Source organism: Sebastes umbrosus, chromosome 3 (assembly GCF_015220745.1).
Source record: "Sebastes umbrosus isolate fSebUmb1 chromosome 3, fSebUmb1.pri, whole genome shotgun sequence".
In the NCBI taxonomy this organism is placed as follows: domain Eukaryota; kingdom Metazoa; phylum Chordata; class Actinopteri; order Perciformes; family Sebastidae; genus Sebastes; species Sebastes umbrosus.
The window spans coordinates 28,071,814-28,215,992 of NC_051271.1; the positions used below are offsets into that span (position 1 = coordinate 28,071,814).

At 40.5% G+C, this 144,179-nt stretch overlaps 10 protein-coding genes across 16 annotated transcripts in view; 4 read left to right on the forward strand and 6 right to left on the reverse strand.

Annotated features, from left to right (window-relative positions):
* Positions 1-20,651: 20,651 nt before the first annotated feature.
* On the reverse strand, positions 20,652-80,126 carry gcgrb (glucagon receptor b). Of its 2 annotated transcripts, none has more exons than XM_037763909.1 (14): positions 79,802-80,126; positions 37,848-37,995; positions 37,654-37,750; positions 37,431-37,538; positions 34,813-34,901; positions 34,374-34,477; positions 33,622-33,775; positions 31,865-32,024; positions 29,044-29,104; positions 28,741-28,810; positions 25,744-25,832; positions 25,494-25,638; positions 22,763-22,804; positions 20,652-22,407 (listed from the first exon to the last, which is right to left on the reverse strand). In XM_037763909.1, exons 2-14 carry the CDS (start codon positions 37,899-37,901, stop codon positions 21,985-21,987), a joined length of 1,596 nt encoding a protein of 531 aa, XP_037619837.1. In that variant the 5' UTR covers positions 37,902-37,995; positions 79,802-80,126; the 3' UTR covers positions 20,652-21,984. The 2 variants fall into 2 exon arrangements, with proteins under 2 accessions (XP_037619837.1, XP_037619836.1); XM_037763908.1 differs by having other exon boundaries at positions 34,374-34,480.
* A 19,169-nt stretch (positions 80,127-99,295) lies between these two features.
* On the reverse strand, positions 99,296-113,843 carry LOC119485548 (solute carrier family 25 member 10). Its single transcript, XM_037765198.1, has 11 exons — positions 113,158-113,843; positions 106,457-106,576; positions 104,151-104,265; positions 103,977-104,025; positions 103,848-103,889; positions 103,713-103,756; positions 103,555-103,625; positions 102,073-102,165; positions 101,894-101,971; positions 101,718-101,774; positions 99,296-100,389 (listed from the first exon to the last, which is right to left on the reverse strand). The coding sequence occupies exons 1-11, from the start codon at positions 113,245-113,247 to the stop codon at positions 100,288-100,290; spliced, it is 861 nt and encodes a 286-aa protein (XP_037621126.1). The 5' UTR covers positions 113,248-113,843; the 3' UTR covers positions 99,296-100,287.
* A 4,490-nt stretch (positions 113,844-118,333) lies between these two features.
* On the reverse strand, positions 118,334-120,304 carry LOC119483708 (claudin-9-like). Of its 3 annotated transcripts, none has more exons than XM_037762118.1 (2): positions 120,135-120,304; positions 118,334-119,702 (listed from the first exon to the last, which is right to left on the reverse strand). In XM_037762118.1, exon 2 carries the CDS (start codon positions 119,695-119,697, stop codon positions 119,029-119,031), a length of 669 nt encoding a protein of 222 aa, XP_037618046.1. In that variant the 5' UTR covers positions 119,698-119,702; positions 120,135-120,304; the 3' UTR covers positions 118,334-119,028. The 3 variants fall into 3 exon arrangements, with proteins under 3 accessions (XP_037618046.1, XP_037618039.1, XP_037618031.1); XM_037762111.1 differs by having other exon boundaries at positions 118,334-119,888; XM_037762103.1 differs by having other exon boundaries at positions 118,334-119,891.
* A 1,918-nt stretch (positions 120,305-122,222) lies between these two features.
* LOC119485430 (GTPase IMAP family member 4-like) lies at positions 122,223-123,433 on the forward strand. Its single transcript, XM_037765041.1, has 2 exons — positions 122,223-122,366; positions 122,460-123,433. The coding sequence occupies exons 1-2, from the start codon at positions 122,342-122,344 to the stop codon at positions 123,302-123,304; spliced, it is 870 nt and encodes a 289-aa protein (XP_037620969.1). The 5' UTR covers positions 122,223-122,341; the 3' UTR covers positions 123,305-123,433.
* Positions 123,434-124,727: 1,294 nt separating this feature from the next.
* On the forward strand, positions 124,728-127,097 carry LOC119484929 (GTPase IMAP family member 4-like). Its single transcript, XM_037764111.1, has 2 exons — positions 124,728-124,848; positions 126,631-127,097. The coding sequence occupies exons 1-2, from the start codon at positions 124,827-124,829 to the stop codon at positions 127,095-127,097; spliced, it is 489 nt and encodes a 162-aa protein (XP_037620039.1). The 5' UTR covers positions 124,728-124,826.
* Positions 127,098-127,779: 682 nt separating this feature from the next.
* Positions 127,780-130,000, forward strand: LOC119485801 (GTPase IMAP family member 9-like). The gene is made up of 2 exons (XM_037765574.1): positions 127,780-127,952; positions 128,435-130,000. The coding sequence occupies exons 1-2, from the start codon at positions 127,931-127,933 to the stop codon at positions 129,277-129,279; spliced, it is 867 nt and encodes a 288-aa protein (XP_037621502.1). The 5' UTR covers positions 127,780-127,930; the 3' UTR covers positions 129,280-130,000.
* A 740-nt stretch (positions 130,001-130,740) lies between these two features.
* Positions 130,741-132,401, forward strand: LOC119485800 (GTPase IMAP family member 9-like). Its single transcript, XM_037765573.1, has 2 exons — positions 130,741-130,880; positions 130,974-132,401. The coding sequence occupies exons 1-2, from the start codon at positions 130,859-130,861 to the stop codon at positions 131,810-131,812; spliced, it is 861 nt and encodes a 286-aa protein (XP_037621501.1). The 5' UTR covers positions 130,741-130,858; the 3' UTR covers positions 131,813-132,401.
* A 2,202-nt stretch (positions 132,402-134,603) lies between these two features.
* On the reverse strand, positions 134,604-138,534 carry LOC119485123 (GTPase IMAP family member 7-like). Its single transcript, XM_037764462.1, has 3 exons — positions 138,197-138,534; positions 137,918-137,989; positions 134,604-135,710 (listed from the first exon to the last, which is right to left on the reverse strand). The coding sequence occupies exons 1-3, from the start codon at positions 138,303-138,305 to the stop codon at positions 134,779-134,781; spliced, it is 1,113 nt and encodes a 370-aa protein (XP_037620390.1). The 5' UTR covers positions 138,306-138,534; the 3' UTR covers positions 134,604-134,778.
* Positions 138,535-139,522: 988 nt separating this feature from the next.
* LOC119485126 (GTPase IMAP family member 9-like) lies at positions 139,523-142,829 on the reverse strand. Of its 2 annotated transcripts, XM_037764471.1 has the most exons (4): positions 142,495-142,829; positions 142,210-142,321; positions 139,899-140,524; positions 139,523-139,847 (listed from the first exon to the last, which is right to left on the reverse strand). In XM_037764471.1, the coding sequence occupies exons 2-4, from the start codon at positions 142,301-142,303 to the stop codon at positions 139,698-139,700; spliced, it is 870 nt and encodes a 289-aa protein (XP_037620399.1). In that variant the 5' UTR covers positions 142,304-142,321; positions 142,495-142,829; the 3' UTR covers positions 139,523-139,697. The 2 variants fall into 2 exon arrangements, with proteins under 2 accessions (XP_037620399.1, XP_037620398.1); XM_037764470.1 differs by having other exon boundaries at positions 139,523-140,524; positions 142,495-142,826.
* Positions 142,830-143,658: 829 nt separating this feature from the next.
* The window catches only part of LOC119485127 (GTPase IMAP family member 9-like), a 3,731-nt gene continuing 3,210 nt past the window's right edge, over positions 143,659-144,179 (reverse strand). The window contains exons 3-4 of one of the 3 annotated variants that reach the window (XM_037764473.1): positions 143,977-144,179; positions 143,659-143,925 (exon numbers count right to left, since the gene is read on the reverse strand). The exon at positions 143,977-144,179 is cut by the window's right edge and continues 434 nt beyond it. In XM_037764473.1, coding sequence (XP_037620401.1) covers positions 143,757-143,925; positions 143,977-144,179 — 372 coding nt within the window. In that variant the 3' untranslated portion in view covers positions 143,659-143,756. The other 2 variants (XM_037764472.1, XM_037764475.1) reach the window with 2 other exon arrangements.

The window sequence follows — 144,179 nt, forward strand, 5'->3', positions numbered from 1 at the left end:
GCATGTTCCTGTTGAATAATGGAGCTCGGATCAACACTAACGGGAATAGAGCGGTGAGAAGATGACGCAAATGAAAAACAAAATGAAAAGAACAACAAGTATGTTTGAGCCCTGGGACACCGCTCTGACAACAAGTCATGTTTCATGCCAAGGTTGTTGCCTCAAAGTCAGTCACAGCTGAGAGAAAAGCAGAGGAAATTATAAAAAAACGCCCAAGGACAATGCTAATTATCAAATTTAAAATGAGCTGCTTTAGGCAACACGTTTTGGAGTACAAAAAGAGTAATTGCAAGATATGTTCACTGCATTGTCAACCATCAAATCATTCAGATCATGTTGTGTCACATTTTCTTGTTTATAACAAAGAAGTGAGTCACTTGGTAGTTTCAGCGATTCAAATATGTCTGCTGTTGTATGTAGTATGAACAGAAAATTAGCCATGAAATGGCGACAAGTTGTTGTAAGCCATTTTGCAGAAATAATGACTCTTAAATCAGCTGTGTCAAACTAAAGATTTTAGTTCATGAGCCACATACAGCCAGACCAGTAAAACCACTGCATGATAACCTAGAATTATCACCTCAACATTTTTTTTTTAGTGTAACCTTCCTCCTGTGTTAGCTTTCTGTTACCATCTCTTATGTTAACGGGTCGGTTTTGACCCATGTCTTAAATCAGCTGTAAAATACACTAAAAACAATTATCTATCATCCAATTTGTTTCTCATCTCTTGGTTACCTTGTTAGGCTTCCTTATCCATGAAAATATTGGTTTTAATATTTTTGGTGTGGGCCTCTGGGCCTTTTCTTTGTCAGATTACCCCTCGATTTCAATTAAAAAAATGGTAAAATGAACCTCAAGAGAATCATATAAATAAATAAAAGGTTGTTGTGTTACCTGACTATTACTAAGGGGTATTAGAACACATCTCTTTTTTTTGGACAATATGAGACAACAGTGGTGGTGTCTGTAAAAGCAAACTTTGAGGAAAGTGGAGCCCTGTCCTTCACCTGCAAGATTTCAGCGGGCAGCTCAGGTTTATTTTTCTTCACTGTGCCCACCATGGTAAGTTTCCTCCTGAGAAGTTCTTGTCCAAGGTCATAGCTGGTAAAGAAATTATCACAAGTGATATTGTGACCCTGCAGTCCAGTAGTCATATCGAGGACCACACGTTTTCCTTGGTTTTTCTCAGGAATGCCACTCGCAGCTTTGCCTGTGTAAATCTGTAGATTCCAGGCATAGCTGGTTTTTGTATCACAGGCTGCCCAGATTTTTATGCCGTACTTCCCTGGCTTACTGGGTATGTATTGCCGGAAGGGGCATTTTCCTCGGAAAGGGACAAGACGTTCATCCACTGTCACCTCTGGCCCTGGGTTGAACATCAGTGGAAGGAGCTGCACCCATCTGTCCCAGACATCCCTGATGGGGGCAAGCTTGTCAGATCTTGCTCTGGTATCTCTGTTGTCAAATCTGAGGACTCTTGATATCATTTGAAAGGTCTGAAGTGACATTGTTGCCCGGAAAATATTTCTGCCTGTCGATGCGTCCCAGAGACTATCAGTGGCCTCATTGCAGGATCTGTACACTCCAGCAATAAGAACAACACCAATATAAGCATCCAGGTATTCCTCATCAAGCTGGCTGTCAGTGTGTTGGCTGACAGTGCACTTATGATTTCAGTTTTGGCTCTAATTATTGCTTTATAATCTTATTTTTATAACTGGGTCGAAACCGACCCTAACAACACAAAGGTCATAATTTCAACCAGAGCATTTTATAATTTAGTGAAAAAAAATGTTTTTGTTTTATTTTGTTGAAATAGAGGTTCCTGACAAAGTCAAAAAGCCTTGATGCAATAAACAAAATTTATGTGGTTCTTTTATGCATTTAAAACCTAAAACGGGTCGGTGCCGACCCTAACACAAGAGGAAGGGTAAAGAAGTACATTCTGAAAACGTTCACAATTGGGTACATTTTGTACAGACATTCAAGGTGCAAATGTTTCACTTACCCTGTCAACACCTATACTTCGTGGATTGGTGCACAATTCGGTACAGATATTCATGGTGCCCAGATGATGTAATTCTCCTGACTTTGGTGATCCTCTGACTTTTTCTCTAGTGCCACCATGAGGTTGATCTTTTATTTCTTGATTGAAATATCTCAACAACAACTGGATGGATTACCATGAAATCTGGCTTTGTACAGACATTCGTGTCCGATCAGGATGACTTTGATCCCCCGGCTTTTCATCTAGCCGCCATCATCAAGTCAAAATGTGTCCAATACTTTGGTCTATAACCAAATACCTGCAAAATGAATGGCATCCCCATCAATGATATTATTTACTATTTCACCAATGATGCCAAAAATATACTGCCTACCCCAGCTTTAAGAATATGTGGGCTAGACAGAGGAGTAAATAAAAGACTTTGCAGGAGAGGTTGAGGAAAGACAGAAGGGTTTGTGAAATTTAAGCTCGTTGTGAAGTCACTCAATATTAAAAACAATACAAATCCAGTAGGATCAGAGGAAGAAGCTATCTGAGTATAGGCTTTTTTTTGAAGGAAAAAAAACCCACATCCATCTTAAAAATAACAAACAGGAAGTTGTGCACCCAATTTCACAAATATACAGCCCCTCTGTTTTCATTCACCAACAAAACAGGAGATAGATAACTGAGAGCACGAGACCTCATTATCAAAGCCCATTCCTGAATTTTCCATTTCCTACACAGCAAGATGTTTTCAAAGAAAGAACCAGAGAAAGAGGTCTGGGTATCATCGGATAATCCGTTATTCCTTTTGAATTCAAGAACGAAAAAACGTTTTTTTATTTTTTCGTTTTAAACCAAAAACGAAAAATGAAATCCTGTGGTGCTCTGTTTGTTTTTTGTTTCCAAAGGAAAAACGAAAAAAACAAATTAAAAAAACAATCTAATTTTAGTTTCTTCAAATTTCTTTCTGTTATTTTCTCTTTTGAATCGAAGAGCGGAGAACAGCAGCCACGTGACCCGGAAGTGAAGTCAAACATGTCAAAATAAAAGCCAAGAAGATAGTTTGGTCATTCTATAAAAGTGTAACATTATTTAAGCACAGGATCGAGGTAACAGTAGAAGATAAATAGGCTAAATAAATACATACTGTACCTAAAAAAGCCTAATTAATTATATATCCTAGACACATGCACTGTGCCAAAATCATGCAAATTCTCAATAATTAGGCCTGTGCTAAAAAAGCCAGGCGCAAGTAAGCCAAGTGATCTTCGGCCTATCGCAATAACCTCCATATTGTGTAAAACCATGGAATGAGTTCTTGCCAGCCACCTGACCAGCACAGTGGCTACTAACTTAGATCTGCTCCAGTTCGCTTAAATAAGAGCGACAGAGGCCCAGATGACGCTGACTCTGCTTAACACAGTCACTAAACATCTTATGCATCCTGAAGGTTATGCCAGAGCTTTATTTGTGGATTTTAGCTCAGCTTTTAACTCAATGAAGATGCATATTCTCCTGAAAAGGCTCATTGATCTCAACATCAACACAGGGTTAGTTGTGTGGATCAGAGGGTCTGTGTCAGAGAGAACATGTCAGAGGTGCTGCCCACAAGGCTGTGTTCTTTCCCCTGTGCTATTCTCTCTTTTTACTAATGAATTTATGATCAATGAGAAACATTTTAGACTGTTTAAGTATGTGGATGACATGGCCTTAGTTGGCCTTTTACAGGAAACAGGCCCACTAGGTGAAGCTGCCTATCTGGCCCACACTACAGCCCTTCAAACACGGTGTCACACTAACCAGCTAGAAATCAATGTGGCTGAAAAGAAAGAATTAATCATGTGCTGCACAAAACAACATCTGATCACAGAGCCAGTTTCACTTGATGGCCAACATGTTGAAACTGTGGAACACTTTAAATACCTCGGTACAGATTTGGACACCCAGGTGAGCTTCTCTGTAAATACAGAGTATATTTTCAAGAGATGCTCACAGTGACCTTTATCTTCTAAAGAAACTTATTGGCCTTGGTGTCAGCCGGCAGATTTTAGAATTAGTGTACAAAACTATTGTTGAGAGGGTTTTAACCTTTAACCTTCCTGCCTGGTACGGTCACCTACACTGTAGATAGAAGAATAAACTGTTTAGGATTGTGTCAATGGCAGGCAAAATAGGTGGCAAACCCCAAAAGCCCTTGACTAAACTTTTTACAGAAAGGACGAGGAAGAAAGGCGAGGAGTATCCTGGCAGATAGCTCCCATCCTCTCTTCAGCCAGTCGGGAGGCGCTATAGAGTCCCTCTGGCAACTAAACATGTGTTTAAAAAGTCTTTCATCCCAAATGCCATCAATATTCTAAACTCAACACAGTGACTGAGCAGATCTGAGCCACAGACACTGATATGAACTGTTTTAATGTGTAACATAACCTGTCTTTGTTTTTTACTAACTGCTGTCTGGTTTTTAATGTCTGTTGTTTTCTGTGTTTTGTGAGACGAAGACAAATCTCCACCCTGGTGAACAATAAAGTTTGATTGTATTGTATTGATCAGATCATATTGAGGGGCCGTCAGCTTTACAATTTAGTTTGGAGGGAGATTCGGTATCAGTGAAGTCAGTGCATTTTATGAGTAGGCCTTCTGTGACGTTACCCACCACAGGGGTCAGAGGTCACCTCAATCCCCAAGGATTTTCTTTTCAGTCAAATTTTCAATTTTGACGCATTTATAGATGAAAAGTCAAGTCAATAATCCTGGTCAATGATAGATAAGTATGGTTGATCAGCATGTTTGCCAACCTTCAGACATCATAGTGTAATATGATGATTAATCAGCCTGAGTTCACTAAAAAACTGAAATCACTAACTTTCTGTATTCTGTTTGGTGGTTTATGATGCTTTTCAATCATTTCTAGTCTGTTTGTTAGTATATGTAATTTAGTTAATTTGTTCGACATCATGATAATGCAGATTTTTCAACCAGTGATTATGACATTAATGCCAGCTAGACAGAATAAAGCTCTGTCTGTCATGACAATAGAACTGTACTGAAGGCCTTTCCTTTACTCGGGTGACTCTTTACAGCCACCTGAAGACAGCAGGTATCTGTTAAATCTACAGTATCTGGAGTGATGAAGTGGCCTTCAGTACAGTACTATTGTCATGACAGACAGAGCTTTATTCTGTCTAGCTGGCATTAATGTCATAATCGCTGGTTGAAAAATCAGCATTATCATGATGTAGAACTACTCGGCTACAGCCTTCCTAATGGAGTGAAAGGATCAGGTGAAAGTGTCATGTGTGTTGAAAGGAGTAGCCACAAAACGGCCGTTTTCTCATTTTTGGTTTAAAACGAAAAAATAAAAAATCTTTTTTTCGTTTTTGAATTCAAAAGGAAAAACGGATTATCCGATGATACCCAGACTGAAAGAGATGTTGTGTGAGTGTGTTGGGTGATGTGTGTGGGGGTGAAAGGAATTCATTGGTAATGACAAACACATACAGTACAGACCCAGGATCAGTGGTCTTACTTAGAGAGAAAATTCCATTTGAGATTCATGCTTCCTTTGTGATCTTGTTGTCCTTAAAGCTGCAGTGGGTAGAAATGGAGCGAATATGATTGAAAAAAGTTATTTTTATGAAACGGTCACTATATCCTGACAGTAGTGCATCAGACAGGTAATCTGAAAAAAATCATGTGCCTCTGTGTCCTCCGGTGCTCCTAATGGCATCTGCAAGATTTCACAGACCGAAGGAAAACAACCAATCAGAGCCGAGCTGGAGCCTTGCCGTCTCTGAGCAGCTGTCAAATCACTCACAAACTCCGATCAAACGGTCAAACTAGGCAGCGCTGATCAAATATAAATCAATATTCTGTTACTGTAATGACTATTTCTCTCTTCAAATGTTTTCAGAAACATCTTGTAATGCACGGTTTAGATGTAAAATGACAAAGTTTGTGACCCGGCAGCTATGTTGATCAGTTGAAGAAATACCAAGCACCGCCCACCATCAGGAGCACAGCCAATAGGAACGCTCAATTGGAACACGCTCTCTCTCTGAAATGACCTGTGATTGGCCAAAGTCTCCCGTCATGGGCCTGAAAACAGAGCCATGAGGAGGTGCAGAAGTCTAGTTTTCTCTCAGAACACTTGAATTACAATATGCTGAAAGGTTATTATGGAATTGTTGCCCAATGATTCCAAAAAACGTTCTGCCTACTGAAGCTTTAACAATCCACTAATCTATTCTCATACAGGCACAAAAGCACATGTATGCACACGCCGCCACAGAGGTCTCGATTACACAGGATGTTAAATTAAATCTGCCCTTTAATGATCAAGTCCTGCTTTTTTTCTATAAAGAACATGCATTCACCTTTGAGAGATGTGAAGAGGAGGCAGGGTGAGAGCAGAGGAAAGGAACAAACATCATTTAAACAGGTGGAAGAGAGAAACAAATATGAGCAGCTTGTGGTATGTCAGCTCATAGATGGAAACAGAGGCATACCAGTAAGAGAGATGATGAGAAGGATGATACGGTCCAGCCTCCTGATGAGGAGGTGCGAACAGAAACAGCTTCAGGCTCCCTCCTCCTTACCCGTCATGCGTCAGCAGTTCCCCGCGGACGCAGAGAAAGTTAAGAAGTTGATGCAGATAGAAATGACTGGCACTGTACTGAGTGGCCGAGGAGTGAGAAAGTAGAGGATGTGGAGAAAAGCAACAGACGTAAGTAAGCGAGGGAAACAGAGAGGGGGTGAAGGGACATGGAGGCGTCGATGCTGCAGCAGCTGTGGGTTATAACACTAATCTATGCACACTGTTTATCTTTTTAATTAATTCCTGTTGATTCGGCTCATTGGCAGTCTCAATTCTCCACAGACTCCTGTTCTCATTGTATAAATCTTGTAACTGACCTTGGCGCCTCACTGGTGTAGTCATACTGAATGAAAACATTGAAAAGAATAATAAAAAGAAAACCTCTTGGTCTTCACATCAAATCATTTTACAGGGGGCTCAACTATACATACACAGATTACACTTTTTTTCCCTCACTGGCTGAAAGCATGGCCAACAGCACTTTAAAGAGCCGCTGCATTGGCAGCATAATGGTGAAGAGCTTTGGGGACTGAAGAGCAACACTATAGAGGAAGATTATTTTAGAGGCGTGCACACTGCAGTCACACGCACACTTTTGTTTATTACAGTGACCCTTATTAATTAACGTTTACATATGATGATGGGCCTCGTAATTCTTCCTCCCACACGTCTCCCACTCCTACACATACAGCATATACATTCTTCTTCATGCATAGTAAATCACTTTCTATCTCTAAATTATTTTTAATGGAATTCGCAATTATTGTACTTGACTGCAGGTGTATTTATTAATTATTCATGCTTTCTCATCTACCTCCAATTTAGTATTATTCGCAGGTGTGCAAATGCATTCAGGTGCTCGTAATCTACAGGCACATACTGTATACACCAGTGTCCTAATGTAACAGAATAGTTTGACATTTTGGTAAATCCACTTATTCGCTTTCTTGCTAAGAGTTGCAGTAGGTGAGAAGATTGATACCACTCTCCTCACTGACTATTCCACTAATATTCCCGTTCGCCCTGCATACTTCGATTAACGTAACCGGTTGCGAACATGTTCGCCCATGCGAACACAGCCTCCCTCTTTCATTCCTTCATCCACCTTCTTGAAAACGTCGGTGTTGTGATATTTGTGCATATCCAAAAACCTGTTGATGTCCAAGTGTTTCATAATGTTTAAAAGTTGGTGTGTTTCTCCTTCTGACCAGAAATGTGGGCTTTTCTTTTGGGCATGCATCTCTGCAAACTGTCGGCTTGTTGGTTTGTGTTCAACGCACAGAGCTGGACGTAAACAGGCAAGAGGCCGTGTGTTGCAAACTGCCGTAAAAAAACCCCAATTGAGACGCATATTCTGAATGCACTGTAGGCCTGTAATACATGTCCAAAGAATGCTCTTAAAACCCAAATAATATCGGCATATCCCACATGTCTTAATCAGAAAATAATCCATTTAGAATAAGGACTAATTCAGAATATCCAAACGGAATATGCTATTACATGACCCGTATCAAATTCAAAATATTGTCATATTCTGAATAATAGTGGAATATTAGTGTGCATGTAAACATAATCAATGCAATCCCTCATTGAGTGTTCCCGGGGTCAATTATCCATATCTGTGAAAAATTGGCATCCACTTACTATTAGAAACCTTTGTGATATTAACAAAATTAAAAAATGAATAATTTGTTAACAAAAAGAACCTACAGCTTCCATGAAAACGTACAAGCAGTGTGTGTTCTCGTTTAACTTAGTATCATCCATATTCATAATATTAACCAACACTATGTTTTCTAAAGTTATTTTCCCAAAATGTTAGCTGAAATCTCTACTTCCTGTTATGTCCTCTTTGTCCTAGTGTTATTAGAGACGTCTGAACTAGCTGCGGACACACGACTCGCTCATGGACTCAAAGTTTAACCTGTGATGGTCTAGGGTTTATGGGAAATGATGTTTGTTAAAGGTAGCTCGAACAGAAATATTGAACAAACAGCAATGATAGATGGAAGTGAGCCACACAACAGCAGTTGCCAGGCAACTAGCGCAGACTCCAGGAAGTCACCACACTCGGCCAGTAAATAAACACAACTCCTGATAAAATGGAGAGTTGTTGTTTTTTGTAGTGTATTTTGGTGGAGTCTGCTCAGCAAGGCTAACCGGCTGCTTGCTTTAGCTTATGTTTGGTATACTTCACAAAATGTCTAACTCTTCCTTTAAGAGTGAATTTCTAGAGACTTGAGAAGCGTCAGAAGGGAAAGAAGGACAATACTTGTATGCAGATGCGGCACATCTTCTTTCATTTTACACATCCGTCTCCTCCAGCAGAATCCTGGTGTTTTTTACACTTTGTCTCTTCTCTGAATCTTTGCTGTATAATAAAACTGGATAAGGTCAGAGGGCCGGCAGCTTCGATGCCTTCGAATGGTCCCTGTGGGAATATCAGCGCAGTCTGCTACTCTTTGAAATTCAGATCCATCCGTGCCAAGTATGGCTTTGCATTTCAAAGTATGGTATAGGCCATTTCCTCTATCCTCATGTAGAGAAACACGTAGTGATGATAAGCTCTGAAACAAGACACAAACACACACACTTACAGACACATATATGCAGTTTACTAGACAGAGTTTCCAGTGTTTACATTCACTGAGCTGAACTTTAGCCACTGCATGTCTTAGCTTAACCCTGACCCCGAACACACACACATACTGTATACAGCCTAATGGGATGATTAAAGAGGTGGGTGACCGTAAACTGACCAAATCTGTTTGTCATTAATGAAACCTTGAACAAACACTGCACAGTCTCTGGGGACACATTTCTCCCAAAATGTGCTACTGTTTACACAGACCACAGCATAAGAGAGGAGATAAGAGGAGTGATTTAACATAGCAGAGGCCCTCAAGGGACCCAATGACTGCCAATACAGTACATCTAGTTTAATTTAGACGTAATCAGATAAGGTCTGTTCTCAGCTCGGAGGTTTCTGTTTTGACTATGATTCAGCAGCTTGGAAGCTCATTGATCGATGTGTTTGTCCCACTTTCAAGGCACCTGAACAAACATGAAGAATACGCACAAGAGTACGCACTATTAAAAGAGTACTCCAGAGACAAATTGAGTGAGTGACTTGTCAAAATCAATTCAGGATCATGACTATTAATCCCTTATTTGGGTCCATAACCCTGGATCATTTGAAATAAAGCCACACATAGCATCTTTTTGTTAGACCTTCGCTTAAACACACAACTGTCAGCAGAAATGAGGCTTTCTAATACTCTGTTTGTAGTCTCTAAACTGAACCAAGAGATGACCCTGAGATAACCCGTTTTTTTTTTTTTTCTTAGACTTGACAAAGCTCCTCCAGAGGACATTATAAAACAGTTTTCACGGGCTGAGTAGAGCTCCTCATGTCGAGAAAACTGATTTTGATGTGTAAAATCAATGGATTGCTACTCAATAAAAACACAACCTTGACAAAAAAAAAAGGAAAAATGTGGTAACTGTGACTGACTAGCTCAGGCAAGCGTCAAGACTCTGCAGGTTGATTCTAATACAATTCTGAAAGGAGCAGAAACCAGCGACTGGAAAAGCAGGAAAAGGTACCTGTGGTTTGAAAAATGGATGGCAAATGTTGCATTTATTTAAAATTCATCCAAGAGAGGGATCTTCATTACCCCTCTCCTCCGACCCTATTTATTTACTTTGTTTTTTGCTAAGTCCATTATCTGATTTCATATACTTTTTTCTCTCTTATTATTATATATTTTATTATTTATTTACATTTTTTAAATTATTATTATAATTATTATAATTATTATTATTATTTTTTTTTTTTTTTTTCCCTTACATGTCACCAAGACCAACATGGGGTGAGGTGTTCCCTTTTCTGTTTTTATTTCATGTCAAGGACAATGTGTTACCTTCTACATTTGATAAGATGACTTCTGGCATGTCTACAAAAAAAAAGATTTGAAAGAGAAAAGTTCATCAAAACTTCATACTTATTCAAGATCATTTGTGTATTTTAGACCAGACAAGACTTTCTTTGACACGATTAAGTCTGCTATTTAGGTGAATACACTAATTTTGATTGTTTAATCTAAAACTAATGCAGTCTAATACAACAATTCTGCAGTAAATTCCACCTTCGTGAAGGTTTTAACATTGCAGTTTTTGTTGGAACTGTTTCAGAGAGACGTTGATTCAACTTTATGGTCATTTTGGAGACTGTAGACTGTAGCAGAGCTGTTAAATTTGCGTTGCGTTATACTGAGGTGTTTCAAATATTCAGTCTACCTTTATCGATATTAATGGGGTGGACAAAACATTAGAAACTCGTATATGACACGGTAACAGCACTAATAACTGTAGCTACAAACATGACCACAAAATTGAATCAACTCCTCTCTCAAACGGTTTCAGTTGTATTAGACTGTGTTAGTTTTAAATGCATGTACCTAATAAACTGGCAACTGTGAGTATAGCGTTACGACCCTGGCTCACGGGAATATGAAGTTGAATCTTTGAATATATTAAATAAACAAAAGAAAACAAAGAGCAAACAAAGTGGTGAGGGGAGATCCAGCTGGCTGACAGAGAGTGGTGCTGGGTGGAGGAGGGGCTTTTAAACTCAGGTACTCAGAACAGGTGCTGCACATCGACAATTAGGGCTGGAAGGCTGGAAGGACAGACTCCTCCCACGGTTCACCTGCAACCCAACTGAGCAACCAGATACAGAGAAAACAATGTCTTGGTTCATAACAGTAGTAATGTAGTTACTTGTGTTAAAACTGATGATATTAAACTTTTACAGTCTTTGCAGTTGCTACCAGTTTGACAGAAATGTCAGGTGACATGCCACATCTAAGTTTTTCCTGAATTGTCACTGTATCTTCAACATTGTCAGTGTTGTTGATGATCTAATAGGCAGAAGGAACATTCATTCAGCTGTTTGAGTGGACTGGCTCCCATTTAAAAAAGTAATGACAGGAAGGTATTAGCAGCTAGTTTTGGAGTGAGGTTGCATCTCCAATGTCAGAGACGGAAGCTCTTACAACAAAATGGATATTATATGAGCTGATGCAAAGCCTAAAGTGGGTTGATTCCATTAAAGAGGACCTATTATGCTTATTTTCAGGTGCATACTTGTATTTTTGGTTTCTACTAGAACATGTTTACATGCTTTAATGTTCAAAAAATGCTTTATTTTCTCATACCAGCTGTGCTGCAGCACCTCTTTTCACCCTCTGTCTGAAACACTCTCTGGGCTATTCAGGACAAACAGTCCTGAATAGCCCAGTCTGCTCTGATTGATCAGCTGGCCCACTCTGTTGTGATTGGTCAACCGAACCAAACTCTTCTGACCCCGCTCCAGCTCCGCTCTAACTAGCTTTGTTTGAGGGTGTGCCAAACTAGCTGCTAGGCTGGTATTATGCAAACGTGTTACTTAGTGACATCACCATATTACGGTAGAAAAGGCGGGACTTCAAGCAAGGTGCTTCAGGCAGTTCAGGAGCAGTGTTTCTGTGGGGGAGAGTAACTCCCTTTGGCGTGGACTTTGGGCTTTGTAACATTGCAGACCTTTTGCATGCACAAAAAACTATACAACACACTAAAGGAAAGGGAAAACGCACAAAAGCATAATAAGTCCTCTTTAATTCGCTTTCTCAAGCATGCTCTTCCTTTCTCTACATGTTGTCATTTGGCTAATCAGTGTTCATATCAATCAATGTTCACCAATCTCTTCACTCTTACTAGTTGAAATTCAGACTCTGTTGCTGAGTGCATATGTGGAAAAAAAGAAAGAAAGAAGAGCAGCTCATCTGTGAGACAAGGGTGTTCAAGACATGAATAGTTAGTTTGATAGGATGCGCTGCAGGGTCGAGGAGAAATCATTTTACTGGCAAGAGGTGCCGCAGCGGCACTTTTCTGGCAGATGAGCTGACAAGTCATTAGCAGTTATGGAAGTCTGAGTCAAGTGGAAGAAATCATCAGCATCTATCTCTGTCTGCTTTTATTGCTGTAACATATATAAGGACTTAATGAGCCATCAGTCATCTGCATTCTGTATCAGTCGCTGGGCCCGGAGGATCGGTGTTTTTGAGGTACGCTCAAGTTGTGCAGGGATATCCAGACTAAGGAAAACACAGATGATGGGAAAGGTTCAGCCAGAGCAGCCAAAACACAGTCCAAGTGGTACAACGCAGTAGGGTTTTCATTATGAGCATGTTAGCATGCTGACGTTAGCATTTAGCTCAAAGCACCACTGCACATGAGTACAGCCTCACAGAGCTGCCATCATGGCTGTAAACTCTTATAGGACTGTCACACAGAATGTGGCAATGGCACCACTGCGCTCTGAAGCCCATTATTTCTGTCTGAAAGGCCCATTAGGCTGCATTCACACCAGATCAAGTGTTGCGGCGATTCACCCCAGGGTTGTACGGGAGTGTAGGAGAGTCACTTTAATGGCCCATTGACTGCACAATGATTAACGTCTTTTGTTCCCTCGTAGCTGGGTTGTACAGCTCTCGGCTCGCCGGTTAAGTGACGTCAGGTTGCGTTTTTCCAAAAGTTGATTCTGTTTCTACTTTTCAGCGTGCTGTTTTTTTTTTTCTGGCAACCCCGGAGAACGCTACAGCTGCAGCCCAAACGCACAACCCCCATTCAAAATTAATGGGAGGACTCGCGTTTTCCGCTGGATCTGGTTTGAATGCAGCCTTTAGCCTCGGTTAAGCAAAAGTTATATTTTCCGTGTCCATGAGTATGCTAGGGTCCGCATGATGTACATTTTGTCGTCAGAGGGTGTACGTGTAGGATCTGTGTGGGGGTACACATACCGACAATTTGTTGTGGCCACTACGCTACAAGTGGTAGCGTAGCGATCTACTGTAGGCCTACATGTGTGGAACGCGTCCTCCAAGCGGACAGTAACAGATCGACCATGTGGCCGTGGTGTCCGCGGCTATCCGTATACGCGTCCGTTTGGGAGTAGGCTATAACCAAGGCATTATACTCCCAAACGGAGAGCCTATGCGTCCACCCTCTGAGGACGAAGTTTGTGTCACACAGACTCCAGCGGACCATAGAGAACCCTCGCGGACACGGAAAAGTATAACTTCAGCTTAGTCTTTGTTAGATGTTCAGTCTTACTTCAGTTACTTGAAATGATGAGTTGACTGAATGTCAACTAGCTCAGCTCAAGTTAAAAAAGTTAGAAAAAGCACTGTATGCTTAATATACAGTATACTTCCCAGCATGCATTGCAGTTGGGTTGACATTTTACAGGATGGAGGCTGAAATCTGTCAGTTCATTACAGTTACAGTAACCTGATGGTGATCGGTGTTTCGAAGAAATACAAGGAAGCATCTAATCTCTGAGCCAGTGCGGGGGCAGGACCGCTATATAACTGAAGTACTGCAGTGGGAAAAACATTTGATTTGTATCACAGACCAAATTGCATTGTGTTCATGAGGTGATTTTTATGCGATATCAACACCACACCCACACCAACACACTTTCACATACTATTCACACAGATGTGAACAGTGTTTTTTCCTCTTGTTTCATTTGTGTTAGACTGTTGAGCCTCACCCAGTCTTTGGCTGTTCTTGCACTCAAGTACTTTCCACAATAGACCTGTCACGGCTGATTGATTCCTACACCGTGCTGCTCCTTTGTCATTGCTCTGTCATTGTTCTGAGATGTTTTTGTCCTGATCCCAAAATAACTTCTCCTGGCTTCGTGCGGCGCGTGTATACAACTTCCTATCCAGTTATAACTCACAGGAAAGTCAGGATTTACAGCGACAGAAAGAGATAAAAACAGGATTCACACAGAAAATACACACACACACACACACACACACACGCACACACACAGGCAGGTGATGATAAAGCTGGTGATTTCGATCCAAATCCCAGTCACTAAAGGTCAGGCAACCATTGAAAATTAGATTTAGCCTTTAAATATTTATTCGTTCAATATTAAAAATATATTCACTATAATTATGGTGGCCTTTCCTTTGAAGGGGTTTTATGATCTGCTCCATCGCCCCTCAGTCACAGCTTCATCTGCATGCTCTCACACCTTGGAGACTGGAGATCTTTATGGAACTGAATATTTGCTGGACTCGTGTCAGTCTCATAACTGAAACTGGGAGACCGGAGAGAGTCAGGGCCTGAGCCTGGATGGACGTCAAGGAACTGTTATACCTGGATTTGAAATGTTTTCACTAGGGCTGTTAAAGTTAACGCGATAATGACGCATTAACGCAAATTTGTTTTAACACCAATTGTTTTAACGTATTAACGCAACTTGCAATTTTTATGTTGTAGCATGTTCAGTTTTAAGAGTGAACGATACTGGCATCAAAAACTAGGAAACGTAAGGAATCCATTGGTACAAACCATGGTGAAGGGGTCTCAATAACGCTCCAGACTTACACAAAATTGGCGAGGAAAAAGTGGTATGGCCATTTTCAAAGGGATCCCTTGACCTCTGACCTCAAGATACGGGAATGAGAAATGGGTTCTACGGGTACAGCACACTGACACACTGACAGCTGTTATCGCCTGTTGGGCTTGAGTTTGCAATGTTATGATTTGAGCATATTTTTAATGCTAAATGCAGTACCTGTGAGGGTTTCTGGACAATATTTGTCATTGTTTTATGTTGTTAATTGATTTACAATAATAAATATATACATACATTTGCATAAAGCAGCACATTTGCCCACCAACATATTGATAAGAGTATTAAATACTTGACAAATCTCCCTTTAAGGTACATTTTGAACAGATACAAAATGTTGACTACTATGGACAATCATGCAATTCATTGTGATTCAATATTTTAATCGATTGACAGCCCTAGTTTTCACATAATCTAACATCCCTTTGGCTGTGGGTCTGGGCTGAAATTCGCATCACAATATTGCCGTAAAATGTTTCCCCAATTAGCTGCATCTACTTCTCACTGATGGTTTTAGCAGAGTGATCCTGAGGGGATTTTACAGAGAACGTATAGAAGATTTTTGACCACTGCAATATGTTTTCAGTGACCCTCCGTTTACATAATGTATTTTCCACAGTCCTCCCTGTAGACTTACAACATCACGACTGCCCATCCGGAACATTAGCTCCCAGTAGTTATATGACAGTCCTTAAAATAGATGTTTCCTGTCAACACAAAATCAACTATTTGATCTGTTTTTGTAATATCTTGGCTTGGGTTTTGTAATTTTGAGTCTTTTTTTGTCTTGAGTTTTAGGAAATGAGCCACTTGTTGCTCGTTAAACAATCAGTAAGCAATAGATTTTTGCTCCTTTGGTGATAAAAGCTTCTTGGTGAGGTTGTGCAGATTTTGTTCTGAGCCCGCTCTTACAGAAAGTTGGTCAAGGTTTTACTGCTTAAGACTGAATAAGAGTTAGTATATGATGCATTCACTGTCATCAGTGATGGGCCTTTAGCTGCACACATAAGAACATGATATGAAAGAGCAGCGAGAGTGTTTGTAGATACATTTCTTTCCTCTATGTATCCATCGAGCTTGCATTGTGTCCTGTCAGAGTTACGTAATCAAACACAAATAGATTTTCAAACAAGATGATTCATTTGTGCTGCTATTTAATAATTTAAATCTTATTTTTCTCTCTTGCTTCAGTAAGAATCGATACACAACTTCTCTGCCCTTAAAATACCAGAGCTGCTGAAAGCAAGTCCAAACAGTTTGGCAAAATTGTGCATGACAACAAATCTTAATTAAATGAAGTAGATGCAGGCCGAGGTTTAAAATTGTATTTGGAAGTCGGCCCTAATTGTTGCTTCTCAATGGAGCCTGGTGTCTCTCACAATGCTGACGTCAGAGGAGCTGAACACAACAAAGGTAAAACATCTTGTGTTTTTATGGATTCGCTAAAAACAAACATTGAGACCTTCAAAGGCTGTCTGTTTGACGTGTGCTCTCAAAGAGGCGTAACACAAAACGGCGCAACATAGTCACAGTCACAGTCATCGAAAAATGAAATATTAATACCATTCAAACTGATTATACTGTAAGCCCTGCAGAACCACAATATACACAAAATCACTCTGCTATGACACTTTGCTGAGACAGTACTACAATATTAGCTGAAGGTGCAACACTGGCTTTGGGTACAAGTATGTATATTTCTTGCCTTGTGATTTCCTATGCTATTGTGTAGTTTTTTCATTTATTTCTATTTGTAATTTTTTATTCTTTCTTTCGTATTATTCTTATTTCTTTCTTTCTTACCTTTTGTCTATTTATTAGGGCTGTCAATCGATTAAAATATTGAATTGCGATTAATCACAAGATTGTCCATGGATAATTAAGATGAATCGTAAATTAATCAGATTTCTCAAGTATTTAATACTCTTATCAACATGGGAGTGGGGAAATGTGCTTGCTTTATGCAAATGTATGTATATATTTATTATTGGAAATCAATTAACAACACAAAACAATGACAGATATTGTCCAGAAACCCTCACAGGTACTGCATTTAGCATAAAAAATATGCTCAAATCATAACATGGCAAACTGCAGCCCAACAGGCAACAACAGCTGTCAGTGTGTCAGTGTGCTGACTTGACTATGACTTGCCCCAAACTGCATATGATTATCATAGAGTGGGCATGTCTGTAAAGGGGAGACTCGTGGGTACCCATAGAACCCATTTTCATTCACTTCTTGAGGTCAGAGGTCAAGGGACCCCTTTGAAAATGCCAACATTTAGAGTAAGTTTGGAGCGTTTTTTAGCCTCCTTCTCTGACATGTTTGTTACCAATGGATTTTTTAGGTTTTTCTAGTTTCATATGATGCCAGTATCTTCACTCTAGCTCTAAAACTGAGCCCGCTACAACCTAAAAATCGCAAGTTGCGTTAATGTGTTAAAGAAATCAGTGGCATTGAAACAAATTTGCATTAACACGTTATTAATGCTTTAACTTTGACAGCCCTACTATTAACTTATACTTTGTGTTCCAACACCTGGATTTCCTTCCCTAGAGATTAATAAATGATGTTATTGGTTATGATGCTTTTACAAACTATTCACATTATAGGTGTTTTCTTTTGACCCCAGTGAAGTGAGAAAGGTTGGTGTCAGGGTTTAAACCAGAGTAAAAGTAGTCTTGAGTAAATGTTTGTTGTTACAGTTTATCAGTTTTTGCCTGTAGATATATATATATATATATATATATATATATATATATATAGCTGCGGCAGGGTATGGCTAGTATTTTTTTCACATTGTGAGTCCGTCTGTGTGTCATCATGGCAAGATGTGGTCCTGGAGACACCTACTGTAGCGGGAATTACCACAGAGGCGGTTTTGAGTACTCTGCCAGGTGTTTTTATTTCTATCTGTGGAGAGATTTTGTGACCGCGTAACAACCGTGAAAGATGTCATGAGACTTTGAGAGTTGAGATCAAAATGAAGGTTGAGCTTGAAGGTAGGTGTGATCCGAGCAAGGGGGAACCGGAAGTAGGGGGGTAGGAAGAAGGGCAGAGGCCGCCCTACTTTATGCCCCTGGCCTGATTTGGTGTCATGGCTGGTGTGAACGCATCGCAAGATGGTCTCTTGTTTATCTTGTAACCAAATTTCTAAATTAAATTTTCCTGTTTAGTTTGGTGTTGGACCATAACACAAAAGAGACTGAATGCAGTCATACAAGAAACTCCTTAATTAAATACCAGCACACAATCTTAACATTATGAATAACCCGTCATGAATCTTCAAACACAATCTTTATTTTTAAATAGAAATAGTTATTCTAGAAATAAAAATGTGCAATAAATCCACATAAGACCTGTGCAAACCCTTCAATTGAAACTTCTCCAATGCATACCGATCTCATTCTGTAGTCTTTACATTTAGTGAGGCGATTCCCCTGAGAGGCATTGTGAGCTGTAATAACTAAGTTTATTCGTCGGCTTTATCCTGCCACGCAGAGAGCTTCCTCCAGTGGTTTATATTCTCTGTTATATGTTAATGCAAGCATTGTGTTTTCAGAGAGATTTCTAGATCAATCAGACACAAGAACACTCATGCATGCACATTATTGGACATGTATGTGCAATCAATACATAATTCATCCGCGGACAAATATTACCCACTGCGCAACAAAGAAGATAATCATTATAATTTCATGTTGCAGTCATCTCCAATGGAAACACGTGTGTGTTGATTGATTGTAAGTCCACTGATTGGCTTTGCAGTGAACCATGATATGGAATAACGGCACTGTGCATGCACACGTGCACACTCAGATTAATTTATTTGTCTAATTTTTCCGCCAAGGTTGAAACAAGTTTTTCTAGTCAGGAACATTTCTGCCGTTACAGACGCCACAACATGTCAGTTAAGTACAAACATTTTGACTTAATCTACTTTAAGCATTGACAAATATGTCAAAAGTGTGTCAGCTCACTATCAGCAGGAATGACACTAGTGCCTCTCTCTCATATGTCCAATTGACACAATGCACTGACACATTTTTGCTGACAGAATTCAGTTTAATTGGATCCACAGAGACATATGAGACACAACAATTTGGCTCTATATAAAATGTTTTGCTTTCTCTCATGACACTGTTTGCTCTGGGCCCCTTCTGACAATTACAACATTTTAAATAAAAGACAGGTACAATCATGTTTTGTGTCTTTTCTTGAGATAATAATTTTATTCTCATTTTTGAGTCACCTAGACTGCAAGCGAAAGCACATAACAACAACACATCCCTCCACCTGCCCGTCCTCATCTTCATAATACCGCTATTCACTTTGATCAATATTTACAATGTACAGTGCGCTCTCTTACACAAACTGAATATGTTTACTATCCTTGATCAAAAAGATCATCAGGAATCCCTTTGTGAAAATCCTTGTTGGCTCTAGGGTGACTGAAATCGATTATATCAATCCAGCCCATTTTTTAGGTCATTCACAATGTTTAAAAACGCCAATCCTTGCTTTAATTTGCCCATTTTCTAAGGCTGACCTGAATGCTTCGAAGCTTCGACTGTTGCCATGGTAATCGACCTCCAAATAAGTATTAAAATGCTTTTAAAAAAAAAATAAATGCAAAAATAATGTATAAATTCCAAATATCTAATGAAATAAGGAATAATCCCACAACATTATTAATTATTCACATTCAGCAATAATAATTACTAGTTATTCTTAGACGGATATCGCTGTTCGTTGTGTGTAGAGGTGCGCGTGTGCACATTAGTGTGGCAGTGCCCCTGTACTGAAACGGGACCGTGCCGCGAAGCTTCAAATACTTTCCAATATTTCCCACCAAAGCTTCGAAGCCCAAAAAATAGTATTCGGGTGAGCCCTAACATTTTCTTAATCCAAAATTATAAAAGTGGTTCTGTGTGGCACTTTTTGATTTCTGAGTCATTAAATATAAGCCCTGATCTGATCTGCAGAAAAAAAAAACATAAATAAATTAGGGCTGTCAATCGATTAAAATATTTAATAGCCATTAATCGCAAATTAATCGCACATTTTTTATCTACTCAAAATAAACCTTTAAAGGGAGATTTGTCAAGTATTTAATACGCTTATCAACATGGGAGTGGGAAAATGTGCTTGCTTTATGCAGATGTATGTATATATTTATTATTGGAATTCAATTAACAACACAAAACAATGACAAATATTGTCCAGAAACCCTCACAGGTACTGCATTTAGCATAAAAAATATGCTCAAATCATAACATGTCAAACTGCAGCCCAACAGGCAACAACAGCTGTCAGTGTGTCAGTGTGCTGACTTGACTATGACTTGCCCCAAGCTGCATGTGATTATCATAAAGTGGGCATGTCTGTAAAGAGGAGACTCGTGGGTACCCATAGAACCCATTTTCATTCACATATCTTGAGGTCAGAGGTAAATGCCAGTTTTTCCTCGCCAAAATGTAGCACAAGTTTGGAGTGTTATTTAGCCTACTTCGCAACAAGCTAGTATAACATGGTTGGTACCAATGGATACCTTAGGTTTTCTAGTTTCATATGATAGCAGTATCTTCACTCTAGCTTTAAAACTGAGCCCGCTACAACCTCTGAAAGATCGATTGCGTTAATATGTTAAAGAAATTAGTGAGGTTATTATCTCATTAACTTTGACAGCCCTAAAATAAGTATCAGGTTGTTCTTCTGTTGTTAATGCTTTTTTCAACAAACCATATCCTCTCATTATGTTATGAAATGAAAAACCTTTTCGCCACACAAAAGGACTTTTTCCCGTTGTGTACAAAACCACTTCAACCACTTTATGTTTGCCTCCCTTCTACAGAATACTGTATGACTGAAATCATGTGACTGGAGCAGTGTGATGATCTGGAGGTACTTTGGTTCATAACACCAAAAAAATCACATTCGCCAAATTGGTTTGCATCCAATTAATTAAACGTGTGTCAAGTATGAATTTTTACTCCGAGTCTGCATGAAGACAAATCGAGAATTCAAATGAAGTCTCCTCCCTGGATAAATGCAAGTGCTGTGGGCATAATTCTAATTACATATATACACTTAAATATGTTCACCCTTATTTCTCCATTGTTCATATACATTCAGTCAGGAAAGTCTGTTTTATAAAGGCGAAGGGAGGGGTTATTAGACAAAAAGGAGGGAAGGAATGTGCACGAAAGTGTGGATTTGATGCCTTGATGTAAATCGGGATGTATTAGTATTTTCTTGTTTGGCTTTGGTCATTTAAAACCAGAATAACTTAAAGATCATAGTCTCTGTGAAGATCAAAGCATCCGTCTTCGACTGTACTTCAGCACTGTGTGATCGGAGTCCGTGAGTCTATCAGTTCTGCCTTCATCCTGATATGAACGAGACGTCACGGGTCATGCATACTGAAGTTCACATTCAGTTTCATGAAACCCCTCCCACCCCCAAAAAAAAACAAAAAATTTGACACTTTTGAGAGTTTTTTTGTCGGAGAGTACCACAAATGAGCGTCCATTGCTGCAAGCAGACACGCAACACAAGCGCGACTCACAACCACAACAGCAGCAGGCTACAGATGGAAAGATGTGAGCGGGGTCGGCGTCGAAATAGCAGTCCTCCATATGCCCACACACACACAAACACACACATTCACATTCACACTGGCCACCACTAGAGTTTCTTTTTCATTTATTTTATCATTCCTGATGTCTGAAGTCAATACGTTCTTTTTCGCTCAAGGTCCCAAAAGCAATAAATATTAATTTGCAGCTGGGCAGATTCAAACATCCTGATCTGTGTGGGTTACTTCCTCCTTCCCCTCCCACTCTTCTTGCCGTGCGATAAACGCTGATCCGAAACATCGATGAGCACAATCAGTGAGAGTTTTCCGTCACGTCCTCAGACATTTGTCTCCTCTCCTTCCAGAGGGTATGTGCGGCCCTGCATTCTCTCCTCCAGACACACGTCCTCTGTGGCAGTGCTCACATGACTGCTGGCGCCTCGCCGTGGCAGGAAAGAGAACTGCAGGGCGTGTCTGCTCTTGGCGGGCCCGCCTTTCCCCGTCCCATTGCTGTAGGAGACGACCAGTCGGCGGTTCTCCTCAGGTGCGGCGGAGCAGGAGGGGTCTCCGTCAGCTTTGTTGAGGGGCGGCGAATCCCCGCTGGGTTCGCTGCCGTTGTTATCATGGAGATAGGGCAGATTGCCGGTGGCGATGCTGCCGCTCTTGACGTGCGGCGTGTGGCTGTGGGTGTGGCGGTACTCCTCGTCAATGTCCTTGCCCAGCTTCCACCTCTTCCACTTTTTCAGCATCTCCGACTGCACCTGAGGGATGATGGGACGGCAGAGAGGGAGCAGGCAGAGGACAGACACATGAAGATTTGTGATGGAGATTAAATAAGAGCACTTCATTAGATGGACTTGCTCTCTTGCCAAACATTTAAAAGTTTGGCGATTAAGAGATGGATGGTGTTGTATCTGTCCCACTTTGTAGACAAAAGAATACCTGAACAAAGATAGAGCTTTCCGAGACATAATAGGGCCGATAAAGGCTGGCAGCATGAACACTGATGATGAAAAATGTCTAATGTATCGTATCTAAAAAGGGAAAGGAAGGAACTGCAGTAGTGGCAGAGATTAAATTAAGGTGGTGCTTGACATGAAAGCACATCTGTCTCACCTCTTTGTTGACGAAGCAGTAAAGAATGGCAACCAGCAGGCCCTGAAACAGAAGGTTTTCAACCATGTCAGATACTGCAAAACTGATGTTGCACAGTTTTTACTGGGCACAGCTCTATGTATTTTATCTTATTGTCTAAAAGTACCCTGATATCACTTATGCCCCGACCGTGCCTCCTAGATTATTATGTTCCCTTGCAACTAAACTGCATTCTCAATTATGTTTTGAGGGAAACGTATTTTCTCCTGGATTACGGTCGCAGTTTTGAACTGTTTTAAATACATGGCTAACGTTGTAAATTGAAACAAAACAAAACAAAAAATGCGACAAAACTACTTTGTTAGGTTTAGTAAAAAACATCATGGTTTGGCTTAAAGCTTCAGTAGGCAGAATATTTTTGGCATCATTGGGCAAAATTCCATAATAACCTTTCAGCATATTGTAATTCAAGTGTTCTGAGAGAAAACTAGACTCCAGCACCTCCTCATGGCTCTGTTTTCAGGCTTTAAAAAATCTAGCCTGTGATGGGAGACTTTGGCCAATCACAGGTCATTTCAGAGAGAGAGCGTTCCTATTGGCTGTGCTCTGGCTGGTGGGCGGTGCTTGGTATTTCCTCAACTTATCTCAACATAGCTGCCGGGTCACAGACTTTCTCATTTTACAGATAAGCAGCACACTACAAGATGTTTCTGAAAACATTTGAGGTGAGAAAAAGGCATTACAGTAACAGGATATTGATTCATATTTGATCAGCGCTGCCTAGTGTGACCGTTTGATCGGAGTTATCGAGTGATTGACAGCTGCTCAGAAACGGCAGGCTCCAGATCGGCTCTGATTGGTTGTTTTCCTCTGGTCTGTGAAATCTTACAGATGCCATTACGAGCACCAGAGGACACAGAGGCACATGAATTTTTTTCAGATTATCTGTCTCATGCACTAATGTCAGGAAGTAGTGACCATTTTATAAAAATAACTTTTTTTTAATCATTTTTGCTCCATTTCTACCCACTACTGCTTTAACGTTGTAGATTGAAACAAAACAAAACAAAAAACGCAACAAAACTACTGGGTTAGGTTTAATAAAAAACATCATAGTTTGGCTTAAAATGAAACAAACAGCGTTCACCGGGCGGAAAGTCCTGTGTTTGCTTGACTCATTCATCAGCCTTCCCGCCCGCCCTTTCGAGGACTTTATCGCTTGTTATACTTGTTATTACACCACATAACTTTCATGAAAGGTCGCTCAATATACTGTCACCTGCTCTGCGCATCGCTTGTTGTACTATGTCACAATCTGCGGCACGAATTTCTGATACATTGAAGACAAATGTAATTCGCCAAAAAATACATTTCCCCACAAACGTAACTGAGAATTTAACAACAATGACAATTTTTAGTAGTAGCTACTTTGTAATATAAATGTAGTTGCTTGTTTAGGTCTACAACTGATCTACAGGTGGTGATAACGCCTCCAGCTATGCGCCAACAAAGCCAAGGAAGAAGAAGACTGAAAGCAAGTAAACATGGATGTAAACAATACATTTTTTTCGAAAGAATTGCCTTTGCAGGTGTTTTATAAGAAAGAAGAACAGCATCTTTGTTAGACCTCAAAGATACACACAATGCATTTTGGTGAGTGACACTGGACGTAAACAGAAACTTTGTTTGTGTACAAGAAAAACTCCACAGGGCCCCTTTAAATATTAATACTTTTCATCAATTATTCATCCATTTGTACAGTGGTTTACTCCAGGTCCGTGTATTACTCGTTCTCAATTCAAAAGTGCTGAAACATTTTGCATAGGAAAAATATGAAATGGATAAAATACATTTTAACTAGGGCTGTCAAAGTTAACCCGATAATAACGCATTAACGCAAAATTGTTTTAACGCCACTAATTTCCTTAACGCATTAACAAAATCGGTCTTTTGGAGGTTGTAACAGGCTCAGTTTTAAAGCTAGACTGAAGATACTGGTATCATATGAAAGTAGAAAACATAAGGAATCAGTTGGCAACCATGTCATACTAGCTTGTCGTTAAGAAGGCTAAATAACGCTCTAAATTTTGGCAAGGAAAAACTGTCATGGCAATTTTTAGTGTGTGTCACACTGACGGCTGTTGTTGCCTGTTGGGCTGCAGTTTGCCATGTTATGATTTGAGCATATTTTTTATGCTAAATGCAGTACCTGTGAGGGTTTCTGGACAATATCTGTCATTGTTTTAGATACTTGACAAATCTCCTTTTAAAGAACATTTTGATCAGATAAAAAATGTGCGATTAATTTGCGATTAATCGTAATTAATCATGGACAATCATGTCATTAATTTGCGTAATTTTGTCATGGGTTTCATACACTTCCTGTAATGAAACATTTAACGACAAAAATCCTATCAGATGGGGGACCCTGGGACAAAATCTTATCAAATGGGGGTCATTGGTCTAATTCGTGTGAGTTTGGCGGTCCTTGATGTGAAAAAATTTGGGAACCACTCAAAATCTATCTTACTCTTGCTGGTTTCTCCAATGTTGCCTACCCCAGCTTTAATGTAGAATATTTATTCTAGGTTTATCAGAAAGAAATACTCAGTATTAGAGTAAAAATGCATTTAAAGAAACAACAAAAGGTTTATAATGAACTTATATGTCTTATAGAAAAAAACACAAAGAGAGAAAACAAAAATATTTGAGGTTGTACGTGTGAATAAGTGAGACGAAGTTGAGCTCTGACCTGGAAAGAGTTGAACAGCAGGTCACAGAAGAGGCGAATGAGGCGCAGCATGGAGCCTTTAGGGACGGACTCGTCGATGACGAAGGTGAAGAGGATGGCGTGAATCCCGAGCAGAGGAATGAGAGTCAGGGTGGATTTGGCTAATCTGGACCAGAGGAGGGAAATGAGATTATATCACAAGACACCAGAAAGGTTAGCCACCACCACCATCATTTACGACCTTCAGAGTCAAGATTCAGGTGAAACTCACCTGAACTTGTAGTCAGTGTATCTCATCTGATGAGCTCTGAGTTTAGACATCAGGATTTTGATAATTCGTATGAATATGAAGAAGTTAATCTGAAAAAAGAAGAGAGTTAAATGATGCAAAATATCTTCAGTAGAGGTATAGATGACATAATAAGAGAGAACAAAAAACGTCTCCAGTCTTTTTCGTGCACTGAAGGATTTGAACTGGCTACACACACACACACACACACACATGCACGCACGCATACACACAAACGCACACACACATTGTGATCTAGTGCAGACCCTCTCCAATGACAGAGCGCATTAATTATTACAGCACTCAAGTTATTAACGCTCCAAATTTGGTAACGTGTGTACGTTGTCTTAACAGACGAGTTTGTGTGAATGTGTGTGTTTGAGTGCACAGAAACACAGTTGGTGTGAATCTGTGTGTGTGTGTGTGTGCGTGTGAACAATCGTTGAACTGCAGGGTTGTGTTTGGTGCTGGAGGATGACATATGACGTTACCCACCCGTACGGCAACTATTCCAGAGATTACGATAAAGAGAATTTTTCCAGAGAGCACAAACTGTGTGACCTACACAATCCAGGAAACATACGGGTTTCTGAATATTTCAGTGTGTGTGTGTGTGTGTGTGTGTGTGTGTGTGTGCACACGTACGCCTTTGCATGAGGTCACAAAGGTTGCTACTGTTACGCTTAATGTGCACTTGTGCTCATAAGTGTGTCCATCCATAATGTTGTTTGTCTCTATGGGAACAAGAGGCAGGAAACACACAAGAGGAATTCCACGACTTATTTCTGTGTGTGTGTGTGTGTGTGTGTGTGTGTGTGTGTGTGTGTGTGCGTGTGTGTGCGTGTGTGTGTGTGTGTGTGAGAGAGTGTGTGTGTGTGTGTGTGTGTGTGTGTGTTGGTGGGTAGGGGTGTGTAGATCAATGTGCATGAAAACCAAAGAGACTATATAAACGATAGTCTACATGCGTTAAAGCTGAAGTAGGCGAGATTGGAGCAAATATGATTAAAAAAAGTTATTTTTATAAAACGGTTGCTATATCGTGACAGTAGTACATGAAGCAGGTAATCTGAAAAAAATCATGTGCCTTTGTGTCCTCCGGTGCTCCTAACGGCATCTGCAAGATTTCACAGACCGGAGGAAAACAAGCAGTAAGAGCTGATCTCAGGTACGCTGTCCAGCTGCCTTCTATGAGAGCCGGCTGTCAATCAGTCGTGAACTCCGACTAAACGGTCAAACTAGGCAGCGCTGATCAAATATGAATCAATATTCTGTTACTGTAACGCCTATTTCTCTCCTCAAATGTTTTAAAAAACATCTTGTAGTGTACTGTTTAGCTGTAAAATAAGAAAGTTTGTGACGCAGACGCCATTGTGAAATCTGTGGAAGGAAAGCCAAGTTCCGGTCACATGACCGGAGCACAGCCAATAGGAACGCTCTCTCTCTGAAATGACCTGTGATTGGTCAAAGTCTCCCGTTACGGGCTAGATATCAGGCATAGTTATTGACTCAAATAAAAAACATATGCAAAAAAGATTATCCATATTGAAATAAATGTTTCACAAAAAAAGAGTACATACTCCCAACCACGTTTTTTCTGCTTTATTCATAAATGAATCAGTGGCCTTATTCAAGACCAGTTCGGTTAACTGCCAGTTATGTTTTTATTATTGTGGTGGACTAAAAGTGTGAGTAATTTATTGCTATATTAGTGCATATAGTGCACTGCAGTGAGAGCATGAAAAAGAGTCATGTCACACTCCGTCTCCCCCAGGAGATCTAAAATTAGTCCAAACACTTGACTGAACATCTGGCCGATTTTATTTATTTTTTACTTCATAAAATCATAGTTAGAAGCAACGCCTGACTACACAGAGTGGCGTTCTGTCCACATAATCTTAAGTAGTCAGTGAGGAGAGATCATAATGTTACTGAAGTACGAGACTGAATGCTGGGAAATTAAGTGTAATTATTAGTAGGCTTGCCGCGGTAGTCAGTGTTACCGGTGTTACACAGTGGTCGGGCACACACCGATTACATTACATACCCACTATCGGTTTGCTCCGTACGTAGTCTCAGCACAGAGTAACAGTAACATATTTCACACACACGGGACGAGAGAGAGTTGACAGACAAGACGATGGCGGAGGATTTGGTGTCAAAACGAAAAGCAAAAGCGCCTATTTCGCAATATTTCGGTGTGTGCAACGGAGCAGCGCAGGGTGGAAACCTGCAGCCCCGCAGCGAAAGCTCTACCGGAGAGGCCAGACACACAGTCATCCGATGTTAAAGATCAAAGTAAGCGCTGTACAGATATTGACCGTCATCTTTGCGTGTAAAATGTCCGGTGTAATCGGTAACACCGGTGTTATCACAAGTTTTTTCACCGGTGGGAAAATTTCCTCACAGTCACATCCCTAATTATTAGGTGAGTCAATGTTTTATGATGAATGTTCCTCCACTAATTGGAAGACCGGGAGTTCGATCCCCAGCTCCTCCAGTCTGCATATGGAAGTGTCCTTGGGCAAGATACTGAACCCCCAATTGCTCCCGAAGACTGAGCCAATGGTGTGTGAGTGTGTGTGAATGAGCATTAGATTATCTCCACCTTGTATGGCAGCCTCTACCATCAGTGTGTGTGAATGGGTGAATGTTTTCATGGTAGTGTAAAGCGTTTTGAGTGGTCGGTAGACTAGAAAGGCGCTGCATAAATACGAGTCCAAGTCCATCTGCTCCATCTACATACTTTCCAAAAAGCACACACGCACCCAAACACAAGCATTTGGTACCTTTCAGTATCTCTATTCACAGCAACATCTGCCAAGACACAGTTGGTGAATGTCTGCCGCTGTGTGTGTGTGTGTGTGTGTGTGTGTGTGTGCGCACACTCTGGACTTGAATTTCCTTCATCACAGTTTTCAATTGTAAACTGCCAGACAGAGAATATGAGGGTATGAGACAAACAGACAAATGTAGTCTTACCAGATAAGCAAACAGTATAGGAGAACGAATGATCCACCAATATCCCATGTTAATATTCCTCTCCCAGCACCTGCACACACACACACACACACACACACACACACACAGACACACACACACACACAAACACATTTTGCATGGTAAGTTATTGCTGTTATCATACCGTATCCAAAGAGTAATCACACATTCATAAACTATAGTATGAATTCTCAAAGGTCGCAGATAAAAGATGTTACATCTCAACCGCCTTTCATTTGATGTGACAACATTATTAAGAAAATGTTATTATGAAAAGCAACTCACTCATCGTTCTCGTACAGATATTTCACTGTGATCCACGGCAACACGAATATGAGTGGTGCACCTGGGAATGACAGAGAGGTCATATGTGAAAGCAAACAGAGTAAAACTTTGTAAGACATAAGGTTGTTGAGATTGTCGTCATTTTACCAGCTTAGTGATGACGTCAGTGCTCCTGGTAGATCATTCACCCCAAAGCTTCATTATTACTTTTTGTACACAAAACTAATATGTTTAACAAATTATAGTTTGTTCTATATTTATTATTTAATCCACTTATCATGCTGACATAATTGTATTGTATTATTTCACATTATTTATGATGATGAGTTTAAAATCTCATTATCTCAGGACAAATATTTCTATTCTCCTCTTGCACGAGGATGACTTTAAAAGGTCTCTCAATATGACTGGCTGTGTAAAGCAAAATCGAATCTGTTCATGAACCCGGTCTCTTCTTCGGACATCATCTGTTCTGTCAGCTACAATGACTCATTAAAGATAACTATATGATTCAATTATCTCAGAATAGCAAGAGGAAAACTTAATAAAAACAGTCATTATTTATTTAGAGATAATAAGAACATTAAGTTGAAGTTTTCAAGAAAACAGGTCTTAAATGATTAACCAAAGCTGCTCTGGGCTTATGAATGTGTTTTTTATAATGTGTCCTGTGGATCTTTGAAATAATATATTATTAAAATCAGTAGGCGGTAGATTAAGAAACTATTTACATGTATTAGAAACCCCACAGTCTTCACTTTAAAGGGGAATTCCACCAATTTTACACATCAAAGTGTGTTTATAGCTCACTACTGTGAAGTGAAAAAAAAAAGCCGTTTATGGCTCCAGAGGGAGCTGTGGGAGATCTGATAACGTGATGTCACTTGAGTCAGCACCGGTCGGGTCTGAAGACTACAAGCAGAGGTCTTTGAGCATGCAGCCATAAATGAGCACCCAAAATATTATGCAGTTTGGTGCAGCAGTACGCAAAATTAGCCGTGGATAGACACAGAGATGCACACACACACACACACACACACGGCCAATCTCATTATCTCCTGTCGGAGATAATCAGTTTGTACTGCATACCGCCTACTAAATGAACGATTAAGTATGATTTTACCAGCAGACTGTTCACACTGAAGCAAGACGTATCACGGCCGGGCCGTTCTCAAAGCACCTCGCCAGCGACGCCGTCACATCTCCAAACACTAGGGCTGTGTATTGGCAAGAATCTGCCGATATGATATGTAACATGATACAGGGGTAACGATTCAATGTATTGCGATATATTGCGATATCTAATTTTAGGAAAACTGGTATAAAGACACACCATATGTATAAAAAAAAATCACTATGTGAAATGGTCTACCATGGGGACAAACATCATTACACATGAATACAATTGGACTCATTGGATCCACAAGAGTCTCAGCTTTACAATACCCGAATGTATGCAATACAAAGACTGTTTAATGACCCCAGTATACAGAACTATTCAAATACACCATTTTTAGTATAGGCGAAAATAACACATTTATACTGCATTCAAAAAACAGCATATTTTTTGCCCCAAACTGCATGTAATTATCATAAAGTGGACATGTCTTTTAAGGGGAGACTCGTGGGTACCATAGAACCCATTTTCATTCACATATCTTGAGGTCGGAGGTCAAGGGACCCCTTTGAAAATGGCCATGCCAGGTTTTAGCCTAACTTTGGAGCGTCATTTAGACTTCCTTGTAACTGTATAATGTAATGTATTCCCTAGGTTTTCTAGTTTCATATGATGCCAGTAACTTCACTCTAGCTTTAAAACTGACCCTGCTACAACCTCTGAAAGACAGAATAGCGGTTGGGTCGGCTGGTGGGCCAGCAAGTTTTTTAAGAGGTTAATTACAAATCGATACAGCTTTTTGGAGAATCGATACGGTATCGCAAAACAAAATATTGCGATACTCATATGTATCGATATTTTCTGACACCCTAAATTTCCAAACAGGTGTAATTTTGATCACATATTGGGAATCTGAATGGTTATTTTCTCGCCTGAAAATATCTTAAAACTTAATGAAGTGAAGTGGGGCAGTTGACAATGTCCAGTAAGCTCACGCTGCATAATGTACTTATGGGCATTTCTTGCGTACACTAAATCCACATACTATGCAGTATGAATGCACTACATTCTCAATTTTACATCATACTTGGTATGAATAGTATGTTAGTATGTGATTTTGAACACAGACGATATCTCTGATACTGCTACATCGATTTTTTAAAATGTTTTATAATGTAAGTTAATAATAAATCTGCCACTATCTCTCACCCATCTCTGCTTGTCCCTCTATACACAATAGTCTGTGTGTTTGCTTGTGTACTCACCTGGTGTTGTCATTCCAGAGACTGTCATACCACACCTGTCCTCTAGATGCCCTCTGTGATTGTTATCACTATCACTGACTCATCCTGAGAACGGTCACCTGTCCTCTACATGCCCTCTGTGATTGTTATCACTATCACTGACTCACCCTGAGAACGGTCACCTGTGCACACAGCTGCTCTGTATTTGCTTATTAGTCTATTAACCTGTTAACCATTCCTGTACCTGACTGACTTCCTGTTGCTGATGACTGTTCCTGTTAACTACTGCCTGACAGAGTCTGTTTGCTACAACTGATCTATCTGAACACTTTGGGTCGTAATCCTGTTGACTCTTCTCACTAAACTGACCAATATTTGTCTACCAGAAAAGAACAGAAACACATCTTCTGTAATAAGCGGAGCATCGTTAGTATGACTGTGTAACAGTTGTGGTCCTTACCCCAGCCAATGGCCAGATAAATGTAGAAGTACTTCCTCTCGCTGAACACGGTGATGACCAGCAGGCTGTGCAGGTAGATGCCCTCCACCAACAGCCAATAGTTGTTGGCCATCACGCTGTACTGCATCATCACCAAGGCGCCTCGACACCACGTAACAGCCTGACACACGACACAGAACAGGGGCGGTGGGGACACGAACAATAAGTCAAGGTGACACGTTTTCTGATAGTACAAAAGTAGAAAATGTCACTTTAAATCAGAGCTCTGAGGGGGCCACGGCTGACAAATATTCTGCTTCAGTTCCGTTGCATTAACTCTGAGTCAGACTGCAGCACAATGCGATGCTCAACTGTTGGCTTACGACAGCGGTTCAGCGTTCAGAGGACAAGGAGTGCTGTCCTTCACATGAATTGTTTGATTCTGGCATCCACATATAGTTTCCTCTCTTTTCCGCTCACAATCCTCCACAGCAATTAAAGTTACAACATAACCGTGAATGCATTTCCAATGTCTCTTGCACTCGGCAAAAAAAGCAGCAAATCACATTTACAGGACATTTTTAGTTGCCTATTGCTTAAACTTACTGTGGACTGATGCAGACACAATGCCATTTGTACCATTTTATATGACATATACTGTATTGTATATCCCGCTGATGCAAATGTAGAGCTACTCAGCAAGAAAGGAGCAAAGTCAAGAAATCAGAATGTGTAGGGATTTCTTGATTTTCTCTCCCTCCCTCCCTGATATCAACAATTTCTGTTTCACAAGTTCAAATGTCTTCTTTATGAACACATATGGGACATTTCAAGTAGGGCTGTGTATTGGCAAGAATCTGGCGATACGATACACATCATAATACTGGTGTAATGATTCAATATATTGCAATACTGTAAACAAGGCGATATATTGGGATTTCTTTTTTGGTTTAACTTTAGGAAAACTGTCATAGTATAAAAACAAACCAGAAATAAACCATTTTAAAATAAGCAGGAATAACACATTTATACTGCCCCAAACTGCATGTGATTATCATAAAGTGGGCATGTCTGTAAAGGGGAGACTCGTGGGTACCCATAGAACCCATTTCCATTCACATATCTTGAGGTCAGAGGCCAAGGGACCCCTTTGAATATCGCCATGCCAAAATGTATTGTAACTTTGAAGCGTTATTTAGCCTGCTTAGCAACAAGCCAAGCCAAGAGTCAAGTACCTTCACTCTAGCTTTAAAACTGAGCCCGCAACAACCTCCGAAAGATCCAATAGCGTCCGAGCTCGACGACGGGCTGTCAGATTTTTAAGAGGTTAAGGTTAGGAGAATCAATACAGTATTGCACAACTAATTGAAGATATATTTCTGGAAAATGACACTTGGTCCAAAACATGAATTACTGGTAGAGGGGCTCAGCAGATAATATAATAATAGCTCCTTCTCCTTACCAGCAGCATATGAAGTTTTATGTGTGATAGCTGTAGAAGATTAAACACTATACTGAATTGCTGAGATGTCCCAAAAAAGGTGGAACTTCTGCCATAAAAAAAATACAGATACTCAAGAAATATGGCGTAGCCTCTGAATGTGGCGCAACCCTGTGTCTCATTATTATTACTGTTCTTTTCATTATGCACTATTTTGCATTAATGTTTCATTTACAGTGTTAATGCACTAGTGTGATGTGATATTTCTCTCATGCTAAATAGCTGCACATGAACACATTTCCTAGCAGATAAGCTGGCGTGGTGTGTTTGCTCTGACCGGTATGTTGATCCAGGCTTGCTGGTTGTCGCTGCTGCTCCGGGGGTCCAGTGTGAGGGTCAGCAGGGCGTCTTTGACCAGGATGGACACGGCTCTCAGGATGAAGGAGGCAAACAGGTTCATGTGGATGTTGTTCCTCATACAGTGGAGCTTCCTGGTGCACAGGTGACAGTTTGTGTGTGTGTGTGACAGCTTTTGACTTTGATATGTTGTATTTGTTCCTTTTTGATTCTCTCCTTCCCTTCCTTGTTTTCCCCTCCTTTTTTTCCTGGCTTTGTTTCCTTCCTTGGTTTCCTCCTTTATCACACTCTTTTTATTCATCATTCATTCATTCTTGCTTCTTTTTCTCTTCCTTTGTTCTTATTTATCTCTCTCCCACCCCCTTCCTTCTTCTCTTTTTCCTATCTTTATTCCTTTCCTTCCCTCCTTCTTTACTTTGTTCCCTATTTCTTTTTTCCATCGTTCTTCCCTTCATATATTCTCTTTCTTCTATCCATTTCCTCACTCTTCCTTCCTTCCCTACTTGTATTATCTTTTTATCACTTAATTTCTCCCTTCTTTCCCTCTGTCATTCCCTTCTTTCTTCCGACCGCACTTTTTTCTTTCCTTGGTTACCTCTTTCCTTTTTCTCATCGTCCTTCAACCCCCCTTGTTGATTCATTCCTTTCCTTTTCTTTCCATTCCTCTACCTATTTCCTCCTCCTCCTCCTCCTCCTCCTCCCTCCCCTGTTTGCTGCTCGCACATGTTGTACCTGAAGGTGATGAGGATTCCCAGGGCCAGCAGCAGAGCTCCCAGGGAGAGCGAGTAGCCCACCGTATACATGATCCGTAACTGACTGAGGATGCGGCCGTACTGCTGCTGCAGAACCAACAGGAGAGACAGAGTCAGTTACTTGCATGCATTGCCTTTATACACACCCACACACACACACACACACACACACACACACACACACACACACACGGTGTAGATTCAATTTGGCACTAAATATGTAAAAAGGGTCCTAAAGAGTATTTGAACAGATGGGAGGATTTTCACACGCTCTTGTCAAGTTAAAGTGTCAAGACAGTCACAGTCACAATATCGTCTAACCATCTGCCACGCCAAGCAGCTTCACACATGGTAACTGTTACCTCACACACACACACACACACATGCACACAAACACACTGTACTGTATACACACACACCTCACCAGGGTCGTCCTCACACTCGCTGGTATTCTTTGGCGCCCATTGACCCTCTTCATTGCAGATTCTGTAGACCAGACCCTGCTGAACTGTTCACACAGAGACTCACGTTATGAGATTTCGCATTAGGATGGCAAGTGTACCTCCCACTGTTCAGAAGTCGCTCACACAATCATTTGTTTGTAGGAAAATAAATATTTAGTGACATTATTTTATCTGAAACAAACAGAAATTGATGATCATTAAAGTTCATTCTTGACGTTGGAAACGATAGTTCAAAATTCTTTAATTAATCTGCAGATTATTGTCTTTATTAATTGCTTAACGGTCCAGTGTGTAGGATTTGGCGGTATCTAGTGGTGAGGTTGCAGATTACAACTTCTCCCATGTGCCAAGCGTGTAGGATTGCTACAGTGGCCGATGTGAAAACGTGAATGGCCCTCTCTAGAGCCAGTTGTCGTAAGAGAGGAAGAGGTGGTTTGGCTCTCTACACTTCCTGTAGAAGACAGATAGAAGAACAGAGAGAAACCCAAACCCCCAGGAAGAGCGCCGGTCGTTGAACCCAATTTTCGTAGAGGCCAAATGGTGGTATTACAACTTCCGTGTCTGTCACATGATGCCATTGGGCCCAAAAATACTTTTTCCCATAGACTTACATTGGGAAAGAGACGTCTGTAACTTGTCGGATATTTAAATCAACTTCCCAGTACGAACACTCTAATAGTCCTTATTTAAATCATTAGGTCCTAAAAGTTGTAAAACGCATTAATAGCCGAATCCGGAGTTATTTCTCTTCCTCAGTTCATATGAATGAGCGCTAGACAGCGCCTGCTCCCTGGGCCAAATGGATGTGGAAGATCTGGGTACTTTTCCATTTGGAAGTCGAGCCATTTTGGCATCATGCGCCACTGAGCAACTTTCATAGGAATGAACGGGGCCCCGCCTCCAACGCTGTATCCAGTTCCCTTGATACAACCATGGAGAAACCTGCCAGGCTGCTAGTCTAGTTCAGTGTCTCCAAACCACCTGGAAGAAACCTGAACATGAAAATAACTAATTCTACATGTAACATGTAACTATCTGAGACACAAGCCAGTGCACACCAAAGGAAAATGTCCCAGAAAGCTCCCCAGGATAGGTGAGCTGCTCCTGGAGACACAGTAGCCGTGTTTCCATTCAAATGTCAAGCGAATTTTAACCGAACTTTTGAAATGTTGCAAAAAACACAGTTTCTATCAAGCTTTCATCACAGCTTTTCTAAAGCCATATTTAAAAATGAGAATAAAACTATGTAAATAGAAACACGGATTGTGTGAAGTTTTGACACCACTCTTAGGTGGATAGTAGAGTGATAGCTGACTCATATGTGGCCTTCACACACAATTACTACCTCATCCACTCTTTGCAACAACTGTACACGCTATTCAGTACGGCATTCAACAGATTGCAGATTTCTTTCATCTCACTGAATGACAAGGACATACAGTACGATGAGCTGGTGTTGCCATTGCACAGCATTATCCATTCACTACTCAGTCCACAGAATGACTTTAAATGAGAGCACTTTGAAGAGCTCTTTCTCTGAATTTCTGCTCCCACATCGTGCCCTTGGAGGGGCACAATATCCCTGCATTTCTCTAACGATCTGACGTCAGTACTTTTTTTGTACTTATGAAGGTGTTGAAGAGGAGCTCTTGTTTGAAAAAGGGATAGTTTCTACACACAGCTTTTGGAATTACTAATTTTAATTCAATACATATTGTATTATTATATATTATGACAGGCATTGTACACATTTGTTTTTTGCACCTTACTGAGAATCTATATTGTTTATATTTATGTTTATTTGCACTCCCTATACTTGCACTCTTTCCCACTTTGTACTGCAACTAGGGCTGTCGTACATGCGTTATTACTGCAACTTATATTGCACAATTGTATTGCTGTATAAATAAGTTTTAATATTAGGTTATTATCAGGTATATTGTTGCTTTTTAAATGACAAAGATGACAGTTTTAAAACTAACTAAATACTTGTTTATTGTTAAATGCAGAACACAGACGGGCAATGAGGCGCAGCGTTTTTTCCAGCTGCATTTTGGTTGCTGGTTGATATGATACGAATATCAAAATGTCGGCACAACGTAGAGTATTTACTCTGGATGAAGGGAAAGCTGGAACACGTAATGGAGAAAGGACGAACCCACCGGTCTGTGTATAATCATTTCTCCTCCATTGTTGTTGTTCTTGTCCAGCAACTGTAGCTACATGTAGGATGTGATGGTTGGTCATTGTGGAGTTTTACTCAAATTTGAACATTTTTCAACTCTCGACGACCAGAAAAAAAACACCAAACAAGCAGCGCTCAGCGCAGAATAGAAGCTCAGCACCTCGTCATACTGCTGCTGTTTGTAGCAAACTGTAAAAATGCGGCACTTCCATTGCAAAGAATTCAAAAAAGAAAAGACGTGAACATTGCGGTTGTGGCTGTTGCTTGCCATCTCCTGCTTTTGGCTTGTCAATATTGTGGCTATTGCGACAGCCCTAACTGCAACTGCTGCACAGTAATTTCCCTTGGGATTAATCAAGTTTATCTTATCTTATCTTGACACACACACCTTTGCGGTACCATGGCAGGAACCACGGGCAGGAGACATTGACAGTTGTTCCTGGGAGTCCATCAGGCCAGCAGGCGTACAGGTCAAAGGTCCTGTTACACACCAGCCCTGCGGTGGAGAGCACATCTGTGAAATCTGTGCTTACATTACAGTAGGTCAGGCTTCATTCTCTGGCATGCATCCCGTTCAGACACAAGCTCATGCCGGGACGGGACGGGCTCACCTGCGGCGGGGGGCGTGACGTTGATGTAGTCCAGGCACTGGTTTTTATAGCCGCTCCACTGCTCCTTCACAAGCTCCAGGGAGTTAGTAGAGGAGACCTGCAGAAGGAAGAAACTTCCTGAGGCTTAATCTACAGTCATCATCTACTGTCTGTATGTGGGTGCGTGAAACAGAGAGAGAGGCCGCGAGTCGTACCTTTGTGCAGCTGCAGAGCATAAGCAAGGCCAAGAGGAGACACACCTGGGACATCCCACTGACGCAGGGAGGATGGGGGTCGGTGGGGACCAGAACACGGAGGAGGCCCGACACATGAGGCGGTCTCTGCGCTATCTCACCGCGTGGCCTACACACACGATATGGAAGAGCTTGTTAGTGGGAAGAATGTGTGTGTGTGTGTGTGTGTTTAGGGTCATTTGCACTGCAACTGAAAGAGAGAAGGAGTGAAATAATGAAGATGTCGAGAATCAACGAACAGAAAAAATTAATCGGTGATATACTGCTTCTCTTTCACACTTACAAATCACATGCGCCTACACACATATCACAGCTGTCTGATGAAAACCATGTCACAATGCCAGCTTTTCATGAACAAATATTGTGAGCCCATTCAATTGGTTTGATTAACACAAAAGCTTGAATTTGACTTTTTGAGTTATAACAGCATTAAAAAACAACTGTCATTCACACAAGCACACCAGCAAGCGATCAATCTCCTGTGCAAAAGTCAACAAAAGCATGTTTTTTTTCTCTACACATTTCTACAACAACAATTTACTGCCGCATAAAAGCATCAATCGCGGGAGCTGGACAGATGATTGGATAATGAGTTTGGACGGCAGGGGGAAGTGGGTCTGAGGTGAGGACGAGGCGAGTTGCCTTCAGGGAACACAGAGATTTTTTCACAGTAACACGTTTGTTTGTGTTTGCGTGTTGATTTTTTTATGGCCGGTGCATTTCCTGCGGCACCAGTTGACCGTCTTCACTCGCGAAGTTGGAGAACAAAACGAAATCTGAAACGTTTCTGCAAAAAACACCTTGACGATGGAAACATTTTTGGCTAAAACGTTTCAAATTCCACTCTGTTCCAGTCTCTGTGCTTCTGATGATGAAGATGATGTATCTGCATCAGGCCGAGTGTGTTTCTGTGTGTGTTTGTGTCCATGGTATTGAATTGCCGTACCTGACAGAGATTTGAGCCAAACATCAATAGCCTGTTGTGTTATCACAGCACAAAGATTAGCACCTTCATTTTGAAAGAGCAAACAACAAAACAGCGAGCTGCTGCTGTTTTGTCTTCCTGCAACAGACCTTTTATCTTATGGTGTTACAGTAATAACCTTCCTCTTTACGATCACATGCAGCTCTTATCGACTGAGCAGCAAAGCAGAAGAACACACAGACAGTTTACATGCTCCTGCAGGCGGATTTTCTTCATGTTTGGTACACAATCTGCGAGATTAAACTGCACCAGGATGAAATATGTTTATGATGAAATACACGGAGGAATTTCTCTGTGAATGATATAAATATGAATATGGGATGGAGCCTTATCAAGACAGCTATGGACTCAAGTAACCGTAGAAAATGGGTCAAACAACTGCTTTCAATCCAGTTTAGTGATATTCTACATTTTTCTTATTGTCAACAAATCCCATAAAAACACCATAAGCTACTATACTATGTAGTATGTGTATCCAAAGCCTTATATATCGTATTCCTCTGTGCCATAAACCTCCATTAACTTATTAAAAAGACATCAATGAGCCACATTGTTGGACTGGGTGACATGTTCCTTCATTATGATGAACATGGACACTGCATTTCATTCAGAGTCAATCCCATATACACCGTCCTGCTGCTGTAAATACTCACTAAAGCATGCATTAATCAAGCATGTCTTCATTTGCTGCTGAAAATAGTCCCTATAATAAATTCTCTATTTACTTCTGTTTGAGTAACTTTTGGCAAAACCTACAGTGCCCAGCTGTTTTAGGAAATTACTGAGCCTTTTTTTGAAAAATGACAGACATGCTGGAGATGTCAGAAAGTATTGGGAGACTGACCGTTCCACTGTTGGCTTTGGGCTTTTCATTTGATTTGGTGGCAATATCAGCGGTTTTGTCCTTCATGGCTGCTGAGTACTTACTGTGAAATGTTATTTTTATTTTATTATCTAGAAGAAAACTTATTTTTAACAACTAAAAACATGTTTCTGTCATAATATATGAATTATGCAGCCTTATGGATAACATGATCAATTCTAAGTTGGGTCAGTTTTGATCTAACATGTATTTTCGGGGTTAAATAGGATCTTCGTAATTTGCAGTTTATGTAATTTCATCTCCTAGCCTCCCTCGTTTGCACAGTCACATGTAGAGATTTACTTGATTTTCATGGGAATATGAGAGCATGTGTGCATTTGTGCATGTGTGTGTGTGTGTGTGTGTGTGCTGGCAGCGTCTGTGTGTCTGTTTTTAGTTAACCACAATACTGAGAGGAGGACAGCACATAATCCCAAGCTTGTCTCAAACTGATAGCTTTATCGACCTCTAAGGCAGGTTTTACATTACACTCTACACTCTACACTTCTATATTACACTCTCTGTACACACTTACATCACACTCCAGCATGCTGTGGAATGGGGATATCTTAAAGCCTTTTCTAGCCTGTGTAAATCTCTCTTTCCAGGGTAGTAGCACCTCCAGGTTGTTGACGCCAGCAATTAAATCCTCTTCCAAATGTTTTGCAGTAGCTGCTTGTTGCTGCCTTTGGGTGAAATGTATCACTGCGGTTGGTTGTAATCTTTGTATCTTTAAAGTATCATCTTTTTCTGTGAGTATAGAATAAAAAAATCTGCCTTGCTTGATGGCGGTGCATTTTTGAGTTGTTTTCCAGAGGGCTTTTTTTTAATAAGGCTCAAAAGGCTGTGGAAGTTGGTTGGTTTTCACCCAACAGTCGTGCCACATTACAGATTTTTTGCTCTAAAAAATGTTGTACCTCTTCTCCTCCATCTACTGAATGAATTAAACATTCCTGACAATGCTTTATCCTTTTATTGGAAGCATTAACACCCTGCAGAGTGCATGAAACAACGTCAGTCTGTCAGTCCCTTTCATTCATATTTGTCATCCTCTTCACAAACTCAGCGTGTGCCTCCTTTCATTTTCTTTCTCGTTCACTATCCGTGTTTCAGAAGTAATACCGTGCCTCTCTCCTCCCACACATTTCCATTTAAGTGCACAATATTTATGTTTGTCCCGGGGACAAACAAAGAGACAGAACAGGAAGGAGAGGCAGAAGGAAGTAGAGTGGAAATGTGCGACAGTGAATCATTTGAAAATCTACTTATCACACATCAAGGACCTCAAACGATCAAATGTCCGATAATGAAGTCTATAAGGAAAACAGACCGCTCCCCATTATCATTAAGGTCATCGTTAAGGTTATGCAGTCCATGCAACCCCGCCACGAGCACCTCCAATTATGCTGTTTAAATCAATAAGCCTCTATGTGATGAGGAGCGGGCTATTAGGCAGAGTATGGAGAGTAGGCGGTAACAGAGACAGGAGTGCAGTGGCTGTAATGGAGCTAAACAGAGCTCTAATTATGTTGTTTCTGCCTCGGTGAGCCGCTCTGCCCCACATGGAGGCTGACAGCCAACCACTCTGAAGCTCCAATATCACGACTTTTTTCCTCTTTATTTTAATTTGTATTTTATACAAAATACTCACTTTCTATCCTCCCATTTTAAAGGGATAGTTTGGGTGTTTTGAAATGCGGTTCTATGAGGTACTTATCCATAGTCAGTGTATTACCTACAGTAGATGACGGTCGGCACGCCCCCAGTTTGGAGAAACAGACAGTGGTACCAGCACGGGAGCAAAGCAATGTACTGCTGTGGATGGGGCTGACAGCAAAATGTATTTTAGACACCTAAAAGAAAGACTTGCCTAAAAATAATCAATATCAGTTTAAGTGTATACGCTATATCTAGAATATTTTCACTGGTTTATCTCGGGGAACTGAACTGAAAGTGAAACTTATCTGCTCTCTTCAAAGCCACCAGACTCAGTTGGCAAAAACAGCTGTTTCACTTTCAGTTCAGTGCCCTGTCAGGAAATATGACGATGGATAAGTACCTCACACAACCCAACACCCAAACTGTGCCTTTAAACTACATGTTCTTTGGACATAATTCAAATTTTAAATGGTCGGTTCACCCAAATGACAAAAAACAAACAAACATGTTTTCTCACTTATCACTGGTATTTCATGTTAGGGCTGCACAATTAATTGAATACGATCACGATTTTGGCTTCCCACAATTAAAGGAACATGATCGACTGCGATATTGGCGTTTATATTGCGTGCTCTGCTGCATAAATCAAGCGCTTCCTAAACTAACAGAGCCACCAATCAACAGCCAACTGAAGCCAGACGGTTTTCAGCAGTCTCATAACTGAGACTTGCCGGTCAAACACACACGATGGTTTTACGTCGACACGCAGCAGCACAGTCAGTAACGTCACACACACACACACAATATGTCGGCAGTGTGGAAGTTGTTCGGTGTGAGTGAAGACATTAAACTGCAATTTGTCACAACGGCAAGTCCAATAAAAGCCGTGTAGGAACAACCTTAAAAACATTTGGAACAACTAATTAATCACACACTTATAGTAATGATGCTCTTCAGAGTCATCACAGAGACTGGCTCATCTGCCGACAGCACGGAGCTCAAGAGCTAATGTTAACAGAGGTTCCATTGGGTTACATTATGATGCGTTCAAGCTCTATGTAAATTATAATGCTGTCATGAATTAAAATGTAATTTAGTAAAATGTATTTTTTGGCGAGAAACTTGAATAAATCTGGTTGTTTGAGAGAGATAATTATGACCTGTTTAACTTCCTGACACTAAAGTCAGCTATAAGCAGCTTATAATATATAATTAAAACTATTAATGCCAAGATTTGTTTTAATCAAAGCAAATATATAAATAAAAATACAATCATTTATTGCCTAATCATTTGAATTGTGTGTTTTTATGCAAATAACCACTGTAGTTGACAATAACAAAGTAAAAGGATGACATTTAGAAATTTTGATGGTTTGAATGAAGCACAACATGGAAGTGAAAGCAGCGCTCTGTTTATTTAAAATGTGAAATTGAAATAAAAATATACTGTCCCTAAAACATATATGAATATTCATGATATGATAATAATCGTGGTCTCAATATTGATCAACAATAATCGTGAATATCTATTTGGCCATAATCATGCAGCCTTTTTCAAGAAAATTACCTTAGCTTGGTGAATTATACCCTACTATAAAATAGAAGATCTCATAGGTATTTTCTTAAGGTTTTGTCATTATTTGTCCTTTTTGTTACATTACTAACATAGGAGCTCTTATTTTGAAGGTGAAATGTGTCTCCCAAATGAATAAAAATACTGTTTATCGTCTGTTTAGTCAGTATTTAGCTTCATACTATGTTTAATATTTAGTGAACTGACCCTTCAAATCTCACACAGTCGTGAAGCCATGTGCACAAATTTGATTTATGTCCTTTAAGGACCCTCATACAGCTCTCTGTTCAGGTAGTGTAGGCAGATCAGGTGCACTTGGCTCTAGTGACAGTCTCAAGAGTGTGTGTGCGGGTGTGTTTGTGTGTCCGTGCATGCAAGCGTGTGTGAAGCTGTGTGTTATGATTAACCGAGGTAGGTGATGGAGGTGACCCAGAATCTGCTCCCTCAGCAGATGTTATGCTTCACAAAAAGAGCAAGAGACTATCTATTTTTTTTCTTTTCATCTCTGTCTGTCTATCTTCTTCTCATCATAGGTTCTCCTTGTCCTTCCCCCACTCTTATGCTTTACAAACCTCCAACCACTCACAAGCAAACTGGTTTGTCTGAAGTAAAAAAAAAAAATGTCAAGAGAATGCCCCGTTCCTTATTAGTTCTGTGGCCTTCTCGAGGGAGAATAGTCTTGTTTCCTGTCTCGTATGGGAGGTCCGTGCAGCGGGAAACACAAAGCAATGAGGGTCTAATGGAGACAAGCTTCAGTCAAAAATCTCAAAACTCTCAAAAACTCTTTCTAACAGTTCACACATGCTGCTCTCTTGTCCCATACATCCCTTTACTCTGCAAACACATTAGCTATTGGTACTTTAGCACCATGCTAAAGAACTCGATGACCTGCACTGTTTTGCGTGTAGCTGCATGTAGAAAAACACAGCAGCCCTCTGCTTTGTGGTTCTCATATTAAAATAGTGGAGATAGTTTGGCTCCAAGCATTGATATCATGCTTAAATCATCACCACTTCCACTTCGGAGACATCTGCGTTGGAGAGAAGTTTGGAGGCTGCCGAGCCACTGGCAGATGGCCCGAGCGGCTTTGAGCTGACTACATTCAGAATCGGGCTGTATTTCTGTCTGATAAGATGAAATCATGGCAACGCTGCATCTGAAGTGTCCAGCGGCGGGTGTGCGGATGAACCCAGATAAGCGTCGTAACAGTTGTGTGTGAACGTCAGGACGTGAGAGAGGGAGAGCACATGGGAAGAAGAAGGCTTGACCAGTACATACCATTCTCAGTGTCCCGTGGAGAATGCCAAGAGCCAGACCCTAAATCCTCAGCCATGTGCTCCCTGGACTCCTCCATAAAAATGCTTCATTAATACCGCAGATATCCTGCCTGCTATATATTATCCTTCAGCCTCGCATTGCTCCCACCCACACCCTCTCTCCTATGGAAACAAATGACACCACATTCCCCTGCCAGCGCACACACAAACAATGCTTATACAACCAAGCGAGTTAATAAGTAGAACATGCATTACCTCACGTAACCTGCTGTATAGCTTTATGGCTGAGGGGGAGAAAAGGTGCCAACATAAGGGGAGACAAATACTCAAAGTCATGCCCCTTTGTGACCAATCAGTGCAGGTGCCAGTGAGGGAAATAACACTAAGTTATGGGAATAATTTGACATTTTGGGAAATACACTTGTACAGTTTCTTGAGAGTTTAGATGAGAAGATTGATACCACTCTCCTGTACAGACTTGATATTAATCTTCTCATCTAACTCTCAACAAGAAAGTGAATAAGGGTATTTTCCATAATATTTAACTATTCAGCAGTATCTGAGGTGTTGTACTTGACAATGTTGGGCAACTACACACCACAAACAGTTATTTGTTACCTTATTTTCGTTACTCAGACATTTTATGTTTACTACAGTTTGATGGTACTCTCCGGACGTCCTGTCCTCACAGTGAAGCTGAGGGCTTCAACTCTGAACTGACGTTACAGAGTAAGAGACACACTAAGCCTTAGAAGCCATCCCATGTAAATAGGAAATCGTTAACATCACTGGAGGGCATAATGCTCCTCTTTTTGAACACCTCTCCATACCTCCAGCCCCTAAGCCAAGCTAACACCTCCTGACCAGCCGGAACTGATCAACCCTCCCATCAAACTCCCAGTAAAACAGCTAACGGATGGTCTCCCAAAATGTCAAATAACAGAGTGAACGAACATCACGTACATTACAAACTGAAATGTAATTACTGAATTTGCAATCCCTTATACTACTATACTATGCTATATACTAAAAAAGTAATCACATTACAGTAACGTGAAACTAAGTAATGTGTTACTGCTCAATACTGGTAGATGATATATATACACAATCAGCAGACGAAAAGGACAAAAGGACAGAGGAACCAGAGCTGAGCCATAGTGTCTCACATAATCCTTTCCCTGTGGAGGGAAATGTCACAAGCGAGTGTGTTAGTGTGTATCATATCCAAACTAACCACCCAACCTGCCTGTCATGCATTTGCTAGAGGCGCATCCGCTAAACACGTCCCGACACACACCGTCACACTTGTGACAACCGCAAACATGAGGGACACAAACTGGCTTCTGGCAGCCTGTTGCACCACTGTGACGGAAACACGCGAGAGTAGTGCACAAAACTGCATGTCAGCGGCTCTTTCTATAGGCTTAACAATGTACAAAAATACAAAAAAACTAAACAAAAAAGAAAACAGCAAGAAGTTCACAATCCTGTACCACTGTGCCTGTTCCTGTTACATAGCTGCTCAGTTTCCATAACTCAACTGTGCATGTGTGCGCCTGCATACACACCTGCATGCATCCATGTGTGCTGTTTAACGGAATGTATAAAGACAATCATGGCACCAATATTGTGACCACGGTACATGAAAACACACACAAGATGATGGGTGGGGGGCAAACAGACGACTGTCTGGTTTATTCTGACCAACAGACAGAAACTGAAAAAATGCTGAGTACACATTTGGAAAAGTACATTTTATAATTATACTAGGGCTGTCAAAGTTAATGCGATAAAAACGCGTTAAGGCAAATTTGTTTTAAGGCCACTAATTCCTTTAACGCATTAACGCAACTTGCGACTTTTAGGTTGTAGCGGGCTCAGTTTTAAAGCTAGAAGATACTGACATCATATGAAACTAGAAAACCTGAGGAATCCATTGGTACCAACCATGTCATACTAGCTTGGTCATGGCCATTTTCAAAGGGGTCCCTTGACCTCTGACCTCCAGATGTGTGAATGTAAATGGGTTCTATGGGTACCCACAAGTCTCCCCTTTACAGACATGCCCACTTTATGATAATCACATGCAGTTTGGGGCAAGTCATAGTCAAGTCAGCACACTGACACACTGACAGCTGTTGTTGCCTGTTGGGCTGCAGTTTGCCATGTTATGATTTGAGCATATTTTTATACTAAATGCAGTACCTGTGAGGGTTTCTGGACAATATCTGTCACAGTTTTCTGTTGTTAACTGATTTCCAGTAATAAATACATACATACATTTGCATAAAGCAAGCATATTTTCCCCCTCCCATGTTGATAAGAGTATTAATTAGATGCGGTTAATCAGGATTAAATATTATAATCAATTGACAGCCCTAAATTATAGCAATATATTCTGCATAGAAAGGTTCCATGCCATATTTGAGTCATTGTGATGTTGCCATCTCAATTCTGCGCAATTTCTTGGAGTTCTGAAAATTGAAATGGAAAGATGAGATTTGAAAACCTGAAACAACAAGTTGGAAAAAAAATCAGAGCCCATAAAGCACAGAATGCAACCTGCATCCTCCAATCAACCCACACAAACACACACAGCCTAAAATAGCTGATGCATTATGTTCAATATGTACCCTGACCCAAAACCCAATGCCTTTTGTAAAGGAGCTGGAAAAAAAGGCCTTTTGAAGCCATGAAGCGATACAGAGCACGTGTTTGAGGGAAAATCAACGGGGCATTGTCCTTCAGAGCTCCACATCCCTCCCTGACTTCACAACCATGGCTTTTGTTAGTGGGCAGATTTTAGCTAAATGTGTTAAAACTCAGGGAAACGTGACAGAAATGAAAAAGAAAAAAAAAACTTCTTCTGAACAAAAACCTTGCTTTGAAATATTATTGTATTGTTCGAGGTTGGCGTGACTACCTTCGCCATAGTTACCATGACAGCAGTGAATGAGATCACACCCAACATCTCTTTATGGGATTAAAAACCTTAAGAGGATGACTCTGTAGGCATGAAACCATTTGAGATGTTTCAAATATGGTATTCTGAGCTGTCACTGTGTTATCTGATTGAATCTGGCAACTCTTGCCATTTTATGTTTTAACAGTATTTTATTGTTCCTGTTTTTTCTGATCTTTCTGATTTCTTGTTTTAACTTGCATTTGCTTTTATTTTTGTTTTTTTGTTTTCTTTGGAAAGCACTTGGTAACTCTCTTGAAAAGTGCTATACGAATATATATATTTTATATTATTATTATTATTACAATAAACAAGCTAATATTCCACATTTGAGAATACCGATTACTATGGTACTGAAACACAATTACTTTTATTTGTTTAGTTGTCATAGTTACAACAATAACCACATGGTTAAAGTTAGGGAACAGCCATGGGCATGGTTCAAAGAAACCAATGTTGACTGTCGGAGGGAACCAGAAAATGAATAGCGGTTCAAAGATTTGTTTGTGATTATACAATAACGTCACCCAACTTCCTGTTTTCCTTCTGACAATAATCCTAATTCCTACAGCCGCTAGACAGCTTTGTCACTTCAACGTAAACATATGTTGTTTTTGGGTATTTGCTGGGACGGCTGACCAAAGAGGATAGAGCTGACGGGAGAGCTAGCGACGCACTTGGTGAAGTTAGCTTAAGTATACATACAGTATGTGACTGTTCAAAATAAGGTGTTAACTAATTTGTGAGGGAAATGTCTAGTCTTTGATTTTTGGTTTGCTGGAAAAACTTTAATAAATAATTCCTGACAATGACTGATATATTTGACTTCAGGACATCTCTGACTAAATACATGCTGAAAATCAAACATTTTTACTGTATTAATTTAGATATTTTTCAAATTAAAAGTCCCTAGAAGTGTAGGATTCAACTTTTCCCATGGTCTAGTGTTAAAAAAGTTTATAAAAAGTGCAATAAATCGTAATATTGAATTGCAATACTTAAAAATCGTAATACATATCAAATCAGCACCCAAACATCATGATAGTATCGAATTGGGAGATAGGCTTATTATCCCAGCCATATAAGTTATGTTAGTGGCGTTTGTGACGTGTTTTCCGTATGTTATGTGCTTTCGTATGTATTTTACATAAGTGGTTTTGTTGTCTCAACCTAACTGCGGATGTTACCGTAGTTTTGTTGTGTTGTGTACAAATGGCAAAAATGTGTCCTCATGACACGCGGAATGTCCTTGTAATGTCGTGCTATTGATAGGCCTTCCCATCGGGAGATCGGGTTGCATACAGTATTAACACTGTATGCTTCTTACTGCAGCACAAAAACACTGGATGAACGAACATCATCCCTGCATTACCACCTCACTTCACTGCACTTCATTCTACTGGCAGCCAGACTGAATCTTTAAAGTCTTCATACTGCAATAAAACTGTGCTGAACTGACAGTCAGGATGTTCAAAGATGATGTTATCTGCCCCAAATGTGTGTTTCCTGTCTTGTGCATCACATCAGTAAAACAAAACATGCTCCATGTTAGGACTTTGGCTAAACCAGACAAATTAAATATCAGTGACTGTTATTTATTTTTATGGCATCAATAGCATTTCTCACTGAGTGCCTGAGGTGTGACAGAGTTTTCATTTGAGACATCTGATTCACGGTGGACATCCAGAGATTTTGTTATTTCCTTGTATCAAATACTGCTGCATCAGCACCGACTTATATTGAGATCTAAATTACAAAGTAGTGAAGGATGCACATTTTTTTCATCACCTCTGTTGAATAGAAATAACTGATTGACATGCTGTTGCACTTTTGTAAGATTTCCATTCACAGTGAATAGAATTTTCCCCTAAAATAAAATCCATCTTGAATAAATCCAGCAAACACATTGAGGGCGTCGCTTTAATTAACACTACACCCATTAAAAAGATGAATACCAACTTATTTCTCTCTTTTCTCATTTCTGTCTGATGGGCTTCATTTGTAACCGGGGATCTGTGGAAGTATGAAAAGAGAGCAAAGTAAAAAGAGGACAGAGAGTCCTAGTTCCATTCTTTGCTGTCAGATGAGATAAATTTCAGATTTAGCAAACAAAAAGAATTAGATAATTCAGTTAAAGCTAAATAGACCCACATGTGCCAGCAGTCTCTAAAGACACATAGTTGTATCTTTCTCTGTGAGAGAGAGACACAAAGAGAGTGTGTGTTGCATGCATTTGCATCCTGAAGGGTCTGGCTCATAACTCAACTGAGTGTGTTTGGCTGCAGTATGACTCCCTTTAAATCATATAACAGATAATTACATTTATTATGTTGTCTTTAGATAAGCTCAAGAGGGTAAAACATCAATAACTTAACTATGTGTCCTATTAAATTCAAGCCACTAATTTAAAGACTTAATGAGTTTCCTGCAAGGAAATGATCTTTATGTGCCAAAATGATGAACAGATGTGCAACAACCAGTATTATTGTAAAATATTTATGTGTTTGTGAATCAAAAATTTCCCCAAATGGTCGACATATGCCTCCAATTTTCATTATTAAACTCCGGACACATCTCTGTAATCAAGGATGTTTTGCAGGGTCAGAGGTCAAAATGTGCAGCTGTCGTAATAAAAGAAACTGAGCTATGGCATCATAAGGTAAAAAAAGTTCCACTCTTCCAATACTGTAATGGAAGTAATTGTTTCACAAGCTGGATGAGAGGATCGGGGAAGTTAGTGTAAACAAGTTGAAAAGTGGAATTCGTCCAAGAACGAGGGTGAGAGTGACGTCATTTCTAATCACTTAAGCAAAGACTTTCACAGAGAGGTAATTCAATTTTTCAAATGCACACAATGTATTTTTAATGAGCTTAAATAGGCTTTTTATGTTAAAAACTTTAATGAAAGTAAAACGCAATGCAAAAAAAAAGGGCTTCCTTTTATTTTGTATGCAGTCGGAGATTCCAGAGAAGACAAAATAAGCTGCTTTCTCAGATTCGCAGGCTTGTAGACTCCTGCAGGGAATCTGCTGAAGTGTTTCCAACAACCAGCAGCTCTGCTCAGTGAGGGGATAGTGTGGTTTCAGGCCTTTCCAGGCTAGAAAGGAATCAAATCTTAAAACGATTAAAGTTCCTGCACACCCACACAAGTGTTTTCTATCATTCTGGCTGATTAAAGCTGAGGTGGGAGGAGCTGCTGGTCATGTAGGAATAGATCCTGCTTCACAGACATTTCTGATTAGTAACCACAAGAAAAGCACAAGTGTCCCAGATGCTGTGACAGTGACCAATACGCCAATACCAGGACCCTGAAACTGAAGCAGCTAAGTGTAATTCAGACATCATTAATAGTATTAGCTACACTTGGTTTTTATTCCACAGAAGACATTTTGACTTGTCACAGCAGGAAAACCACAGGTTTAACAAATGCTATGGTGAGGACTTTGTTCAATACAATCAAGTGGATTGCAGCCATTAATGTTATTAGTTACACTTGTGCTTATCCTGCTATGACATATAAATACATAAATATATATATATATACATATAAATATGTATATATATATATATATAGCCATATTTAACTTTCGTCCCATGATTATTCACTTGATCACCCGTTCACTTCAATTAACTAATTTAAGTATGCAGTTCTTGTGATATCAAAGAATGTATATTGATAAGAAGTGAAAGCTAATTGTTCGTTCCATTGCAACGTCAGCGCCCAGCAGCAAAGCTACACTTCCGCCATTTTGGACTGAAAGCGACTACCGGACGCCAGTAAAACGTCCGCCTACAAAGTGACGTTCAAAAGTAAAACACAATTATTTCTATTCTATTGTCATATTTAATGTCTCTACTGAAATGGCCTGTGTTGAACAACAAAAAGTATTAGAATCATGCATACTATTATAACTATTTACTTACTTATTTATTTATTTGTTAAACATTTTTGCTCGGCTACTTCCCAGAGGAGCATAAAGTGAGCGAAAAATCCAGCACACAGATTTTGAGAGAAAATCTCACTCTTTACATGTCCACGACCTCCAGAATGGATGTGCAATAGACCACAGACCATGGATGTAGAAGAGGTTGTGTCCTGTGCTTTTGCCCTGCGTGTTAGTAAATACCTCACAACTACATTAAATTCTGTTTATGTCATGCTACTAGCGCTACTAGCTACTGGCCGATAGCCGGTTGTTTGGGAACAGAGATGTTAATACATCCACCACAGTACAGGCTTACAGCATACAGCCCATTGGTGTGTTATAAGATAATAAAAGTGATGAATTACAGCCAGTATATCCATTATTACAGCCTCACACAGCTAGCAGGAAGCTGGCAGAACTGGATATGTCATATAAGCGAGTAGGGCGGTGCAGTCCCGTGGGTCTGATGCCCATTCATTATGCCGAAGAAAATAACTCTGGATTCAGCTTTTAGTTGATTGTACAACTTTTAGGACATTGTGATTTATGAGGGTGATGAGGGTTATTTAAGTATATTCTGGCCATGTCGCCAGTCTCAGACTCACTTTTGTTCAACTTTTCCCTGTGAATTTGCAATCCAAACATTGATGTTTGGAAATGGAAAAGTTATTATTCCAGTGTGGTGTTATCACCTTGTTTTTCTACAATATTACACCGCCAGACTACAAACTGCAGCATTGTCTGTTTACACTCTATGATTGCTCTGCCCAATACTTATTCATTACCCGCATCGAAAACATGACATTGCATCTTTTTTTTTCGGGCTTGAATGTGGGGCAGTTTCGTTGGACAGAAGGCTAAATGTGATCATAGCTTGAGTTGAGGGAGTTAAGCACAGGCTGTACAAGCCCACACAGCATGAGATGAGGTCTCATCAATGACATAATTGAAATCACCTGTGTGAGAACCATGGATGTGAAGGGCCTTTTATAAAAGTCTGAATGTATTTTGCTGAATAAAACTCTGACGTTGTTTAATGCTGCATTAATTTTTCCATTAACTGTGAAGTGCTGGCAAGTGGTTAAAGGTTAAGGACACGTCTTACACTGAAAAACTGTATACTTCCACTCAAGAGAAAGACATTGTGGATAAATGTGTTCTTCATTGTGAATTCGGTCTGTTACAAAACCATTCAAGAGGCTGAAATCACTGACAGTGAGCCTGGAAAGCAGCTACAGGACATTCAGTCGTGCGTCATGTGGCGTGCAATTAGCCTGTACCTGTGGTTCAGACGCGACACACTACTGCTGTATGATGACACACAGTATGGAACAAGCAAAGATGATTCCGTATATCCTGGCTTATATGCTGCCAGCTGTGTAACATCACTTCCAACAGCTTTAGAGCACCCATTGGTGCCTTGTTTCCCACAAACCATTTTAACACATTTTAGTTCTAATATGCTTGTTTACATTTGTTAGGTGAGGAAAAGTTCAGCAACAACTTTGTGATGAATAAAAAGGGCCAGGATTTGCACAACACCGAGTACACACCTTTAGTGAATGTGATCCAGTTTCCACCATAAGTGATCAAGTCAAGTCAATTTTATTTGTATAGCCCAAAATCACAAATCACAAATTTGCTTCAGGGGGCTTTACAGGATACGACGCCCTCTGTCCTTTACAGTGCGACCCTCTCATCGGATAAGGAACCCCCCCCCAAAAAAACCCCTATTAATAGGGAAAAAATAAAAAATGGAAGACACCTCAGGAAGAGCAACAGAGGATGGACAGATGTGCAATAGATGTCGTGTGTACAGAGTAACAACATAATGAAAATACAACATAGACAATCCATATGACAAAAAATTATACATATACATATGTGAGAAGGTGGATCCAGGAGGATGTCATGTCAAGCAGCTTCCCGGCGTCGCCAAACAGATAGAGTCAGAGCAACACGACCTCCTCTCCACGCCAAATAGAGAGAGTCAGAGCAACACGACCTCCTCTCCATGCCAAATATAGAGAGCCAGAACAACACGACCTCCTCTCCACGCCAAACACTGTAGATAGAGCCAGAGCAACACGACCTCCTCTCCAAGTGATCTCCTTTCCGTTTTGAACATCATGGCTCATCTGACACATGCACTAGGTTACCAAGTACTTATTTCTTATTACCAATTGTTATTTCTGATCTCATGCTAGTGATTGTGTCCTGGATGGTCTTACTTCTAAAAGTGGAAACTACGGAGAAATTTAAACCAGCGTCTTTCCACCCACTGGCCAGGTGCATGTGGAGGCTCTCGGAGCTGCTAACATGAGGTGTTACTGTTTGATGATCGTATGTCACCAAAGACAGTCAGAGGGTTCATCGGGTGCAGCCAACTGTTCATATTTGTTCACTTAATTTTCTTCCTAATCAACATCAGTAATGCATACGCCCACAGACCGAGGCCACGCAGGCACACAACTGTGCACTCGCATAATTTCCTGCAAGACCCTCTAGACATGTTCCGTCAACATGTAAGTATGCCTGCTGCATGCAACACAGGAATTAACTCCACTATACAAGCGTATAGTGTCTTTGCACTCACTTTAGCATTTTAATACAATGTGTGACAGCATACATATTGCAGTATATATATGCTGAGATGGGACAGAGTGGAGAGCTGGATGACAGGGAAATTATGGTTTACTGGAATGTAGAAAATCCCCAGAGGAAGCAGGAGGAGAGAGTCATTTGATATCGCTGCACATCTCTCCTTCAAATGAGAACCCAAAGGGACAACCAGGCTCATTATATAGGTGCCATATGTGATAGTAATGTAGTGTGATGTAGGCCTTTATTAAACGAGTGTTCACACTGCATCTTTTCATCTAAACAAATAGAGAGGTGAAATCATTAGCTGGCATTGGAACACCATGGGACCTTATTTAGGACAAATATGAACGGTAGTCAACGGCGAGAGACAAAAACATGTTTTGATCACATTTGAATTGTGCCATGAATCACACGTATGATGTTTGTCAATTTAAAACAGAATTTTGCAGGTCAGGAAAGTCGCAGTTTGTTGTAAAACTGTTGAAGTATAAGATTGAAAATAGGTAATTAGAAAGACTGCACACCCAAAAGTCCCGTAGTGACGTCTCTCTCGCTGAAGCTACGATGCCTCAGTGTTTCGTACTGGGATGTACTCACACGAACGTGTTTCTCTTCCCGGCTGATAAAAAGACCAGGAGTCGCTGGTTAAAACGCATCAGGTAAGATAACGTTACATTTGTGCGTGGAACATAGCTAAGTTAGCTAGCTAGCTAGTGCTGGTGACGTATATAGTACGAGACGAGAGATGTAGTTTACTGAGCGGTTTCACACGAAACTAAATGATACTACGACAAACCTATGACAAACTGCCACTTTCTTGACTTGCAAAAGCATCTTTTAAATTGACAAACATCATATGTGTGATTCATGGAGCAATTCAAACGGATCAAAAAAATATTTGTCTCTCGCCGTTGACTACATTTTTTCCAATATAAGGTCCCATGGGGTCCAACCAAAGGGGAGCGACTTCGCCTCTCTACAGAAAAAAGATTGACATTTTGTTAAACCCCTCCCTCTCCAAGCAATTGTCCAATCATAGCGTAGCAAACTGTAATACACACGGAAGGCCCGCCTACAGTAGCTTTGAGTTTAACAGTCTACTGAAGTCTACTACCCAGAGTAATAAACATACTGACGTCCAAGGCCAAGGTGTTTAATCATTAGCTGGCATTAACTAGGCCTCTGTTATTTTGTGGGGTTACAGATTACATCTAAAAAAAAAAACCTGGGCACGACTGGAACATCCACTGTGTAGTATTTCCCGACTGAGTGGAAGCCGCTCGTGGATGCTATCTAAATTTAAACTAACGTCATAGGCTCTGTCCTGCTCTATGTTGGATTAGGAAATGTTTACACTCCAGATAGCAACACCAGCCAACTTCAATACACTAGCTAGCATTATGTGGTTTAGTCATCATCCTCAAAAGAAATAACAAATAAATTTAACCTCTGTGTTGCTTGTCCAGGTATGTTGTTCGGACTTTTTGCTTGGGACTTGTAGCTTTAGCCTGAGTCTGTTAGCATGACGTCACGTATGCTAGGGATGCACCGATACCGATACCTGATCTGATATCTGGCCGATACTGACTCAAATAGCTGGATTGGGTATCTGTGACAATGGGGCCGATCTATTCAATTCAAGTCTATGTTCATATACTATATACATTATACACTGGAATTTGAATTCCTGTTAAAGTTTTGACCAATTTGTTACTAAAAGGTTTACACATGAATTCTAATTCCTGTAAAATTTGAAGATTTTTTTTATCAAGTTGTTAGTGTACGAGTTATCATTTTAATAATGAATTACAATTCATTAAATGTGTATCTATGTATTTATTGTTTTCTTATGTTTTGTTTTACAAAGTTAAGAAAGCGGTATTTAAGTCAAGCCTGATGTTGCCTTACACATAAAAGAATGATCCCAGTCGCTTCCACACAGTGAGGCATACAGCTTATTAATGAAACACTGGTATCAGATCGGTACTCGGTATCGGCCGATACCCAAAGCCCAGGTATCGCTATCGGGACTGTAAAAGTTGGATCAGTGCATCCCTAACGTATGCGGCAAACAAGTGCATATTTACAACCCTTTTCGGAGTTTTTGTTTTAAAAGGAGTCACATGGATACAGTGTTTTCAACCAACTAACAGAGTTAACGCTAAATAAACCTATAAATAAATAAACCAATAAACCTAATTATAGTGGTTTTGATGCCAAAAATAGCATGATGCCAAGGGGTTTGACACCAAGGGGCGATATGTGAGGAGTACTAGAACTAACTAACTAGGGGGGCAAGGTTAAGTGAACAGTCAATGGTCTCTTTCTGTGCCTCTGCATGAGTGTTAGTGTGTAAACCCACATGATCGCTGAATCCCTGTCCCTACAGAGTCACAGTCCGTGAAACCTGAGTGTCAGAGCTGGTATGCTCAATCCTACCGTTCCTTCCATAATCCCCCTCTGCGGCTCGCTCACTCCTGTCCAAGCTGCCTTCATCCCGCTGTCCATTATTAATGGAGCCAAGTCTGCTCTGCACAGAGTCAGCAGCTATGACAAACCTGCAGCTACATACAAATATTTACACTCAACAGGCTTAGTGTGTGTCTGCAGGAGTGTTCGACATGCCTCAAACACCTGAAGTGAAAAAAGCAGGACTTGGTGTGTGTGTGGTTGCACGCTTAGCAGAGCACTGATACGTGACGACAAAACTCAGCAGGAGTATTGCTTTGTCAACAACACCAATCAGGATGGATCAAAAACAGCTCCGACACCTAACAATCACAAAAGTTTACTGGGGTGTGTGTGTGTGTGTGCGAGAATGAAAAAAGAGAGATGTAGAAGAGAAAGAAGTGTTAGTGATAGAGAATCAGATCTGGCAGGTGTGAATGAAAGCACTCTCCCTCGCTGTCTTTCTGCTTCAAAGCAAACCTCAAAGCGGAAAGTGAAGAGAAGAGAAACACTGTAAATTAAAAATGTGAATAAAACATACCGGTTGGCACATTGTAATAGGTTTCAGTCATAATGTCGCAGCGTCAGTGTCAGAACAACAGAGCTGAGACAAGCGGCTTCATTAAGATATCAACATGACGCCTCGGCCATCTATCCAACCGGCCTCAGGCTCTTTCTGTCACAAGATTAAGCAGCAAGAAAATATGAACGAAAATCAATTATGGCGAGGAGGAGGGAGTGTATACACACAGAAGAACAAGGTTAATGCTGAGAGGACTGACAAAGTGAAGAACGGCTCATCCTCAGTCAGCAGAGGAGGTCTTCACCCACACAGTTTGTTTCTGAAGCACTTCTTACAGTATACACACAGATTGTCCTTGTCCCCAAGATAATTTATGTTATTTAACAATTTGATCATCTGGATACTCTAGGAAGAAGCAAAGGACTGTCTTATAAATGAATGAAATGAAATAAATCATGAAGGTATTTTTATGGGCCATCTGAAGCTGTTTGCACCTTGAGACTTAATCACCTTCTACACCACTGCATGTAAACACAAAAGACTCTTAAGAGCAGACTGCGAGTCTGTGAGCATGCATGTGTTTGTGAATTTAAATGTTATATGTTAGTAGTTGGTCAGTGTCGGTTAAAATCAAACATCAGGACATCTGACATTGTTCCGGTCAACAGTTTAACCACTGTTCTACATCAGTGACTCTCTAAATGACCGGAGAATGTTTAGCGCACTGGACGACATTTTTGACCTTCATTACCTAGTTATGGAGCTATAAACCAAGAATTAATTATGCAAAAAGGATGCAATTTCAATATCAAACATTTTTTTATCACTGCATAAATGATCTCTAGGGGACAAAAATAATAATCCACCGACATGAAAATAATTTTCGTCAAAATAAAAGGAGACTGAAAATGTGTGTTTATGAGTCAGATGTACCTTTATGGTTCAAAGTCACACTCATGGCTGTGTGACTAACAATCTGACTCACATTATATTTTGACATTGTGCCAAAACCTCAAGATTCTCCTGCAGACCCTTGTAAAAAATAATGATTTTTGCTTTGAGGTTAACTCTCTGTTACCACCATAGACTGTATATAAAGATGGACGACGTGACAGCTCCCCAAAAGTGAAGCCACAACATCTTGATCGCCCCCTGGTGGCTGGCTGCAGTGTAGGTCATAAAGTCCGCCTCCTCCATGTTAGTAAATGGGACATGGGCCAAACTAAAAAGTACACATCAAATATATATTTCCCAAGGACCAGTTTAGGTAGTTCTTATGTTCAAGTGTTCATTTTTCTGATCAGTTTAATTTTAATTCGTTATTTGATGCTATAAAAAGGGGGTGAGACATCATGATTAACAGTTGTGAGACTCTCTCGCTGACAAGCTGCGGCCGTGCTCGGCTCGCGATTGGTTCGGGCGGGTGACCTCGATACCGCGGCTCCACCGCCCGATCACTACTGCGCAGACTCTGGCTCCGAATGACGTCAAAATCTCAAGATGGCAGCTCCCGTATTCGGGATATTTTGGCTTCACTTCTGTACAGTGGGAGGAAGTGGAGACACGTCGTGTATCTTTCTATACAGTCTATGATTACCACGTCCAAACAAAGTTAGGTTCAGACAGACAGTAACGCCGCATGAAAGAAACACAGCCTCCTCTTTCATTTCAATGAGGCCATTGTGTTGTCACAGTTGAGGTGCCGACTCAGAGGGCAGGGGCAAAAAAACGCAGGGTCATCCGACTAAACAGTTGAGCCTGGTTAAACATTTGCTGCAACACAAAGCAACGTCAACCGACAAGGTGCTGCGTTGGACACTCAAATATGTGTATAGTAAGTGCACATTCCTGATAACTTACTTTGTAACATGAACGGCAGCGTGTTTATACTGTTTACATTGTGATCGCTGTGTGAGTGTGATAACTTTAAAGTTGTAAAATCCGTCTTCGTAGTATTATAAACCACCGTGCAGTGTGCTGGCGTCTGATAAGCCTTCAAACTCATGAATCAATTACTCAAACCAGCCTCTCCTGAAACAACAAGAACCTCTTTGGCCTTTTTCACACATGGAGCCAGCTACTCTTCTAGGTTATAGACCCAGTGAAGCAGAAGTTAGAGCGTCTTTAGCTTCTGTACAGTGAGTATTCCCCAGTGAAACACAATATTTGAGCGGTGTACAGTTACGAGAGGGATTGAATCAAATCCTTTGCATTCGATCGCTTTAAAGTGGGCGGGCTTAGAATGTAACGCAATACACACTTCTTCCTTGTCGCTAAAAGTTGCAGATCGATTCATGTCATGTCATGATATTATTGGTTGATAGTGGTTGTAGCTGACGTGAGCACACGATATATTTAGTTTTACAGGAAGAAAGATGATTGGATTTTGATATTAAAATACCAAGGCTGTCAATTGATTCAAATATTTAATCGTGATTAATCACATGATTGTCCATGATTAATCGTGATTAATTGCAAATCAATCACATTTTTTATCCGCTCAAAATGTACCTTAAAGGGAGATTTCTCAAGTATTTAATACTCTTATTAACATGGGAGTGAGCAAATATGCTTGCTTTATGCAAATGTACGTATATATCCTATTTATTATTGGAAATCCCAACAGGCAACAACAGCTGTCAGTTTGTTTTTGATTTTTCTCATAGCTTGCTGTGCCTACTGTAGATGATGAGTTTTCAGACTTATTTTGGAATAGGATGATTGTTTATTCTCACAGCTTGATGTTGACCATGTGTTCTCGGCTGTGGGAGACTCGCCCCTGTTTCAGCTCTTCTGCCTGTTTTACTGTTTTTTGCGGAGTGAGAAAACCAAAGACATTTGGTTAAAACAGTCTGGGCTGGTCGAGGAACTTGAAAGTTAATCTAAAATAAATACTACACATCTTCAATTGGTGTGATAATTAATGCCCTGGGTTTGTCAGATGTGTACAGAGCCTGAGAGGTGTCATATCTTGGATAACCTTAATGTAATTCAGGTTTTATTTTGAAGAGATTGCGATATGTGGATAAACTTTGTGTTATCTTTGACATCCCTTAAACGTACTTTACAGGGTAACGGACTGGACGTAGACTTTAAAAGAGCAATATGTAGGACTGACAGCTATAGTGTTTAAAACGGGTAACAGCAGTCCAAATTCAAAACATTGGCACCTTGGCCCATCCGCCCCTTCCGGTGTGACTGATAGCGCACCTTTTCGCAATTTGAGGGTTACCTTCTAGACACGCCGCGTTAGCCTCTGGCCAGCAGCAGTAGTCTGAATCATTTCAGCGGCTGTGTGTCTCAAATACTCGCTGCCTTGATAACCCAGCTGCACACGGACCTCAGAGAGATGTGCCGAGGATTATCAGGTCGGGTAGAATCTAATGTTCACGTTATCTCTGTTGATCCAGTTAGTTTGCTTGCTTCTATGGCTGCAGAAGGCTGTGTTTGTATGCCAATTTGTTTCATATGTGGCAACGAGGTGTTGAAATGGGCAGTAGATGGGATCACACCGGCCAAAACAAAAACAGACGTTCCGGTACGGAATGGAAATTTCAAAGGAGATCAAACTGGCTGTAGCGTTGTTGCCAGAGAAGCCAGCTGCAGTGGGTAGAATTGGAGCAAATATGATTAGAATAAGTTATTTTTATAAAACAATCATTATATATCCTGACAGTAGTGCATGAGACAGGTAATCTAAAAAAAATCATGTGCCTCTGTGTCCTCCGGTGTTCTACGATTAGGAGCAATCGCATCTGCAAGATTTCACAGACCGGAGGAAAACAACCAATCAGAGCTGATCTGGAGCTTGCCATCTCTGGGCAGCTGTCAATCACTCACAAACTCTGATAAAACGGTCAAACTAGGCAGCACTGATCAAATATGAATCAATATTCTGTTACTGTAATGCCTATTTCTCACCTCAAATGTTTTCAGAAACATCTTGTAGTGTACTGTTTAGCTGTAAAATTAGAAAGTGTGTGACCCAACAGCCAACAGGAACGCTCTCTCTCTGAAATGACCTGTGATTGACCAAAGTCAAAGTCAAAGATTTTTTAAAGCCTGTAAACAGAGCCAAAAGGAGGTGCTGGAGTCTAGTTTTCTCTCGGAACACTTGAATTACAATATGCTGAGAGGTTATTATGGATTTGTTTGCCCAATGATGCCAACAACATCTTCATATTTAATATGATAGTGAATCAAGAGCACTCATTAAGTCATTTGTGTGCATGAATTAATAAATCAGGAGCACAAATGAGTTTCTCTCCATAACACCATCTGGGCTCCGTAGGCTTTGAAAGTCACTTGATTTTTTTCTTATACCTTTAGAGGAGTGGATTAACTGTTTGGTCACTACGAGGTCTTGTTGGTCTTATGCTGTCGATTTTTAGTAGGACGTTAAAACTGCGGGATGAATGTCTTGGGACACTGTGTACTCATTTTACAGTGTCTGCATGTTCCTGTGGTTGCAGTGACAGTAGAGGTCAATACATGGTGGCGCTGGGACGCTGTGAGATCAAACATGCACGAAGCCCTTGGAGATCTTAATCAGCCCTCTTAATCCACCAAGCTTTAAATCTACAGCGTATTGATCTGGGCTTGGCAGGCGCTTTACACACCGATGTTCATGCTGTCAACTGTGCTGCTGAGGCCGGTAGTTCGGCTGATCTGGGTGAGATTGTTCTGTAGGTTTTGACCGAGCAGGTTAAACTAACACATGTAATTCACAATAAACTTAGAGTGGGATTAAGGTTTGTAATTAGATGACTTGTAGTTATTCAAGGATCAATGTCCTCGCTGCTCTGTGTGTTGCTGTTCCTGACTGCTCACTATGGGTCTGTGACCTGAGTCTTCGCTTTAATCATACGTAGTGGAAACCCAACCTGAGCAGCTACAGTGGGGATCAGACTTTAATCTGCTTAAATCTGTCAAGCTTTTGGTAGCAAGGACATTAAAAATACATTTCTTACAGACACTTATAAAAAGTGTATTAAAATACAGTATCCCCAAATATTCCAACCTGTCATACATGCCCCATTTCTCTTTACACTTGTTTGTTCCTCAAATAAACCAAATATAATCCACTTCCTCTAACTAATAATGGTTCTTCCTTTTTCCATCTCCATGTTTTTGTTTGGCCACAGTTGAGTAATCCTGGAAACCATCAGGAATAGTAAACAAGCCCAGATCCTCTCAGGACAACATAAATTATAACTGACCATTGACTAAAATGAATATGGTTGGAAGACTGATGTATTGTACAAATATCCGGTCAAGAAAGTAGACAGCAATGATCATGCAATTAACAAGTTTGGAAGTGTCTGGTGCATTTCAGTGATGGATGTTTTTGGTCTGGTATGGTCTAGAAATAAAACTGATGTAGCAGAACCAGAGATATCAGCTTTTTTATTCAACACATTCTTCTCCCTTGTCAAAACCTGGCTCCTGCATCACCCACAATGCAACTTGACCGCCGACAATTCAGTCAAAGAACACATAGTGATAAGAAGTGAAAGTCAATTGTTCGTACCATTGCAATGTCAACGCCCAGCGGCAGAGCTACACCTCCGCCACTTTGTACTGAAAGCGACTACTGGACGCTGGTAAAATTTCCGCCTACCGTACAAAGTAAAACTAAATTATTTCTATTCTATTGTCAGAATTTTAATGTCTCTACCGAAATGACCTGTGTTGAACAATAAAAAAAATTATAAATATGTATACTATTATAACTATTAACTTACTTGTTTATTTATTAAACTTTTTACCTGGCCGCTTCCCAGAGGAAGTGATCGATGGAATAAATGGAAGTAAGAAAAATCCAGAAAATCTCAATCTTTTACATGTCAAGGATCCAGAATGGATGTCCAATAGACCACAGACCATGGATGTATAAGAGGTTGTGTCCTGTGCTTTTGCCCTGCGTGTTAGTAAATACCTCACAACTACATTAAATTCTGGCCCTGTTCACACCTGTTATTAACATGCGTCCTCAGTGATCCGATCACAAGTGGACAGCTTTAAGTACGTCTGTTCACACCTGGCATTAAAATGCGCCTCCACATGCGTCTTCAGTGGCTCCAGAGAGCAGGGAGGAGAGAGAACAGGCGGGCGGGCGATCGGGTGTCAGCTCCGCGCAAAGCAGCGGAACAACAACACTGACACATCTCCGATAGTATGATAATAATGCACTTTGCGTGCCTAATCTACATACAGTAGAGCACAGAGGCCGTTTCCATGCTGACAAGCGCCAGTGTCTGCCTGTTTATTCACCTGAGGGGCGAGGTGATCCCGCGGATCCCAGCTGGACATCAGATGAGTAGGCGGTCCTTAATGTGGCCCAGGACACATTCGCGTACACACTGCTAAAAGAACGTGGTCATATGCGGCACAGACCACCTCTGAATGTGGTCTGTAAGATCCGATCTCATTGCGCCTGCATGTTAATACCAGGTGTGAGCAGGGCCTCTGTTTATGTCATGCTGCTAGCGCTACTAGCTACTGGCCGATAGCCGGTTGTTTGGGAACAAAGACGTTAATACATCCCCCACGGTACAGGCTTACAGCATACAGCCCATGGGTGCATTAGAAGATAATAAAAGTGATGAATTACAGCCAATATATCCATTATTACTGCCGCATACAGCTAGAGGAGGCCGGCAGAACCCGCATACGACATATAATCGTGCAGGGAGGTGTAGTACACTGGGTCTGATACATGCTCATTATGCCGAAGAAAATAACTCTGGATTTGGCTATTAGTGAATTTTACAGCTTTTAGGACATCATTTAAATGAGGGCTATTTAAGTTTTCGTACTTCGAAGTTGATTTACCCAAAATGGCGACAGCGTTACCGCAGCACCATGTAGCGGCTGTTGTCAAAAAAGCACCGGAGTTTCACCTCTTTGCTTCTTTACTCTTTGGTTCAGTCAGAAATTCGGGTGTGTTATACTAGTAGCGGATGATGTAGCCTCGAGCTGCTACGTAGCTTCAAACAGAGATGAGGAGCGGGCTGCAGAGGTCTGATAAACTCACTGCTTTCTAACTCCACATCATGATATCTTTTGTCATTTCCAAACTTGTAATCTTCAGACTCGACCGACGCTGACTCTGAGATTACATGCAGCTCCCTGTGAAGCCACAAAAGACTTCATACAACTCTCTATCTCTTTGCAGGAGCCCAAGTACTTTAGTGGCTGATGAAGCAGCACAGGCAAGAGGGACCCAAATAGACTGAACATACAGAAGCAGGCTGACTGGCGCAGTTGAATGATTTATTAAACAAAAGGCTTACAAATACAAACTGAGAGTTAAAGATGCAGGCAGGTAACAGTACACACATAACGGGCAAACAAAACTCATGCAGCAACGAAAGACAACAACGTCAAACTGACAAAAGACAAGGGGAGCACAGAGACTAAGGACACGAGGAAAGGAGGGAGATAACGAGGGACAGGTGAGGGCAGGGCAGACAATCACACAGGCAGGAAGTAAAACAAGACAAGACCAGTGGGCTACCTCCAGGTCTGAGAAGTGAAGCCAATGTGGAAGTGCCTTAACCTTGCATTCTGTCTAATAGCCAGCAGGGGGCGACTCCTCTGGTTGCAAAAAGAAGTCTGATTGTATAGAAGTCTATGAGAAAATGAGTCTACTTCCCACTTGATTTATTACCTCAGTAAACACTGTAAACATGAGTTTATGATCTCAATCACTAGTTTCAAGTCTTCTTTAATACAGCATGATGTTCATTTAGTAAATTATGGTCCCATTTAGAGTCAAATGGACCATAAGGCAGGGTATGCTTTAGGGCGTAGCTACCTTGTGATTGACAGGTCGCTACCACGGCGTTGTCCGGTCTGGGAGTTGTCCGTGTTTTCGTCTTACAACTTTAACCCTTTCACAGTGTGTTTTGAGTTCATTGAAGTTAATTATAAACTTTTTGATCGCCTAAAAATGTCTTATTCAGCGTTCGGTTCTACTTAGCTCCGCCCTCTCGTGTCACTTCTGGTTGCAAAAAAACAAGATGGCGACGACCGATAGCGCTGAATTCGAGGCTTCAAAATGGCAGTCTACAAACCAATGGGTGACGTCACGGTGCCTACGTCCAGCGGTTCCCCTTTAACTTATTATTTTTTAAATTTGAATTATGATAACCATAGTAACTGAATAGCTATTGCATTTTATTTATGTAAGCTTTTGTTCACACTTCAATTTGAAAAATTGTGACAAAAGTGTAGTTCCAGCTATAGTTCAATTCCATCTAATCCAGAATGAAACTGGAACTACGGAGAAATCACTGTAATTAACCAGTAGGGCTATCTGTGTTCATCCAGTTAGATATTCATGGCACTACAGTCTGTAACTGAGAAATCATTCATAAATTTCCTGTAGTGTCACAGGCCTGACTGTGCACACACTGCCTCCACTCTGCTCACCGTCACACTCACTGCTCAATGAATCACAGTGTCGCTGCTCTGATGGCAGGCTGCATTAAATAACCGTATTCAATCAGAGGATTAACACATAAATGAGCAGGTGAAATTATGATTTGATGGGATTACGCCTGATCAGGTGTGCAAGACTCACATCCAGTCTTGTTCACAGAGACAGCACCCAAAAATGATTTAATCAAAAGATCTGGGGCTGGGCAAAAAAACATTTTGGATGAGAAATAATGGTTGGTGGAAATATTTTTTTAAACATTTTTTTTTCACGATTGCCATTTGCATATCTCTGGTATATGTGATATATCTTAAAACATGATTCCTAAATGCTAAATCCACCACCCACACCTATTTCATTCCAATGCACATAATGTTAGCACAAAACCAGGCTTGTCTCCCTGCTCTCCTTGTAAAATGTTTTTTTTTTTTAATGCATTTCCATATACCAAATAGCAAACATATCACACTGTATATTCTACAATAAAAAGTCAATATGATGATAAAAAAAAAAGAAGAATCAACAGAAATCTGCGAGAGGAGAGGTTTTTGTGCCTAAACCCAACCAAACCTTACCCACAGTGTCAGATCAGAAAACATACAATACAGTCATTCTGGAGGACAGTTACAAATGATGTATTTTGTTGTTTAATTTGGAGGACTAGTTGCCCAGAACCTCATTTTGTCTGTCTGTGATCGATGGCTAATTTTATGATCTGTGCCAGACTGAAGGACAATCTATCAATCTGAAGTTACTTGGAAGAGTCTACAGTCATGTTGGCAGTTCTGTGAGGCTGTACTCAAGCACAGCAACGCTTTGAGCTAAATACTCGGGCAACATGCTGATGTTTAGCAGGATTACCATTATCACCATCATAGTTTAGCATGTTTGCAGCTGAGGCTGATGGGATTGTCATTCGTTTTGGAGGTATTAAACCAGCAGTAGGCAGAATATTTTTGGCATCATTGGGCAAAAAATCCTTAACAACCTTTCAGCATATTGTAATTCAAGTGTTCTGAGAGAAAACTAGACTCCAGCACCTCCTCATGGCTCTGTTTTCAGACTATTAAAAAAATCTAGCCCGTGACGGGAGACTTTGACCAATCAGAGGTCATTTCAGAGAGAGAGCGTTCCTATTGGCTGTTCATTCAACGGAGGCAGCTGTCAATCACTCGTGAACTCCAATCAAACAGTCAAACCAGGCTGCGCTGATCAAATATGAATCAATATTCTGTTACTGTAATGCCTATTTCTCACCTCAAATGTTTTCAGAAACATCTTGTAGTGTACTGTTTACCTGTAAAATGAGAAAGTTTGCTCCAGCTGGTGGGCGGTGATTGGTATTTCCTCAACTGATCTCAACATGGCTGCCGGGTCACAAACTTTCTCATTTTACAGCTAAACAGTACACTACAAGATGTTTCTGAAAACATTGGAGGAGAGAAATAGGCATTACAGAAACAGAATATTGATTCATATCTCATATGAATAAATGGATCGTTTGATCGGAGTTTGTGAGTGAGCTGCTCAGAGACGGCAGGCTCCATCTCGGCTCTGATTTGTTGTTTTTCTCCAGTCTGTGAAATCATGCAGATGCCATTAGGAGCACCGAGGACAAAGAGGCACCTGATTTATTTTTCAGATTTAATCATATTTGCTCGAATTCTACCCACTACAGCTTTAAGGTCATAAATTGAAGTGAAAGTTTGACCTGATGATGGCGCTAGAAAACAAGTCATTATAACTCATCCTGAGAGGGACTTGAATGTGTGAACCAAATTTAATGGCGATCCTTCCACTTTTTGTCCAGACTTTTCACAAGAAACCAAAAACGTGAACCTCATGGTGTTAGATGAAAAGTCAGTAGGATTCATCCTCTGAGGAACATGAATGTCCGTACAAAATTTCATTGCAATCCACAATAAATGTCTCTAAATAAATGTTTCTAACTGCTGCACATGCAATTGTTCTGGGTTCTGTTTGTGTTTAGTCTTGTCACTTTTCATGTTTACATGTCTCATCATTGTTTTAAATGATTTTGCCACTGCATCCCTGGTTGTTTTTTCTGAATTCCCTGTTTTCCCTTGCTGTACTTAAAACAGCTCAGCGTGCTGAAAGTTGTTGTTAAACTTTACAACTTTTTAATTAATTAGTCAATTCACCATTCATTTGTCACTGCCAACATTAGCTCATTGACACAATGGATTGGGAAGTTTGCGCCAGAGTGGACTGACACCGGGATAAACTTCAGCTGTCCCGTAGAGAGCCGGGATAATGGTTGTCCCAACAACAGGAGTCATGACGACAGACGAGCAGCATGACTAAAACATTAGTTGGGAGTCGCGTGAAAGACATAGAGGGGTAAGTGATATCCTAGGGGGTAAATGTTCACCTGTCTAATTATAAATACTGTCTTCCACATAACAGCACACACACACACGTGCACGCACTACAAAGAATGCATGGACGTACACGCGAGTCAGACAAAACCTCATTCAGTAAAGCTCAGAGGGACACCACCGGTCTGCCAGTGTGATCTCAGCGCTGACAAGCCTGGACGTATCCTCAGTAATGTCTGTCATTCCTTAAATTGTGGGCGTGTGTGTGAGTATCTGAGAGATGGAGTTCACTAAAAAAAAACTTTATGTGTCCACACGGGTTTGAAAAAGTGTGAGTTAATCCATCATACACTTTTTACTGTCCATTTATGTACAGTGATTAACGAGTCAGTGGAGTAGCACGATTGTCAGTTGGGATTCATCCGTCAGGAAACAGCAGCGACAGCAGATTTGTTGATGGTGTCAAAATGTCTCGTTTGACTCACAGACATCACAGACAAACCCCATCTATATTTCTTCCCCATATCTCACTCCCTCCCTCCCTCCTCTTTCTCTGTCTTCCCTCCCAGCTGTGTACAGTAGATCACATTAGCGCTTCATGTATAATGGATCAGCTCGGAGGCAGCGGATCGCTGGCCAGCTTCACTTTGCTTTGCTCGCAGCATGTCTTTGGTCCATTTGCTGCACTTAGTAAAAACCTACAACGCTGTGGGAAAAGCTGTCTGTACTCTCGCTTTCCCTCACACACATTCAGAGCAGGAAACCACTTTCTCTTCCGTTGAATTCAGCCACTTAGGCTTAAAGGTTAAATGAATATTATTTCTTGAATGTATTTCACTTGGACCGGTTATAAAATGTTGTTGTCTTGGCAATTCTTTAATTTTTCAAACGTACGACTGCAAGTGAGGTAAACTAACGCTAAACAAGAATACACGCTTCTGCAGAGATACAAGAAAAGGTATTAGCGAACCTACGCAGTGAAGGGTGTTATGGCTAAAGACTGACGTGACAAAATAAGTCAACGTTACTTTTAGTTTCACACGGAACACGAATACCGGCCTCCTGGTTAAAAGTCTTGTGTTTGTTTGACACATCCACCACCCTTCCCGCCTGACCTGAACGGATTCTCACACTATTAAAGGTCCCATATCATTCTCATTTTCAGATTCATACTTGTATTTTGTGTTTCTACTAGAACATGTTTACATGCTGTAATGTTCAAAAAACACATTATTTTCTGTACTGTCTGCCTGAATATATCTGTATTTACCCTCTGTCTGAAATGCTCCGATTTAGTGCATTTCAATGGAATTGCAACAGAATTGCGTTGCCAGGCAACAGTTTGGGTCCAGTTTGGGTTACATCCTGTCAGCTGATGTTATTTACATACACTGCAACAGGAAATAAACTGAGACACATTTAGAATGTTTACGTTTAAAACTTTGAAATAAATATTGTAGATTTGTGACATCACAAATGGACAGAAATCCTAACGGCTTGTTTTAAACACACAATTGTGTGTATATCTCCATACGTTTTGATAGTTTAACAGTGTTTATATAGCACGTAAACCTGCATTATAATATAAAAGACATGAAAATCTCACTTTTTACAATATGGGACCTTTAACACTACGTCACTTGATCCGGCAGTCAAATAACGCCACGGGTGGGTTTACATTGGAGTTAGTTGAAAGCCCAGTTTGTCACATTCTGTCGCTAACGGGTGTCTCCGTGCGTCGGTTTCCAATGCCGAGGGGCGCTGCCCAATCGGAGGTATTTGACAAGCTGGGAGTGAGACCGGATGGGTGGATCAACCAACATCCCTACAGCCATGCTGCCAGTGCGGCTGATAACCTGAATGACTTTAAATATTATGTTTACTCCGCCAGACAGTCAGTTGGAGCAACTTTTAAAAGAACTTCGGAGCTTTAGCATAAATCACTCAAGATATGTGCTTACTTGACAAACCTTATAGCCAGTGTCAAATTAAATTAACCTCTTTTTCTGGTGGCTATATTTCCTGTCCAGCACTTTTCTCACTTCTCCATATATTCCTCTCCTCTTTTTCTGTTTTATCATTCTCCTCTCTCTTCACACATTCTTTATTCTTAATGAAGCTCACCAGACATCATTTATCTTTCAGTGTAGACGGAATACTAATTTGTCCAAACATACCTGAACGAAGCATTCGGACACTGTGGAGCTTCCAAGTGGGGGGGGTCAAATGAAAGTCAAGGGTGCGGGTGAGGACTTATGCACACACACACAGACACACATACCCACATACAATACACTGAGGGGCAGAGGCGAGAGAGCTTCAATTTTACGCTTCAAGAAAGAGAGAAATTATAGGGAGATTAAGACTGGGGCAATTTGAGAGCGAGCATTGCAGATGCAGAAGGAATGGGAGCGTATAGCGGAAAGAGATGTAGTGGTGGATACAGGGATGGTTAATGTACAGTCTGAGGAGATAGTGAAATAAAGGGGAAGGGAAGGGAAGGGGAGGAAGAAAGACATAAAGCAGAACAACAAAGGGAGTGTGTTTAACTGACTCCCTTATCAGACAGGGTGTATAAAGGAAGTATTATTGTCATTCATGGGTGAAATGGTCGAGATAAGAGATTTAGATGCGGGCCAGGAACACTGAAAGTCAGACAGAGAAAGAGGGAGTGGTGGAGTGAGGGATGACACACGTACGTAATGAATGTGATGGACTGATTCATGGTTTTTCAGTTTCACCGTCAGTCAGAGAAACTCACTGATTAGATTCATCCAGATAGTCATCATTGAACGCACACACACCGTGGCATTGCAGGCACATGCATAAACATCACGGTATATATTTATAAAAGCTGATAGAGGCGATCACGTTTCAAATTACTGTCTGGTTAAGTGCTCTTCGTGGCTGGGAGTTAGCAAGCTGTTTGCCATATACTTTTATTGAGAGTGTCTGTACCTGAGTTCAGATAACAGGCAGGTAATAGCAACGCTTTTAATGGCACAGTATCCCTAAGAAAGACATCCTGTCACAGAACTGCAAATAACATTCACTTTTTTATTAACCGTGACCACCATCATGCCCTAATCCCAACCAAGTTCACTCACATAACCGTAGTTTATTCGCCATAACCACGAGCTGACGTGTGAAAACAATGTGAGGTTGCTCCCATCGGCTTTACAGAGCTTTATAGTGAGTTTCAGTTCATTACAGTATAGGGTGACCAGATGTCCCACTTTATGAGGGACTGCACAGCATTTTTATCCCTTGTCCCTTATGCCACATATTGAGACGATGTCCCACATTTTCATTGGCTCTAGTTTTCAAAGGTCCACTACAGTCAAACCACTGCAGGACAGACCCTTTTATCCAAGGCGCTGTGTTCGCTGTCAATCAAACTGCTCACATGTAGGTCAAGTGCAGGTTAACCTGTCACCGTCTTTGATATGCTATGCCCAGCGGAGAGAATTGCGAGTCACCATAAAGTCACAAGCTATGCAGATTTAGGTGGAATATGGTGTAAACTACCACAAAGAAAAAGAAATCAAAGATCATCATCAAGCCTTTGTGTTTTCAGTGAAAAAGCTCTAAAAGCCCTCTGTACACTACCTGCTCAGCCCGAAACGGCAGAGAGACACAGTTAGCGACTAGCCGGTGAACATAGAGGAACATTTAGCAGCTAAAGAGACAGATATTTTTTTCAGAAGTTGGTGGAGACCAAAAACAGAGCTAAAAGAGAGTGAATATTAGACTTACATTAATCAGGTGGACAGAAACACGACTCCAAATCAACGAGGGCATCTACTTTTTCAGCATGAACACACTGTACTTGCTCAAGACCTGCTTCCAGTTAGTATGTGGAACTGGGACAGCTATTGCTTCCTCTTTGTTGAGTTTAAGTTATGATCGTGTTGTGATTAATGATTTCCTGTATATGTAAATTAATTTCTTGTATACTCCATGCAAAAACTAAAACATAGAACATAGTACATAGACTATGTAGTATGGTATTGGGACGCAGTCTATTTCCCCCTACACCCCTCTCTCTCTCTTAACGCCTGACCACCGATTATCACCATGTTAGTATGAAAACATGGTGATAATCCTTTTATCAGGTGTGTGTGTGTGATTCTTTGTATTAACTGCACATTATCGACCACGATGACAACTCCTTGCTATTTTACTCATGAGCATAGGCGCAGTTTGAACTTTAAGGTTGGGGGTTCACATAAAAAATCTAGAGGGAATGTAATGTGCACAACACAGTGAGGTCTGATGTGCATATACATATTACACCCTCCAAACAGAATGCAAAGCGAGCAAGCGACAAAATTAGTTTGATTGCATTGTTCTCTATTGGAATGTCCTAACTGTGTGCGTGTTTGAGCTGAACATATGTCAGACACGCTGTTTCTATTTATTGCTGTCGCTCGCTTTGAGAGCGCTGCAATGGATGAGGAACAGCTGATTCGTGAAGTTGAAATGAGGAGTTATCTATATGATACCTAATGAAACCTAAATAAGGTGACAACAGGCTGGAGGGAGATCCCCTGAAAGCTTACTTAGGCCACTGTTGGCTGTATTGTATGTCATTTTCAGTAAATATCGCAGTATAAAACCTGTGTTTTCTGTTTAAAAAACACAAACATCGGAAGCTAGTAAGTCAGTGGTTTGTTTATATGACGTAACAGAATATTGAACAGTATGTGGACAGAGAGTGTCCGATGTTATTAGGCTATAAGTAAATAAAAAGACCACAAATCTATCTTCTTATCTTGTTGGTTTCTTATGTTGTCATGAAGACACAACAAGGTCGATATTATTCATCATTACAATAGATTCTTAGTTCTGCGTTATTATAAAAAATATAGATGCATTTCTAGGGGGTTCAGTGAGCCCCCTGAACCAACGCAAACTGCGCTTGTGCTCATGAGAGCTTGAGACTGAAATGTGCCTCACCTTCAACTTTACTGCCTCCGTAGAGAAAGCTCAGCGATTGAAAACATCTGTAAGGCGTGCAGCCTGTGTCCATTTGCTGGATTAATTAGCCACAGGGGCCTCTCACATTGATGACATCAGCATCAGACACAGAGATTAGTTAATGTGATTTTCGCTGACACATAAAATGTCTCTGTTTAACCAGGCGGGGGCAATCTGCTCCTAATGTGCTCTGAAAATGTGTGTGTGTTACTATACTGTACGTGTGTGTGTGTATGTGACCACAGCATGCGTCAGAAACCAGTCTGGGTCAATGTTGATTAAATAAACAATTGTGTTTATAGAGCAGAACTTCTCTCAACACGCATGCATATAAAACATACACACACACACAGATGCGGTACACCACTTTATTTCTGTCACTCACAACAAAGAGACTGTGGAAGCAATCCCTTTTAAACTATATAAAAATGTGATAAACAATGATAAAAGTATTAATCCTATAACACTGTTTTTACTACTGAAACAGCATACAATCATAGTGCTGCTGTATTGACCCCAGTGCTGTAATACTCACACTGGCCACTGTAACTCACAGCTCTAGTGATGCAATGCTGATCCAAGCAACCTTGCAGCTGCAGGGGGCCCAAAACAGGGAATCTGGTAGAGGAGGTACCAAGGTCATATGTATGGCAGAGGTCATATGCTGATTAGTAAGACAGAGACCAGTAGAATTGAGGAATACTACAATTTACGATGACAGGAAAATAGGAGGTGAGTTCTTTGTTCCAAGTATATAAGGTTATGATCTAAAGACCGCGGGCAGTTGCGTCCGGACAGACGTGTCCGGACCTGCTCGGGTTTTGGTTGTGTTTGTGTCTGTTGATATTAAACACGATGAAAACTCTGCTTTTTGCAAAATACTTGTACAGCATTATGTGATTCATTTGAGTAACCTGTGTTGACTTTCTGACTCCATTAAAATTGAACCTGAAGAACATTGAGCTGGGATCTCTGCCGTTCCTGGCCCAAGGCTTGAGATTTCCAGACTCAACAAGACGAATAATGTGGCTTCTTGCGATGAAATAGTTAGTGGACGTGATGCAGTGTGCAGGAGAGAATGGGAGGCTCAACCGACCCTCATGAATAAATAACAGAGAGATCATATAGGCTTTTCTTATACACCGTTCGTAGCTATATCTAAGAAAAGTATTGCATTGTAATTTGTATGTATCCCATGACATCAATTTGTATGCAATCCACATAATGCAACATGGGTGTTTAAAGAGAACTGGATACAGCGCTGTAGGCGGGCTACCGTTCACTCCTATGAGAGCTGCTCAGTGGCACATGAAGCCATAATGGCTCGACTGCCGAGTGATAAATCTTCTGCATCCATTTGTCCCACAGAGCAGGCGCAGTAGCGATTCCTTTAACTCCGCCTCCCAGCCCGCGGTCCAGCCTCGGTCTGGGTCTCATTCACATGAACAGAGGAAGGAAAATAACTCTGTATTCGGCTATTAGTGCATTTTACAACTTTTAGGACCTAATGATTTAAATAAGGGTTATTAGAGTGTTCATACTGTGAAGTTGATTTACCTAAAAAAAAAGTTATCCGCTGATTTACAGATGTCTCTTTCCCAATGTAAGTCTGTGGAAAACAGTATTTTTGGGCCCAATGGCATCACGTGACCGACACTGACGTTGTAGTACCGCCGGAGGTCGGGGTGGATGACCGGGTCAAAAAACACCAGACTTTAACCCAGGAGGCCGATGTTTGTACCCTGTGTGAAACTAGAAGTCAACGTTGATTCATCTGTCACGTAACTTCCTTACTTAATTTACGCTACCTCCGGAGTTATTTTAACCCAAACCACGATGTCTTCCTAAACAGTTTTGTTGCCTAAAATGAACCAAGTTGTTTCCCGTGAAGCCGGAAGTGTATTTTGAAAAAACTGTACGCATGTAACAAGCGAAAATTTAATCCCTGCCTTGATATCGCGATTCAGTTTTTCGTCTCGACGATGCATATCGTCATGTTTTTATACCGCGATATTTCGTGGCACGATATTTCGTCGCACCCCTCACAAAAGGTCATAGGTCAAAGCAATCACTTTCTTCCAACTACGCCCCCCCCACAGGCCCCATCCACAGTGCTGCTGAATGAGACTTGCCCAGCATTGTTTCCCAACAACCTGCTGTCTCTGTCTGTTTATCGATTGAAAAAAATGTTTAGTCAGTGAAGCTTTTTGACAATAGTGTCAGGAGGAAGAAGTAAATGGAAAAAAGACATTAGCTTAGTTCGTCTGCTTTCATGTTTGAAGACCAACGTCTGTGAATCAATATCTGTCCTTTGTAAATGTTCCCTGTATGTTGCGCCGACCCATCCTGACCAAACAAATCAAATCTCCGGCCATCATACCATTACAAAAGAGTGGTCTGATGTCTGAGGAAACCATGGAGCCCTCGGGCGGGACAACTTAGGATATTACTTCTTAGAGAGTGGACAAAAGCACAGAAGGGGGGCGAAAGGACACGGAGGGAGAAAAAAGGCTCTGGTGCAAACACAAGAACCAACTTGGGGCAGTTTTTGCAAACCAGGTGTACGATCTGGAACTGAGGACAGACGGAATAAATCCATTGTTCGTGGGACAGGCTTCACTAATGGCCAATCACATCAGCCTCTCTCATCCCCTTTTAAAGCACAAGACAATTTTCAAATGGAGTCCAGGTCAACTTGTCAGAGGAGAAACCTGTCAGTGAAGCCCCATACATAATACATACAAATATGAAGAGCCTGAATACACCGCCTGAAATACTGAAAGCCATAGAGGGCAAATGTGTAATAATATTATTTTTATGCCTCCATGCCGGTGACAGCTGTAAGTACCTTCCATTCTTGTGAACACCATATCTCAGGAACACCTGGAAGGAATTTCTTCAAATTTGGCACAAACGTCCACTTGGACACAAGGATGAACTGATTAGATTTTGGTGGGAAAAGGTCAAAGGCCACTTTGACCTCACAAAACACATATTTGGCCATGACTCAAGAATTCATATGCTAATTATGTAGGGCTGACCCGAATGCTTCGAAGCTTCGACCGTTGCCATGGCAATCGACCTCCAAATCCCTATTTGAATGCTTTTTTTTAATATACAAGTATGTAATAATAATGTATAAATCCCAAAATAGCCCATGAAATAAGGAATAATCCCACAACATTATTCATATTCAACGGTAATTATTATTAGTTATTCTCTCTTTGTTGTGTGTACAGTAGTGCAGCAGCGGCGCTGAAACGGAGGAGATGGAGACAGACAGAAGAACATGTCAGCCTTCCGATTCGTAAAAGCGAAGCTTCGAATACCTTCAAATTTTTCTCACCGAAGCCAAAAAAAATGGTATTCCGGACAGCCCTATAATTATGACAATATCACATACAGTAAATGTCTAACAGGAAGCATACAACCACGAGGCGGAAATTCTAGTTTTGTTTTCAGATAGGGCTGCATGTAACGCCATCACAAGTTAATGTGCTGATTGTTTCCTTGATTAGTTGTTTCCCACAGCCCCAGTGAGCTATTCAGATTGTTGTCAAAGATAATCCGTTTATTATCAATAATTACAAAGCAACAACAAATAAGAACATTTCGCAAAGCTTGAACCAGAAAACACTTGACTTTTTTGTTTGAAATCAAAAGAGTTGCAAGTAAATTTTCTGCTGATCAACTTAATTGAGTAATGGTTGCAGCTCTGTGATCACAGAATCATAATTTCATGATCTCGATGTAATAAGTTTTGCTGTATTACAGCAACGCACAAAATAAGTCCCTTATATAACACTGATTAATGCCTAATGTGGCCTCTATAGGCTACTGTAAACTGACTGATGATGACCGCGGGGCCACTCTCAGCCCCTAAAGGCAGACTACAGGGACTGTGCTTGCAGCTGCATTACGCTGTAATGATTCTTCTATGCAGATGTCAAATGTAAGCAGCAAAGTAAGCGGCAGAGATTGTCTAATGGCTGCCGATTCTAGATGATTACCCAGCGCAGTCTGGCACGTCTTTATACGCAGTGATAACAAGACATTTAGGGATAAAGAAAGGAAATGTGTTTGTTGGATTACAAAATATTCCCTCCAGTTTCAGATGAAAACAACGCCTGTTGTGTCATGATGACGCAATCATCATTCAGCAATCATCCAACAAAATAGAATATTTACACCAATCATGTAAACCAGCTTTCTGCAGCACTTCATATCACACAACACACAAGCCACGAGACAAAAATACCAAAGTGATACACTAATATCAATAAGCATCTGCATTTGCCTATTCATGGCTTTGCAGAGAGAGAGAGAGAGAGAGAGAGAATGATTGATAGAGTGGACAAAAAGACAAGATATTTGTCATACTCCAAACTTTTCATAAATAAATTTCAAGTCATCAAATCATTCACCATGAGCAAATAGGGCTGTGTATTGGCAAGACTAAGGTGACACGATACGTATCATGATACAGGGGTTACGATTCAATGCATTGCGATATATTGCAATATATTGAAGATTTGCATTTATCACAGTAACTATAACATCCAACTTCATGGCACTACTTTGAGAGGACACATACACTGAGAGGGCACATCTCTTTGCATGAATTAAAATATTGACTGAGTTAATCTTTGCATGTAAACTATTAATTAAAAACCAATAGAGTGTTTCTGAGAATTGATACAGTATCACAAAACATAATATTGCGATATTCGCCTTGTTCGATATTTTTCTTACACCCCTATGAGCAAAGAAGCTGCAACAAGCGCAACATCCATGGATTCATATTCTGCGTTCTGTCTTTCTTATGACTTCATCTAATGTCTCAAACAACTACAAATATACCTATCTGTCCTAGACATCAACAAGCAAAATAATCAAATCACCTTTATTGTCAGTGTGCCTAGCTCCAGAGAGCAACTAACAAATAGAAAAAATATATAATAAAACACTACGTATAATAGAATAAATAATAACAGAAACTAGCAGTACATTTCAGATACGTAAATTAAACAGTTTGACAATGAATGAGTTTCATAAAATTGAAACTAGTCTATATAAGCAACATATGCCATGTATGGTAGGTGGATGATTTATAATGGTGAGTTATGGATCACCATGGCATGACAAGTACATAATGAATGAAGACCACAGTGAACTTCATCCATGGATTCATATTCTGTGCTCTGTCTTTCTTATCACTTCTTCCAATGTCTCAAACAACTACAAATCCCCCTCTCTGTCCTAGACACCAACAAGCAAAATAATCAAATCAAATCACGTTTATCGTCATTGTGCCTATAGCCCCAGAAAGCAACTAATAAATATAAAACAAATTTATAATAAAATACTATAATAGAATAAAAAATAATAATAGAAACTATCAGTACGTTTCAAAGAAATTAAAAAGTGAAACAGTGTAGCCTACCCTTTAAATGAATTTCATAAAATGTGATCTATACAAGCAACATCTGCAATGTATGGCAGGTGGATGAATTCTTATGTTTAATTATGATGAAGTAATGAGTTATATGGATCACCATGACAACACAAAGAAGAAGAGATAATGAATGAAGACCACAGTGAACTTCATCCATGGATTCATATTCTGTGCTCCGTCTTTCTTATCACTTCTTCCAATGTCTCAAACAACTACAAATACACCTATCTGTCCTAGACATCAACAAGCAAAATAATCAAATCAAATCACGTTTATTGTCATTGTGCCTATAGCCCCAGAAAGCAACTCATAAATATAAAACAAATATATAATAAAATACTATAATAAAATAAAAAATAATAATAGAAACTATCAGTACGTTTCAAAGAAATTAAAAAGTGAAACAGTGTAGCCTACACTGTGAATGAATTTCATAAAATTGGATCTATATAAGCAACATCTGCAATGTATGGCAGGTGGATGAATTCTCATGTTGAGTTATGATGAAGTAATGAAATGGAGTAAAGTATATGGATCACCATGACAACACAAAGAGGAGATAATGAATGAAGACCACGGTGAACTTCGTGCAGATTAAAATACGACAGACCAGCAGCTGCTTGTAGAAAGAGGAAACGGTTTATTTGATCTAAGTTCTCTCTAAGAAGCTGCAACAAGCACAACATCCATGGATTCATATTCTGCGCTCTGTCTTTCTTATCACTTCTTCCAATGTCTCAAACAACTACAAATACATCTGTCCTAGACATCAACAAGCAAAATAATTAAATCAAATCACGTTTATTGTCATTGTGCCTATAGCCCCAGAAAGTAACTAACAAATATATAATAAAATACTATAATAGAATAAAAAATAATAATAGAAACTATCAGTGCGTTTCAGAGAAATTAAACAGTGTACACACTGTGAATGAATTTCATAAAATTGGATAAGCAACATCTGCAATGTATGGCAGGTGGATGAATTTTTATGTTGAAGTATGTTGATGAAGTAATAATGAGTTATATGGATCACCATGACACCACGAAGAAGAGGAGATAATGAATGAAGACCACAGTGAACTTCATGCAGATTAAAATAAGACAGACCAGCATTGCTTGTTGAAAGAGGAAACGGTTTATTTTATCTCTAAGAAGCTGTAACAAGCACAACATCCATGGATTCATATTCTGTGCTCAGTCTTTCTTATCACTTCTTCCAATGTCTTTCCTAGACATCAACAAGCAAAATAATCAAATCAAATCACTAAATCAATCATTGTGCCTATAGCCCTAGAAAGCAACGAATAAATCAAAACAAATATATAATAAAATACTATAATAGAATAAAAAATAATAATAGAAACTATCAGTACCTTTCAGTGAAACAGTGTACACACTGTGAATGAATTTCATAAAATTGGATCTATATAAGCAACATCTGCAATGTATGGCAGGTGGATGAATTCTCGTGTTGAGTTATGATGAAGTAATGAGTTATATATATGGATCACCATGACACGAAGATGAGATAATAAATGAAGACCACAGTGAACGTTTTGCAGATTAAAATACGACAGAGCAGCAGTTGCTTGTAGAAAGAGGGAACGGTTTATTTTTATCTAACTTTATTCCCACGTCGCGATAAGAGGACCACACACACGCACACACCATCACACTATAGGTCCTGAAGCACCTCAAAAAGTTGCTCCAGAATAAAACAGTGTTTGAAGCGCAGAAAGGAAAAGAAAAAGAAGAATAAACCCCTCAGTTAGCTACAGACTACATCAGAAAGTTCTATCAACCACCTCTTCTGAAGCTCAGAGAGAACAAACACAGACAAACAGATGCAAACATGACTATAAAAGCAGTTTCTTACCTGAGCGTCCAGACCTCCTCTAGCGGCCCTGGTACCTCCACACCGCCCGCTGCTCATCTCCCAGCCCGGTCCATCACCTCCGCAGCAGGGAGCGCACCTACCGTCCACAGAGCACGGCCAGCTCCACAGAGCATCACCGTGTCCTCAGGTAGAGAGAGAAACAAGACAGACTGAAAGAAAGAAAGAAAGAAAGAAAGACTGAGCTGGTGAGTTCTCAACTTTCCCCTCGTCCAGTTGGGCTTCTGTCCAGGCTCACTTTTGTTTCTTAAATCACTTTTCTAGATGTATATGTTGCTCGTGTTGCAGCGGACTGACTGTAGGTGAAGTGAAGTGTGGGAGGCTGAGAGAAGCTGAGTGCTCTGTGACTTCTGTCAATGTAGTCACAATATAAAAGGGTGAACTTCCGGTGGATACTTTCAAAATACAACTCAAAAACGGTGAATTTGTTGCAAATCTGTAGATGAAGCACAGTCAAAATATGTGTATGTGTGTGTATGTGTGTTTACGTCATTAAACCTGCAGTAGGCAGAATATTTGTTGGCATCATTGGGCAAAAATTCCAGACAGAGAGAGAGTGAGAGAGAGAAAGAGAGAGGCCCCTTAGTAACTTAATTATTTTTTCATTCAATAAAATACTGTCAGCTGATTTAAATTTTGAAGACACTTTCAGATTCAACCAGCTGTCAACTCTCTCTGAACCTTGAGATGTAATCTGATTTCACAGTTTAAATAACAGACACAGCTTGTAGAGTTATTACATAGAATTCAACGTAAAATGAAATGTAAATTGACTCTACAGACATTCATATGTGCACATGCTCAAGCGGATTTTGTACACATTTTTCAATGTCGGTGGACATGTGAACGTCGTCGCTGTGTTTCCGTGCCATACTGTACTATATGTTCGAGGATCCTCCTTTAAAGCTTCAGTAGGCAGAATATTTTTGGCATCATTGGGCAAAAATTCCATAATAACCTTTCAGCATATTGTAATTCAAGTGTTCTGAGAGAAAACTAGACTTCTGCACCTCCTCATGGCTCTGTTTATCTATCTAGTGATGGGAGACTTTGACCAATCACGGGTCATTTCAGAGAGAGAGAGCGTTCCTATTGGCTGTGCTCCAGCTGGTGGGTGGTGCTTGGTATTTCCTCAACTGATCTCAATATGGCTTCCGGGTCACAAACTTTCTCATTTTACAGCTAAACAGTACACTATGAGATGTTTCTGAAAACATTTGAGGCATAACAGTAACCGAATATTGATTCATATTTGATCAGCGTTGCCTAGTTTGAACGTTTGATCAGAGTTCACGAGTGATTGACAGCTGCTCAGAGACGGCAAGGCTCCAGCTCGGCTCTGATTGGTTGTTTTCCTCCGATCTGTGAAACCTTGCAGATGTCATTAGGAGCACCGGAGGACACAGAGGCACATTTTCAGATTACCTGTCTCATGCACTACTGTCAGGATATAGTGACCATTTTATAAAAATAACTATTTTTAATCATATTTGCTCCATTTCAACCCTCTGCAGCTTTTAATGTCTCAGTTTGTAATAGCCTGACATGCCATATAATTAGATAACCAATGTTAAAATTGAAACTTACTGTCCCCTGGTAATAAATGGCCAGAAATTGGAAAATCTGGTCATTACTTTGAAAATAACCACAGCACACAAAAATAGAGTATATATATTTATTTATTTTTAATTGTGGGTCATATAGCCTTCTGTAAAATAGAACTGACTTCACTTTGAATGCAGCATTAGAAGACTCATGTTATGTAAATGTGAATGAGTGTGTAAAAAAGCAGCCCAGTGTGAAAATGCAGCTTTATGAAAAGTAGTATGAACCAAAGAAAAGCAAAATGCATCCATCTATATAATGATAATAGTCATTACTGTGAAATATGTGACATATAATTGAGACCTAGTAGTGCAATAATGCACATAAATAGATCTGTAGAGAGCCATAAAGCCTACGATGCGCCTGGATGTGGATATGCATTCGCTACAGTCTATGTTTAGTTGAATTGAAACACCAAAATGGAGGCATTATTATAGCACATGTATTAATGAATGAGGAAAACACAAAGTAACACAATATTTAACAATCCTAATGATTGAACACAAACCATGGAGAGAGCAAACTGATGCTGAACAGATTAGTCCAGAGCACAGGAATGTAAAAATCCTGCAACACCAGCCTTGAAGTTGGCTGAGCGGATGCTCTCTGTTGAATGTCGCAGAGATGAGGCAGAGGTTCATTTGTTCCAAGGCTGAATGAGTTCACTCTAAAGGAGTCAGGTTTTCCTTCTTCTCTGTCAACGTCACCGCATGATGTGATACAAGTCAGATCTAAAGCCAGGGGGAACTGAAGGTAGTCTTTAATTGAGGAATTTGTCATCATTCTTAGCTCCTAGCATCTGATTTTCTGTCATGATCATGTTTATCAGTGCCTTTCGTGATATGGTGCTTTTATGCCTTTATTTTGAAATACCACTATATGAACTTCCGGTAAGATTACTCCTAAATGCAGTTAGCTTCATCCAGATCGGTTCCTAATTGAATGTGGTTCAGTCATTGAATATTTTTCCTCCCCACAGTCCAAAGGAATTTTACAGGAAGTGATTTTAGTGTAGGCTTTTATTTTGGATGTTTCTTGGAATATTAAATAAATAGATAGATTGATGAACAAGGACACCTTAGTGTCTGTTTTGGGAAAAAAAGGCAGAGGCATAGGAGGAAGAGCAGACCTGCGATTCTCTACCTGTCCACCAGATGTCCTCCAACCAATCCTGGTCACCTGACTCCCACATCCACCATGCACTCACCTGTTCACATTCCCAAATCATCCCCACCTGCTGACACACCTGCATCCATTATCTCATCTGTCCTTCAGTGTATGTAACCAGCTCACCTGCTCTCCTCCAGTTTATCATGTTGCCAATGTTGTGCAGTTTTGTTCCAGCCATACCTGTTGTGATTTCCCTGCTCCTTATCAATTTATATACTAGGGCTGTCAATCGATTAAAATATTTGATCGCATGATTGTCCATGATTAATCACAATTAATCGCAAACTAATCACACATTTGTTATCAGTTCAAAATGTACCTCAAAGGGAGATTTGTCAACTATTTAATACTCTTATCAACATGGGAGTGGGCAAATATGCTTGCTTTATGCAAATGTTTGTATATATTTATCATTCAAATCAATTAACAACACAAAACAATGACAAATATTGTCCAGAAACCGTCACAGGTACTGCATTTAGCATAAAACAAATATGCTCAAATCATAACATGGCAAACTCAAGACCAACAGGCAACAACAGCTGTCAGTGTGTCAGTGTGCTGACTTGACTATGACTTGCCCCAAACTACATGTGATTATCATAAAGTGGGCATGTCTGTAAAGGGGAGACTCGTGGGTACCTATAGAACCCATTTCCATTCACATATCTGGAGGTCAGAGGTCAAGGGATCCCTTTGAAAATAGAAATGACAGATTTCCCCGTCAAAATTTAGCGTAACTTCGTAGCGTTATTTATCCTCTTTCGCGACTGGATTCCTTAGTGTCTTCAGTCTAGCTTTAAAACTGAGCCCGCTACAACCTCCGAAAGATCGATTGCGTTAATGCGTTAAAGAAATTAGTGGCGTTAAAACGATTTGGCGTTAACACGTTATTATCGCGTTATCTTTGACAGCCTTAATTTATATCAATTTTAATATCTGCTACCCATCATATTTAGACCTGCTGCCTACCCTGCCCCTCAGGATTTGTTTGCTTGTTTGGACCGCCTTGTTGTGTCTGACTGGAAGCCTTTTAATTTGAACATTATTTAGTAATTTAGTAAAATGTTCTTCCACCTGTTCTGTCTGCATTTGGGTCCTCAGTCCTATTGACTCATCCAGATCCGTGACACACATGCTGATAAAGCAATGAGACTGTTTGTTATCTATGCTCTGACTATAGTCCCATGACTGTCAGCGTGTGTCAGTATCATCAGATGCTCGGCTGAGAGAAAAAAGAAAATAAGTTAACAATATAAGTTCAGGGATGCCAAGATTCAAATTAAGTCATGCAGTGAAATAGAAATTGGGAACCTGCCATCTTTGTGCCGCAAAATATGAAAACAAAATTAAAACAAATTTAAATTTATTTTTTATTTTCACGCTTGAATATTTACAGGCAAATTAAAACTCCATGGACAAGTACTTTTTAGGGCACTTTGGAAAATGAAAGTGTTTTTTTTTTTTTTATTTCCAGTTATATAATTGTAATACTGTCAGTCCTCAACTTTCATACAGCAGTAATAAACACTGATTGTACAAGAACACAGTCTCTTGATATTTTACCTGTTCGTTACTTATAACATCATTGTTTCCCATGCATTTATTTGTATGCTACATATTTTAAAGTCATTTTAAAAGAGTAGTTGTGTTGTATAACTCATTGTCATGTGTCTTGTCTGTCTTGATGGGGTGGAGTTCTTTTATTATTTAAGAAGCATCCTGGTCCCCTATGAATTTCCATTTTTATGCTACCCGGCATTAATAACGAGACAATGTGATTCATCACTGCACAGGGAGATTTCATTCAGGGTCAGAGCCCTATAATTAGCAGCATAACCTCACTGATCATCAGTAATCTGAGTTGAAGTCTTAATGGTGGTGGAGAGGAGGGTGGTGGCTGTATGTTGGCATCAGTGATGAAGGAACTGATGCAGGAACATATGACTGAATAAGAGCCACGAGGCACAGCTTGACTGCATTGATGAATGAAGCAAGAGTGAATGAAGCCGTCCTTCTGAGTGAACCTCTTGCAAAGGAAAATAGCATCTGAAAAACTTGTGACCTGTGAGGCTTTTTTTCTTGCACGTAGCAGGACCTTGTGCTGTCGAGGCCATCATGGCTTCTCTGAATGTCATTTTTTGCCTGAACCTGGAGCTGTAAATGAGAATCCATTGATCTGAGGCCTGGCTCGACATGAAATCTGACCTCAGGCCAGATGCTGAATGGTGTCAGTGCTAAGCATTATTGTCTTCCTGCCTCTTCCTCACTCTCTGTCATATTGAAGGTGGTCTTCATGAAAAATGCAATTCAATATATCAGAGTGACCTCTGAACTTGAGCTGTCGCAGCCTCGTATGTGCTTAACACAGACCAGAGCGTTTAAAGCTGCAGTAGGTAGAATTGGAGCAAATATGTTTTAAAAAGGTTATTTTTATAAAACGGTCACTATATCCTGACAGTAGTGCATGAGACAGGTAATCTGAAAAAAAGCATGTGCCTCTGTGTCCTCCGGTGCTCCTAATAACATCTGCAAGATTTCACAGTCTGGAGGAAAATAACCAATCAGAGCTGAGCTGGAGCTTGAATTACAATATGCTGAAAGGTTATTATGGGATTTTTGCCCAATGATGCCAAAAATATTCTGCCTACTGAAGCTTTAAAGGATGATCCTCAAACATATAGTACAGTATGGCACGGAAACACGGCGACGACATTCACATGTCCACCGACATTGAAAAATGTATACAAAATACACTTGAACATGTGCACAGATGAATGTTTTGTAGAGTCAATTTACATGTTGAATTCTATGTAATAACTCTACAAGCTGTGTCTGTTATTTAAACTGTGAAATCAGATTACATTTCAAGGTTCAGAGAGAGTTGACAGCTGGACGAATCTGAAAGTGTCTTCAAAATATTTTAGTCAGCTGACAGTATTTTATTGAATGAAAAAAGAATTAATTTACTAAGGCGCCTCTCTCCTTCTCTCTCTCTCTCTCTCTCTCTCTCTCTCTCTCTCTCTCACACACACACACACACACACACACACACACACACACACACACACAGAGTTTGAATATTTTAGTGGTTGAGAAAGGATGTTGTGTAATACATTATTATATAACCAATATTTTTTTTTTTTAAAACGTATAATTGATGTACTTCCTGAGTCTGAATGAGGAGACAAAGGCATCAAGAGGCCCACGGGCATCAGAGCTGCTTCACATGAATAATATTAACATTTTTATGGCTACCATGAATCATTTGTTGCTGATTCATTAAAGTGATCACTGCAAAACTCTCAGACAGTCATTCTTTACTCCTGCTGTGAATAGACTGACAGCTCTGATCTGAAGTTTGTAGTAATGCTTTGACTTCATAAAGATGTATCTGGGCGATTCATTTGTAAACATTGTGCAAATGTCAACTGCAGATATTCATAATGATAAGACTCTTTGTTGCCATCTGCTCCATTTAATTAATGTATTTTATATTTCCCTCACCAATTGTGATGAAACCTCCTTTAATTTGTGTCTCTCTTATCCTGTGAATGTATGAATGAATGTGTGTGTGTGAGTTGGGTTAAAAAATAAAAATAAACTGTCATCTTAGTCAAAGTCCGATTACCGTTTCTTAAATCAAAATGTAAAAAGAAATAATTCAAAACAGCAAGTTGATCAAAACTATGCAATACAAAATCACAGTTTTCTCTGAAAATGGTTTAAAAACTCTTGGGTGTGTCATTCAAAACCCATCACACTCTTAGAGTTTTTTAAAAAAAGTAAAAAGAACAAATCCCAAGTTCAAAAAAGAAGTGAGAAGCAGAGTTACACTGACATTGTATCACCATATATACAGGGCAACATTAGCACTCATCTGGACTTGTTCTTCTGGCCACCTGGCACACAGTAAATATAGACTCCGGTTTGGTCTCCACCAGCAAATATCTGAGTTATGCTAAAATAAAAGATATGGAGCTGAACTGCAGTCAGGTGATAATTCTCTGTGGATTTGTCACTACGAGCGTCACCTTTCACATTTCACATGGTCATTTGATCCATTGCTAATATAACATTATTGATTAGAGCAGCTTTTAAATTAAGCAATTATTGACACAAAGACAAGATATAGTAAGTTACATCTACAGTATGATACAAACAAAACCCAGTGATAGTCACCATACAGCAGGTGGGTGGCCTTTCTAATTCACAATGAACATAAATTGATTCACAATGGGATTGTATTTTGTACTTTTAATGTAAATAAGGTGCCAGAGTGCATAAAGAGCATCAGAATATACTAATAGAGCTTGTCAATCAAATAAAAAGGGGATCCCCGGACACCCTGACAGACAGAGGTCTGGGCTAAGGCACATGGAGTCCGTATTTTTCATCCAAAATTGTTGCACGTTTAAAAATAAATACAACCTCACTCCTAAAATGTCGTCCGTCATTAAAGTTTTCCGATCAGGTTTGATTTTCTACATTTTTTTGCATCCTTCAAAAGGCAAAAGAGGGTTGTTCAACCACTCAGAGCCACCGTCCGTGCGAACGTCATCATCCAAAATGGCATGATGAACATTCACTCCGTCTCCCAGAACAAAGGACTTTAGGATAAAGAAATAAAAGAATACAAAGATGTGTAATTTAAAGATAGATTGTAGCAGGTGATTGCAGAACAGCGTGGAAGAATAAGGGATGGTTGCAAAACAACTAATGTACGAAAGCTTAGACAGTAGTGATTGTGCTCCAGGCAGCTAAACAATAGCTTCTTGCTAGTGTCATTCATTCATTAGCCCCATTTAGGACAAGCGCACCCATGTAATCAATTCAGTTTTCTCTCCTATTGTGAATTTTCGTAACAAATTGAATAAGCAAACGCTTCGGACTCAGTGTGCAAGGTTTCTGTACGGAACAGTTTTTATCGGATGATGGATTGAAAAAACGCAAAGATGCCTTGAATAATAAAGTCAGTTTATTTGAAAATAAAAAAATTCAAAGAAAAAATGTTATCTGTTTTGTTTTATCTGATTGCAAAAGTGCCTCCGAAAGCAAGATGTGTTTCCCTGCCTTAATGAAACAATAGGAGTGTGCATCGCTGACTCCATCATTACCCCCCAACCAGTGGCAATGTTAAGCTTCACCCTGTATCTGCCCCAATGGTCATTACCAGCCGCACCATGATGTCTCTTCCTCCTCAGCACCTTGGATTTCTGCCACCACCCCGACTGATACCATCAAACATCCATTTTATATGCTGACGACATGTATCAATAAACCCAGAATTGCCGGATGTCCCCCAAACCTTCTCGAACTTAAAATCAATAAATATGAGATTATTTTTTTAGGCCGTTACAAATAAATAAATAAATAAATTCAAATCAATCTTAATAACCCGTCCGTGCTAAGTCCACAGCTGGGAATCTTGAACAGCAGTTCAGTTTGGCCTCACAAACAAAGACGATTAATTACGATGACGTTTCCATCTCCAAATTTAGATCTCGCCTCCTCTTGGCTGATCTGAATTCATCATTGGTATCGTTATGGTTATCGTCATTATCATCATTATAGCTATTGTTCTGTATGATTGTGCTTGTGCGGATGTCGTTTGGTTTGGTAGTTCAGCAGCGAACAGATACTGCTTCTTATTTTCAGAGTTATGAGGAAAAACAAAGAGTGCTCTTCCTTTCATATTTGTAAGTCTCCGTTAACTACTTGACTTTATATAAGAACGAGATTCAGCACCTTTAAATGGAATGAACTGCAAACTGCCCTCAAACTAGATTCTTCTATTCACATTGAATATTTTACGACGTGATGCTTTTCATGACTCTTGCAATGGTTTTCATTTGTTGCTTGGTTGTTGCTTGTCTTGTGAGTTGTGTGGTTGTTTGAACACGAATGTCTCTTGTTCTCCGGTCTCTCTTGGAAAAGAGAGCTTGATCTCAACGAGACTGCTAATTTAATAAAGATCCTTAATAAACAAGTATTTGCCCTTGAGCGTAGCATGGCCAACTATTCCTGTTGAGCTGAAGTTGAGAATTGCAGTCAGCTCGGGTTCATACTCAAAACATGCTTTACAAGTTAAAGTTAAAGTATTGGAAGAATGATACTTTTTGAAAATGTTATGTTATCAGCCCCAATCGGATAAAAAGCAGCTGCTGACAAAAGAAAGAATTTTGTGAACACAACTTGCTAGCAGTGTCTGAGAATGGTTCAATAATGGTATGCTTTGGCTAATAATATAATAGTTAGCTTGCTAATAAATGATGCATTGCATAGATATATACTGTATAAGGGCAATCATTTAGAAATATTTAATCACAATTAAATGCAAATGAATTGTACATTTTGTATCTGTTCAAAATGTACCTTAAAGGGAGATTTGTCAAGTATTTAATACTCTTATCAACATAGGAGTGGGTAAATATGCTGCTTTATGCAAATGTATGTGTATATTTATTATTGGAAATCAATTAGCAACACAAAACAATGACAAATATTGTCCAGAAACCCTCACAGGTACTGCATTTAGCATAACAAATATGCTCAAATCATACAATGGCAAACTGCAGCCCAACCGGCAACAACAGCTGTCAGTGTGTCAGTGTGCTGACTTGACTATGACTTGCCCCAAACTGCATGTGATTATCATAAAGTGGGCATGTCTGTAAAGGGGAGACTCGTGGGTACCCATAGAACCCATTTTCATTCACATATCTAGAGGTCAGAGGTCAAGGGACCCCTTTGTCAGATTTACCCTGACAGTTTTTCCTCGCCAAAATGTAATTAGTTTAAGTTTGGAGCGTTATTTTGCCTCCTTCACGACAAGCTAGTTGGTACCAATTGATTCCATAAATGTTCTAGTTTCATATGATGCCAGTATCTTCACTCTCGCTTTAAAACTGAGCCCTCTACAACCTCCGAAAGATCGATTGCATTAAGAAATTAAAGGCGTTCATCGAATTTGCTACTTCAATGTTGCAGCAGGCTGGGTTAGCTCTTAATTCTGCAAATAATTTTCCAGATTCCAGTGAAGTCTCAGTTTTTTAACAGTCAGAGTAATTAGAGTAAGTAAAGAAACGTGATGGAACTAATATCCAATAAGTTGGATACATACAATGTTGGATAAAAGTAGTGAAAGCTTCCCACAGCAGTTCACAGTTTGTCGAGAAAACAGGGCTGAATTATGCAGAGACTTCAGGTTGTGCGGACCTTCTTAAATGTGTAATAAACACCTCATTACTGATTACCCTAATAACCACAACAGATGCATGTGTTTACTTGTTGTTTCAATTATTTGTGCATGCTTGACAATGGATGCAGTATAAAGGTGTAGGGGGCCCATTGAGGCTGCACATGTACAGAGCCCAGATGTATGTGCTGCACCACTGGATGTGGTCACAGGAGCGGGAGTGAGCGAGCAACAGGAAAATAGGATTCAAAAGCACCTGTTATCTGCAAAGTCCCTTTTCTGGATATATAAATAAATATTCCTTATAGTAAAACTTGAAAAAGATCATACCTCATACATCCAAGCACTCCCCTATAGGGAAGTCAAATGGTGTTTTTAAGCTATAGTTTCAGGCTGTTATCATGCATTTTTTCAGTTCCAATAAATTATTTTTTTGCCTTGAATGTAAAGCAGCTGAATGTGAAACAAAACAGACATGTGTGGGATTCATTATATGCATATATGCGAATGTTCTGTGCTTGTCTTTCTTTTCCAGCTGGCGTATATTCCCTCACATTTCTTAGAAGTGTGGTTTTAATAGCTTTTTCCTGTATTGCTTTAATGCCCTATGAGACAACAATAATCTGCAAGTCCACATTTCCCCAAACACACCTTGCATTACTGTCACACACAGACAATACAAAGTTAATAATCGTGAACCACATGTGGGAATGTAAAGACGAAGAAAATGTAGAGTAAAACAGAGCAGGAAGGGGAAAAAAGGAAAGCAGAGAAACAACACCATGAAGTTATTGATGGACATTTCACAGACACACATCACTTCAATTCCACTTAAGACGGAAACCTAATTGAAGTCAGCTTGCACTCATAGATCAGGCCCAGATATCCTTTCACACAGCTGCAGACATGTGTGCACATATATATAACACGCCCACAAAGACATAAATTTGCTTTATTCGTCTTTCCTCCCAATCCCTCTAATCCTTCCTGACACTCTCGCTCACCCACACCGACAACAGACACATGCTAATTCACCACAAACACACACGCTGAGTTATATGTGTTGCACAAGAGGAAAGAGGTAATTACACCACACAGGGACTATGTGTCTCTAAGCCCCTTGTCAGATGTTTTTGATTTGGTGACAGGAAAGCAATCGGTGAAGCTGCGGGTCAAGATGGATTACCTCCCGGGTCATAAACCACAAAGCCTGACAATTATCTTAACACCGCTAATCAGAGGAGAACCCATTCTGATCCACACACCCCGCCTGTCTGCACACACACACACACACACACACACACACACACACACACACACACACAATGCCGACAAACATCTTCAGCTCCCCCCTGTTTGTCCCACAGTCAGTCAGAGGGTGATTTATGATCATTCACATATTCCTCCCAGCAGAAATGTAATGCGAGAGTGTCAGAGGGAAATATTTTTCCCTGCTGTACACCCAATTTATAACACTGTTCTTTGGCAGAAGCATCAGTCTTATTGGTTGTGATGACGTCATGAAAGTGTGAGGTGAAGTATGTGTTCTGATTTGTGTGTGTGTGTGTGAGAGAGAGAGAGAGAGAAAGAGAGAGAGAAAAAGAGAGAGAGAGAAAGAGAGAGAGAGAGAGACACAGAGAGAGAGAGAGAGAGAGAGAAACAACTCACTGCCCTCTGGGACATTTCTCACACTCTTTTCTCACAATAAAAACCTCTGATACACCCCCATTCCAGTTGTGTTTGTGTCTGGTATTTTGTATTTCTAAATGCTAATGTCAGCATGCTATTGTGCTGATATTTAGAAGGTACCCAGCCCCCAAGAAGAGCACCGGTTGTTGATCCCAATTTCCGTAGAGGCCAAGCGATGGTACTACAACTTCCGTGTCCGTCACGTGATGCCATCAGGCCCAAAAATACTTTTTCCCATAGACTTACTTACATTGGGAAAGAGACATCTGTAACTCAGCGGATAATTTTTTGAGGTGAATCAACTTCCCAGTATGAACACCTGCATAGTCCTTATTTAAATCATTAGGTCCTGAAAATTGTAAAATGCACTAATAGCTGAATCCAGAGTTATTTTCCTTCATCCGTTCATGTGAATGAGACCCAGACTGAGGCTGGAGCGAGGGCTGGGAGACAGAGTTAGCAAGCAGTGACGACATTGTGACCGTTGTGACCCCGTGACCGAGCTATGTGACCGAGCGGACGCTATTGCATCTGCTCCATGGGCCCAATGGATGCGGAAGATCGCTGGAAGATCCGGGTACTTTTCTAGTCGGAAGTCGAGCCATTTGACATCATGCACCACTGAGCAACTTTCATAGGAATGAACGGGGCCCCGCCTCCAACGCTGTATCCAGTTCTCTTTATACATCCATGGAAGGTACATTAATGTCAATTAATTGTTAGCTCCACTACAAAGACTTTTTAAGCTGACACTGTGTATTCTTGAAACTAATTCCTACTGTACACACTGCCATGCTGTTAAAGGATCAGGACTGTTCTAACAAGACCTGATTGAATTGGCTCTGTATACTGTAGAAGTTCTTGTAGTGTTCTTTCTGTGATAAAAGGTAGGGTTGGTAGTGCAGTTCAAAAAATTTTGTTATATTTGTTGAAATTCTCATTACATCCCGACAGTAACCAATAAATCAAAAGCTCTGAAAAAAAAGAGAAGGCGGGGGCCCCATTCATTCCAATGAAAGTTGCTCAGTGGCGCATGAAGCCAAAATGTCTCGCCTTCTGACTGGAAAAGTACCCAGATCTTCCAGCGAGCTACTGCATCCATTGGGCCCATGAAGCAGGCACAGTAGCGTCCACTAGGTCACATGGCTCGGTCACGGGGTCGAAGCCGTCACGCTATCGTCACGGCTTTCTAACTCCGCCTCCCAGCCCTCTGTCTGGGTCTCATTGACATGAACAGAGGAAGGGAAATAACTCTGGATTCAGCTATAAGGACCTAATGATTTAAATAAGGGCTATTCAGTGTTGATACTGGGGGAAAAAATGCAAAATAAACCCGTGCAAAGCTTTCACATCAAGTCCAACTTGGTGCACTTTAGCAGATCTACTCTGTTGACCAATAGCAAACTGTTAAGGTTCAAGATTTACAGTTGAATTTAGTCATCCATAAAATTATGGAAATTACAGTGCTTCCATCCTAACGCTACAGCAATGCATATTAGCCTACAAAACACAGGAAATCAATTACTATAAAATAAAACATTAAACCAACATAAAGCTAAATTCAATAAAAACTGTTATAAAGTAAGGTGAATAAAAGAACCACTTAATAGCTAGGATTAAGAATGAATTATAGTTTGAGTCTTACATCAACAATGCTCTGAGCGAGCTGCAGGGACCTGGTTGCTTCCAACTGGCTGATTTACTTATGACTGATGTGTCTCCTCGCCAGCATGTGCAAAGCGTCCTCATCAACCATCTTACTGATGTGAAAGGACATCTGACCATAGAGGCTGTAACATCTCTGTCATGTAATCTATTGCTCACTTATGCCTGCACACTCTTTGTGGTCGGGAAGTCATGACCTTGTGAACAGAATAATGAGAGCAGCATGTTAAGTGACATCAGGTACTGAACTCTGCCCGTCTCCACAAGTGTCTTTGAGATACATGTGTGATACGTATCTGTGGGAGTGTGGGGGTGGCTGAGTGAAAGAGAATGAGAGAGAATGACAGATGATAGGGGACATTGATTTATTCCATTTGATGAACTAAAATAATCTGCTGGAAGTCATATATGGAGCCACACTAAACATGATCAACATAATATCCAATATAGTGTTCAATAACAACTGTCTCCTTGCTGAGGGTATCACTGAAATGTTTTTAAAAAAAAGATGTATGTATATGGAACATTTTATATACAAAGACAACTGGATGATTTACAACACAAATTAAAAGGATAAAAAACTTTTTAAAAATAAATAAAATAGAAGATAAAACAGAAATAAATGGAAGGACGTTCAAATGTAAGTGAAAAGTGTAATTCAAAAATGTAGATTTTAAACCTGCAGTAGGCAGAATATTTGTGGCATCATTGGGCAAAAACTCCATAATAACCTTTCAACATATTGTAATTCAAGTGTTCTGAGAGAAAACTAGACTTCTGCACCTCATCATGGCTCTGTTTTCAGGCTTTAAAAAATCTAGCCAGGGACAGGAGACTTTAGCCAATCACAGGTCATTTCAGAGAGACAGATCGTTCCTATTGGCTGTGCTCCGGCTGGTGGGTGGTGCTTGGTATTTCCTCAACTGATCTCAACATGGCTGCCGGGTAACAAACCTTCTCCTTCTCATTTTACAGCTAAACAGTACACTACAAGATGTTTCTGAAAACATTTGAGGAGAGAAATAGGCATTACAGTAACAGAATATTGATTCATATTTGATCAGCGCTGCCTAGTTTGACTGTTTGATCAGAGTTCGCGAGTAATTGACAGCTTCAGAGACGGCAAGGCTCCAGCTCGGCTCTGATTGGTTGTTTTCCTCCGGTCTGTGACATCGTGCAGATGCAATTAGGAGCACCGGAGGACAAAGGGGCACGTGATTTTTTTTCAGATTACCTGTCTCATGTCAGGATATAGTGACCGTTTTATAAAAATAACTTTTTTTAATCATATTTACTCCATTTCTACCCACTGCAGCTTTTGTCTGTTGTTCTGCTCCGCGGGGCAGTTACAGTACATTTCTTTAAAGGTGCTAAATTCAAAATTCCGAGCATTAGCAGCAAACAATTATTTGCTATGTAAAGCTATAGAGGAGTAATGACTACCTGAGCAGAGAATGAAGTTGCTCTTCCTCTGTGTGTGTTGTAATCTGAGTGCTGAATACTCAATGCTAGCATGTCGATGTCGGCAGATATAATTAAGCTAGCCTCACAGCTGTGAATGAGCCAATGACTGTGAAGCATATTGGAAACAGCTGGTGTCGATCAGCCAATACAAGCCTGACTTCACTGCTCCTCCTGAGCTAATGATGCAATGCTTCATTTCTGCCACGCATATTTGGTATCATCTTGTTCAGTATTGTATGTTTTGTGTTATTTTATGCTAAAGATATAGGAGTTAGGTTACTTTAAAAACTTTAAAAACACCTTCACAACTGCTCTCACCAGCTTTCACATTTTCACACCCACTCACATAAACATGCTGCAGTCCAAACCTTGAGGAGAAATTGCGTGTCCTTGAATGAAACCAATCTTCCTTCTAGTGATGAGTTGTTATAAAAGGGAAAGTTGATGTTTTTTTTCCTCTTCTTTTCACTCCTCTTTCTCAGTGTCTCGTTGAAGGGTAACGGTCGGATGATGTTTAAGAACAGGAATTATATATTATAGTTGGAGATGCGACGTCCTCTTAGGCAGAACGTGTAGCAGAGAATACAAATGGAAGAATCAGTCTTATGAACAAACTATGTTTTCGGATACCTGCCAAGTATAACAGCCTTGACCTGAACAAATTCAGTGAGAAGCATTCTTTTCTAACCTTCCTTAATTCAGCTGAATAGCATCATCTCTATATGTGTTTGTTTCTCATTTAACAAAAACAGGCCTCTTTAATATGAAAATTGTCGCTCCTGCATCATCTCTTTGTTGTTGTATGATTTGATACTGGTAATAGTATTTTGTTGTCCCTTAAAATAGATGCAGGAACAAAAGAATTCCCTTTTCTCAGCCTAAAAGCAACAGCTCTCAGTTGTCATCCTGAGAGGAAGAAATCTAAGACATTTTTCAGCGCAGCGGTCGATATATCACAGAAGCTGCTGGACCGTTTTACATTTACATATCGTTTCTGAATCTCTGAATGTTACTGACAATATTTATTGTCCTGTACAACACGTTAATATCTGTTTTTGTTTTAAGACGAATGAACTGAAGCCGAGATCTCTCAAAAATTTGAATCTTTAAAGGGGACATATCATGAAAAACTCACTTTTTCAGCTGTTGTGCACATACATTTGGGTATCTGGAGTGCCTACCAACCCACAAACTGTGACAGTTTTTTTTTGTTACCTGCCTATGTCATATGCAGCCTTATTAGAATATATCGCCCTCAGCTTGAGAACTACCTTTGCAAAGGTGCACCATATTTTCAGAGCAGACTGGGCTTTTTCAGGAGGGGGTCTTAAAGAGACAGGTGCTAAAACGGAGCATTTCAGACAGAGGGTGAATACAGGTTCAGACAGAACATTATCTATACATTACAGTATTTTCCTTCTCAATATGAGGAAAATAATGTGTTTTTTGAGCATTAAAGCATGTAAACGTTCTAGTAGAAATCCAAAATACAAGTATGAACCTGAACATGAGCATGATACAGTATATATGTACACTTAAATTCTTCTTGCTTGCATGCGCAATGATAGTAATTTCAGTTTATGAAAGCTTCAGATATTTATAGACATGGAGGCTGAATTGCTTGCTAAAATCAAAGCACATTTCTGAAATAAGAACATCACAATACGTATAGGACAACTGCCCGATTCTCCTTTTCACTGCACACACAGGCAGCATATGCCTCTGCTGTGCAAAAAAAAGCAGTCCATGCAGATAAGGATCACACATGCATGAGATGCATGTGATGGTATAGAGGTGAGTGCTCACAGTCACTAATGCTTTGCATGTGATGGATAGTTTTAATAAAGCAGCGGACAGCAATGTTCATCTAAAAGGAGGAACAGAGTCACACCGTCACCATTCATCATTACAGCTGAATATCGCCACTTAACCGTGGATGGTCCTGTCACGCGGTGCAGGCTGGGAGGCCGTAATTCTGCCTAACAAGAACTGATCTTAGGTCTGTGGGCTGGTGCAAAAGACCAGCGGAGCTAACAGTAAAATATGTCCTTGTTCGGATGAGGGCAAATCCCTGATGGTGAAGCTTAAAGATGCTCTATAGACGGGTTTCTGTGCAACGGATGCAAGGCTTCGTTACGGCTATAAGTTGTTGTAACTTTACATTTTGAAGCAAAGACGTCTGGTAGTCCGCGGTCACAACAACAAGCGGCCACGGACGTTTTCACTGGCTAAGGTTCATTTAAATTTGAATCGGACATATCTGCAATATTGCATTGACTTTTGGCATTACGTTTCTGACTGAACTGTTAGCCACCAGCAACACGCTATTTAATAGAGAGCCGTCAGAGGTCTAATGTTAATGTTCACCTGCCCGACATACAAAGAGCTGCTGTGTGACTGGCTGTACTAATAACAAGACCAAAATCCAAGTCTCACGTTTTATATTAACGTTATACCTGTTTAGGAATCGCTAAGGAAAAAGTGTCTGGCGGCGGCCATCAAGAGGGGCTCACGTAACTTGAACGCCTGCCGGAGTGTCAACCAAACAGACCCTGGTCCTCCAAGTCAAATCACACCCATTTCATAAGAGGTGATAATAATAATCAAATCTCATACCAATACGTCATAGGATAATGGTATCTGGTGGTCGGACTCTGCAGGAGTCTATAGTCAACAAGAATGTACAAACAATGCAAAATGTACGTTGATTACAACTAGGTGCCAAAGCGGTTTTGCCCCCTGAATGTCCACGCACCCAGTAATGTTTGTATACAAGAAACCCGTCCATAACAAAGATGGTGCATCACCCACCGGAAGGGGCGGGACTTCGCCTCTCCATACACTTCCTGTCTCCTAAGAGGGCGTGGTTATGCTGTGTTTCCACCCCCCCTTTTAATAACATTAGATATTTAACAGCCATATTTAGCATTACGAAAATGAGTTCGCTAGGGCGTTCGGAGCGAGAGAAAGCAATTTTAGTGTCAAAATGTTCAGAAGATGTGACTTGTAAGATAATGGGTCCAATATTTACTTTGGTGACTATGGGGCGAAAGAATCAGTCATAATCTGTGTTCACATTCACTTCTCCCATTGGGAAGTTAATAAGACTCAGGACCTGCTGCTTGTCTCCTAAAAGGGCGCGGTAGTAGCGAAACCCATGTGACACAGATAAAGGAAACTGACTCTCAGTGCGCCGTCTCCTCTCTGAACTGTCTTTGACTTAACTCAGTCACAGCCAGCATCACTGTAGGCTACTATGAGCCTGTGGCAGCAGAAAACACAAAGATCGCCCTGTTTGCGTGTATGAAATGGATTTAACACTGATCACAGGGTCTGTGCAGCTGATTTATGAAATGACAAAAATAACATTTAGAAAAATGTGGTGTGATTTGCAGCAATCTGATTTACTACCAAAATAAAGACGTTGAAACAACACAAAAACACATTTTTTCATTAGTATTTTAATTCCAAAATCATCAGTTAGTAATCTAACAAAATATAATGTCACAATACCCAGAACTGTGGGTCCCTCCAGTTTCATTTCTGTGCATATGAATAAAGCTGGGGTTAGCATTACTTACTATGGCTGATCTACAGTACCTCACACTGTTGAGGGACGCTAGAGCGTAACAACATGCAGGTTCAAAGTCATTATGTGAGGCTGCAAGGCTTTACATGATGCCCAAGAGAGGATCGTTCAGGTCGTTGGCATCGATATCATTCACACGTAACTATACTGCCCTCCGGAGGACACACACTGTAAGGCAACAGGACTTGACAAGGTCTCTGTCAACAGAGCAGGCACAGCAGCACAGAGGACGCATTACATCACTGAACCACTGAAAGTTCTCATCGGACAATAACTGGCACACAACATGTAAAAAAAAAAAAAAATCACAGACTGGAACCATTGACATTTTAAATTCAAAACACATTATTCACTTTTAGATCATGTTACAGTATTCAGCAGGTTAGTCAGCACGAGTCCAGGGATTTTAATAAAGTGCCTCATAAAACGGAGTAGCATCCTGAGTCAAGGTCTGACAATGCTTTCAGCTAAACGAAACGTTACGGATGGAAACGTACATGTACCAGCAGTCCTCTACAGGCATCTCTATTCAAACTTTTAAGAGATCAAGTGGTCATACAGAATATCAATGGGACTGGAAAGAGAGACCTTCACCAGTCTGCTCTCTCTGCTTCACAGTTTCCCCACAAACTCCCTCCTTACTTAAAAACACGAGACAAACTTGGTCCTCTTCTCCAAAAAGATTGGAGAGTGAAACGATGATGGAGGAATGAAGTAAAGGAGAATCGGGTCAGAGTTAAAGACATTTTAACCTGCTCGCTTAGTAGTTGATTTCCACTTCTAAAACTAAATGAATTTAGTGAAGAAAAAGCAAAAAAAAAAAAAAACTGTTAAAGGGACTATTTGTTACTTTCAGAAATGCTTGTTAACAGCGACACCTGTGGCCGTTAAGTCAACGAAAGTCAGCGTCGGGCTCGCGCTTGCTCGCTCTACATAGACATGAACGAGACGACAACGTTTCTCGCTGCGGAGCCCCGTCACTTCACAAGACACGGGAAACCTCTGTTGGTCTGGAGGAGCTGCAGCAGTTATTTCTGCACAAACGTCCACTGTACATTCACTAGATATTCTCAGAGCTAAACTAACTCTTCTGCAGTGTGGAGTGAGCGCGCGTTCATGTCTAGAGGTGGAGCAAGCTGAACGAGAACGCGCGCTCTGTCTGAGTGAAGGCAAGCAGGCAGAGGAGCAGAGGCTGCGGCAGCACGCGAACGCGCATATGTGAGCACGCATGTGTCCCGATCCGGCACATTTATACGCTTAAAAAGTTATAAACAGTCCCTTTAAATTCAGGGTGCATCACATTTGGTCACCGCTGTTGGGAATGGTTACTATGTTAATTACATAACAGTTTGTTAAGTCACGTTTTAGTAATGGCTTCTGGGTAAGAGTATAGATTGGAAAAAATGGCACTGATGACAAGGCTACACTGTGTTTGTTTGCATTTTTGTATTTCTGCTACATCACAAGCTCTGTCCTGACCTAATATGACACCAATGACGTGCTGCAACGTGTGGAAACACATTCCTGGCACTAACTTTTTAAGCCACACTGGTGTGTGACCTCTGAAGGCGCTGGACGCCACTGGTGAACTTAAGTATTGCTGAAATTAACACATAAATCACAAAATCTGATCTGGAATTCGTTAGTCATCATTTAGTTTGTCTGTCAACGTGACAGATGAATTGTTCCTTAACTCAAGAATTAACACTTAATCACAATAAGTCTCACGTAACTAATCCCACCTGAAATTTCACTGGACGACTACATTAAACGTCTGCTAGAACCAATACTAATCTGCTCTCTAAATTTGGCAGCTCATTCTAAAAATAACCATTTGAAGCACCTGTACATTTATCATGTTCTTCTAGAAGGTGGTGCTCTTAATAATCAAAGTCCTAACTAGCCGCGAGATAGAGGTAGAGCAAAAGGAGAAGGAAAACATGCACAAGCCCATAATGAACTGTACATGACTCCCCTTCTTCCTTTCTAAATGCCAAGAGTAGAGCGGTGACAGGGTGCTGTGTGGCAGTGTCGGTGACGGGGGAGGGGAGGGGAGGGGTGAAAAGCGGCTGGCCACGGAGCTTGTGCTCAGGAGATGATGACAATGCCGAAGTTCTGCTTGAGCTGCTCGAGGAAGATGAAGGTGAGCACCGTGTGAGGAATCAAGCGGATCCCTGCGGGGACGAGACCCTGCAACAAAAATTGGCGGTATATTACTATTTGTAGTTTTTCTCCCATTGCATCTATCAATTTAAAGCTGATGTGCTGAATTGTACTTTATTATAAAAAACAGATAAAAAGCAGGTAATGTATCACACTTGACATGCAGCCAGCATGCTTTTAATTTTTGTAAAAATTAAGTTCAACTTTTGCTTTCAAAAAATCATATTGAAGTGATTTGACAGATTTATTTATGTGGACGTCCAGTCAGTGTTGATGGTAAATGTAGTCAACTGAAGCAATAAATTCCTCAGTGTGTGCTATATTGACCGAGAAGGCTGAGTTACTTCACTACATTTATTTGACAATATTAGTTAGGCTACTACAGTAGTTACTTTGCAGATTCAGATTCTTAAAATACAAAATATAAATAAACTATCATGTAGCCTATTAAGTATATAAAGTAGTTAAAATGTGCTCCACCTTTACCGGCTGCAACACTAATGTAATGAACACATTAATGCATCAATAATTATAATCTGATGATATACACCGATCAGCCATAACATTACGAGCACTGACAGGTGAAGTGAATAACATGGATCATCCCGTTACAATGGCACTTGGCAGTGGGGGGGATATATTAGACAGCAAGTGAACATTTTGAACTTTGTGTTGGAAGCAGAAAAAATGGGCAAGCGTAAGGATGTGAGCGACTTTGACAAGGGCCGAACTGTGATGGCTAAACTACCGGGTCAGAGCATCTCCCGAACTGCAGCTCTTGTGGGATGTTCCTGGTCTGCAGTGGTCAGGACCTACCAGAAGTGGTCCAAGGAAGGACACCGGAGAACCGGCGACAGGGTCAGACCCAAGGCTCATTGATGCATGTGGGGAGCGAAGGCCGGACCCGTGTTGTCTGATCCAATAGAAGAGCTACTGTAGCTCAAATTGCTAAAATAGTTAATGCTGGTCCTGATAGAAAGGTGTCAGAAGACACAGTGATGAGCAGTTTGTTGCGTATGGGGCTGCGTAGCCGCAGACCGATGAGGGTGCCAATGCTGTCCTAATGTTACGGCTGATCGGTGTATACATATATTATTATGAAATGGACCATCCTGCATAATTTTGGTACTTTAAGTATCTATTTGGTGTACGGTCTAAGACCTGCTCTATATATAAAGCGTCTTGAGATAACTTCTGTTGTGATTTCACGCTATACAAAAATAAATTGAATTGAATTGAATTTGATGATAATACTTTTGTACTCTGTTTGAGCACAATTTTTTAACCTCTGATTAAAAGTGGCACTAAATAACCACAGTGGTGTTAATGTATAATATGTAGGACTGTTATTTTACCTTATAAAATGCCAGAGGACCAAGCTTGGCAGTTTCTCGTAAGCAATGCGCCACCCCCTAAAGAGAGAGAGAGAGACATGCTGGATTAGACTGAACACTGAGGAATGAAGAAGATGGACAAACAGAAACAGAGGAACGAAACTATTAGAGGAGGCGATGAAGAGGGATCCACTCACTGTGTACTCTCCCTTTGAGCTCATCAGCCTCGTCTTCATCACATCCAGAGGTTGACACAAGAATGTAGCACAGCCTCCCTGCAGAGGAAACACACCATCGGTTCACTAAAGAGCCCTGCAAACGTCACGCTGACTCAATCCGGCTTTCAGGGCGCACAAATAAAAAACCTGATACTCACAGCGATGAAGCTGGAGAGAAAGTGTGTGAGTATGTTATCTCCCATCATGCCTGTTCCCAGCACGAGCTGCTTGGCCTGGTCGTAGCACGCCAACTAAAGGTGGGAAAAATAAGAGAAAAGCCTGGGGTCACAGGATGGAATGAGATCATTTTAAGTACATCAAGTGGGTTGACCTTTATGTGGTTCACAAATAGATATAAGATCTATCTATCTATCTATCTATCTATCTATCTATCTATCTAAACCTGTCAATTTTAAATCACTTTTTGTAAATGTGTGACTTTGGCGCCCCCCCAGTGGTTTATACCAGAAAAACAAATAAAAAAACACACAAATGAGACGGACAGAAATTGTCTAATTTTTCTAGAACTACCCCGAGGATCTTGGGTATTACGCAGGTCAGAAATATTTTGATTGGCAGGTGCATGTCCTGGCATTTGAAGAAGCAGGGGTGGATCTAGGGGGTGCCCCCCCGTAATATTAAGTATGGACCCTCCTCTGACCCGCCTAACCGTGGCAAATATTTCCGTACATTTTGCACCCCACATTTATCCTCAGAGAGGGGGAATTGTAATTATTCATAGCAGTGATAAAATGTACGTTAGCACTGATTGACTATTATTGTGTTTATTGTTATAGGTGTATTGTTACCTATGGGGGTGGTAAAAGGATTTATATAGTGCTTTTCTAGTCTTAGCGACTACTCAAAGGCTTTTACAACACAAGTCAGCATTCACACACACACATTCATATCCTGTTCTTCAGCAGCGGTAAACATTCACATGCACACTCAGCAATTTGAGGTTCAGGATCTTGCACAAGGACCCATGGACATTAGGCTGCAGAAGCAGATGAGACTAAGTGGAATCATGGGAGACTCTTTTCTTTAGAGATAATGAGTGGAAATGCTGTTATACGTTTAGCTGCAGGCAGCCTTCAACAATCTACTCATACTGTAGTATACTTAGAGCATGCCCAGTGTTGTGCTAATTCTATACACTACTCTACATTTAATCCATATAGTAAATGCATTTTTGGACTAATTGAATGTGAACAGTGGTATCGATGCTACAGTCGGAAGCAAACGTCCTCTGGATATGCTTGCCAACGCAGTTAAGAGAGGCTGAGGTTATATGCATTAATGCATAATTTATTACGCATTGTTTAAATGGAACCATCAGAAGAAGCAGCGTATTCATCTAGGAAATCGATTCAGCATTGATGAATTAATGTACCTTTAATTTAACTCAATTTTATTCCATTATATTATTAAAAAGGGCTTACAGATGGATTCAGAATTTGACATGCTATTTAACAAATATCTTCTTAATGTTTTGAAGAGAAAAAACTGATCTAAATTGTGATTGTATTAGCCCAGGTGGATTAAAGTACATCACTGGTTTAAGAATCCCTGGGGTGTCTTCACCTTAAGACATTTAAAAGGATGTTTTAAAAGTTACACATTCTTTATCTGTGACTTGCCTGTCCCACAGTGACCACCGCTCCTCTGCTGGAGGCCATGGTGGCTCCTGAGTACAGTCTCCTCAAGCCCTCTGTGGGACAGGACACAGGTCAGAGGTCAGACATGAGGCCACTGTGTGCTTTACATGAACACACACACTACCTTGCTTGGGCTTTACCTTCTCTGAAGACTCGGAAGAGCCCGTCGATGGCGTGCTTGTAGCTTAAAGAAAAAACGTTCAGGGTTAAATACAATAAGAGATTTAGAACGTCTAAACTGAACATTTTTAACTACAGTGAGTTACAACACTCACTTTCTCCTCAGTTCTGGTGGTAGTTTCATGTCATTCTGCATCCTAGAAGCAAGAAAAGATTGGTGTGCTTGTTTAGAATAATTCAAATTGTTTACATATATTAATGAGAATTTGAATTGTCATGGTTACCTGACATTCACCAAGTCTGCCGGCGTGCCAACAAATCCACCAGTGAAACCTGTTGGTAGAGAAATCTTGTTGGCACACAATCTTGTATGGGTGACACTGCATGTGTGTGTGTGTGTGTGTGTGTGTGTGTGTGTGTGTGTGTGTGTGTGTGTGTGTGTGTGTGTGTGTTCCCACCTCCGAAGGCTCCCAGCAGGATCTTCTGGTAAAAGGGCATGGGGCCCTGGCTTGTGGTGCCCATCATGTCCCTCACGGTCTCATAGATGGCAAATCTGGTGAGGGAATAGGACATCTGAGAGGTGAGGAGAGGAGAGGAGAGGAGAGGAGAGGAGATGAGAGGAGAGAAGAGGAGAGGAGAGGAGAGAAGAGGAGAGGAGAATGAGTGTCCTATACTCTCCTCACTATTTAACATTTTCTTTTTTCAACCACTAGAAGGAGCCTTTGGCAACACAACCAATCTAACCTAAACAAGGGCCCAATTCCAAACCACCCCCTACACCCTCTCCCTACCTACTTCCACTCCGTTTGCGCGTACGTGTGTAGGGTCCGCCATATTAAGTGCCATTCCAAACCAATCACTGGGGAGTGGGAGTGGTTTATAAAACCCTCCAACAGCGAGCCTGCATCGATGCCGACTTAACCAGCCGCCCTTAATGATGACGTGCATCACCGTTTTGTGTTCGTCATGGAAGACGCTCTAATGTCAGTTCCGTGCGACTACCGGTTCAAACATTTACTCCTAAACTGCTCAAACTAAGATACACATTTAATTTATTCTACTTTATTGTCATACAGACGTTAACAACTTAAAGTAAATACATTGTACTTAGGATCAAATGTCTAGTCTAGAAAACGGTAGACATGTTCATTTGAAGTGTTATATAGTGTTATATACACGTACATACAAGATGTATATATATTTTTTTACCCCTATCAGCAGCTATAACCCCACAATTTATCATATCTTCAACTGTACAATACTGACTTAAAAATAATCTGGTTTATTTATAAAGAACATTTCAACTAATATTCTTATCTATATATACTAGTCTTGCATTTTTAGACACTTAATCGTAGATTCTATTTTTCAGCATTAATATTTGCATTGTTGTTATACATATTTCTTATTTATATTTTCTTATGATTTCTCTATGTTTTATATTTCTATTCTAGATTGGGAGCTAAACGAAACTCAATTTTCGGACGCTACTTCGCCAATCATCTCGGACGCTACTCCGCCAAGATCCGGGTACTTTTCCAGACGGAAGTCGAGCCATTTAGGCATCATGCACCAATGAGCAACGCTCATAGTAATAAACGGGGCCCCGCCTCCAACGCTGTATCCAGTTCTTTTAATACATCCATGGTTTTAAGAGCTCGATCATCTGTTCCATCATGTCTGCTGAAACGTATGTACGGCGTATATGGACTCATAGGTGGCTAGGAAGACGTGTGTGACTCGTCCATTTTGCAGAGAGAATTGGAGGTAAGCTAACTACGTTTTACTATAACTATTGTACATAGTTATCTTGATAGCTACGCTCTCATTGTAAGAAAAGCAGAAATAAGTCACTGACGTTGGGGAATCGGCTCGTGGCTCTGCTTCAACTGTGCAAGAGCCTGTGGATGGCCGACCAAAAATCACCCGACTGTCCGACGGCCGGTCGGGAGGAGTTAATCGGTCCTCGCCCCCCCCACACTGCATGGCAAACATCGCCTGATGAAGCTGAAATTTGGTCCAACTCTAAAATGACTCAAAATTCGGGCCAGAAACGGGCTAAAATCGTACAGTGCGTGCCCAGCTTTACAAAAAAGTTACCCAAAAACCTGTTGTAATGTCGTCCATCCTTCTCGCTCTTCCTCTGACTAAAAACACGCTGAAGTTGGCGAACACATTATGTTTTACTCAAACTTCATTTCAGTTAGAGAAATAACTTAGACGAATGCACCCCTTTCCTTTAAGAAGTACCTCGAAGAAAGCAAAGTGGTGGAATAAATTAAATCCTTTCAGAAAGCCTTTTATTAATGCTTGCACACAGTTTAATTTCCAACATATCTCTTCTTATGTTGTATGCATAAAGTTTGTCATAATAATAATAATTACTATTATTATTATTATTTTAAAAAGATTGGACAACTATTAACATTAATACGGTCAAACTGAAATGACAAAAAGTGACAAGCTGTTTCTTATAGTGCTGATGAAATCCTCCAAACTACACAGTTGAGTCGTAATTGTGTCTGCTCTTGGCCTACCTTTAGCCCTTTTTAGTATTATTGTCTATTTCAGTATCATTTTATCGATATCTTTATGACTTTTTATTGCTACCATCTTGGCCAGTCTCTCTTGCGAAAGAGGTTTCCACCCTCAGTGGGACTTACCTGGTTAGATACAGGTTAAAAGAGAGAGAAATGACTACTGAACTCAACAACATACACAGGCTCAAGAACAGTCTTAGGCATACACACAGACACACACATACCTGTCTACAAAGGGAGGCAGAGAGGCCACTGTAAAGAGCCAGCACGCCATCGCTCTTCACCACATGAACGGCCATCCCCATCATCCTCTTCTTCACCTCCTGCTGTGTCTGCAGGTGTACCTGGAAAGACATTCACGTATTAGCGTTAGGTTAGGCATCGTACTAACATAGTAAAGAAAATATTTGACAGAAAAGACACAACAACGTCAGCAACTTTTTCTTGTGGGGTAACTTATAGACACCAGTTCACATATTTGGGCGACTAAATGTGTCAACGGGCTACATGTGTCAAAGTTGGGAGTATTGTCAGAGACATGAAAAAAATCAAAAAAGCAATGGCCAAAATCTAGTCAGAAGAGGTCGAGATATCCCGACTCAATATCCACAATCACAGACTTTGAGGCATGTTCCTGCAAAGCCTGCAAGGGTTTAGGGCTATCCCACTGTCAAACAATCAAGTGCTTGAGGGCTCTCTCGCAGACTGTTTGAGCCCTTTATGCACATTTTCTGCATTCCTGCAGACTTTGCTTGAGGGAATAACCCACAATTCATAGCTCTGTGACATTAAACACAGGGTTACCAGGGGAAGCCCGGAGACGTAAAGAAAAAGGTAAACAAAGCTTAGTCTTTAGTATGGGTCAAACTCAAAACACACTGGATCATACACTTCCCGTAATGCAACTCAAGACCATGTTTACTGTAATTAGATTCTTGCTGTCTGGTAAACACACGTGTCTTTCAAAACTTCGCATGTCCAGTTTGTAATGCAGGCTTTCAGTTAAATAGATCTGGTCCCTGATGACATCACTATGACATCATCAGGGTTATTTTCTCAGGTTTGAAAAAGCTTTCTCCAGAGTCACAGAGGACATCACGCAACTGTTTTCACAAGCTGAGTAATACTGACTAAGAGTAAAGAGGAGGAAGAGAACAATGTGTAACACGGGCGGTTATAACGCAATACACAAGATTTCTAAATGTCTTAACCACGGTGTGCGCGTGTGTGTAATCAGTATGTGAGTTTGAAGGCCTTCAAAACACAATGTTTGAATGCGTACTGTCTCATCAGAAGCCTTTATCAAATTTACATAAACTTTACCCTCATTTGTAGAGTCAGAGGTCACTAGATATGTGAAGATACAAACATTTTAGTGTCAAACCTAGCTTAAAGTGATGCCTCAGTGGACTAGACAATTATGAACTTCAAATTTTTCTGTCAAAATTTCTGCCATTTAATTATATACACAGTCACCACCATCATCACACATTACTTCTAAAAGACAAAGTTAATCTAGGGACGTGCTAGCAGCTCGGCTAAATGCTAACGTCAGCATGCTAACATGCTCACAATAACAATGCTGATGATGTTAGTCATGTTAGTTTAGCATGCTAACGGTTACTAATTAGCACTAAAATACAAACGCTACATGAAAAGTTATTACAATTCATCCCGAGGGGGGCGTGATGCTGACATAATTAACTGGATGGACTGAAATCTTAGACCTCATGGTGGCGCTAAAGGAAGAGTTAAGGGATCACCAAAGTCAGTAGGATTCATCCTCTGGGGACCGTGAATGTCATTGCAAAATGTTATGACAATCAAACGTGGTGGCCCGACCTAAAGACATTTCCATTCATAGAGCCGAGGAGCTACCATGGCTAAATATCTACTACAAAAATCATACAAACTTCTAAAACGGTCTTTTGGTGCCTTCAAACGAAACTTGTGAGCTTGTGTTTACAACATGGGAAGTCGTGTACAAGATATGCTTGGCGTTCGGCTTCCAGAAGCCACAGAGGCTGACAATTTGCAAAGCAAATGCAAAATGACAAAGGGGAAAAATTAGGCTGTTGGTAATATCAACATTTTCCTCAGAAATATTCATTTACGACTAAAATTACAATATATTAACTTATTAGGCGCTGAAAAATGAACTTCCATGGCCTCCCTAATTTCTGACAACGTCAACAAACATGTCACAACTCGTGAACTCTGAGCTTTCAGAAACTTTCCACTTACGAGGTTGTGAATACCGACACAGTAAACACGACCCCATTTGAAGGCACCATTTGGTAACAGGACACAATCGATTTCTGAGCCAGGTTTCACACTGTGGAAAAAAAATCAAAATCAAAATACTTCAGGGAATTTAATCTTGATGTAATGAATGCAACTCCACTGTAACTCTGGTATTTTCCTTGAAGCTGTGATAAACACAAAGTGTTGAGCCATCAGCAAGATAATGAATACAGGAAAACACACACACACATTGTGGTGAAATATTACACCCACATGAGTTGACAAGTGTCTGGCTTAAAGATTATCTTTTTAGGTGAGGTCAAACAAGTCCTGTTGAGGACAATAGAGCAGTCTATCTGGTGGTGTAATGGATGTCTGGGTTAACACGGAACAGGAAACCAATACAACATGACTTGGCAATCTTTGCCATGCGACGCGTGTGCTGGATTAAGCCCTACTTCCCTCTTGAAAACCACATGCACATATTCTCTCGTCTAAATTACTTTTCAGTGCTTCTAAATTTAGATGCCATGCTGTTCAGCTCTAACAGGAATGTGATAAGTGTTCAGCATTATGAAGCCATTCACCTTTTAAGCTTTGTAAGCTGTTACTAAGTCACCATCTGCCTCACTGTCCGCTGACAGAGCAAGCTTTGGGTTTTCTGTGTGTGTTTTATACGCTGTGAGGATAAAACTGGTTTTAAAAGTACTTCATGAGTGAGGAAGGATCTACGGCTTGATCATCATCATCAGGAGCAGCTCAGCTTGGAGGAGGACAGTGTGCTCATAGTTTCATCAATGAATCTCTGTCGACTGAATGAATGATTCTGAGCAAACTGGGATTAAAAATTAACAAAATCAGTTACTGAAGTTTTTTGTGTTAAACATACAAAAAGCTTGGTCTCATGTTTTGTGGACCGGATCAGTTTAAACACCATTAATTTTGCACATCATTCAAGTAGTGATGGGAAACGTTGCGAGACGCAGACCAAGCTTGCGGCAAAGAGATATAGGTGCAATTTACAGCAGCTGAAATTTGCTTAATGTTATGCAAATGTGAACTGTGAAATGTGATTGAGACAGTGCTACCTCCAGTTTGCATCACACACTTTCTAATTTCTACATTAGCTGTCCTTAAAATTCATGACATTATCCATTACCAACACAATGTTCTCACAACACCTAAGTATCAGCAGTTTGTACATTCACTGTGTTGCAGCTGAACTCACTGACTATCTACAGGGCTCCCACACGCATATACATAATAAGGGCTGTCAATCGATTAAAATATTTAACTGTGATTAATCGCATGATTGTCCATAGTTAAACGCAATTAATCGCACATTTTTTATCTGTTCAAAATGTACCTTAAAGGGAGATTTGTCAAGTAATTTAATACTCTTATCAACATGGGAGAGGGCAAATATGCTGCTTTATGCAAATGTATGTATATATTTATTATTGGAAAACAATTAACAACACAAAACAATGACAAATATTGTCCAGAAACCCTCACAGGTACTGCATTTAGCATAAAAAAATATGCTCAAATCAAAACATGACAAACTGCAGCCCAACAGGCAACAACAGCTGTCAGTGTGTCAGTGTGCTGACTTGACTATGACTTGCCCCAAACTACATGTGATTATCATAAAGTGGGCAAGAACCCATTTTCATTCACATATCTTGAGGTCAGAGGTCAAGGGACCACTTTGAAAATGGCCATGCCAGTTTTTCCTTGTCAAAATGTTGCGCAAGTCTGGAGCGTTATTTAATCTCTTTCGCAACAAGCTATTATAACATGGTTGGTACAGATGGATTCCTCTAGTTTCATATGTTGCCAGTATCTTCGCTCTAGATTTAAAACTAAGCCGCTACATCCTAAAAGAAATTAGTGGCGTTAAAACTAATTTGCGTTAACGTATTATTATCGCGTTAACTTTGACAGCCCTAATAATAATTAAATTCTAGCGTGTATAAATGAGGATTTTTCAATGAGTTTTTATAGCCTTCGTTCACATATTCTCAACTGTCGAGAAACAATTTCCCCTACACCAGCTGGAGAACCTCCTCATGAAAGCACCAGTCCTGATAGTGGACCACGTATGGCGTCACCTGCATCCAACATCAGTAACACTCCTCACCTGACTGCCACTTTAGCAGCTTGATTGGTTTTAAACCACATGACTATGTAGGGTGCAGTGAGTATTTGGATAGTGACACATTCTTTTGTTCTGCTGGCTCTGTACTCCAGCACAAAAGGACCTGAAGGGAAACAATGACTTTGAGGTTCAAGTACTAATTCTCCACGCCCATTTACAAAATTCATACATGTTATTCCTGCACACTTTTAATGGTGCCAATTTGCCAACATTTAAACAAATTGAGGCTAAAAAAAACAGGGTGCAAGTTGTTGCAGCAATTATTTTTTGTAACTTGAAGAAATCGACATTTGCAGCTCAAGCCGCACTTGTCTCAATTCCAAATCTTTTTGTAAATTAATCTTAGATTTAAAGACAATCCCCAGTGATGCAGATGAAAACATTTTATTTTTTATTTTAACAATTCTTTAAATTATTTTTTACCCACCCAAGTATAGAGACCATTCACCAGAGCTGGCTAGTTGGAGTCAAGGTCCAATGAATGTGAAAACATTCACTCCACTGTCATTTAAGATGCTGACAGTTGGATTGCATTTATTATGAATAAATGAGATTATGGGAATGTCCTCAAACAACTTCAGGACATCAATATTTACAAAAAGTTCTCAATGACGCCTTTATACTACTCAGACAGGGATGTTCTTGACGATGATTTGTCCTTAAAAGATTGTAAGATTTTATTAAAACTCCAGGGAATCCACCAAGCACATCCACTGTGTCTGGGACTGGGAGAGAGTATCAAGTTTACTGGTTTTGCAGATTAATGAAGAGTCTCACACGCACTCTGAAGTGAATGAAAAACACCTCGCAGTTTTTGTGTTTCTTAAAGAACCCCCATCGATTGACCTAGATCATGTGCACTCAGTCTGGTCCTCATAAAGGCCTTATGACACTGGAGAAGTTGCATCACTAAACCGGTGGGAACATATTTCAGTAATTTCCGGGTCATTACGTGTTTTGTTTTTTTTTGTTGGTAAACCTCACTTTTATTATATCCTGGAAAAACAAAAAGAAGAACACTGAAAATGAGAATTTAATTTGGAAATCAGTTTATATTCTGCCTCTCTTCTTCTCTGGTTATAAAGAACATAGATAGAAGCACACTTTTGTTCATCTTGCTGTATATGTGATTAGACTAGATTACCAGATTCAAAGTTTAACTCCACAGTTTTACACTAGCTAGTATAATTGTACATGGCATTTCCAGCTAACAAGCAAGTTAGGGCAGAAATGAAGCATTCCAGAGGACAGTTTAACCGCAAATGGGATGATTACCGGCCTGATCTACATAATTACACTCCATGTGACTGCAGTTAGGTTCACGTGCTGCTGTCTTCAATGCAATCAAAAGAGAGGTACAAGTAAAAGGAGGATGGATTTTGACATTAGGTCGAAATGTACAGTAGCCTACTACTCTGTGCAACAGTAGGTAGAATTTGAGCACATATGATTAAAAAAAAGTTAGTTTTTCTAAAAAGGTAACTATATCCTGACAGCAGTGCATGAGACAGGTAATCTGATCAAATATAAATCAATATTCTGTTACTGTAATGCCTATTTCTCTCCTCAAATGTTTTCAGAAACATCTTGTAGTGTACTGTTTAGCTGTAAAATTAGAAAGTTTGTGATACCAAACACCGCCCAACAGCCAGAGCACAGCCAATAGGAACGCTCTCTCTCTGAAATGACCTGTGATTGGTCAAAGTCTCCTGTCACTAAAGCCTGAAATCAGAGCTATGAGGAGATGAAGTCTAGTTTTCTCTCAGAACACTTGAATTACAATATGGTATATTATGTATATATAAGGTTATTATTGCCCAATGATGCCAAAAACTTTCTGAAGTTCTGAAACTACATTTACAAAACAACTTCTATACTGCTATACATACTACTATATTACATAAACATGAATAACTATTTCTCATATAAAGAAAAAAGCTCTAAAACTTAGACAATAGGGGTGTTTGAATTGATATCAATAAAAGGGTTCAGTAGACATACGTAATGCAGAACCACAGTAAAAATAGAAAGAAACAAGAATAAAGAATAAATGCTGAAAGGTTATTAGGGAATTTTTGCTCAACGATGCAAAAAATATTCTGCCTACTGCAGGTTTGACGTTATATTTATCTCAATAAAACATGACTATAAAAAATAATTTTCTGTGCACTTTTAAGTTCATCGCACAGTTATTATATTATTTTTGTCTACATCATTGGCAGTTATTAATGTCAGTGGGGGGTGACCAGATTTAACCTGTGCCCTATATTATGCCCAGCCTTGCACACATCCTGATAGACATTACAGTGATGCCACAGAAGACATGTGATACCACAGACTATATGGCATGCCCCACTACACTACAAGCTCTCTGCAGCTACTGCACACACAGATATCTAACCCAGCAATGTGATGACGAGGACTACTGCTGGAAACAGCTGTCGCCTGCTGTTCAGGCCTGCTCTCTACCTCTCTCTCCACACACACCGCGGAGGGTTACACACACTAAGGACAGCTCACCTTGAGCAGGTCCAGAGGATGCGTGCAGCAGGCGGCTCCGCAGGACGCCAGCCCACCGAAATACCACCGCGACATGCGTTTCTCGGTCATGGCTCCGGTGCAGCAGCTGCAGCGGTGACTTCACCTTCTTCCAGTCCGCCTTCGACACGCTGTCAGCCCGCCTCCGTTCTGTCGGCTTCCCGGTGGCCTGCAGGACACAACTTGTGGTCTACAACTGTGGACGCGGATAACTCTCGTTAATCTTCAATCATTGCGATAAGAGACTCTGACGGGGGGACTTTGGGCTGCAGCTGCATCGCGCACACTCACGCCACATAACGTGCGTGCGTGTATGCGTGTAAAAAGAGACGGCTGGTTATGGGCCACGATGTTGCAGCAGGAAGCGACTGTACACACACACAGTAGAGGAGAAGAGAGCAGCCAATGGTCACCGTGGACGGAGGAGCTGCCTACTACCCGAGCACCCGGGATCCAAAGGTCGACAGCAGCAGCGGGGGTTTTGGGACTGCTACTAAAAGACCCCGAACAAGCACAGCAGAAACTCACTCACTCACACAGCAGCCAGATTTCACCACTTTTAGTGTGTCGGTTGCAAACGAGTCGGTTCAAAGAGCCGACTCTTTTAAGTGAACGATAAGAGCCGGCTCCCGTCCGAGAGACGTTTTTTTTTTAAAATTAATTAAACTGCTTGTAACTTTATACACGTATAAATCTACCGGATCGGGATCCCATGCGTGCTCGCGTGTGGCCGGAGTCTCCTCTCCTCTGCCTGCTTGCCTTCACTCACACACCGCGCATGTTCTCGCTGTCTCGCTCCGCCTCTACACGTGCATGTGCGCCTTCACTCCACACTGCAGAAGAGTTAGTTTAGCTCTGAGAATATTTAGTGAATGTACAGTGGACGTTTGTGCAGAAATAACTGCTGCAGCTCCTCCAGACCAACAGAGGTTTTCCGTGTCTTGTGAAGTGACGGGGCTACGCAGCGAGAAATGTTGTCGTCTCCGACCGGGTGCCGGCGTCTTCCCTGTTTCCTCCGGCCCAGTTGGGGACGGTGGTGTTGCCCGCTGCGGAGCCCTGCTGCCTCAGCCCCGGAGGCTGAAGCAGGAAAAGCCAACACTAGGATCAGCATTGATTCATGGAGAGACCTTCGTCCTGTCAGCTAACATTACTGCCAAGCAGGTGAAATATAGAGTGATATTGTGGTTTTAGCTGACGTGTGTCGCCTCACTGTTTTGAGCGATGCTCGTTCATGTCTATTTATAGCGAGCAAAGCGCGAGCCCGACGCTGACTTTCGTTGAATTAACGGCCACAGGTGTCGCTGTTACATAGACAATGAATGGGGAGCATGGAAAGCACGAAGCCTGTGGAAAGTACCATGACTGTGACTGAATACTGTGTTATTGACGTCCGTGCGACCAATCAGGTGATGACAGACAAGGATCATACCATCAAACAGGGAGGGACGGGGGGGTGCGGCGCGCTGACGGTCTACAGGTACGCAGCAGGAGGGAGAGGAGGAGAGAAAGAGAGAGGAGTGCGGTGCGCGAATAGCAGACAAGATGAGTGATAGTCGGAAATGAAGCAAAAAATTTAAAATTATGATATTCTGGAAATTATAAGGCTTAGTATAATTAAATTGAATAATTTAAGTGATACATGTGCACACATACTAATCATAGGTCAAAACAGCGCTAAATTTGGCTGAATTATAAAAGGCAGAAGTGGTAAAACGAAGAGCCGTTTGGAAGCCGAAAGAGCCGGCTCTTCTTTGGTGAGCTGAGTCAAATGATCTGGCTCACTAAAAAGAGACGGATTTCCCATCACTATTCACCACCGCAAACTCATGCGGGTTTTAAAGCGACACGCATTCCTCCCTGCAGCCCGCAGAGCCCAGATAGTGTCTCTGTCTCTTTAAGAGGAAGAGTAGAAGAGACCTATTTGCCTTGACATTCACAAACCAGCAGAAACTTCATCCAGTTAACCGTGAATAGATCCTTTATCACAAGGTTATTTGTAACGTCCTGTACACACACTCACAAATAAAGGGGCGTACATGCTCATTCCAGGTCATTTAACCCTCTGAGACCCACAATAGACCCGTTTTTGTCTATTTTAGGGGGCTACAGGGGGTCTTTAGGGGGAGATAGCAGGTCAGCAGCAGATGTCACACAGAAGTGGTGTACATCATCTGAAAGCTGGGAACCTGAAGATTAGTTTGAGATGCAGCTCACTGTGTGTCAAGCTGTTCTAGTTATGAATTAGAAAATAAACATCAATTAATTCATTTGAATAAATTGTAAAAGCGTATAAGAGTTTAGAACATTATGATAGAAGTATATAATGACCATCCCCATGCTCTATTATGTCTCATAAGTTGTTGCAGCAATTTTTGGGTTGATACCATTTGTTTCACAGATTTGGTGCTAAATTCAACCACTTTTTTTACCAATCGAGAATTGATAAAAGATGATCAATAATCCCTCCAAAATACCACATTAAGACACCTTTAGGAACACCATAGAAAAAGCCATGCTGTGATTTGGGATCAAAAACATTTGACATTTGGAGATTTCTGCAAAAATTGCTCATAAACCCCCTTATTGTCAATCTACCTAGGAAAGCCATCCATCCTCTGAATGCTCTTGGTCTGTAGTTTGTGGCTGTAAAGTTTCATGAGGCTGTGATTATCCTAGAGGTCACCACAGGTCATTTTATACAGTGAGGTCAAGTTTAAAAAAATGGTCTCACTACAATGAAATGGCTACTATGGGGACTAACATCATCACACATGAATACAGTTGGGCTCATTGGATCCACAAGAGTCTCAGCTTTACAGTGATACCCAATTTGTGTAATTCAAAGACTTTTTAGGGACCCCAGTATGCAGAAATATTCAAACACATGATTTTTAGAATAGGGGAAAATAACATATTTATACTGCATTCAAAAAACTGCATGTGATTATCATAAAGTGGGCATGTCTGTAAAGGGGAGACTCGTGGGTACCCATATAACCCATTCATATATTTTGAGGTCAGAGGTCAAGGGACCCATTTGAAAATGACCATGCCAGTTTCTCCTCGCCAAAATTTAGCCTCCGTCCCTTAGCTCAAAACTGACCCTCTGAAAGACAATAATGTCGGTCGGGATCGTGGGTCTCAGAGGGTTAAAGAAAGTTAATAAAATCATTATGACACTGGTTGTTTTATTATGAGGCAGATGTCATTATGTCCCATTAATAGTGAGGTTGGTTGGTAAGAAATATGCTGTCTCACCATCTAAAAAAGGGAGGAAGAATATCCCTGAAAATGTACTTGCAGCTTTAAAATACAGGACTTAATCAGGAAAATGACATTGTTCTTCTCCAAGAAAGAGGAACTTTTAGCATGCAGTCCTTTTGCCCTGTGCCCTTAAAAACAAGTCTTATCTGTTCTGGTGCACGGCATGCAGGCAAGACAAAGACACTGTTGAATATGTGTTCCATTTCTTGGCTGACCTTTGGCCCCATGCTGTGTCAGTTTCTGTAATAGTCTCTCCAATAAAGTTGTCTCTTGAATCAAGCGCAGCTTTTTATTCAACACACATAACTCACAGCTAAAAAAAACAGAAGTTATACAACAGTATTGCAACACCTCAACCAAAAGCACCTAGCAATTAAACCCTTACCTTAACCACAGGTGCCAAATGCTACATTTTGAATTTTTTTTCTATTAGTAACAATTCACGGAGCACTAAAGAGACCATTCCCAAAGGGTAGATGGGAAAAAAAGCAAAATAAATAAAAAAGAATAACAGTCATTATATCAAATACTGTATGACAGACATAAGAGGTTGGCAAAAGCAGAAAACTGGCACTCAAACCAATGGCACCCATATTGGTTTCCATGTTTGCTATTGTGAACTTAATTTGAGTATACTGTTTACCTGTAGTGTTTACATTGTCTATTCCACCGCCTGTATATATAAATCACCAGTTCATGTTAGAGAGCACATCATCAGTTGCTGAGTTTTTACTGCCCCCAAGTGTATTATGTCTGCTGTCACCACTCATAGTGGGTAAATAATGGTTTGGTTTGAGTTGTTGTCCATTCAAATCATTATGTGGTTTTCAGTGTGAGTGTGCAGACATCGCTGATTTCCATTAGCCGTGCACCCACAACTGACCTGCGTGTAACCAGGCTCATTTATTGTTTATGACTCGTTCCTCTGAGACAGTGAAATGTGAAGAAGATGGTAGCAAACACATCTCTCTGGTAGATAATATATGTGTGATGTCTAGAAGGGAATAATCCTGTATTAGAATATATATTCTAATATATATAGAAACAGTTGTAGTGGAATGCAAACACGTATGTTTATTGTACATAAGTGGTTATAACAAAAGACAGTCAATACAAAAATAATAAAGGTAGACAATGCAATGTCACAGTGAATAGTTTATACTGTATGATGTTATTAAATCAAAAGTTAGATGAATCATCTCCAGACTATGTAAGACATATAAAATTGTGAGAATTAGTAAACTATAAAGTCAGAGAACACAAGGTCAAAAATTAATACATTTTCAAGATCTGCAACAAATTATTTTTTGTTAAAGCAGCAGTGGGTAGAACTGGAGCAAATATGATTTAAAAAAAAGTTATTTTTATAAAACGGTTCCTATATCATGACAGTAGTGCGTGTGACAAGTAATCTGAAAAAAAATCATGTGCCGCAAGATTTCACAGACCGGAGGAAAACAACCAATCAGATCCGAGCTGGAGCCTGACGTCTCTGAGCAGCTGTCAATCATTCACAAACTCCGATCAAACGGTCAAACTAGGCAGCGCTGAATCAATATTCCGTTACTGTAATGCCTATTTCTCACCTCAAATGCCTTCAGAAACATCTTGTAGTGTACTGTTTAGCTGTAAAATGAGAAAGTTTGTGACCCAGCAGCTATGTTGAGATCAGTTGAGGAAATACCAAGCACCGCCCACCAGTCGGAGCACAGCCAATAGGAACGCTCTCTCTCTGAAGTGACCTGTGATTGGTCAAAGTCTCCCGTCACAAGCTAGATTTTTTAAAGCCTGAAAACAGAGCCATGAGGAGGTGCAGAAGTTTAGTTATCTCTCAGATCACTTGAATTACAATATGCTGAAAGGTTATTATGGAATTTTTGCCCAATGATGAAATAAATTTACAAAACTACAACTTCTATACTGCTATACATACTATTATATTACATAAACATGAATAACTATTTCTCATATAAAGAAAAAAGTTCTAAAACTTAGACAATAGGGGTGTTTGAACTGATATCAATAAAAGGGTTCAGTAGACATACGTAATGCAGAACCACAGTAAAAATAGAAAGAAACAAGAATAAAGAACAAAATAAATAAATTTGCTCAAAATCCCAAATACTCAGAAACAGTCATAAAAAGTAAATAAACCAGCATCGCTCTGACGGCCCGCACATATTTTCAGTGAACACACCAGCATACACATGTACACTGGCCTTCTGTACACAGACCACCCACACACACACACACACACACGCACACAAGCAGAGGCAGAGTGGAATTTGAGAAATTCAAGGTCACATACATTAGTAAACCGCTAATCATTTAAAATCCTCCCACAATTCATGTCAACTCCCACTCTGACAGAAAGCTATTAAATAATATACAGTACACTGTATTAGAAACCCTTTGCTATCTTTTTTTTAATCGTGTAAATTTGTCAATAAATGTAAACAACCATTTACCAAAGTGTAATGAAATCCACATTATTTAAAGAAACATGCGAGATAAAACACAATATAGGCTGAATGTCCTGTAATAGATGGTGACGTTGTAGTTTGACCTCACATGTCCAATAAAATCATCTCATACAAAAGATTTTTCCTGTTGCTTCGCCTCCCCTGCTGCCCCTGCGTGTGGGTTGTTCTTCGCTGCTCCGCCGAAAACAGACAGCGTTCCTCCTCCCGGTGGAGAGGAACCCAGGTGGAGCAGAGACCCCCCCACCAGGAGCAGCACGCTGGCCCCCCAGCCCAGGTACAGCGCCGGCCCCAGCTCTCTCTTTAAAGGCGCTGCAACGTTCGGATCATAGAAGTCCCTGATGACCGCATGGGCGGTCCAACAGATGGGTATCAAGTAGGCCAAGCCGGCCACGAGGAAGAGCACCGCGGCTATCCTCGCCAGCCGAGCCTTGGCGGCCTGGTTGTTGTCGCCCATGCAGTGCGTGCACTTGGCCCCCGCCACCCCAAGCATGAGGGCCAGGAGGCAGACGAGCAGGGAGAGCACGGTGAGGCCCCGGGCGGCTTGGGCAGACTTGGGCAGGGCCAGGGTGGAGTCATAGGTCTTGCACTGGATCTGGCCTGTGGTTTGAGACAGGCAGTTCATCCACAGGCCCTCCCACAACACCTGGGCAATCACCAGCTCTCCACCCACGAAGGCGGACACACGCCACAGAGGAGCGGCGCACACCAACGCCCCGAACACCCCGCCCAGCACGGCCAGCACCAAGCCCAGCAGCTGGAGACCCGTCGACGCCATGGCCGCTGAAGAAAAATAGAAAAATGTCACCCTTATTTGTCTTTCTCACTATAGGAGGTTACTGAGCACTCAGTAGATGGAAGTCAGTGCTTCCCGTGGTATATTCTCAGTCATTCAGTAAGATGTCCCGTGATTGTGAGTTGTTGAGATGAGTCCCCTTCTTCTCCTCAGTATCCTTTTCTGTTCAACGCCTGCTGTTAAGATGACAGAGTTTTCAACAAATTTACTTCACAGAAGCACATTTTAAATGAACTTGTTCAATAATTATAGATCTTAGCTAATGGCATTCAGACAGTTCATTTGTTTTTTCAACTAGTAAAACATATAATTGTGCAACAAGTTATAATAAAAGCATTAAACTTGCTGGACCTGTTTTCTTTGGTTCAATCAATCAATTCACTCACAGTTCCAGCTAAATACAGCTCTAAAAAAAGTACCTTTCAATCGCTAATCACGCAACCAGACGTCCGCAGATGGCGTGTTGATGGTCCTTTGTGTGTTCCTTGGTGGTATAGTCGTGTGATGTGAGTAGTTGGTGTCCTTCTTCTGTTATGACTGGCCAGCTTGTCTCTCTGGATCTCATACACAGGGGTGTGGGAGGGCAGCAGTGTGTAATACTGCATACTAAATACACACACGCACACACACACACACACACACACACACAGCTAGTTATGGAAAAAATGACAGCACAAGGACACTTTGTTACAGACAATGTTGATTGCTATCATGTTGTCATTGCTTGGAGCTGGAGTGGCCATATTGAGGCAGTGGATGGAGCCGAGGAGGAGGAGGAAGAGGAGGTGAAAGGTGATTGGAGCCTGATCAACACGCCCCTTGGCGTCACTTTCGGATCAGGCAACAAAACCACAATAGATTTTAGGAAAGATCTACATAGTTGGGCTTAAAACTACTATGATTGTACAGTGAAAATGACACTGAACATTGTGAACATGGGACGCGAACGAACAGCTGATTGTAACGTGACGCACGGGACACAAACAGCGGCCTCCTGGATGACGCCTTGTGTTTGTTGGACCCGTCCAGTTGTGGAGGAGGCAGCTGTCAATCACTCGCAAACTCTGATCTCTTTGCTCTGGCTGGTGGGCGGTGCTTGGTGTTTCCTCATCTGATCTCACCATGGCTGCCGGGTCACAAACTTTCTCATTTTACAGCTAAACAGTACACTACAAGATGATTCTGAGAACATCTGAGGAGAGAAATAGACATTACAGTAACATAATATTGATTCATATTTGATCAGCGCTGCCTAGTTTCACCGTTTGATCGGAGTTTGCGAGTGATTGACAGCTGCTCAGAGACGGCAAGGCTCCAGATCAGCTCTGATTGGTTGTTTTCCTTCGGTCTGAGAAATCTTGCAGATGCCATTAGGAGCACCAGAGGACACAGAGGCAAATGATTTTTTTTTCAAATTACCTGTCTCAAGCAGTCAGGATATAGTGAACATTTTATAAAAAATATTTTTCTTTTAATCATATTTGCTCCATTTCTACCAACTGCTGCTATTAGTGAGTGTGTGGACACACTGACAGTGTACAGGTGGGTAATTTAAAATATTCTCTTTAGAGCCACTAGATGGCATTAGAGACAATGCCACCATTACCACAATGGCTTCAACGCCCCCTCATTCCAGGCAGCTTGGGCACAGTGTGCACATTATTTGCATTTTGCTCATTGCAGAAAGAGGCGGGCTGGTAATTGGCTGCCTGGTAGGATGCCTGATAGTCCTGAAGCTGGCAGCAGAGTTCAGAATCAAAGTACATTTGGCTTTAATTGCTGTAATACAGGTTGATGAGCCAAACTTGTTGAATACCATCAGGTTCAGGTTCAGGTTCAAGTGACTTTATTTGTACCTGTAGGTAGATTTGTTTTGCAACAAATATAGAGGATGACATCCGTATTGACAATAAGGTAGAGCACAGACAAGAGACAGACATACCAAAAACATGACAATGGGTACTCAAAGGCTTACTGGAAATCGGACCCAGCAAAAAGAGAAGGCCACAAGAACAATATAAAAAACTACTGAAATATCAGGACAGAAAAGACACAATAATACCATGTTTGTTTCCCCTGCCCCACCAAGTGGCCAAATAATCTGTTGATGTTTGATTCTATTCTAAGTTAATGTATTTGTCTCATTTATGCAATGTCTGTGTCCAACATAGAGGGGTGACAACTGCATTTCATTTTGCAGTCTTGCTGTGTAATGCCAATAATGATGAACCATGAACCCTGATTATCAATGACACATTTTAGTATATGTATATTAGTGAAATAGATCTCTGGTTTCTGTCTACAAAAAGTCAATGCAAATGAGTTATGATGCCTCCTTTAAGAGTTTGTGCCAAAGCTGAGATTAGGGTGTCACCTGCTTTAGCTTGTAAGAATCTAAACTATTTTAATAATGTTTTGAATCCCATGTCAACAGCTTTCTGAAAGTTGTAATTTCACTTTCCTGGAAGCCACTGAGGCGGAGAGAGAAAGGGAGGGAGGGAGGAATAACTAGCACATAGCAGTACAGACCTAGTGTGATCTGAAACAACAGGTTCAGAAAAGCCCAGACATATTTTGTGGTTCAAAGTCAGGTTAGATTTGTGTTTCCTGGTATTTCTCTCTATACATGATGGATTTGACCTCAACTGAAGGTGAGTGTATGCAGGCTTTTTTACACTCCTTATGTGAGCTGACCCAAAACCCAAGAGTTCAGATGAACTGTCTCTCTGTCTTTTTGTCCACAGACTGCAGCTCTCCTGTTGTCAGCGACCTGAGGATCGTCCTGCTGGGGAAGACTGGATCAGGAAAGAGTGCCACAGGGAACACCATCCTGGCACGACAAGCTTTTACTTCAGAGATTTCTCCGTCTTCTGTGACAGACACATGTAAAAAAGACACCGGCCACTTTGATGAAAGAACTGTGAGTGTGGTCGACACCCCTGGGGTCTTTGACACATTGATTAAGGGGAGTCAGTTGAAAACTGAGATGGAGAAATGTATCATGCTGTCTGACCCAGGACCCCACATATTCCTGCTAGTAATCAGTCTGGGTGCACGGTTCACTGAAGAGGAGAAGAACGTCGTCAAGTGGATCAAGGACAACTTTGGTGAAGAAGTCTCCAATTATACGTTGGTGCTGTTCACAAGGGGAGATGAGCTCAGAGAGAAGTCCATTGAGGATTATTTAGACGAAAGTCCTGAACTCAAGGAGCTCACCAGTGGCTATAAAGCTGGGTACGTTGTGTTTGACAACAAATGCATGGAAAACCGCACTCAGGTGGCTGATCTGTTTGAAAAGATAGACAAGATAGTGCAGTTAAATGGTAACCATTATACCACAAGCATGTACAAAGAGGCCCAGAGAAAGAAGAGTTCAAAGGAATGGTGGAGCAAGTGGGCAGGCTACATGAACGCTGCAAGTAATCAGTTGTTGATGCTAGCAACAGCCACAGCTGCCCCTGTAGCTGGTGCTGCTATAATGGCAGAGGAAGTGGCAGTAGCTGCATCCATAAGACCGTTGTTAATGTACACAGGTGCAGGTATTTCTAAAGGCATCGGGAGGTGGATGAAACCTAAACCGGACAGCTGAGTCATTTCAAGCCATGACCCTTTAAAGGGGACATATCAGGTTCATACTTGTATTTGGGGTTTCTACTAGAACATGTTTAAAAGTTTTAATGTTCATAAAACACATTATTCTTCTCATATATTGTCTGTCTGAATTTACCTGTATTCACCCTCTGTCTCTTTAAGACCCCCTCCTGAAAAAGCCCAGTCTGCTCTGATTGGCTTGCGAAAAATACATGGTGCACCTTTACAAAGGTAGTTCTCAAGCTGTGGGCGGTATATTCTAATGAGCCTATAAGTGACACAGTAAGAAGAACCAAATGTGAATGGCTTGTTGAATCACATGTTTTCTGATCTAGACAGCCCACAAAAACTGATTGGGTTGTCTTATTTCACAGTTCTTGGGTTGGTAGGAACTCCAGATACCCAAATGTATGAGCACAAGCACTTAAAAAGTGAGTTTTTCATGATACTTCTCCTTTAAGCAAGCTTGTGAAGTCATTCCATTGATTGAGTGCAAATTTATATTTGACTTATTTTTTTGCCAAAACTTTATTGCATTTCTTCATTTCATTAATGAACATTCATACATATTAATCACAGATTGTCTGCTTTGAACGATAAATTAACCTTTTTATGACAAATACTTTAAATGTCGATGTTGTACAATCTTATCCTGAATATCATTTTGTGTGAAGGACACTATTGTCATTTTTGTCTGTTTGATTTGGAAGAATAAAATAAAACAATGTGACCAAAACTTTAAAAAGTGTCATTTGATTTTGTACCAAAAATCTGTATTACATGAAAACCCCAGTTATGAAAACAAGAATTCACACAATATTTTCCACGGCTCCACACAGTTGCTTTTTTGAGATAAACCCAGTCAGGGTGAATTCATAAGTCACAGAACCACAGTGGGTCTTTTGTAAATCTCTTGTGAGACAATGTAAGGTGAAAAAATACATACATTTAGCAACTTCAGTTAACATGACACTGCATTTATTAACCATCAGTGTCAAGTCAAAGGTCCAGTTGATATTAATACAAATGACTGTTTCTTTTGATATGTATTTTTACAATTTGATTCTAGTTCAATGTCGTTGTCTCGTTTATACAACTTCTCAGTGTGCAATGTGGAGTGGCGACTTCTGCATTTCATTGTGCAGTCCTGTATTGTTTAATGCCAATAATGATGAACCCTGATTATCAATGAAAGGGACTTATCAATAGAAAAGTGCCATGTCTCCTGTAAGAGTTTGTGCCAAAGCTGAGATTAGGGTGTCACCTGCTTTAGCTTGTAAAAATCTAAACTTTTTTAATAATGTTTTGATCCCATGTCAACAGCTTTCTGAAAGTTGTAGTATCACTTTCCTGTAAACCAGTGAGGTTGAGAGAGAGAAAGGGAGGGATGGAGGAATAACTACACAGCAGTACAGACCTACTGTGATCTGAAACAACAGGTTCAGAAAGGCCCAGACATATTTTGTGGTTCAAAGTCAGGTTAGATTTGTGTTTCCAGGTATTTCTCTCTCTACAACAAGATGGATTTGACCTCAACTGAAGGTGAGTGTATGCAGGCCTTTTTACACTCCTTATGTGAGCTGACCAAAAACCCAAGAGTTCAGATGAACTGTCTCTCTGTCTTTTTGTCCACAGACAGCAGCTCTCCTTTTGTCAGCGACCTGAGGATCGTCCTGCTGGGGAAGACTGGATCAGGAAAGAGTGCCACAGGGAACACCATCCTGGGACGAAAAGCTTTTACCTCAGAGATTTCTCTGTCTTCTGTGACAGAGACATGTGAAAAAGACACCGGCCACTTTAATGAAAGAACTGTGAGTGTGGTCGACACCCCTGGGGTCTTTGACACATTGATAAAGGAGAGCCAGTTGAAATGTGAACTAGAGAAATGTATCATGCTGTCTGACCCAGGACCCCACATATTCCTGCTAGTAATCAGACTGGATGTACGGTTCATTAAAGAGGAGAAGAACGCCGTCAAGTGGATCAAGGACAACTTTGGTGAGGAAGTCTCCAATTATACACTGGTGCTGTTCACGAGGGGAGATGAGCTCAAGAGACACACTGACAGTGTACAGGTGGGTAATTTAAAATGTTCTCTTTAGAGCCACTAGATGGCATTAGAGACAATGCCACCATTACCACAATGGCTTCAACGCACCCTCATTCCAGGCAGCTTGGGCACAGTGTGCACATTATTTGCATTTTGCTCATTGCAGAAAGAGGCGGGCTGGTAATTGGCTGCCTGGTAGGATGCCCGATAGTCCTGAAGCTGGCAGCAGAGTTCAGAATCAAAGTACATTTGGCTTTAATTGCTGTAATACAGGTTGATGAGCCAAACTTGTTGAATACCATCAGGTTCAGGTTCAGGTTCAAGTGACTTTATTTGTACCTGTAGGTAGATTTGTTTTGCAACAAATATAGAGGATGACATCCGTATTGACAATAAGGTAGAGCACAGACAAGAGACAGACAAACCAAAAACATGACAATGGGTACTCAAAGGCTTACTGGAAATCGGACCCAGCAAAAAGAGAAGGCCACAAGAACAATATAAAAAACTACTGAAATATCAGGACAGAAAAGACACAATAATACCATGTTTGTTTCCCCTGCCCCACCAAGTGGCCAAAAAAGCTGTTGATGTTTGATTCTATTCTAAGTTAATGTATTTGTCTCATTTATGCAATGTCTGTGTCCAACACAGAGGGGCGACAACTGCATTTCATTTTGCAGTCTTGTTGTGTAATGCCAATAATGATGAACCTTGAACCCTGATTATCAATGACACATTTTAGTATATGTATATTAGTGAAATAGATCTCTGGTTTCTGTGTACAAAAAGTTGATGCAAATGAGTTATGATGCCTCTTTAAGAGTTTGTGCCAAAGCTGAGATTAGGTTTTCACCTGCTTTAGCTTGTAAGAATCTAAACTATTTTAATAATGTGTTGATCCCATGTCAATAGCTTTCTGAAAGTTGTAATTTCACTTTCCTGGAAGCCACTGAGGCGGAGAGAGAAAGGGGGAGAGCTTCACTTTCCTGTAAACCACTGAGGTGGAGAGAGAGAAAGGGAGGGAGGGAGGAATAACTAGCACATAGCAGTACAGACCTAGTGTGATCTGAAACAACAGGTTCAGAAAAGCCCAAACATATTTTGTGGTTCAAAGTCAGGTTAGATTTGTGTTTCCTGGTATTTCTCTCTATACATGATGGATTTTACCTCAACTGAAGGTGAGTGTATTCAGGCCTTTTTACACTACTTATGTGAGCTGACCCAAAACCCAAGAGTTCAGATGAACTGTCTCTCTGTCTTTTTGTCCACAGACTGCAGCTCTCCTGTTGTCAGCGACCTGAGGATCGTCCTGCTGGGGAAGACTGGATCAGGAAAGAGTGCCACAGGGAACACCATCCTGGGACGACAAGCTTTTACCTCAGAGATTTCTCCGTCTTCTGTGACAGACACATGTGAAAAAGACACCGGCCACTTTAATGAAAGAACTGTGACTGTGGTCGACACCCCTGGGGTCTTTGACACATTGATAAAGGAGAGCCAGTTGAAATGTGAACTAGAGAAATGTATCATGCTGTCTGACCCAGGACCCCACATATTCCTGCTAGTAATCAGACTGGATGTACGTTTCACTGAAGAGGAGAAGAAGGCCATCAAGTGGATCAAGGACAACTTTGGTGAGGAAGTCTCCAAATATACACTGGTGCTGTTCACGAGGGGAGATGAGCTCAAGAGACACACTGACAGTGTACAGGTGGGTAAATTAAAAGTTTCTCTGTAGAGCCACTAGATGGCATTAGAGACAATGCCACCATTCCCACAATGGCTTCAACGCCCCCTCATTCCAGGCAGCTTGGGCACAGTGGGCACATTATTTGCACATTGCTCTTTGCAGAAAGAGGCGGGCTGGTAATTGGCTGCCTGGTAGGATGCCTGATAGTCCTGAAGCTGGCAGCAGAGTTCAGAATCAAAGTACATTTGGCTTTAATTGCTGCAATACAGGTTGATGAGCCAAACTTGTTGAATACCATGTTTGTTTCCCCTGCCCCACCAAGTGGCCAAATAATCTGTTGATGTTTGATTCTATTCTAAGTTAATGTATTTGTCAAATTTATGCAATGTCTGTGTCCAACACAGAGGGGCGACAACTGCATTTCATTTTGCAGTCTTGTCGTGTAATGCCAATAATGATGAACCTTGAACCCTGATTATCAATGACACATTTTAGTATATATATATACTAGTGAACTAGATCTCTGGTTTCTGTCTACAAAAAGTTGATGCAAATGAGTTATGATGCCTCCTTTAAGAGTTTGTGCCAAAGCTGAGATTAGGGTGTCACCTGCTTTAGCTTGTAAGAATCTAAACTATTTTAATAAGTTGTAGTTTCACTTCCCTGGAAACCAGTGAGGCGGAGAGAGAAAGGGGGTGAGTTTCATTTTCCTGTAAACCACTGAGGCGGAGAGAGAGAAAGGGAGGGAGGACTAACTAGCACACAGCAGTACAGACCTACTGTGATCTGGAAGAAAAGGTTCAGAAACGCAGACAGACAGATTTTGCGGTTCAAAGTCAGGTTTGATTTGTGTTTCCTGGTATTTCTTTCTCCACAACAAGATGGGTTTAATCTCAATTGTAGGTGAGTGTCTTTATTTGTGTTTATGCAGGCCTTTTTACACTCCTTATGTGAGCTGACCCAAAACCCAAGAGTTCAGATTAACTGTTGTAATGGAAATCTGTCAATATTCCAAGATGAGTCCTAATGAACGTTGAAATCAAGATCCCAAACAGATGAAATGTCTTTGTTGTATTTTATTCTTGCAAGAAGAGGCACTGGTTATACGGAGTCACACAAAGTCTGCAGAAGAGTGTACTGAAGGAGATTATTACAATGTGACTATATAGAAATCTACAACAGGGACTGTGAGAAAAGGAGTTGTTTTGCACAGATAAGTAGTTGTTTTACTCAGACAGTGTCCCAGTAAAAGTCAACACTCAGTACTTTCCCACTACATGAGACGAAGAGTACGCAGACAGTAACTTTCCACTGTTGTATAAAGAGACATCATTACATACAATGTAATTTTCCATTACACTGTCTCTCTGTCTTTTTGTCCACAGACTGCAGCTCTCCTGTTGTCAGCGACCTGAGGATCGTCCTGCTGGGGAAGACTGGATCAGGAAAGAGTGCAACAGGGAACACCATCCTGGGACGACAAGCTTTTACTTCAGAGATTTCTCCGTCTTCTGTGACAGACACATGTAAAAAAGACACTAGCCACTTTAATGAAAGAACTGTGAGTGTGGTCGACACCCCTGGGGTCTTTGACACATTGATAAATGAGAGCCAGTTGAAATGTGAACTTGAGAAATGTATCATGCTGTCTGACCCAGGACCCCACATATTCCTGCTAGTAATCAGTCTGGGTGTACGCTTCACTGAAGAGGAGAAGAACGCCGTCAAGTGGATCAAGGACAACTTTGGTGAAGCAGTCTTCAATTATACACTGGTGCTGTTCACGAGGGGAGATGAGCTCAAGGGGAAGTCCATTGAGGAGTTTTTAAACCAAAGTCCTGAACTCAAGGAGCTCACCAGTGGCTGTAAAGCTGGGTACGTTGTGTTTGACAACACATGCATGGAAAACCGCACTCAGGTGGCTGATCTGTTTGAAAAGATAGACAAGATAGTGCAGTTAAATGGTAACCATTATACCACAAGCATGTACAAAGAGGCCCAGAGAAAGAAGAATTCAAAGGAATGGTGGAGCAGGTGGGGAGGCTACATGAACACTGCAGGTAATCAGTTGTTGATGCTAGCAACAGCCACAACTGTCCCTGTAGCTGGTGCTGCTATAATGGCAGAGGAAGTGGCAGTAGCTGCATCCATAAGACCGTTGTTAATGTTCACAGGTGCAGGGATTTCTAAAGGCATCGGGAGGTGGATGAAACCTAAACCGGAGAGCTGAGTCATGTCAAGCCATGACCCTTTAAAGGGGACATATCAGGTTCATACTTGTATTTGGGGTTTTTACTAGAACATGTTTAAAAGTTTTAATGTTCATAAAACACATTATTCTTCTCATATACTGTCTGTCTGAATTTACCTGTATTCACCCTCTGTCTCTTTAAGACCCCCTCCTGAAAAAGCCCAGTCTGCTCTGATTGGCTTGCTAAAAATACATGGTGCACCTTTACAAAGGTAGTTCTCAAGCTGTGGGCGTATATTCTAATGAGCCTATAAGTGACACAGTAAGAGGAACCAAATGTGAATGGCTTGTTGAATCACATGTTTTCTGATCTAGACAGCCCACAAAAACTGATTGGGTTGTCTTATTTCACAGTTTGTGGGTTGGTAGGAACTCCACATACCCAAATGTATGAGCACAAGCACTGAAAAAAGTGAGTTTTTCATGATATTTCTCCTTTAAGCAAGCTTGTGAAGTCATTCCATTGATTGAGTGCAAATTTATATTTGACTTATTTTTTTGCCAAAACTTTATTGCATTTCTTCATTTCATTAATGAACATTCATACATATTAATCACAGATTGTCTGCTTTGAACGATAAATTAACCTTTTTATGACAAATACTTTAAATGCCGATGTTGTACACTCTTATCCTGGATATCATTTTGTGTGAAGGACACTATTGTTATTTTTGTCTGTTTGATTTGGAAGAATAAAATAAAACAATGTGACCAAAACTTTAAAAAGTGTCATTTGATTTTGTACCAAAAATCTGTATTACATGAAAACCCCAGTTATGAAAACAAGAATCCCCATTATATCTTCCACGCATCCACACAGTTGCTTTTTTGAGATAAACCCAGTCAGGGTGAATTCATAAGTCACAGAACTATAGTGGGTCTTATGTAAAAACAAAAATCTCTTGTGGGACAATGTCAGGTGAAAAAACATACATTTAGCAACTTCAGTTAACATGACACCGCATTTATTAACCATCAGTGCCAAGTCAAAGGTCCAGTTGATATTAAGACAAATGACTGTTTCTTTTGATACATATTTTTACAATTTGATTCTAGTTCAATGTCGTTGTCTCGTTTATACAACTTCTCAGTGTGCAATGTGGAGTGGCGACTACTGCATTTCATTGTGCAGTCCTGTATTGTTTATTGCCAATTATGATGAACCCTGATTATCAATGAAAGGGACTTATCAATAGAAAAGTGCCATGTCTCCTGTAAGAGTTTGTGCCAAAGCTGAGATTAGGGTGTCACCTGCTTTAGCTTGTAAGAATCTAAACTATTTTAATAATGTTTTGAATCCCATGTCAACAGCTTTCTGAAAGTTGTCGTTTCACTTTCCTGGAAGCCACTGAGGCGGAGAGAGAAAGGGGGAGAGCTTCATTTTCCTGTAAACCACTGAGGTGGAGAGAGAGAAAGGGAGGGAGGGAGGAATAACTAGCACACAGCAGTACAGACCTACTGTGATCTGGAACAACAGGTTCAGAAAAGCCCAGACAGATTTTGTGGTTCAAAGTCAGGTTTGATTTGTGTTTCCAGGTATTTCTCTCTCTACAACAAGATGGATTTGACCTCAACTGAAGGTGAGTGTATTCAGGCCTTTTTACACTCCTTATGTGAGCTGACCCAAAACCCAAGAGTTCAGATAAACTGTCTCTCTGTCTTTTTGTCCACAGACTGCAGGTCTCCTTTTGTCAGCGACCTGAGGATCGTCCTGCTGGGGAAGACTGGATCAGGAAAGAGTGCAACAGGGAACACCATCCTGGGACGACAAGCTTTTACCTCAGAGATTTCTCCGTCTTCTGTGACAGAGACATGTGAAAAAGACACCGGACACTTTGATGAAAGAACTGTGAGTGTGGTCGACACCCCTGGGGTCTTTGACACATTGATAAAGGAGAGTCAGTTGAAAACTGAGATAGAGAAATGTATCATGCTGTCTGACCCAGGACCCCACATATTCCTGCTAGTAATCAGACTGGATGTACGTTTCACTGAAGAGGAGAAGAACGCCGTCAAGTGGATCAAGGACAACTTTGGTGAGGAAGTCTCCAATTATACACTGGTGCTGTTCACGAAGGGAGATGAGCTCAAGGGGAAGTCCATTGAGGACAGTTTAGACCGAAGTCCTGAACTCAAGCAGCTCATCAGTGGCTGTAAAGCTGGGTACGTTGTGTTTGACAACACATGCATGGAAAACCGCACTCAGGTGGAGGATCTGTTTGAAAAGATAGATAAGATAGTGCAGTTTAATGTTAACCATTATACCAAAAGCATGTATGAAGAGGCCCAGAGAAAGAAGAATTTGAAGGAACGGTGGAGCAAGTGGGGAGGCTACATGAACACTGCAGGTAATCAGTTGATGATGCTAGCAATAGTCACAGCTGCAGTTAACGCCCCTGTAGCTGGAGCTTCTGTAGCAGCAGCTGCATCCATAAGACCGTTGTTAATGCTCACAGGTGCAGCCATTTCTAAAGGCATCGGGAAGTGGATGAAACCTAAACCAGACAGTTGAGTTATGTCAAGCAATGACCCTTTAAGCAATTTGTGAAGTCATTCCGTAGATTGAGCAAAAATTCATATTTGTCTTTTTCTTGGTCAAAACTCAAATGCATTTCTCCATTTCATTTATGTACATTCATACATATGTATCACAGATTGCCTGCTTTGAACGATAAATGAACCTTTTATGACAAATCCTTCAAATGTTGATGCTGTACACTCTTATCCTGAACATAATTTTGTGTGGAGGACACTATAGGGAATGGGAATGTGATGTCACCGACAGCAAGTCGGACATTTTTGGAGGATAAAGGGTAGGAGTGCCATTCACTGGCTGTTCACTGCAAGTGTCCAAAAATAACACAAAACACGGCACAGTGAAAAAAATTCAGAAGCCGAATTGTAGTACATATATGTATATATGTATATATGTATACAGTAAGACACAAAGTTAGGCTAATGTTATGGATTTCATTTTAGAAGATACTGGTATATATGTAAGGGATAATGTACAGCAAGCCAGTCATTGTTGTGAAATAAACTCCAACAGGGCGATGCCGCACGCGAAGTGGAGGGGTCTCGCATCGCCCTGAAGGGGTTTATTTCACAACAATGATCCGCTAGTTGTACATTATCCCGCTTATTACATGGCTACAACCTTAAGAAATTAATAATTTGACACAAAAACGGTCCGCCAGAGTCCGACATCAGAACTGCGCCCATAGCAACAGTCTGTTATACATAGCAACGGTCTGCTATAAAGAAATAACAGACAGTAGAACGCCGTGATTGACCAATCAGAATCGAGTATTCAACAAAGCCGTGCAATAAGCATAGTTGATTTTCAGTTAGCTTAACATCTTTGTCCAGATGATTGTGTTGATGCCATTCGGCTTGATCTGAAGGCTTGATCTGAACCGTTTGTAAATGTCATGTCGTCCATCTTTATATACAGTCTATGACACGGAGGGTAAGTGACTTAATTTTCTGCTCAGGTAGACATAACTCCACTACATTATTACATAGCAAGTAGTTTGCTGCTATATAAATGTTCTGAATGTCGTAGACATCTCCTTTAATCCTTGATCCATTTCATGCATTTACTCTAAATGCCTGTCAGCAACCATTTTAGGCTTAAAAGTCATTAGTGTGAGTGTCTAACCTGTGAATTCTTCTTTTTTTATTTACATCAATGCAACAGCTCCAGCTGATGTAAAGGTGACCCATATACAATATAAATATCAACTGATAAGTCCTCACAAATGGGAAATACTGCATGTCACAAACTTGCAATGTTAGGCTACATTTCGGTTATTATATAATAGAAAATGCAGTATTGAAAATTGTACACCTCAATATCCTCTCTGATTTTGAGTCTTTGAAAACATGGCCCAAACCTGTCTATTGGACAAAAGGTTAAAATCTTGATGTGAAGGTTGCAAATCTGAATTATTTACAGTATGTAATGAAAATACACTACTTAACTTAACTTGTACAAAAAAGCAAGCAAAAATAATGGATAGTTTGAATGTGAAAAAACTGTATTTTGTATTACCATTATGTATTAAAACTTAACCTGCCTGAAACAAGCTCACCACTGATTATTATGTGTTACACCCACATGTCACTTTACAACCATTTCATATTTCAGAAATGTAATTCAGCTTCATCACTACATTTAGCAGCTAAAGCACCCGTACTTTGATCAATATGTGGTTGACACAGACTGGCCTACAGTTCACCATTACACTGCCTTTCTTGGTCATTTGGTTGTAGATGGTATGTGCTGGAGGGATGTGGTGGCATAGTGAGGGGTTGCAGTGAAATGTGATCGACCCGGCGGACGTTTACCATTGTCTCTCATTTCCTTTAGGGAAGTGAGCTTGTAATGTTACTAATAATAAAGCGAGGGGAAACAGCACATCACAGTTTAAATAAGGAACAGTAATTCATCTGCATGAATATTCTATTTGAGCAATTGTAACATTATGAAAGTATGAATCGTGCAAAAATAATGTATTTACAAACTTTATGAGATCTATAGCACAATATGTCAATACATTCTTACATTAGGAGTTAGACTGTTTCTCATGATCCAGAAAATATCTGTTCAAGTCTCCATGTGGGTTTCATATATAAGCTCCAAACAATAAATGAGTGAAAACAAAACCAACAAAGGGAAAAAACGTTTCATACCGTTTGTTTACTGACAGCATTAAATTCACATATTTCTGTTATTGCAATGTTGTGTCAAAACATAATAATTTTGCAAGCAGAATGCAGAAAAGGCCAAAACAGCATAATTCATTGATTAGTTCTAAACAGTAAATATGTGCAATAGAGTGCTACAGAAATGAGTCCTAAAACCCAGAAATCAATTTTAGCACTTCGGTTCCCTCGTCTGGAAATCAATGGATTTTTTGAATGGGTTTTTAGTTAGATGCCTGAAATAAGGTCTGTGGTTAACACAAGCTGAGGAGATTTTAACGTTTTGTTCTACGGTATAAAATACATCAATAAATACCCCACATGTGAATTTTGAAGCCTTAACGTGTCTTAAAAAAGGCGGTTGCTAACAAGTGGCTAAATGAGACTACTAAACGTCATCATGACGACTCGTCCGCCTTCACAGCCTCGTTAGTGTAGTTTGTTTATAGCTTTAACGTTGGCTTTTTACTTCTGGCGATTGCATTTACACTTCAAAAATCATAAAAGTGGTGTTCATTTGTGGAGACTATGTTGCTGATTAAAACGTGCAAGTATCATAAACATGTGTTTGCCACAGAGCTTATTTTCTGCAATAATCCAAAACCCAATGGAACAATCCCATTGGCGTTTTGTCGAGGGAACCAGGGCGATGCTAACTTCCTGGTTGGCCTACAAAAAAATACTTCATTCCTGGAGCACTCTATACTTGTACTGTATATTCAATGTCACATACTGCAGATGGATCAACATGTCCTTGTCACCTCTGCCTAGTTACACTGGAACACTTGCTTTGGCTTTGCATCTTATGCCCTTCCATATGCAAAAGGCAGCTAAACCACATAACACTCCCAGGACGAGCACAGGAGCTCCTAGAGCCAAAGCCACCGTGGTGTCGGCTCCCACCGCTATGACCACCCCAGCCACCACCAACACAACGGCAGCAGCCGAGACCACGTATATATTCTTCCTTTTCACCTTTTTCTCCTTTGCTCTCTCTTTCTCTTTCTTCTCCCTCTCTGCATCCCATATTTTCTTCTCCTCCTCTTTCTTCTCTTCCTCCTCTTGCTGCTTCCGCTCCTCCTCCTCTCTCAGCTTCCTCTGGGCTTTCTCGTACATCTCATTGGTGTAGTGTTTCCCGCCGTTATCCTGTATCATTTCCTTGATCATGGTGATCAGCTCATTGACCTGCACACGGTCCTCTGCGTCGTTGTTGTTGAAGGCGTGGTACCTGCGTCCGAATGTGATAGAGAGTCTCCGCAGCTCCTTGCATTCCTTCAGAGCATTGTCAGCTTTGGCCTGGTCTTTGCATGTAAACAGCATGATAGTGTACATGGAGGCATCGTCTCCAAAGTTGTCCTGGATCCACTTCACAGCGTTTCTTTCCTCCTCGGTGAACCTCACTCCGAGCCTGATCACCAGCAGGAAGGCGTGAGGGCCGGGCACCGACATCTTGACACACTCCTCTATTCTGATTTTCAATTCTTCCTCTGTGATGCCTGTATCAAACAGACCCGGAGTGTCAATCACCTGGACCACAGTCCCGTCCACTTCACCGCTCTGTGTCTCACAGTGTTGGGTCACAGACACGGGGCTCGGGTCCTCTTTGAAGGCCGCTCTACCGAGGATGGTGTTTCCTGACGCACTCTTGCCTGATCCAGTCTTGCCCACCAGGACTATCCTCAACCCTTCAGACAAATCCAGAGCTGTAACAGCAGAAGCAAAATAAATGTTGAGCACAAGGCAAAGGTGAATCCATTGTTTTTTTTTTGGCGAGTTAGTCCACTAGTGTTTTGGTTTATGGGGGTTGCGTAGGTTGTGAAAGATCTCTTTGAATGGTGTATCTCCCTCTAGTATAACTGCTCTTTTGAGCTTTCTCTTTAAAGGTAACCTGGTAGTAGCGCTACGGAGCAGGGTTTTTATATTTTTGTTTTGTGCACACCATAGACTGTATAAAGCTTGACGATGTGTCTCCACTTCCACCCACTGTACAGACTGTGAGAGACTCACAGCTGCCAATCATATCGTCTCACCCCTTTTTATAGCATCCGATAACTGATTAAAACCAAACTTATCATAAGAATGTAGTACTTGAACATACATCATCGTATATATATATATATATATGAGTCATTCTATAATTAGGGGTAAATGTCATGTCCATGGGCTCTATTTATAAATTTTACTAAATATTCACATACCGGGGCACGTTTCTCTTTCATTTAATACAAAAAAGTCAACAGGTCCCATCATTTATTTTGCAGATAATTTATATTCTACACTGGAATTTGCTGTTTTTGTGCCGTCCCATTTGTTTTGCTCTTCAGATTAACACTAAAATACATGTTTTTGTATATAATTTTCACAATTATTTGTTCAGTATAATCATTAAAATATGAGAAAGGTGTTTTAAAAAGTATTTGGCTCATTCATGTACATTAAATCATCCACTTTGTGTGTGTCCGAGAAATCTCTGTCAACTGTGTTACCCGTTGAAAAAGCATCAAATAACTAATTAAAACCAAACTTATCATTAAAATGAATACTTGAACATACATCAGAAATTATACATACACCGCATATATATATATATATATATATATATATATATATATGCTATTCCACTGATCACGGCTGCCGCTCTGAACTGTGCTCACACGGCAGTTACAGCTGATAACGCAGGCCCGACCCATGGCGTCATCATGGAATCGTAGCGCTCCCCCCCAGATTAACGCTGTTAGCTCTGTCAGTGTTAGCGTTGTTTGCACTGTTAGCGCTGTTAGCTGCGAGTCCCCGGCTCAGGGTCGTGTAGAGTAGGTAACACGCAAATTGCGAAACTCTTGCAAGATGATTAAGGTTAGGCATTGACCTTGAACGGTTGAGGTTAGAATAGGTCGTCAGGCAGCAAGTCTCGTGATAGTTTTTGCAAGTTTTCGCAATTTGCTGGCTCAGCCGTCGCCATGCTAAGAGCCTTGAGGAGGCAATAGATATGCTCTGAATTTCACAATGAGCACCTGTAAAGAGATGTCTGTGAAAATATTTACAGGACACCTCAAACAGCAAATAAGGTTGATTATTACTCTTTCTATTTAGATTTTTTTTGGACCATGGAGGTAAAACTTTACCCTAGAAAAGGTATTTTTATGTTTGTGACATCATCCTAATGTAAAATCTATGGGCCGAGTGTGACCACACGGGCGGGGCCAGCAGGAGAAATACTGAAGCCCATGGGCTTGGCTTAGTGATTTTCATTCAAATGACGCCATCCTGCATTCCAGTATCATGATGTAAACTATTATAACAACCAGCGTTGCAAATGTTTTATGAATAAGGAAACACATTCAACACGTCTGCTAGACCTCAAGGATACATGCAGTGTCTTTTGGTGAGAAACACGGAATGGACATAATTTAGGGCAGCTTTAATCCCTCAGGAAAGCATTCAATCACTAAACGCCTTGGAAAGAGTTGCAGGGCAACTGGAACCCAAATCTGTTCTCTGAATAAACCAAATACTTATGTTTTATTGTGGTGGAAGAACCATTCCAATTAACTAACTGAATGAATAACTCAACTCTTATTATAAGGTGCAAAAACTCACAAGTTAATAAGTCACTAATAAGCAATTAAATCTGCAGTTATAGATGTTAGAAAGTCATGAACAAAAGATCATGCATTTTCCTGATAAGTCGTCAAAATAGAGCAGCTACAAAGATAGAGCTAGTAATACTAGAGAAGAATAAACATCAGACAAAGGGATTTTTCACAACCTGGCAACCCCAAATGTGTTACTGATCTGAAAGCAACAATAAACCATGTCGTTACATTAATAAAGTATTTGTAAATTGTTCCTTGTTAGAAAGTGGTATACAGATATATGTATGTCTAATTATTGAGACAATGAATGAGCATACCGTCAAAGTTATTCAGACCACACCCATCAGACCGAGGTAGAGTTTTCTGCTTCTTTTCTCGCAGTGGTATTGCTGTGATATGAAAATATACCATTGAGACACAAGAGAAAATACATTATTAGCCAATGACATCATTATCAAGGTCTATGCTTTTACGATTTCCCTCTTGTGCTCTTTCCAGCGTCACAGCATCACAGTAAGTGTTAAATCTTACAGTAACCAAAAGATCAATGCTTTCAATGTTTTGTTTTTTAACATAAGTCAGATTGATTGTCTTACCTTCAGCCATTACGTCGGATTTACCTTCTCCAGTTCCCTGGTGGCCAAATGTCTTGTTCCAGGCCTGAGTTGCGAACTTAGACAAGCTCTGTGGCTTGACTTTAGACATTGGTTTTGGGAAACGTCTGGAAGCCTGGCCTGTGCACAGGGGGTTTCCTATTTCCTTGTATTGTCTTTAGTTTGCATCTGAAAATGTCCATCCTCAAAGAGGCTGTCCACAGTGTGTGTGAATGCTGAAAAGGTTTGTGTATGGGCACGGCTGGTATGTTTCAGAAAGTCTAACCACAACGCGAGAACAGCATTCAAGCTCTTTAACTAATAAACATTAAGTTATCTTATTATAGCCACATAATGAGGCCTGGTTGTTTAAAAGGGAGGAAACAACAAAACCGCCATCGAAAATCACCACATCCTTTCATTGCTCCCATCAAAACATAAATATCTTAAATATATCTTTACAGCTCCAACAAATATACCAAAAACAATGGATAACCTTTTAAAATAGGTAGACCTATCCGCCATCACTAATGCAGATGTGTATTTCTTAGGGCTGTCAACCAATTAAGACATTTAATTGCAATTGATCATATGATTGTCCATAGTGAATCACAATGAATTGCAAATTAATCACACATTTTGTATCTGTTCAAAATGTACCTCTACAGGGAGATTTGTCAAGTATTTAATACTCTTATTAACATGGGAGTGGACAAATATGCTTGTTTTATGCAAATGTATGTATATATTTATTATTGGAAATCATACAATGACAACTATTGTCCAGAAACACTACTGCATTAAGCATAAAAAATATGCTCAAATCATAACATGCAAACTGCAGCCCAACAGGCAACAACAGCTGTCAGTGTGTCAGTGTGCTGACTTGACTATGACTTGCCTCAAACTGCATGTGATTATCATAAAGTGGGCATGTCTGTAAAGGGGAGACTCGTGGGTACCCATAGAAACCCATTTTCATTCACATATCTTGAGTTTTGCGCAAGTTTGCAGCCTTATTTATCCTCCCAAGCTAGTATGACATGGTTGGTACCAATGGATTTCTTAGGGTTTTTAGTTTCATATGATGCCAGTATATTCGCACTGGCTTTAAAACTGAACCTGCTACAACCTAAAAATTGCAAGTTGCGTTAAAGAAATAAGCAGTGTTAAAACAAATTGAACACGTTAACTTTGACAGCCCTAGTATTTATCTGTCTAAAACACAGATCTTTCTAATATGGTTAATATCTGGGGTCCTGAGCGAGTCCTGCATTGCTGCAGCATGAGCAAAAAATTAAATGAAATCAGCGATGAATGCCAGGAGAAGTAAACTGAATTTCAGACTTTATTGTAAAATGTTTTTAGCCCACACAATCCCATACAACATGCATTTCAATTCAAGATTTAGTAAAAGGCAACTACTTGTTTCAACCATTATTTATTGCCTCTTTTTCTTCCATGACCTTTTTTTTTCACAGGTCCCACAACTACATAAACATATCTATTGTGCAATTAAAAGTCCAAGTGCTCCACCTATTGCAACGACAGCATATGAGGGGTAAAATATGGTTCCAATAATTCCCAAGGAAGCATAAGCTACCTTTTTAAACAAGGCACGTTTTTTCTCCTCCTCTCTGATCCTCTCTTCCTCTTTCCTCTTTCTTCGCTCTTCCTTCTCCTCCCTCTTTTTCCTCTCCTTCTCAAGTTTCTTCTGGGCTCTCTGGTACATCTCATTGGTGTAGTGACTTCCTCCGTTGGACTTCACCATTTCCTCTATCTTCTCCAGGAGCTCTCTGACCTGGATTCTGCCTTGTCTCTTGTCATTGATGAGTGAATGGTATCTTCCTTTGCACTGGTTTATCAGTCTTTGTAGATGTTTGCTCTCTGCCACGTAGTCGTCCACAGATTTACCCTCTAGCAAGTCAGCATGTGTAAACAGGACTATGGTATACATGGAAGAATCTAAGCCATAATTATCCTGGATCCACGTCACAGCTGCCCTCTCCTCATCAGTGAATCTTGACTTGAGACTGATCACTAACAGAAAAGCATGGGGTCCAGGAACTGACTGGTCAATACACTCCTCAATTTCTACCTTCACTTCTTCTTGTGTTTTGTCTGTGTCAAACAGTCCTGGGCTGTCGATGACAACAATGTTCCTGTCACCATCGTTGACCTCTTTTCTTTGACAGCCTTTAGTCACAGACTCAGGGGACATTTCCTCTCGGAAGGCATTTTCATTCCCCACGATGGTGTTTCCAGAAGCACTCTTTCCTGATCCTGTTTTTCCAACCAGAATGAGTCTCAGGTCTTTCAGATATGCCGAACCTGTTGACAATTAATAGTGTCAATAATTAAAATAGTGGATTTCAGGAGGTGTGTTGTGCATGTGGGAGGTGTGATTGTTTAAATGTTAAAAATATTTCAAATGATTTGTTAATGATTATTGATGAAATGAATTAGTGAATGAATGAATGAATGAATGCATGGTTGGATCAAGAATGTAACTATGTATTCCCATTGTCAGTCTCCACATACCTAAACTTAACCAACCCAACCAACAAAGGCAAGAGGAAGGCTACTAGCCAGACTGCCTCTTATCGGATATTGTTAGTGTGATATCTCAAAAAGTTGTAGACAAATTTTAACATGAGCCGGGGATGATGCTGAGGGAACATCGGCTTGACCCCCTGAAGACACTGATTGCTAAACTACAGTGACCATATTTTCAAACCCCCAGACCGGGACCCTTCAGTGTACCGCACGCTCATGCACGCGTATATTCATGCACGTGCATATCCACATGCTAATATGCACGCCTATGGTGCATGCATATGAACGCGTGCGTGTGATCAGAGAGGAGGCATTATTATAGGTGGGTGCCTTAGAGGCTGTGACAATCAGGCCTTATCACATTCACTACTTTCACCCATGGATGTATAAAGAGAACTAGATACAGCGTTGGAGGCGGGACCCTGTTCATTCCTATGAAAGTTGCTCAGTGGCGCATGATGCCAAAATGGCTTGAGTTTTTCAGGTAGGTAGCCTTGCTAACGCTAGCTGAGATTCTTCAGCCACCAGTGTTTTAACTTTAGCTCTATAGCAAACCACATTTAATTAAAAGTAAAGGAAACATAGCGTTGTATTGTGCTACTTTTCCCTTGTAGATACAATTGCGGCAATATGCACTATTTGTGACAAGAAAGTGGCACACAGCAGCAACACGAGTAACCTCTTTAAACATTTAAAAACAACACACCCTGCAAGTTAAGTTTAAGTGGAACAAAAACTGTCCGACAAAAGACGTCACGTTGCAGGAGAGTTTTGAGAGAGGTAAAGCAAGGCAAATATCCAGGTACAGGTAGAACCGTTAATAGTTTGTTATTGCTGTGTCTGTCTGTCTACCCCAAATTCCTAAACATCATTATCACAATCTCATTTTTAATTTGAGTGTTACATGAGTTTCAACTTTATAATCATGTGCACAACAACAGTAAAGCAGTCATTGGCAATGAAAATCATGGATCGCTCATTAAATATGCAGGCTATTAAAAAAAGGAAAATCACACAAATGAAAGCAAAATGACAATCTAAGACATCAAATAGTGAATAAAAATATAGGGCTTTAATATAAACATAAATTAAATGTAAAATAAAGTAAGCTAATAAAAATGTGTGGAAGACTGTTACTGCAAGTGAATGCAAACAGCCTCAGTTATGTGTGTCATGTGATTTGCCTTTAAGTGTAATGATATGTTTGTCTTTTTCTAAAGATTGCCATTATTTATTAAAAAAAAAAAAAAATCACCTACCAATATAAGAAATTATTAGTATCGGTAAAATTGGAACAAAGTATCAGTATCGTATTGAAGTTAAAAGGTTTGGTATCGCCCATCCCTACTCAACAGATAGATGTATGTTTTTGACTTGTCTGATAATCAGTATGAGGGCTCCATATCTTTATCTCCAAATCCTGCAGTGCCAGTGACATTGTGTCCTTTTAGATGACGTACCTTTGTGTTGGTTTTGGCAGTGAGCCGTTTCACCACATAAAGTGACCAGCACAAGCAGGGTGCAACCTGGGATCCAAGCTTTTCCTCCCAACATCTCTGTAACAGCTGATCTCTGTCAAAAACTAAACAAAATAATGAAAAAGATTAAAAGAAATTTCTCAGGTAGCAATTAAATGTTTTGATTAAAACAGAAGTGATAAAATGAATGGTACCCTGTTTGGTTATATATTCAAACAATGTATTTAAAGCCCTCTTCTTACATTAAAAGAGACATTGTTTACATACCTGTATAAGTGTTTCCTCAGCTGTCTGATATGTTGGCAGGTGAAGAGATTCTTTTAAGGCACAACAATCAGCACACACCTAACTGTCTAACTGCCTGAATAGTTATGAGTCAGATATGGGCTTCTCTTTCACATCACTGGGTCTAGTTTCATTTCCTGGAAAACAGCACTGAAACCAAAGCAGGATCCATGAGGAGGGAGTCATCTACTGGTGGCAGGAGGAATGGCATTGGTTCAGGTTACAGAAATGTGTGTGATTGTTGCTTTGTTGCTAACGTTAGACTAGCTTTTTCTGTAATGACATAACATCACCAACAAACAACACAAATAAATAAACAACTGAAGGTGAAACCAGGGCTTTCTCATGCATCTCAAAGATTTGTGAATCATTTTTCTTAAAAAGCAATGGAAACTTTACATGTTTTATGTAAAAAGGTGACAAGTTCAAAGTTGTAGTATTAATCCAGACATTTAAGTGGGACAAACATTCAGAGAAAGAAAAGATCTAATGTTTTTTGTTTGTTTGTCAGCAGCTGGTTAGCTTAGCTTAGCATGGCTGCCTGTCTGCCTCCTCTTCCATAAGTACTATAGAGTACTAGATAAATGTATAGGTAGCTTGTAGGGCTGTTCCGAATACCATTTTGTTTTGGTCTTCAAAGCTTTGGTGAGAAATATTCTAATATATTCAAAGCTTAGGGACAGCGCCGCTGCAGCACTACTGTACACACACACCTCTACACAAAGCAAACACTAATATCCATCTGAGAATAACTCATTATAATTCATGTTGAATATGAATAATGAATAATATTGTGGGATTATTCCTTATTTCATGGGCTATTTTGGGATTTATACATTATAGTTATATACTTATATATAACAAAGCAAAAAATGAAGCATTTAAATACTGATTTGGAGGTCGATCACCATGGCAACAGTTGTAGTTTGCTGGGTTCAAAGTTACAGCTAAAGATAAATTGTATCTCACCAATATTTTTAAATATTACAGACAGCTTAGCATGTGTCTGTCTCACATATAAATAAATGGTGAACATACAAAAGCCATCGAAGCTTTGACATAAAAAAAGTAAATGAATGAAATTAGCAATAAATGCCAGATCTGAGCTGAACTTCAGACTTTATTGAAAAATGTTTATAGACCACATAATCACATATAGAAAAAACAGATGCATGTAGCATGTTCCCAATTCCCAACAACAAACAAAGCATGCAAACTGATATTCCAATTTAAGATTCAGGACTCTAAGGAGTAAGCATATCTATCGTGCAATTATAACCTTGAGTGAGTGCAAGTGCTGCACCTGTCATCATGACAGTATATGAGGGGAAAACCATCCCTGCAGCAACAATACCCATGGAAGCAACAGCCATCGCTTTACACCAAAAACTGTTTTTCTCCTCCTCTCTGATCCTCTCTTCCTCTTCCCTCTTTCTTCGCTCTTCCTCCTCCTCCCTCTTTTTCCTCTCCTCCTCAAGTTTCTCCTGGGCTCTCTGGTACATCTCATTGGTGTAGTGACTTCCTCCGCTGGACTTCACCATTTTCTCTATCTTCTCCAGGAGCTCTCTGACCTGGATTCTGCTTCGTCTCTTGTCATTGATGAGTGAATGGTATCTTCCTCCGCACAGGTTTATCAGTCTTTGTAGATGTTTGCTCTCTGCCACGTA

Excerpts from the sequence above, each read along its gene's own strand:
- LOC119483708 (XM_037762118.1), bottom strand. The coding sequence starts at position 119,697 with ATGGCGTCGACGGGTCTCCAGCTGCTGGGCTTGGTGCTGGCCGTGCTG.
- LOC119485800 (XM_037765573.1), top strand. The coding sequence starts at position 130,859 with ATGGATTTGACCTCAACTGAAG. Across the intron at positions 130,881-130,973 it reads GGATTTGACCTCAACTGAAG|ACTGCAGGTCTCCTTTTGTC; the intron begins GTGAGTGTATTC and ends TTTTGTCCACAG.
- LOC119485123 (XM_037764462.1), bottom strand. The coding sequence starts at position 138,305 with ATGTCTAAAGTCAAGCCACAGAGCTTGTCTAAGTTCGCAACTCAGGCC. Across the intron at positions 137,990-138,196 it reads ATCCGACGTAATGGCTGAAG|CAATACCACTGCGAGAAAAG; the intron begins GTAAGACAATCA and ends TTCATATCACAG. Across the intron at positions 135,711-137,917 it reads TGGTCTGAATAACTTTGACG|CTCTGGATTTGTCTGAAGGG; the intron begins GTATGCTCATTC and ends CTGCTGTTACAG.
- LOC119485126 (XM_037764470.1), bottom strand. The coding sequence starts at position 142,303 with ATGTTGGGAGGAAAAGCTTGGATCCCAGGTTGCACCCTGCTTGTGCTG. Across the intron at positions 140,525-142,209 it reads CTGCCAAAACCAACACAAAG|GTTCGGCATATCTGAAAGAC; the intron begins GTACGTCATCTA and ends AATTGTCAACAG.
- LOC119485430 (XM_037765041.1), top strand. The coding sequence starts at position 122,342 with ATGATGGATTTGACCTCAACTGAAG. Across the intron at positions 122,367-122,459 it reads GGATTTGACCTCAACTGAAG|ACTGCAGCTCTCCTGTTGTC; the intron begins GTGAGTGTATGC and ends TTTTGTCCACAG.
- gcgrb (XM_037763908.1), bottom strand. The coding sequence starts at position 37,901 with ATGTCCCAGGTGTGTCTCCTCTTGGCCTTGCTTATGCTCTGCAGCTGC. Across the intron at positions 37,539-37,653 it reads CGTCACGCCCCCCGCCGCAG|GGCTGGTGTGTAACAGGACC; the intron begins GTGAGCCCGTCC and ends TCTCCACCGCAG. Across the intron at positions 33,776-34,373 it reads GGAATCCTCATCACCTTCAG|GAAGCTCCACTGTATGAGGA; the intron begins GTACAACATGTG and ends CCTGTGCACCAG.
- LOC119485548 (XM_037765198.1), bottom strand. The coding sequence starts at position 113,247 with ATGACCGAGAAACGCATGTCGCGGTGGTATTTCGGTGGGCTGGCGTCC. Across the intron at positions 104,026-104,150 it reads CCTGCTGGGAGCCTTCGGAG|GTTTCACTGGTGGATTTGTT; the intron begins GTGGGAACACAC and ends CTCTACCAACAG. Across the intron at positions 103,626-103,712 it reads CTTCCGAGTCTTCAGAGAAG|AGGGCTTGAGGAGACTGTAC; the intron begins GTAAAGCCCAAG and ends CCTGTCCCACAG.
- LOC119485801 (XM_037765574.1), top strand. The coding sequence starts at position 127,931 with ATGGGTTTAATCTCAATTGTAG. Across the intron at positions 127,953-128,434 it reads GGGTTTAATCTCAATTGTAG|ACTGCAGCTCTCCTGTTGTC; the intron begins GTGAGTGTCTTT and ends TTTTGTCCACAG.
- LOC119484929 (XM_037764111.1), top strand. The coding sequence starts at position 124,827 with ATGGATTTGACCTCAACTGAAG. Across the intron at positions 124,849-126,630 it reads GGATTTGACCTCAACTGAAG|ACTGCAGCTCTCCTGTTGTC; the intron begins GTGAGTGTATGC and ends TTTTGTCCACAG.